We start from the raw sequence: 144,179 nt of genomic DNA, 5'->3' as shown, positions 1-144,179 counted from the left end.
ACCGCTGTCTGGAGTTCGGCCATGTCCGGCAGCGGTGCACCAGCACTGTTGATCGCAGCGGCCTCTGCTATCGCTGTGGAGGGGCCTCCTACACCGCACGGGAGTGCACGGCCGCCCCTAAATGCTCCCTCTGTGTGGGCTTGGGGCGGCCAGCTGATCACCGAATGGGTGGGGCGGCGTGTCGTCCCCCCAAACGGAAGGGGAAGAAGGCGAAGGGGGCGGGTTTGCCCCCATCCACGGTGCCGGCTGGTGTTGAGCCGGCGCCGGTACCCGTCGCGATGGAGGTCCAAGGGGCAGATAGTTCCCAGCCGTCACCGGCTGTGGTGTCGGGTGTTATACCCGCCCCAGCCTCTGTCGCGACGGCAGTGAAGGTGGTGGGGTGTACACCCGCGCCCCCGCCGGTGACGGAGATGATGGAGGTGGATGTGGCGCCTAACGACTCAGCGCCCTCCACCTCCACGGAATCGGGTGGGGGTGCTGCAGTGCCCCCCCCCCCCCGACAAGCGGCAACCCAGTCTCTGTGCGGATCAGAGCTCCTTATTAGGGGAGTGATGGCCCCGTACGGCGGCAAAGATCCGGGGCGCGCAGAGGCACCCCTAAACGCTGGAAGGGGAGGCCTGGAGGAAGCCGCGGGTGAGACCCAATAATGTCTCAACGCCTCCTCCAGGTCAATTTGAACCACTGCCGGGGGGCACAGAATCTTATGCTCCAAACCCTCCAGCAGTGGAACATTGGGATAGCGGTGATCGCCGAGCCCTATCGTGTCCCCAAACACCAAGCTTGGAAGGGGGACCTTAACGGTGTCTCGGCGATCACTTGGCAGTAAGGGCGTGGCACGCTGCCGTGCTCCGTTGTAGGGAGAGGCCACGGTTTTGTGGCGGTGAAGTGGGGGGAACTGGTGGTTGCCGAGTGCTACGCGTCGCCCGCTATGAGCCTCAGCGTATATGAGGCGTACCTCGACGAGGTGGGGAGATGCATCTCCCCACATTTCGCCAGTGGAGTACTCGTTCTGGGAGATTTTAATGCCCACGCTGCAGCGTAGGGTTGTCCCAGGACGACCGTGAAGGGCGACGCGATGCTCGTATGGGCGGCGGGTCACGGCCTCGTAGTGTTGAACGAGGGAGCCGTGAGCACGTGCGGCCACGCTAAGTGACCAACTCTATATTACGTTCTCCGTATCCGCGACCCCCGGCGTAAATGGACCTCGCCTCCCAAGCAGGGAAGCACACCCGGCGCCACGCTGGTCCGCCAAGAGGTTGGACCCGGACATCCTTGCGATGGCAGCCTCCGCTGTGGCATGGCAGGAGATGCCACGCCGGACCCTCGGCAATCCTTCTGTCGGGGCGCGTTGCTTCCGCGAGACTATGACGTCGTTGTGCGAGACTATGCCGCGGGCCACCGCCCCGAGCCGCGGGGGGTCCGTGTAGCGGTGGTCGGGCGAGATCGAGGACTTACGCACTCGGTGCGTCCTCGCTCGACGACGGTACACCCGCGCCAGGAGACGGCGCGGGGCGACGGAGGCAGAGGTGGTGGGATTGCGCTGGGAATTTCCCCTGGCGCGCAGAACCCTCCGCCGGGCCATCGCGACCGCGAAAGCCCAGGCATGGACGGAGCTCCTCGGCTCTCTGGATGCAAATCCATGGGGGCGCCCCTACCATATGGTCGCAGGGAAGATGCGATCATGGGCGCCCCCGGTCACAGATAGCCTCGACCCCCAGCTGCTCGGGGAAACTAGGCGCGTCCTCTTCCCCGTTGGAGGAGAGGCGTTCCCGCATCCCCCCGAGCCACAGCCGGATCACCCACCTTGGTGGTCCGACGAACTGGGGGTCTCCGAGGAGGAACTAGCTAGGGTCGTCCGATTCATGGCGCTTTATGGCGCGTCAATATGGGCCGACGGTCTGATGGCAAATCGGCGGGGTGCATTTATACTCCGTCGGTTACAGAGGTTGGTCGCCATCAGAGTCGTGCGGGGTTATCGCACGATCTCCTACACAGCCGCCACCTTGCTGGCGGGTTCTGCGCCGTTTCACCTGCTGGCGAAAATGGACGCAGAGGTGTATCAAAGCCTCTGCGACCTTCGCCAGCGGGGCGTGGACCCGCACGGTGAGGAAGCTGCCATGGCCCGAAGCCAGGCGCGGCGACGCGTCTACAGTCGGTGGCTGGTCTGGTTATCAAAGCCAGACCAGCGGGATGATCGCGTCGCCGCGGCGGTCCGACCAGTGTTTTATGTCTGGGTGGGCCGTAGCTGGGGTACGCCAACCTACCGCCTGACACAGGTACTGACCGGACACGGTTGCTTGGGTCGGTACCTGCATAGGATTGGGCGGGAGGCGACGGCTGCGTGCCGTCACTGCAGGGGAAGGGAGGACACCTCGCAGCACACGTTGGAGTTTTGTCCGGCGTGGGCAGCTCAGCGCGGTGTCCTCGTTAGAGCGATTGGGGTGGACCTCTCGCTGCCGGCCGTCATTCGTGCGATGGTCGGCAGTGAGGAGGCGTGGGCGGCCATAGCCTTGTTTTGTGAAGAGGTCATGGCCGCCAAAGAAGATGCCGAAAGGGCGCCTGAGGAGGTTGGGGGCAGGCGGCGACGCCGACCGTAAGACCAACCACCGCTTCCCGTGGCAGGGGGAGCGAGAAGGGATCGGTGATGGTGTTTTGTGGTGTGGGCAGTGGGGCTTCGTCCCTACTCCCCCCCCCCCCCCCCGCACCCAGCCCATCACCGGACCGGGGGCCCGTGGCAGGGGCCCCGTCCAGCAAAGGCGGCAGTGTCAGCCGGCCGCGCCGCCGTGGCCGCGACCAGGTGGGGGCCTGGTCGCGGCTAGTAGCAACGGCACGAGAGGGGGCGACATCGCGAGTGACCGTGCGGCGTCGCCGGGGGGCAATCAGTTTAGTTTGCCCCCCATTGGGGGAGGAGATACTATTCCTCCCCCGGGAAGGGCTCGTAATAGGGCGTTGCGCCAACGCGGGAAGTCACGGTAGTATCGCTAGTTTGGTTCGCGTGACTCTTGCCAAGAAAAGGGCGCAGGCGGTCACCGTGGTGTTTTAGCCGGTAAGAGTCCGGCACTACACCAGCCTCCCCCCCAGGGAGCCGGGGTGTCCATGAGGACTTCACCACGTTAAAAAAACAAAAAAAAAATGGTGTGGGATATGCCGGCATCTGGCTCATACGTTCGCCTTTTCCGCAATACTTGTTGGCCAGATCCTGGGTTTTTTCTGGCATGAAGGACGTAGTAATGTGATATCACACTGAAACAGTCGATTAAACCTGGTTTCGATCAACATTTTCGAGGATAACACCGGTTAGGTTTGGGTTAAGTCTGAGTTATGCCCGTATCAGGCTCATGATTATGCATTTTTGGCATACTTGTTGGATAGATCCTGTGTTTTTTCTGGTTTGGATAACGTGGTAATGTAATACCACATTGAAACAGTCAATTAAACCTGCTTTCGATCTATATTTTAGTGGATATCACCGGTTAGGTCTGGGTTAGGTCTGGGTTATGCCCGCATCTGGCTCTTGATTTTGCCTTTTTCGTATACTTGTTGGTCAGCTCAGGGTCTGTTCAGGTTTGAATCACGTAGAAATGTGATAACAAACAGAAACAATCGATTAAACTTTGTCCCGACCAATATTTTGGAGGATAACAGCGGATAGGTCTGGGTTAGAACTGAGTTATGCCCGCATCAGGCTCTCGATTTTGCCATTTACGCATTCTTGTTTTCCAGATCTTGGATTTTTTCTGCTTTGAATCAAGTAGTAACGTGGTACCGCACTGAAACAGTCATTTAAACCTGGTTTCGATGAATATTTTAGAGGATAACACCGGTTAGGTCCGTGTTAGGTCTGGGATATGCTCACATCTGGCTTATACATCGGCATTTTTCGAATACTTGTTGGACAGATCGTATGTTTCTTCTGGTTTGAATCACGTAGTAATGTGGTACCACACTGAAACAGTCAATTAGACCTGGTTTCGATGAATATTTTAGTGGATAACACCGGTTAGGTCCGTGTTAGGTCTGGGATATGCACACATCTGGCTCATGATTATGCATTTTTCGCATACTTGTTGGATAGATCCTTTGTTTTTTCAGGTATGGATAACGTGGTAATGTGATACCACATTGAAACAGTCAATTAAACCTGCTTTCGATGTATATTTTAGTGGATATGATCGGTTAGGTCTTTGTTAGGTCTGGGTTATGCCCGCATCTGGCTCTTGATTTTGCCTTTTACGCATACTTGTTGGCCAGATCCTGGATTTTATCTAGTTTGAATCGCGTAGTAATGTGGTACCACACTGGAACAGTCAATTAAACCTGGATTCCAAGAATATTTTAGAGGATAACATCGGATAGGTCAGGGTTAGGTCTGAGTTATGCCCGCATCAGGCTCATGATTTTGCGTTTTGCGCATACTTGTTGGCCAGATCCTGGGTTTTCTCTGGTTTGAATCACGTAGTAATGTGGTACCACACTGGAACAGTCAATTTGACCTGGTTTCGATGAATGTTTTAGTGGATAACACCGGTTAGGTCCATGTTAGGTCTGGGATATGCGCACATCAGGCTTATACTTTCGCATTTTTCGAATACTTGTTGGACAGATCCTATGTTTTTTCTGGTTTGAATCACGTAGTAATGTGGTACCACACTGAAACAGTCAATTAAAGCTGGTTTCGATCAATATTTTGAAGGATAACACCGGCTAGGTCTGGGTTAGGTCTGTGTTATGCCCGCATCGGGCTCATGATCATGCATTTTTCGCATACTTGTTGGCCAGATCCTGGATTTTATCTAGCTTGAATCGCGTTGTAATGTGGTACCACACTGAAACAGTCAATTAAATCTGGTTTCGATCTATGTTTTAGTGGATATCACCGGTTAGGTCGGGGTTAGGTCTGGGATATGCACGCATCTGACTTATACTTTCGCATTTTTCGAATACTTGTTGGACAGATCCTATGTTTTTTCTGGTTTGAATAACGTAGTAATGTGATACCACACTGAAACAGTCAATTAAACCTGGTTTCGATCTATGTTTTAGTGGATATCATCGGCTAGGGCTGGGTTAGGTCTGGGTTCTGCCCGCATCTGGCTCATGATTTTGTCTTTTACGCATACATGTTTGCAAGATCCTGGATTTCTTCTGGTTTGAATCACGTAGTAATGTGGTAGGACACTGAAACAGTCAATTAAACCAGGTCTCGATCAATATTTTATAGGATAACACCGGTTAGGTCAGGGTTAGGTCTGAGTTATGCCCGCATCTGTCTCATGGTTTTGCCATTTTCACATACTTGTTGGTCAGATCATGGGTTTCTACCTGTTTGAATTTCGTAGTAATGTGGTACCACACTGAATCAGTCAATTAAACCTGGTTTCGATGAATATTTTAGAGGATAACCCCGGTTCGGTTTGGGTTAGGTCTGAGTTATGCCCGCATCGGGCTCATGATTATGCATTTTTCGTATACTTGTTGGTCAAATCAGCGCTTGTTCAGGTTTGAATCACGTAGTAATGTGGTACCACACAGAATCAATCGATTAGACATGGTTCCGATCAATATTTTAGAGGATACAACCGGATAGGTCTGGGTTAGGTCTGAGTTATGCTCGCATCAGGCTCATGATTTTGCATTTTACACATTCTTGTTTGCCAGATCCTGTACTTTTTCTGATTTGAGTTTCGTAGTAATGTGGTACCACACTGAAACAGTCAATTAAACCTGGTTTCGATCAATATTTACGAGGATAACACCGGTTAGGTCTGGGTTAGGTCTGGGATATGCCCGCGTCTGGCTCTTGATTTTGCCTCTTTCGCATACTTTTTGGCCAGATCCGGGATTTTTTCTGGTTTGAATCGCGCTGTAATGTGGTACCACACTGAAACAATCAATTGAACCAGGTTACGATCATTATTTTATAGGATTTCACCGGTTAGGTCTGGATTAGGTCTGGGATATGCACACATCTGGCTCATGATTTAGCCATTTTCGCATAGTCGTTGGTCAGATCCTTGGTTTTTTCTTGTTTGAATTTCGTAGTAATGTGGTACCGCACTGAAACTGTCAATTAAACCAGGTTCCCATCAAAATTTTAGAGGATTACACCGGTTAGGTCTGGGTTAGGTCTGGGTTCTGCCCGCATCTGGCTCACGATTTTGTCTTTTACGCATACATGTTTGCCAGATCCTGGATTCTTTCTGATTTGAATTTCGTAGTAATGTGGTACCACACTGAAACAATCAATTAAACCTGGTTTCGATGAACATTTTAGAGGATAACACCGGATAGGTCTGGGTTATGCCGGCTTCTGGCTCTTGATTTTGACTTTCTCGCATTCTTGTTTGCCAGATCCTGGATTTTTTCTGGTTTGAAGCTCGTAGTAATGAGGAATCACACTGAAACGGTGGATTAAATCTGGTTTCGATCAATATTGTAGGGGATTACACCGGTCAGGTCTGGGTTAGGTGAGGGATATGCCCGCATCTAGCTTACACTTTCGCATTTTTCACATACTGGTTGGCCAGATCCTGGATTTTTTCTGCATTGAATCACGTAGTAATGTGGTACCACACTAAAACAGTCAACTATACCTGGTTTCGAGAAATATTTTGGTGGATAACACCGACAGGTCTGGGGTAGGTCAGGGATATGCACGTATCAGGCTCATGTTTCTTGCCATTTTCGCGTACTTGTTGGTCAGATCCTGGGTTTTTTCCTGCTTGAATTTCGTAGTAATGTGTTACCACACTGAAACAGTCAATTAAACCTGGTTTCGATGAATATTTTAGAGGATAACACCGGTTAGGTCCGTGTTAGGTCTGGGATATGCACACATCTGGCTTATACTATCGCATTTTTCGCATACTGGTTGGACAGATCCTACGTTTTTTCTGGTTTGAATAACGTAGTAATGTGATACCACTCTGAAACAGTCAATTAAACCTGGTTTCGATCAATATTTTCGAGGATAACACCGGTTAGGTCTAGGTTAGGTCTGAGATATGCACACATCTGGCTCATGATTTCGCCATTTTTCCCATGCATGTTGGCCAGATCCCAGGTTTTTTCTGGTTTGAATGACATAGTAATCTGGTACCACGCTGAAACAGTCAATTTAACCTGGTATCGGTCAATATTTTAGAGGATAACACTGGTTGGGTCAGGGGTATGTCCTGGTTATGCCTGCATCTGGCTCATGATTTTGCCATTTTCGCATAGTCGTTGGTCAGATCCTTGGTTTTTTCTCGTTTGACTTTCGTAGTAATGTGGTTCCACATTGAAATTGTCAATTAAACCTGGATTCGATCAAAATTTTAGAGGATTACACCGGTTAGGTAGGGGTTAGGTCTGGGTTGTGGCCGCATCTGGCTCATGATTTTGCCTTTTACGCACACTTGTTGGCCAGATCCTGGATTTTTTCTGGTTTGAATCACGTAGTAATGTGGTACCATACTGAATCAGTCAATTAAACCTGGTTTCGATCAATATTTTCGAGGATAACACCGGTTAGGTCTGGGTTAGGGCTGGGTTATGACCGCATCTGGCTCATGATTTAGCCTTTTACACATACTTGTTGGCCTGATCCTGGATTTTGTCTGGTTGGAATCACGTAGTAATATGGTACCACACTGAAACAGTCAATTAAACCAGGTTTCGATCAATATTTTATAGGATTTCACCGGTTAGGTCTGGATTAGGTCTGGGATATGCACACATCTGGCTCATGATTTAGCCATTTTCGCATAGTCGTTGGTCAGATCCTTGGTTTTTTCTTTTTTGAATTTCGTAGTAATGTGGTACCACACTGAAACTGTCAATTAAACGTGGATTTGATAAATATTTTCGAGGATAACACCGGTTACGTCTGGGTTAGGTCTGAGATATGCCCGCGTCTGGCTCTTGATTTTGCCATTTTCGCATACATGTTGGCCAGATCCTAGGTTTTTTCTGGTTTGAATGACATAGTAATCTGGTACCACGCTGAAACAGTCAATTTAACCTGGTATCGGTCAATATTTTAGAGGATAACACCGGTTGGGTCAGGGGTATGTCCTGGTTATGCCTGTATCTGGCTCATGATTTTGCCGTTTTCGCATAGTCGTTGGTCAGGTCCTTGGTTTTTTCTCGTTTGAATTTCGTAGTAATGTGGTTCCACATTGAAATTGTCAATTAAACCTGGATTCGATCTAAATTTGAGTGGATTACACCGGTTAGGTTGGGGTTAGGTCTGGGTTGTGGCCGCATCTGGCTCATGATTTTGCCTTTTACGCATACTTGTTGGCCAGATCCTGGATTTTTTCTGGTTTGAATCACGTAGTAATGTGGTACCATACTGAATCAGTCAATTAAACCTGGTTTCGATCAATATTTTCGAGGATAACACCGGTTAGGTCTGGGTTAGGTCTGGGATATGCATACATCTGGCTCATGATTTAGCCATTTTCGCATAGTCGTTGGTCAGATCCTTGGTTTTTTCTTTTTTGAAATTCGTAGTAATGTGGTACCACACTGAAACTGTCAATTAAACGTGGATTTGATAAATATTTTCGAGGATAACACCGGTTAGGTCTGGGTTAGGTCTGGGTTAGGTCTGGGATATGCACACATCTGGCTCATGATTTTGCCATTTACGCATACTTGTTGGCCAGATCTGGGGTTTTTCCTGGTTTGAATGACGTAGTAATGTGGAACCACACTGAAACAGTGTAATGAACCTGGTTTCGATCAATATTTTCGAGGATAACACCGGTTAGGTCTGCGTTTGGTCTAGGTTGTGGCCGCATCTGGCTCATGATTTTGCCATATTCGCATACTTGTTGGCCAGATCCTGGGTTTCTTCTAGTTTGAATTTCGTAGTAATGTGATACCGCACTGAAACAGTCTATTAAACCTGGTTTCGATCAATATTTTCGAGGATAACACCGGTTAGGTCTGGGTTAGGTCTGGGATATGCATACATCTGGCTCATGATTTAGCCATTTTCGCATAGTCGTTGGTCAGATCCTTGGTTTTTTCTTTTTTGAAATTCGTAGTAATGTGGTACCACACTGAAACTGTCAATTAAACGTGGATTTGATAAATATTTTCGAGGATAACACCGGTTAGGTCTGGGTTAGGTCTGGGTTAGGTCTGGGATATGCACACATCTGGCTCATGATTTTGCCATTTACGCATACTTGTTGGCCAGATCTGGGGTTTTTCCTGGTTTGAATGACGTAGTAATGTGGAACCACACTGAAACAGTGTAATGAACCTGGTTTCGATCAATATTTTCGAGGATAACACCGGTTAGGTCTGCGTTTGGTCTAGGTTGTGGCCGCATCTGGCTCATGATTTTGCCATATTCGCATACTTGTTGGCCAGATCCTGGGTTTCTTCTAGTTTGAATTTCGTAGTAATGTGATACCGCACTGAAACAGTCTATTAAACCTGGTTTCGATCAATATTTTCGAGGATAACACCGGTTAGGTCTGGGTTAGGTCTGGGACATGCACACATCTGGCTCATGATTTCGCCCTTTTCCCATGCATGTTGGCCAGATCCTAGGTTTTTTCTGGTCTTAATGACATAGTAATTTGGTACCACGCTGAAACAGTCAATTTAATCTGGTATCGGTCAATATTTTAGAGGATAACACCGGATGGGTCAGGGGTATGTCCTGGATGTGCCTGTATCAGGCTCATGATTTTGCCATTTTCGCATAGTCGTTGATCAGATCCTTGGTTTTTTCTCGGTTGAATTTCGTAGTAATGTGGTACCACATTGAAACTGTCAGTTAAACCTGGATTCGATCAAAATTTCAGAGGATTACACCGGTTAGGTCGGGGTTAGGTCTGGGTTGTGGCAGCATCTGGCTCATGATTTTGCCTTTTACGTATACTTGTTGGTCAGATCCTGGATTTTTTCTGGTTTGAATCACGTAGTAATGTTGTACCACACTGAAACAGTCAATTAAACCTGGTATCGATAAATATTTTAGGGGATAACACCGGTTAGGTCTGGGTTAGGTCTGAGATATGCACACATCTGGCTCATGATTTTGCCTCTTTCGCATACGTTTTGGCCAGTTCCGGGATTTTTTCGGGTTTGAATTGCGCAGTAATGTTGTACCACACTGAAACAGTCAATTAAGCAAGGTTTCGATCAATATTTTATAGGATTTCACTGGTTAGGTCTGGCTTAGGTCTGGGATATGCACACATCTGGCTCATGCTTTTGCCATTTTCGCATAGTCGTCGGTCAGATCCTTGGTTTTTTATAGTTTGAATTTCGTAGTAATGTGGTACCACACTGAAACTGTCAATTAAACCTGGTTCCGATCAAAATTTTAGAGGATTACACCTGTTATGTCCGTGCTAGGTATGGGATATGCACGCATCTGGCTTATACTATCGCATTTTTCGCATACTGGTTGGACAGATCCTACGTATTTTCAGGTTTGAATGACGTCATAATGTGATACCACTCTGAAACAGTCAATTAAACCTGGTTTCGATAAATATTTTCGAGGATAACACCGGTTATGTCTGGCCTAGGTCTGGGATATGCACACATCTGGCTCATGATTTCGCCCCTTTCACATACTTGTTGGTTAGCTTCTCGGTTTTTGTTGTTTGAATTTCGCAGTAATGTGGTACCACACTGAAACTGTCAGCTATGCCTGGTTTCGATCACAATTTTAGAGGATTGCACCGGTTAGGTCTGGGTTAGGTCTAGGTTGTGACCGTATCTGGCTCATGATTTTGCCTTTTACGCATTCTTGTTGGCCAGATCCTGGATTGTTTCAGGTTTGAATCGCGTAGTAATGTGGTACCACACTGAAACAGTCAATAAAACATTGTTTTGATCAATATTTTCGAGGATAACACCGGTTAGGTCTGGGTTAGCTCTGGGACATGCACACATTTGGCTCATGATTTTGCCATTTTCGCATAGTCGTTGGTCAGATCCTTGGTTTTATCTTGTTTGAATTTCGTAGTAATGTAGTACCGCACTGAAGCAGTCAATAAAACATGGTTTCGATCAATATTTTCGAGGATAACACCGGTTAGGTCTGGGTTAGCTCTGGGACATGCACACATTTGGCTCATGATTTTGCCATTTTCGCATAGTCGTTGGTCAGATCCTTGGTTTTATCTTGTTTGAATTTCGTAGTAATGTAGTACCGCACTGAAGCAGTCAATTAAACCTGGTTTCGATAAATATTTTAGAGGATGACACCGGTTAGGTTTGGGTTAGGTCTGAGATATACACACATCTGGCTCATGATTTCGCAATTCTCGCATACTTGTTGGCCAGGTCTGGGGTTTTTTCTGGTTTGAATGAGGTAGTAATGTGGTACCACACTGAAACAGTCAATTAAACCTGGTATCGGTCAATATTTTAGAGGATATCACCGGTTGGGTCTGGTTTAGGTCTGGGACAAGCACACATCTGGCTCATGATTTTGCCATATTCGCATACATGTTGGCCAGATCCTAGGTTTTTTCTGGTTTGAATGACATAGTAATCTGGTACCATGCTGAAACAGTCAATAAAACCTGGTTTCGATCTATGTTTTAGTGGATATCATCGGTTAGGGCTGGGTTAGGTCTGGGTTCTGCCCGCATCTGGCTCATGGTTTTGCCATTTTCGCATACTTGTTGGTCAGATCATGGGTTTCTCACTGCTTGAATTTCGTAGTAATGTGGTACCACACTGAATCAGCCAATTAAACCTGGTTTCGATGAATATTTTAGAGGATAACCCCGGTTAGGTTCGGGTAAGGTCTGAGTTATGCCCGCATCAGGCTCATGATTTTGCATTTTACGCATTCTTGTTTGCCAGATCTTGGATTCTTTCTGATTTGAATTTCGTAGTAATGTGGTACCACACTGAAGCAGTCAATTAAACCTGGTTTCGATGAACATTTTAGAGGATAACACCGGATAGGTCTGGGTTATGCCGGCTTCTGGCTCTTGATTTTGACTTTCTCGCATTCTTGTTTGCCAGATCCTGGATTTTTTCTGGTTTGAAGCTCGTAGTAATGAGGAATTACACTGAAACGGTGGATTAAATCTGGTTTCGATCAATATTTTAGGGGATTACACCGGTCAGGTCTGGGTTAGGCGAGGGATATGCCCGCATCTAGCTTACACTTTCGCATTCTTCGCTTACTGGTTGGCCAGATCCTGGATTATTTCTGCATTGAATCACGTAGTAATGTGGTACCACACTAAAACAGTCAACTATACCTGGTTTCGAGAAATATTTTGGTGGATAACACCGACAGGTCTGGGGTAGGTCAGGGATATGCACGTAACAGGCTCATGTTTCTTGCCATTTTCGCGTACTTGTTGGTCAGATCCTGGGTTTTTTCCTGCTTGAATTTCGTAGTAATGTGTTACCACACTGAAACAGTCAATTAAACCTGGTTTCGATCAATATTTTCGAGGATAACACCGGTTAGGTCTGGGTTAGGTCTGAGACATGCACACATCTGGCTCATGATTTCGCCATTTTCCCATGCATGTTGGCCAGATCCTAGGTTTTTTCTGGTTTGAATGACATAGTAATCTGGTACCACGCTGAAACAGTCAATTTAACCTGGTATCGGTCAATATTTTAGAGGATCACACCGGTTAGGTCTGGGTTAGGGCTGGGTTATGACCGCATCTGGCTCATGATTTAGCCTTTTACACATACTTGTTGGCCTGATCCTGGATTTTGTCTGGTTGGAATCACGTAGTAATGTGGTACCACACTGAAACAGTCAATTAAACCAGGTTTCGATCAATATTTTATAGGATTTCACCGGTTAGGTCTGGATTAGGTCTGGGATATGCACACATCTGTCTCATGATTTAGCCAGTTTCGCATAGTCGTTGGTCAGATCCTTGGTTTTTTCTCGTTTGAATTTCGTAGTAATGTGGTTCCACATTGAAATTGTCAATTAAACCTGGATTCGATCAAAATTTTATAGGATTTCACCGGTTAGGTCTGGATTAGGTCAGGGATATGCACGCATGTGTGTCATGATTTTGCCATTTTCACATACTTGTTGGTCAGATCATGGGTTTCTTCCTTCTTGAATTTCGTAGTAATGTGGTACCACACTGAATCAGTCAATTAAACCTGGTTTCGATGAATATTTCAGAGGATAACACCGGATAGGTCTGGGTTATGCCCGCATCTGGCTCATGATTTTTCCTTTTACGCATTCTTGTTTGCCAGATCCTCGTTTTTTTCTGGCTTGAATCACGTAGTAATGTGGTATCACACTGAAACGGTGGACTAAACCTGGTTTCGATCAATATTTTCGAGGATAACACCGGTTAGGTCTGGGTTAGGCCTGGGACATGCACACATCTGGCTCATGATTTCGCCATTTTCCCATGCATGTTGGCCAGATCCTAGGTTTTTTCTGGTTTGAATGACATAGTAATCTGGTACCACGCTGAAACAGTCAATTTAACCTGGTATCGGTCAATATTTTAGAGGATAACACCGGATGGGTCAGGGGTATGTCCTGGTTATGCCAGCATCTGGCTCATGATTTTGCCATTTTCGCATAGTCGTTGGTCAGATCCTTGGTTTTTTCTCGTTTGAATATCGTAGTAATGTGGTACCACATTGAAACTGTCAATTAAACCTGGATTCGATCAAAATTTTAGAAGATTACACCGTTTAGGTCGGGGTTAGGTCTGGGATATGCACACATCTGGCTCATGATTTTGCCATTTACGCATAAGTGTTGGCCAGATTCTAGGTTTTTTATGGTTTGAATGACATAGTAATCTGGTACCACGCTGAAACAGTCAATTAAACCTGGTTTCGATCAATATTTTCGAGGATAACACCGGTTAGGTCTGGGTTAGGTCTGGGATATGCACACATCTGGCTCATGATTTTGCCATTTACGCATAAGTGTTGGCCAGATTCTAGGTTTTTTATGGTTTGAATGACATAGTAATCTGGTACCACGCTGAAACAGTCAATTAAACCTGGTATCGGTCAATATTTTAGAGGATAACACCGGTTGGGTCAGGGGTATGTCCTGGTTGTGCCTGCATCCGGCTCATGATTTTGCCATATTCGCATACTTGTTGGACAGATCCTGGATTTTTTCTGGTTTGAATCATGTAGTAACGTGGTACCACACTGAAACGGTCAATTTAACCTGGTTCCGATCAATATTTTAGGTTTAGGTCTGGGTTATGGCTGCATAAGGCTCATGATTTTGCATTTTACGCACTCTTGTTTGCCAGATCATGGATGTTTTCTGGTTTGAAGCACGTAGTAATGAGGTACCACACTGAAACAGTCAATTAAACCTGGTTTCGGTCAATATTTTAGAGGATTACCCCGGTCAGGTCTGGGTTAGGTGAGGGATATGCCCGCGTCTAGCTTATACTTTCGCATTTTTCGCATACTGGTTGGCCAGATCTTGGATCTTTTCTGGTTTGAATAACGTAGTAATGTGACACCACACGGAAACAGTCTATTAAACCTGGTTTCGATGAATATTTTCGAGGATAACACCGGTTAGGTGTGGGTTAGGTCTGGGATATGCACACAACTGGCTCATGATTTTGCCATTTTCGCATAGTCGTTGGTCAGATCCTTGGTTTTTTCTTGTTCGAATTTCGTAGTATTGTGGTACCGCACTGAAGCAGTCAATTAAGCCTGGTTTCGATAAATATGTTAGAGGATAACACCGGTTAGGTTTCGGTTAGGTCTGAGATATGCACACACCTGGTTCATGATTTTGCCATTTTCGCATAGTCGTTGGTCAGATCCCTGGTTTTTTCTGGTTTGAATTTCGTAGTAATGTTATACCACAATGAAACAGTCTATTAAACCTGGTTTCGATCAATATTTTCGAGGATTACACCTGTTATGTCCGTGGTAGGTCTGGGATATGCACGCATGTGGCTTATACTATCGCATTTTTCGCATACTGGTTGGACAGATCCTACGTTTTTTCTGGTTTGAATAACGTAGTAATGTGATACCACTCTGAAGCAGTCAATTAAACCTAGTTTCGATCTATATTTTAGTGGATATCACCGGTCAGGTCTGGGTTAGGTCTGGGTTATGGCCGCATCTGGCTCAAGATTATGCCATTTTCGCATACTTGTTGGCCAGATCCTGGGTTTTTTCTGGTTTGAATGACGTAGTAATCTGGTACCACGCTGAAGCAGTCAATTAAACCTGGTATCGGTCAATATTTCAGAGGATATCACCGGTTGGGACTGGTTTAGGTCTGGGACATGCACGCATCTGGCTCATGATTTTGTCATATTCGCATACTTGTTGACCAGATCTTCGGTTTTTTCTGGTTTGAATGACGTAGTAATCTGGTACCACGCTGAAACAGTCAATTAAACCTAGTATCGATAAATATTTTAGGGGATAACACCGGTTAGGTCTGGGTTAGGTCTGAGATATGCACACATCTGGCTCATGATTTTGCCTCTTTCGCATACTTTTTGGCCAGTTCCGGGATTTTTTCGGGTTTGAATTGCGCAGTAATGTTGTACCACACTGAAACAGTCAATTAAGCCAGGTTTCGATCAATATTTTATAGGATTTCACTGGTTAGGTCTGGGTTAGGTCTGGGATATGCACACATCTGGCTCATGATTTTGCCATTTTCGCATAGTCGTTGGTCAGATCCTTGGTTTTTTCTAGTTTGAATTTCGTAGTAATGTGGTACCACACTGTAGCAGTCAATAAAACATGGTTTCGATAAATATTTTAGAGGTTAACACCGGTTAGATCTGGGTTAGGTCTGAGATATGCACACATCTGGCTCATGATTTCGCAATTTTCGCATACTTGTTGGCCAGATCTGGGGTTTTTCCTGGTTTGAATGACGTAGTAATGTGGAACCACACTGAAACAGTGAAATATACCTGGTTTCGATCAATATTTTCGAGGATAACACCGGTTAGGTCTGCGTTTGGTCTGGATTGTGGCCGCATCTGGCTCATGATTTTGCCATATTCGCATACTTGTTGGCCAGATCCTGGGTTTTTTCTAGTTTGAATTTCATAGTAATGTGATACCGCACTGAAACAGTCTATTAAACCTGGTTTCGATCAATATTTTCGTGGATAACACCGGTTAGGTCTGGGACATTCACACATCTGGCTCATGATTTCGCCATTTTCCCATGCATGTTGGCCAGATCCTAGGTTTTTTCTGGTTTGAATGACATAGTAATCTGGTACCACGCTGAAACAGTCAATTTAACCTGGTATCGGTCAATATTTTAGAGGATAACACCGGATGGGTCAGGGGTATGTCCTGGATGTGCCTGTATCTGGCCCATGATTTTGCCATTTTCGCATAGTCGTTGATCAGATCCTTGGTTTTTTCTCGTTTGAATTTCGTAGTAATGTGGTACCACATTGAAACTGTCAATTAAACCTGGATTCGATCAAAATTTGAGGGGATTACACCGGTTAGGTCGGGGTTAGGTCTGGGTTGTGGCCGCATCTGGCTCATGATTTTGCCTTTCACGTATACTTGTTGGTCTGATCCTGGATTTTTTCTGGTTTGAATCACGTAGTAATGTGGTACCACACTGAAACAGTCAATTAAACCTGGTATCGATAAATATTTTAGGGGATAACACCGGTTAGATCTGGGTTAGGTCTGAGATATGCACACATCTGGCTCATGATTTTGCCTCTTTCGCATACTTTTTGGCCAGTTTCGGGATTTTTTCGGGTTTGAATTGCGCAGTAATGTGGTACCACACTGAAACAGTCAGTTAAACCTAGTTTCGATCTATATTTTAGTTGATATCACCGGTTGGGTCTGGTTTAGGTCAGGGACATACACGCATCTGGCTCATGATTTTGCCATTTGCGCATAGTCGTTGGTCCGATCCTTGGTTTTATCCTGTTTGAGTTTCGTAGTAATGTGGTACCACACTGAAACAGTCTATTAAACCTGGTTTCGATCAATATTTTCGAGGATAACACCGGTTAGGTCTGGGACATGCACACATCTGGCTCATGATTTCGCCATTTTCCCATGCATGTTGGCCAGATCCTAGGTTTTTTCTGGTTTGAATGACATAGTAATCTGGTACCACGCTGAAACAGTCAATTTAACCTGGTATCGGTCAATATTTTAGTGGATAACACCGGATGGGTCAGGGGTATGTCCTGGATGTGCCTGTATCTGGCTCATGATTTTGCCATTTTCGCATAGTCGTTGATCAGATCCTTGGTTTTTTCTCGTTTGAATTTCGTAGTAAAGTGGTACCACATTGAAACTGTCAATTAAACCTGGATTCGATCAAAATTTTAGAGGATTACACCGGTTGGGTCTGGTTTAGGTCTGGGACATACACGCATCTGGCTCATGATTTTGCAATTTTCGCATAGTCGTTGGTCAGATCCTGGATTTTTTCTGGTTTGAATCACGTAGTAATGTGGTAGCACACTGAAACAGTCAATTAAACCTGGTATCGATAAATATTTTAGGGGATAACACCGGTTAGGTCTGGGTTAGGTCTGAGATATGCACACATCTGGCTCATGATTTTGCCTCTTTCGCATACTTTTTGGCCAGTTACGGGATTTTTTCGGGTTTGAATTGCGCAGTAATGTGGTACCACACTGAAACAGTCAATTAAGCAAGGTTTCGATCAATATTTTATAGGATTTCACTGGTTAGGTCTGGGTTAGGTCTGGGATATGCACACATCTGGCTCATGATTTTGCCATTTTCGCATAGTCGTTGGTCAGATCCTTGGTTTTTTCTAGTTTGAATTTCGTAGTTGTTTAAAGATCGAGTTAATTCGATTTATTTAAACCCGTAATTAGCCGTTAATCCGCTTTGTTTTCAATATACGCGACCGACCAGAACATTCTAGGTCGACGCGTCCGCGACTCGAAACAGAAGGCAGCAGAAAAACTCTCGCTCCTTGAGTTTTTCTGTAAGTCACGCGAGCAGTACAGTAACGTTCGATTTCGAACTTTTCGGTTAAACGCTCGACCATAGAGAAGGTGCGATAATTACATGTTAGAAAAAGACGGACGAGAGCCACGGCGACAGCGCCGCGCGTCGGAGGATTCCCCCTCTCTTACGCGTACTTTTCGGCAACGCGTGCTCGTCCGTCACTTGCTAACGAGAGCCTGCCAAGCGCGGATCGATAAACGATCACGCTTTCCCTAATTTAACATATTCCGAATTGCTTCGAGTTATTCGAGCATTCGTTGAAATTCAACAGGCCCTCACAATATTCGAATTGCTTCGAGTTATTCGAGCATTCGAACAAATTAAGAAAAAAAAGGCATAAAGAAAATTCTCGGGTTCTAGCGGTTGATTCCCACGCGACGTTGAAAGTTCGAGTTATTCGAATTTTCACAAAGCGGGCAACCGACGTATAGCCGCAGCTTTACGGGATTAGCTTGCGTAAGCAAACTGCCCCCAGTAAACTGCGTGTAATTCCGGTTGTCGAATCAAACCAGTTAATCGATTCGGTCGTGAGTACGACCCGATTAAAGACTGCGGGAAACTCTTTGGTATCATCGAGTTCCCGAATTTTCCGCGTATCGCTGCAAACAGCGGTCGTGCGAGAGGTATCGAGATTAAGACTCGATCCTCCCTTGATTCAATCGAACGGTCTTACAACCATCTAAAGGGGCCTTATTGGCGTAAATCCCTTGGGTGGACTTGCCGCCTTCCAGTCGGAGCGTGGGACGAGTTATTCTAAGCCCAGCTTCCGGCGAATGCCAGAGCGTTGTTCTCTGATCGCCAGTCTTGTACGGTCACTGCGCGTAGAACGCGACTCACAAGGCGTCGTGGTGCCAGTCTCAATAGTAAGACGTCCTATACGCCATTGAAAGACTGCACCGCATCGTGTTCCGTACACACGCATACGAAGACGGTAAGGGGCCGAGGACCGGGTGACGGTTGGAGCCTTACAACCTCCCTCTAGGCACCCTCTCCTGCGACAATCAAGTGTTGCAGTCGAACAGAAAACCGAGAGGAAATTCCCTAATTGGAAGAAAGCGAGCGATTCCCGGTTTAAAGGGAACGCTCACACACGTACAGTCCACTAGCTTAGCTGCGTATCGCGGCGGCAGAGATTCCCGCTCCTGGGTGCGACAAGCACCGACCAGGAGCGTACCAAAGAGAGAAAGACAAGCGACGTGACTCACGTCGACAGGTATTTAACGCCTAGTCGTATCTCTTTCTGTTTCAGGGTAACAACACAGACCACACTGATCGTCTGGCAGACGTCGGCCGATTCTCAACCGTATTGACTAAATAAACGGCTTGGTCGCATAAGGCGATCCGGCGAAAATAAAATTATAATTGTATCGCTTACTCTCCGTCCGTTCCTTCCCTCGAGATCCGGACCCCCGTTAGGCGAGGTATTTTCAAACCTCCTCCCCCTAACAGTAGTAATGTGGTACCACACTGAAACTGTCAATTAAACCTGGTTCCGATCAAAATTTTAGAGGATTACACCTGTTATGTCCGTGCTAGGTATGGGATATGCACGCATCTGGCTTATACTATCGCATCTTTCGCATACTGGTTGGACACATCCTACGTATTTTCAGGTTTGAATGACGTAGTAATGTGATACCACTCTGAAACAGTCAATTAAACCTGGTTTCGATAAATATTTTCGAGGATAACACCGGTTATGTCTGGCTTAGGTCTGGTATATGCACACATCAGGTTCATGATTTTGCCATTTCCGCATAGTCGTTGGTCAGATCCTTGGTTTTATCTTGTTTGAATTTCGTAGTAATGTGGTACCACACTGAAGCAGTCAACTAAATCTGGTTTCGATAAATATTTTAGAGGATAACACCGGGTAGGTGTTGGTTAGGTCTGAGATATGCACACATCTGGCTCATGATTTCGCAATTTTCGCATACTTGTTGGCCAGATCTGGGGTTTTTCCTGTTTTGAATGACGTAGTAATGTGGAACCACACTGAAACAGTGAAATGAACCTGGTTTCGATCAATATTTTCGAGGATAACACCGGTTAGGTCTGCGTTTGGTCTGGGTTGTGGCCGCATCTGGCTCATGATTTTGCCATATTCGCATACTTGTTGGTCAGATCCTTGGTTTTTTCTAGTTTGAATTTCGTAGTAATGTGGTACCACACTGAAACTGTCAATTAAACCTGGTTCCGATCAAAATTTTAGAGGATTACACCTGTTATGTCCGTGCTAGGTATGGGATATGCACGGATCTGGCTTATACTATCGCATTTTTCGCATACTGGTTGGACAGATCCTACGTATTTTCAGGTTTGAATGACGTAGTAATGTGATACCACTCTGAAACAGTCAATTAAACCTGGTTTCGATAAATATTTTCGAGGATAACACCGGTTATGTCTGGCTTAGGTCTGGGATATGCACACATCTGGCTCATGATTTTGCCCCTTTCGTATACTTGTTGGTTAGCTTCTCGGTTTTTGTTGTTTGAATTTCGCAGTAATGTGGTACCACACTGAAACTGTCAGCTATACCTGGTTTCGATCACAATTTTAGAGGATTGCACCGGTTAGGTCTGGGTTAGGTCTAGGTTGTGACCGTATCTGGCTCATGATTTTGCCTTTTACGCATTCTTGTTGGCCAGATCCTGGATTTTTTGTGGTTTGAATCGCGTAGTAATGTGGTACCACACTGAAACAGTCAATAAAACATGGTTACGATCAATATTTTCGAGGATAACACCGGTTAGGTCTGGATTAGCTCTGGGACACGCACACATCTGGCTCATGATTTTGCCATTTTCGCATAGTCGTTGGTCAGATCCTTGGTTTTATCTTGTTTGAATTTCGTAGTAATGTGGTACCACACTGAAGCAGTCAATTAAACCTGGTTTCGATAAATATTTTAGAGGATAACACCGGTTAGGTTTGGGTTAGGTCTGAGATATGCACACATCTGGCTCATGATTTCGCAATTTTCGCATACTTGTTGGCCAGATCTGGGGTTTTTTCTGGTTTGAATGACGTAGTAATGTGGTACCATACCGAAACACTGAAATGAACCTGGTTTCGATCAATATTTTAGAGGATAAGACCGGTTAGGTCTGGGTTATGCCCGCATCTGGCTCATGATTTGGCCTCTTCGGATACTTGTTGGCCAGATCATGGACTTTTTCTGGTTTGAATCGCGTAGTAATGTGGTACCACACTGAAGCAGTCAATGAAACAAGGTTTCGATCAATATTTTAGAGGATTACACCGGTTACGTCTGGGTTAGGTGTGGGATATGCCCGCATCTGGCCCATACGTTCGCCGTTTCCGCAGACTTTTTGGCCAGATCCTGGTTTTTTTCTGGTTCGAAGCACGTAGTAATGTGGTACCACACTGAAACAGTTAATTATACCTGGTATCGGTAAATATCGTTGTGGACAACGCAGGTTAGGTCTGGGTTAAGCCTGGGATATGCTCTCATCTGTGTCATGATTTTGCCATTTTCGCATAGTTGTTGGTCAGATCCTGGGTTTTTTCTTGTTTGAATTCCGTAGTAATGTGGTACCACACTGAAGCAGTCAATCAAACCTGGTTTCGATCAATGTTTTAGAGGATAACATGGGTTAGGTCTGTGTTAGGTCTAGGATATGCGCGCATCTGGCGTATACATTCGCCTTTTTCGTATACATGTTGACCAGATCCTCGGTTTCTTCTGGTTTGAATCACGCAGTAATGTGGCAACTCACTGAAACGTTCAATTATAGCAGGTTTCGATCAATATTTTAGAGGATTACGCCGGATAGGTCTGGGTTAGGTGTTGGATATGCTCGCATCTGGCTCTTGATTTTGCCATTTTCGCATAGTTGTTGGTCGGATCCTGGGTTTCCTCTTGTTTGAATTTCGTAGTAATGTGGTACCACACTGAAACAGTCAATCAAACCAGGTGTCGATCAATATTTTAGAGGATAAGACCGGTTAGGTCTGGGTTATGCCCGCATCAGAATCATGATTTGGCCTCTTCGGATACTTGTTGGCCAGATCATGGACTTTTTCTGGTTTGAATCGCGTAGTAATGTGGTACCACACTGAAACAGTCAATTAAATAAGGTTTCGATTAATATTTTAGAGGATTACACCGGTTACGTCTGGGTTATGTGTGGGATATGCCCGCATCAGGCTCATACGTTCGCCGTTTCCGCAGACTTGTTGGTCAGATCCTGGGTTTTTTCTTGTTTGAATTTCGTAGTAATGTGATACCGCACTGAAACAGTCTATTAAACCTGGTTTCGATCAATATTTTCGAGGATAACACCGGTTAGGTGTGGGACAAGCACACATCTGGCTCATGATTTGGCCTCTTCGGATACTCGTTGGCCAGATCAAGGACTTTTTCTGGTTTGAATCGCGTAGTAATGTGGTACCACACTGAAACAGTCAATTAAACAAGGTTTCGATCAATATTTTAGAGGATTAACCCGGTTGCGTCTGGGTTATGTGTGGGATATGCCAGCATCTGGCTCTTACGTTCGCCGTTTCCGCAGTCTTGTTGGTCAGATCCTGGGTTTTTTCTTGTTTGAATTTCGTAGTAATGTGGTTCCACACTGAAACAGTCAATCAAACCAGGTCTCGATCAACATTTTAGAGGATAAGACCGGTTAGGTCTGGGTTATGCCCGCATCTGGCTCATGATTTGGCCTTGTCGGATACTTGTTGGCCAGATCCTGGGTTTTTGTGGTATGAATTTCGTAGTAATGTGGCACCACACCGAGACAGTCAATTAAAGCTGGTTTCGATGAATATTTTAGAGGTTAACACGGGTTACGTCTGGGTTAGGTCTGGGATATGTGCGCATCTGGCTTATACATTCGCCTTTTTCGCATACATGTTGGTCATATCCTCGGTTTTTTCTGAATTGAATCACGTAGTAACGCGGTACCACACTGAAACGGTCAATTAAACCTGGTCTCGGTCAATATTTTAGAGGATTACACCGTTTAGGTCTGAGTTAGGTGTTGGATATGCTCGCATCTGGCTCATACGTTCGCACTTTCCGCAGACTTGTTGGCCAGATCCTGGTTTTTTTCTTGTTCGAAGCACGTAGTAATGTGGTACCACACTGAAACAGTTAATTATACCTGGTATCGATAAATATCGTTGTGGTCAACGCAGGTTAGGTCTGGGTTAAGCCTTGGATATGCTCTCATCTGGGTCATGATTTTGCCATTTTCGCATTAGTTGTTGGTCAGATCCTGGGTTTTTTCTTGTTTGAATTTCGTAGTAATGTACTACCACACTGAAACAGTCAATTAGAGCCGGTTTCGATCAATATTTTGTGAGGATAACACGGGTTAGGTCTGGGTTATGTCTGGGATATGCGCGCATCTGGCTCATACGTTCGCACTTTCCGCAGACTTGTTGACCAGATCCTCGGTTTTTTTTTCTTTGAATCACGTGGTAATGTGGTACCACACTGAAATAGTCAATTAAACCAGGTATCGATCGTTATTTTAGGGGAGAAATCCGGTTAGGTCCTGGTTAGGTCCTGGGTATGCCAGCGTCTGTCTCATACGTTCGCCGTTTCCGCAGACTTGTTGGTCAGATCCTGGGTTTTTTCTCGTTTGAATTTCGTAGTAATGTGGTACCACACTGAAACAGTCAATCAAACCAGGTCTCGATCAACATTTTAGAGGATAAGACAGGTTAGGTCTGGGTTATGCCCGCATCTGGCTCATGATTTGGCCTCGTCGAATACTTGTTGGCCAGATCCTGGGTTTTTGTGGTATGAATTTCGTTGTAATGTGGCACCAAACTGAGACAGTCAATTAAAGCTGGTTTCGATGAATATTTTAGAGGATAAGACGGGTTAGGTCTGGGTTAGGTCTGGGATACGCGCGCATCTGGCTTATACATTCGCCTTTTCCGCATACATGTTGGTCAGATCCTCGGTTTTTTCTGGATTGAATCACGTAGTAATGCGGTACCACACTGAAACGGTCAATTAAACCTGGTCTCGATCAATATCTTAGAGGATAAATACGGTTAGGTCTGGGTTATGCCCGAATCTGTCTCATGATTTTGCCATTTTCGCATACTTGTTGGCCAGAACCTGGATTTTTCTGGTTTGAATTACGCAGTAATGTGGTGCCACACTGAAACGGTCAATTAAACCAGGTTTCGATGAATATTTTAGAGGATTACACCGGTTAGGTCTGGGTTAGGTGTTGGATATTCTCGCATCCGGCTCATGATTTTGAGATTTTCGCATAGTTGTTGGTCAGATCCTGGGTTTTCTCTTGTTTGAATTTCGTAGTAATGTGGTACCACACAGAAACAGTCAATCAAACCTGGTGTCGATCACTATTTTCGAGGACAACACCGGTTGTGTCTGGGTAATGTCCTGGTTATGCCCGCATCTGGCTCATGATTTTGCCATATTCGCATACTTGTTGGCCAGATCAAGGACTTTCTCTGGTTTGAATCGCGTAGTAATGTGGTACCACACTGAAACAGTCAATTAAACCAGGTTTCGATCAATATTTTAGAGGATTACACCGGTTACGTCTGGGTTAGGTGTGGGATATGCCCGCATCTGGCTCATACGTTCGCCGTTTCCGCAGACTTGTTGGTCAAATCCTGGGTTTTTTCTTGTTTGAATTTCGTAGTAATGTAGTACCACACTGAAACAGTCAATTAAACCAGGTTTCGATCAATATTTCAGAGGATTACACCGGTTAGGACTGGGTTAGGTGTTGGATATGCTCGCATCTGGCTCATGATTTTGCCATTTTCGCATAGTTGTTGGCCAGGTCCTGGGTTTTTTCTGGTTTGAATCGCGTAGTAATGTGGTGCCACTATGAAACAGTCAATTGTACCCGGTTTCGATCAATATTTTCGAGGATAACACCGGTTGGGTCAGGGTTATGTCCTGGCTATGCCCGCATCTGGCTCATGATTTTGCCATATTCGCATACTTGTTGGCCAGATCAAGGACTTTTTCTGGTTTGAATCGCGTAGTAATGTTGTACCACACTGAAACAGTCAATTAAAGTTGGTTCCGATCAATATTTTAGAGGATAACACGGGTTAGGTCTGGGTTAGGTCTGGGATATGCGCACATCTGGCTTATACATTCGCCTTTTTCGCATACATTTTGACCATATCCTCGGTTTTTTCTGGTTTGAATCAGGTAGTAATGTGGTACCACACTGAAACAGTCAATTAAACCTGGTTTCGATCAATATTTTAGAGGATTACACCGGTTAGGACTGGGTTAGGTGTTGGATATGCTCGCACCTGGCTCATGATTTTGCCATTTTCGCATAGTTGCTGGTCAGATCCTGGGTTTTCTCTTGTTTGAATTTCGTAGTAATGTGGTACCACACTAAAACAGTCAATCAAACCTGGTGTCGATCAATATTTTAAAGGATTCCACCGATTACGTCTGGGTTAGGTGTGGGATATGCCCGCATCTGGCTCATACGTTCGCCGTTTCCGCAGACTTGTTGGTCAGATCCTGGGTTTTTTCTTGTTTGAATTTCGTGGTAATGTAGTACCACACTGAAACAGTCAATTAAACCAGGTTTCGATTAATATTTTAGAGGATTACACCGGGTAGGACTGGGTTAGGTGTTGGATATGCTCGCACCTGGCTCATGATTTTGCCATTTTCGCATAGTTGCTGGTCAGATCCTGGGTTTTCTCTTGTTTGAATTTCGTAGTAATGTGGTACCACACTAAAACAGTCAATCAAACCTGGTGTCGATCAATATTTTAAAGGATTCCACCGATTACGTCTGGGTTAGGTCTGGGATATGCCCGCATCTGGCTCATACGATCGCCGTTTCCGCAGACTTGTTGGTCAGATCCTGGGTTTTTTCTTGTTTGAATTTCGTAGTAATGTGGTACCACACTGAAACAGTCAATCAAACCTTTTGTCGATCAATATTCTAGAGGATAAGACCGGTTTGGTCTGGGTTATGCCCGCATCTGGCTCATGATTTGGCCTTTTCGGATAAAAGTTGGCCAGGTCCTGGGTTTTTTCTGGTTTGAATCGCGTAGTAATGTGGTACCACACTGAAACAGTCAATTAAACCAGGTTTCGATCAATATTTTCGAGGATAACACCGGTTGGGTCAGGGTTATGTCCTGGTTATGCCCGCATCTGGCTCATGATTTTGCCATATTCGCATACTTGTTGGCCAGATCAAGGACTTTTTCTGGTTTGAATCGCGTAGTAATGTTGTACCACACTGAAACAGTCAATTAAAGTTGGTTCCGATCAATATTTTAGAGGATAACACGGGTTAGGTCTGGGATATGCCCGCATCTGGCTCATACGTTCGCCGTTTCCGCAGACTTGTTGGTCAGATCCTGGGTTTTTTCTTGTTTGAATTTCGTAGTAATGTAGTACCACACTGAAACAGTCAATTAAACCTGGTATCGGTCAATTTTTTAGAGGATTACACCGGTTAGGTCTGGGTTAGGTCTGGTTTGTAACCGCATCTGTCTCATGATTTTGCCTTCTTCGCATACTTGCTGGCCAGATCCTGGATTTTTTCTGGTTTGTATCGCGTTTTAATGTGGTACCACGCTGAAACAGTCAATTAAACCTGGTATCGGTCAATATTTTAGAGGATTACACCGGTTAGGTCTGGGTTGGGTCTGGTTTGTGACCGCATCTGGCTCATGATTTTGCCGCTTTCACATACTTGTTGGCCAGATCCTGGATTTTTTCTGGTTTGAATCGCGTAGTAATGTGGTACCACAATGAAACAGTCAATTAAACCTGGTTTCGATCAATATTTTCAAGGATAACACCGGTTAGGTCTGGGACATGCACACATCTGGCTCATGATTTTGCCATTTTCGCATAGTCGTTGGTCAGATCCTTGGTTTTTTCTTGTTTGAATTTCGCAGTAATGTGGTGCCACACTGAAACAGTCAAATGAACCTGGTCTCGATCAATATTTAAAGGATTGCACCGGTTGGGTCTGCGTTTGGTCTGGGTTGTGGCCGCATCTGTCTCATGATTTTGCCATATTCGCATACTTGTTGGCCAAATCCTGGGTTTTTTCTGGTTCGAAGCCCGTAGTAATGTGGTACCACACTGAAACGGTCAATTAAACCAGGTTTCGACCAATATTTTAAGGATTACAGCAGTTAGGTCTAGGTTAGGTCTGGGATCTGCCCCCATCTGGCTCTTGATTTCGCCTTTTTCGCATACTTTTTGGCTAGATCCTGAATTTTTTCTGGTTTGAATCGCGCAGTAATGTGGTACCACACTGAAACAGTCAATTAAACCTGGTTTCGATCAATATTTTAGTGGATTACACCAGTGAGGTCTGGGTTAGGTCTGGGATATGCACAGATCTGGCTCATGATTTTGCCATTTTCGCATAGTCGTTGGTCTGATCCTTGGTTTTTTCATGCTTGAATTTCGTTGTAATGTGGTAACACACTGAAACTGTCAATTAAACCTGGTATCGGTCAATTTTTTAGAGGATTACACCGGTTAGGTCTGGGTTAGGTCTGCCTTGTAACCGCATCTGTCTCATGATTTTGCCTTCTTCGCATACTTCTTGGCCAAATCCTGGATTTTTTCTGGTTTGAATGACGTAGTAATCTGGCACCACGCTGAAACAGTCAATTAAACCTGGTTTCGATCAATATTTAAAGGATTACACCGGTTAGGTCAGCGTTAGGTCTGGGTTGTGACCGCATCTGGCTCATGATTTTGCCTTTTACGCATACTTCTTGGCCAGATCCTGGGTTTTTTCTGGTTTGAATCACGTTCTAATGTGGTACCACACTGAAACAGTCTAATGAACCTGGTTTCAATCAATACTTTAGAGGATAACACCGGGTAGGTCTGGGTTAGGTCTGGCATATGCGCACATCTGGCTTCTACATTCGCATTTTTCGCATACATATTAACCAGATCCTCAGTTTTTTCTTGTTTGAATCACGTAGTACTGTTGTACCTCACTGAAACGGTTAATTAAACCTGGTTTCGATCAATATTTTAGAGGATAAATCCGGTTAAGTCTGGGTTAGTCCTGGTTATGCCCGCATCTGTCTCATTATTTTGCCTTTTACGCATACTTGTTGGCCAGATCCTGGATTTTGTCTGGTTTGAATCACGTTGTAATGTGGGACCACACTGAAATAGTCAATTAAACAAGGTTTCGATGAATATTTTAGAGGATTACACCGGTTACGTCTGGGTTAGGTGTGGGATATGCCCGCATCTGGCTCATAAGTTCGCCGTTTCCGCAGACTTGTTGGTCAGATCCTGGGTTTTTTCTTGTTTGAATTTCGTAGTAATGTGGTACCACACTGAAACAGTCAATCAAACCAGGTCTCGATCAACATTTTAGAGGATAAGACAGGTTATGTCTGGGTTATGCCCTCATCTGGCTCATGATTTGGCCTCGTCGAATACTTGTTGGCCTGATCCTGGGTTTTTGTGGTATGAATTTCGTAGTAATGTGGCACCACACTGAGACAGTCAATTAAAGCTGGTTTCGATGAATATTTTAGAGGATTAGACGGTTTCGGTCTGGGATATGCGCGCATCTGGCTTATACATTCGCCTTTTTCGCATACATGTTGGTCAGATCCTCGGTTTTTTCTGGATTGAATCACGCAGTAATGTGGTAGCACACTGAAACGGTCAATTAAAGCAGGTCTCAATCAACATTGTAGAGGATAAGACCGGTTAGGTCTGCGTGTTGCCCGTATCTGGCTCATGATTTGGCCTCTTCGGATACTTGTTGGCCAGATCCTGGGTTTTTTCTGGTATGAATTTCATAGTAATGTGGTACAACACTGAAACTGGCAATTAAAGCTGGTTTCGATCAATATGTTAGAAGATAACACGGGTTAGGTCTGGGTTAGGTCTGAGATATGCGCGCATCTGGCTTTTACATTCGCCTTTTTCGCATACATGTTGACCAGATCCTCGGTTTTCTCTGGTTTGAATCGCGCAGTAATGCGGTACCACACTGAAACAGTCAATTAAACCTGGTTTCGATCAATATTTTCGAGGATAACACCGGTTAGGTCAGGGTTAGGTCTGGGATATGCACACATCTGGCTCATGATTTTGCCATTTACGCATAAATGTTGGCCAGATCCTAGGTTTTTTCTGGTTTGAATCACATAGTAATCTGGTACCACGCTGAAACACTCAATTCAACCTGGTATCGGCCAATATTTTAGAGGATAACACCGGTTGGGTCAGGGGTATGTCCTGGTTATGCCTGGATCTGGCTCATGATTTTGCCATATTCGCATACTTGTTTGACAGATCCTGGATTTTTTCTGGTTTGAATCATGTAGTAACGTGGTACCACACTGAAACGGTCAATTAAACCTGGTTTCGATCAATATTTTAGGTTTAGGTGTGGGTTAAGGCTGCATAAGGCTCATGATTTTGCATTTTACGCACTCTTGTTTGCCAGATCATGGATGTTTTCTGGTTTGTATTTCGTAGTAATGTGGTACCACACTGAAGCAGTCAACTAAACCAGGTTTCGATAAATATTTTAGAGGATAACACCGGTTAGGTCTGGGTTAGGTCTGAGATATGCACACATCTGGCTCATGATTTCGCAATTTTCGCATACTTGTTGGCCAGATCCTGGGTTTTTTCTAGTTTGAATGACGTAGTAATCTGGCACCACGCTGAAACAGTCAATTAAACCTGGTTTCGATCAATATTTTAGAGGATTACACCGGTTACGTCTGGGTTAGGTGTGGGATATGACAGCATCTGGCTCATACGTTCGCCGTTTCCGCAGACTTGTTGGCCAGATCCTGGTTTTTTTCTGGTTCGAAGCACGTAGTAATGTGGTACCACACTGAAACAGTTAATTATACCTGGTATCGGTAAATATCGTTGTGGACAACGCAGGTTAGGTCTGGGTTAAGACTGGGATATGCTCTCATCTGGGTCATGATTTTTCCATTTTCGCATAGTTGTTGGTCAGATCCTGGGATTTTTCTTGTTTGAATTTCGTAGTAATGTAGTACCACACAGAAACAGTCAATTAAACCTGGTTTCGATCAATATTTAAAGGATTACACCCGTTAGGTCTAGGTAAGGTCTGGGATCTGCCCCCATCTGGCTCTTGATTTCGCCTTTTTCGCATACTTTTTGGCCAGATCCTGGATTTTTTCTGGTTTGAATCACGTGGTAATGTGGTACCACACTGAAATAGTCAATCAAACCAGGTTCCGATCAATATTTTAGATGAGAAATCCGGTTAGGTCTGGGTTAGGTCCTGGTTATGCCCGCATCTGTCTCATAATTTTGCCATTTTCACATTCTTTTTGGCCAGATCCTGGATTTTTTATGGGTTGAATCACGTAGTAACGTGGTACCACACTGAAACAGTCAATTAAACCTGGTTCCGATCAATATTTAAAGGATTACACCGGTTAGGTCAGCGTTAGGTCTGGGTTGTGACCGCATCTGGCTCATGATTTTGCCTTTTACGCATATTTGTTGGCCAGATCCTGGATTTTTTCTGGTTTGAATCATGTAGTAATATGGTACCACACTGAAACAGTCAATTAAACATGGTTTCGATCAATATTTTAGAGGATTACACCAGTGAGGTCTCGGTAAGGTGTGGGATATGCCCGCATCTGGCTCATACGTTCGCCATTTCTGCATACTTCTTGGCCAGATCCTGGGTTTTTTCTGGTTTGAATCACGTAGTAATGCGGTACAACACAGTAACAGTCAATTAAACCTGGTATCGATAAATATCGTGGTGGACAACGCAGGTTAGGTCTGGGTTAAGCCTGGAATATGCTCTCATCTGGGTCATGATTTTGCCATTTTCGCATAGTTGTTGGTCAGATCCTGGGTTTTCTCTTGTTTGAATTTCGTAGTAATGTGGTACCACACTGAAACAGTCCATCAAACCAGGTCTCGATCAACATTTTAGAGGATAAGAGCGGTTAGGTCTGGTTTATGCCCGCATCAGGCTCATGATTTGGCCTCGTCGAATACTTGTTGGCCAGATCCTGGGTTTTTGTGGTATGAATTTCGTAGTAATGTGGCACCACACTGAGACACTCAATTAAAGCTGGTTTCGATGAATATTCTAGAGGATAACACGGTTTAGGTCTGGGTTAGATCTGGGATATGCGCGCATCTGGCTTATACATTCGGCTCTTTCGCATACATGTTGACCAGATCCTCGGTTTTCTCTGGTTTGAATCACGTAGTAACGTGGTACCACACTGAAACAGTCAATTAAACCTGGTTTCGACCAATATTTAAAGGATTACACCGGTTAGGTCAGCGATAGGTCTGGGTTGTGACCGCATCTGGCTCATGATTTTGCCGTTTCCGCAGACTTGTTGGTCAGATCCTGGGTTTTTTCTTGTTTGAATTTCGTAGTAATGTGGTACCACACTGAAACAGTCAATCAAACCTGGTGCCGATCAATATTTTAGAGGATTACAGCAGTTAGGTCTAAGTTAGGTCTGGGATCTGCCCCTATCTGGCTCTTGATTTCGCCTGTTTCGCATACTTTTTGGCCTGATCCGGGATTTTTTCTGGTTTGAATCACGTAGTAATGTGGTACCACTCTGAAACAGTCAATTAAACCTGGTTTCGATAAATATTTTAGAGGATAACACCGGTTAGGTCCGGGTTAGGTCTGGGATATGCACACATCTGGCTCATACGTTCACCTTTTCCGCATACTTGTTGGCCAGATCCTGGGTTTTTTCTGGTTTGAATCGCGTTGTAATGTGGTACCACACTGAAACAGTCAATAAAAACCCGGTTTCGATCAATATTTTAGAGGATTACGCCGGTTATGTCTGGATTAGGTCTGGGATCTGGCTGCATCTGACTCATGATTTTGCCATATTCGCATACTTGCTGGCCAGATCCTGGGTTTTTTCTGGTTTGAATGACGTAGTAATCTGGTACCACGCTGAAACAGTCAATTAAACCTGGTATCGGTCAATATTTTAGAGGATTACACCGGTTAGGTCTGGGTTAGGTTTGGTTTGTAACCACATCTGTCTCATGATTTTGCCATTTTCGCATACATGTTGGCCAAATCCTGGATTTTTTCTGGTTTGAAGCACGTAGTAATGTGGTATCACAATGAAACAGTCAATTAAACCAGGTTTCCATCAATATTTTAGGGGATTACACCAGTTAGGTCTGGGTTAGGTCTGGGTTAGGTCTGGGATCTGCCCCCATCTGGCTCTTGATTTTGCCTTTTTCGCATACTTTTTGGCCAGGTCCTGTATCTTTCCGGTTTGAATCGCGTAGTAATGTGGTACCGCACTTAAACTGGCAACTAAACCTGGTTTCGATCAAAATTTTGAAGGATTACACGGGTTAGTTCTGGGTTAGATCTGGGTTGTGATCGCATCTGGCTCATGATTTAGCCTTTTACGCATACTTCTTGGCCAGATCCTGGATTTTGTCTGGTTGGAATCACGTAGTAACCTGGTACCACACTGAAACTGTCAATTAAACCTGGTTTCGATCAAAATTTTAGAGAATTACTCCGACTAGGTCTGGGTTAGGTGTGGGTTATGCACACATCTGGCTTATGATTTTGCCATTTTCCCATTCATGTTGGCCAGATCCTGGGTTTTTTCTGGTTTGAATGACGTAGTAATCTGGTACCACGCTGAAACACTCAATTAAACCTGGTATCGGTCAATATTTTAGAGGATTACAGCAGTTAGGTCGGGGTTAGATCTGGGATCTGCCCGCATCTGGCTCTTGATTTTGCCTTTTTCGCATACTTTTTGGCCAAATCCTGGATTTTTTCTGGTTTGAATCGCGTAGTAATGTGGTACCACACTGAAACAGTCAATTAAACCAGGTTTCGATCAATATTTTAGAGGATTACAGCAGTTAGGTCTAGGTTAGGTCTGGGATCTGCCCCCATCTGGCTCTTGATTTCGCCTTTTTCGCATACTTTTTGGCCAGATCCTGGATTTTTTCTGGTTTGAATCGCGCAGTAATGTGGTACCACACTGAAACAGTCAATTAAACCTGGTTTCGATCAATATTTTAGAGGATTACACCAGTGAGGTCTGGGTTAGGTCTGGGATATGCACAGATCTGGCTCAAGATTTTGCCATTTTCGCATAGTCGTTGGTCAGATCCTTGGTTTTTTCATGTTTGAATTTCGTTGTAATGTGGTAACACACTGAAACTGTCAATTAAACCTAGTTTCGATCTGTATTTTAGTGGATATCACCGGTTAGGGCTGGGTTAAGTCTGGTTTATGCCCGTATCTGGCTCATGATTTTGCCTTTTACGCATTCTTGTTTGCCAGATCCTGGATTCTTTCTGGTTTGAATCACCTAGTAATGTGGTACCACACTGAAACAGTCAGTTAAACCTAGTTTCGATCTATATTTTAGTGGATACCACCGGTTGGGTCTGGTTTAGGTCTGGGACATACACGCATCTGGCTCATGATTTTGCAATTTTCGCATAGTCGTTGGTCAGATCCTTGGTTTTATCTTGTTTGTATTTCGTAGTAATGTGGTACCACACTGAAGCAGTCAACTAAACCAGGTTTCGATAAATATTTTAGAGGATAACACCGGTTAGGTCTGGGTTAGGTCTGAGATATGCACACATCTGGCTCATGATTTCGCAATTTTCGCATACTTGTTGGCCAGATCTGGGGTTTTTCCTGGTTTGAATGACGTAGTAATGTGGAACCACACTGAAACTGTGAAATGAACCTTGTTTCGATCAATATTTTCGAGGATTACACCGGTTAGGTCTGCGTTTGGTCTGGGTTGTGGCCGCATCTGGCTCATGATTTTGCCATATTCGCATACTTGTTGGCCAGATCCTGGGTTTTTTCTAGTTTGAATGACGTAGTAATCTGGCACCACGCTGAAACACTCAATTAAACCTGGTTTCGATCAATATTTTAGAGGATTACACCGGTTACGTCTGGGTTAGGTGTGGGATATGCCAGCATCTGGCTCATACGTTCGCCGTTTCCGCAGACTTGTTGGCCAGATCCTGGTTTTTTTCTGGTTCGAAGCACGTAGTAATGTGGTACCACACTGAAACAGTTAATTATACCTGTAATCGGTAAATATCGTTGTGGACAACGCAGGTTAGGTCTGGGTTAAGACTGGGATATGCTCTCATCTGGGTCATGATTTTTCCATTTTCGCATAGTTGTTGGTCAGATCCTGGGATTTTTCTTGTTTGAATTTCGTAGTAATGTAGTACCACACAGAAACAGTCAATTAAACCTGGTTTCGATCAATATTTAAAGGATTACACCCGTTAGGTCTAGGTAAGGTCTGGGATCTGCCCCCATCTGGCTCTTGATTTCGCCTTTTTCGCATACTTTTTGGCCAGATCCTGGATTTTTTCTGGTTTGAATCACGTGGTAATGTGGTACCACACTGAAATAGTCAATCAAACCAGGTTCCGATCAATATTTTAGAGGAGAAATCCGGTTAGGTCTGGGTTAGGTCCTGGTTATGCCCGCATCTGTCTCATAATTTTGCCATTTTCACATTCTTTTTGGCCAGATCCTGGATTTTTTATGGGTTGAATCACGTAGTAACGTGGTACCACACTGAAACAGTCAATTAAACCTGGTTCCGATCAATATTTAAAGGATTACACCGGTTAGGTCAGCGTTAGGTCTGGGTTGTGACCGCATCTGGCTCATGATTTTGCCTTTTACGCATATTTGTTGGCCAGATCCTGGATTTTTTCTGGTTTGAATCATGTAGTAATATGGTACCACACTGAAACAGTCAATTAAACATGGTTTCGATCAATATTTTAGAGGATTACACCAGTGAGGTCTCGGTAAGGTGTGGGATATGCCCGCATCTGGCTCATACGTTCGCCATTTCTGCATACTTCTTGGCCAGATCCTGGGTTTTTTCTGGTTTGAATCACGTTCTAATGTGGTACCACACTGAAACAGGCAAATGAACCTGGTTTCAAGGAATATTTTAGAGGATAACAACGGGTAGGACTGGGTTAGGTCTGGGATATGCGCACATCTGGCTTCTACATTCGCATATTTCGCATACATATTGACCAGATCCTCGGTTTTTTCTGGTTTGAATCACGTAGTACTGTGGTACCACACTGAAACGGTCAATTAATCCTGGTATCGATAAATATCGTGGTGGACAACGCAGGTTAGGTCTGGGTTAAGCCTGGAATATGCTCTCATCTGGGTCATGATTTTGCCATTTTCGCATAGTTGTTGGTCAGATCCTGGGTTTTCTCTTGTTTGAATTTCGTAGTAATGTGGTACCACACTGAAACAGTCCATCAAACCAGGTCTCGATCAACATTTTAGAGGATAAGAGCGGTTAGGTCTGGTTTATGCCCGCATCAGGCTCATGATTTGGCCTCGTCGAAAACTTGTTGGCCAGATCCTGGGTTTTTGTGGTATGAATTTCGTAGTAATGTGGCACCACACTGAGACACTCAATTAAAGCTGGTTTCGATGAATATTCTAGAGGATAACACGGTTTAGGTCTGGGTTAGATCTGGGATATGCGCGCATCTGGCTTATACATTCGGCTTTTTCGCATACATGTTGACCAGATCCTCGGTTTTCTCTGGTTTGAATCACGTAGTAACGTGGTACCACACTGAAACAGTCAATTAAACCTGGTTTCGACCAATATTTAAAGGATTACACCGGTTAGGTCAGCGATAGGTCTGGGTTGTGACCGCATCTGGCTCATGATTTTGCCGTTTCCGCAGACTTGTTGGTCAGATCCTGGGTTTTTTCTTGTTTGAATTTCGTAGTAATGTGGTACCACACTGAAACAGTCAATCAAACCTGGTGCCGATCAATATTTTAGAGGATTACAGCAGTTAGGTCTAAGTTAGGTCTGGGATCTGCCCCCATCTGGCTCTTGATTTCGCCTGTTTCGCATACTTTTTGGCCTGATCCGGGATTTTTTCTGGTTTGAATCACGTAGTAATGTGGTACCACTCTGAAACAGTCAATTAAACCTGGTTTCGATAAATATTTTAGAGGATAACACCGGTTAGGTCCGGGTTAGGTCTGCGATATGCACACATCTGGCTCATACGTTCACCTTTTCCGCATACTTGTTGGCCAGATCCTGGGTTTTTCCTGATTTGAATCGCGTTGTAATGTGGTACCACACTGAAACAGTCAATAAAAACCCGGTTTCGATCAATATTTTAGAGGATTACGCCGGTTATGTCTGGATTAGGTCTGGGATCTGGCTGCATCTGACTCATGATTTTGCCATATTCGCATACTTGCTGGCCAGATCCTGGGTTTTTTCTGGTTTGAATGACGTAGTAATGTGGTATCACAATGAAACAGTCAATTAAACCAGGTTTCCATCAATATTTTAGGGGATTACACCAGTTAGGTCTGGATTAGGTCTGGGTTAGGTCTGGGATCTGCCCCCATCTGGCTCTTGATTTTGCCTTTTTCGCATACTTTTTGGCCAGGTCCTGTATCTTTCCGGTTTGAATCGCGTAGTAATGTGGTACCGCACTTAAACTGGCAACTAAACCTGGTTTCGATCAAAATTTTGAAGGATTACACGGGTTAGTTCTGGGTTAGATCTGGGTTGTGATCGCATCTGGCTCATGATTTAGCCTTTTACGCATACTTCTTGGCCAGATCCTGGATTTTGTCTGGTTGGAATCACGTAGTAACGTGGTACCACACTGAAACTGTCAATTAAACCTGGTTTCGATCAAAATTTTAGAGAATTCCTCCGACTAGGTCTGGGTTAGGTGTGGGTTATGCACACATCTGGCTTATGATTTTGCCATTTTCCCATTCATGTTGGCCAGATCCTGGGTTTTTTCTGGTTTGAATGACGTAGTAATCTGGTACCACGCTGAAACACTCAATTAAACCTGGTATCGGTCAATATTTTAGAGGATTACAGCAGTTAGGTCGGGGTTAGATCTGGGATCTGCCCGCATCTGGCTCTTGATTTTGCCTTTTTCGCATACTTTTTGGCCAAATACTGGATTTTTTCTGGTTTGAATCGCGTAGTAATGTGGTACCACACTGAAACAGTCAATTAAACCAGGTTTCGATCAATATTTTAGAGGATTACAGCAGTTAGGTCTAGGTTAGGTCTGGGATCTGCCCCCATCTGGCTCTTGATTTCGCCTTTTTCGCATACTTTTTGGCCAGATCCTGGATTTTTTCTGGTTTGAATCGCGCAGTAATGTGGTACCACACTGAAACAGTCAATTAAACCTGGTTTCGATCAATATTTTAGAGGATTACACCAGTGAGGTCTGGGTTAGGTCTGGGATATGCACAGATCTGGCTCAAGATTTTGCCATTTTCGCATAGTCGTTGGTCAGATCCTTGGTTTTTTCATGTTTGAATTTCGTTGTAATGTGGTAACACACTGAAACTGTCAATTAAACCTAGTTTCGATCTATATTTAAAGGATTACACCGGTTAGGTCAGCGTTAGGTCTGGGTTGTGACCGCATCTGGCTCATGATTTTGCCTTTTACGCATACTTCTTGTCCAGATCCTGGGTTTTTTCTGGTTTGAATCACGTTCTAATGTGGTACCACCCTGAAACAGTCAAATGAACCTGGTTTCAATCAATATTTTAGAGGATAACACCGGGTAGGTCTGGGTTAGGTCTGGCATATGCGCACATCTGGCTTCTACATTCGCATTTTTCGCATACATATTAACCAGATCCTCAGTTTTTTCTGGTTTGAATCACGTAGTACTGTGGTACCTCACTGAAACGGTCAATTAAACCTGGTTTCGATCAATATTTTAGAGGATAAATCCGGTTAAGTCTGGGTTAGGTCCTGGTTATGCCCGCATCTGTCTCATTATTTTGCCTTTTACGCATACTTGTTGGCCAGATCCTGGATTTTGTCTGGTTTGAATCACGTTGTAATGTGGGACCACACTGAAATAGTCAATTAAACTTGGATTTGATGAACATTTTGCAGGATAACACCGGTTAGGTCTGGGTTAGGTCTGGGATATGCACAGATGTGGCTCATGATTTTGCCATTTTCGCATACATGTTGGCCAGATCCTAGGATTTTTCTTGTTTGAATTTCGTAGTAATGTAGTACCACACAGAAACAGTCAATTAAACCTGGTTTCGATCGATGTTTAAAGGATTACACCCGTTAGGTCTAGGTAACGCCTGGGATCTGCCCGCATCTGGCTCTGGATTTTGCCTTTTTCGCATACTTTTTGGCCAGATCCTGCATTTTTTCTGGTTTGAATCACGTGGTAATGTGGTACCACACTGAAACAGTCAATTAAACCTGGTTCCGATCAATATTTAAAGGAATACACCGGTTAGGTCAGCATTAGGTCTGGGTTGTGACCGCATCTGGCTCATGATTTTGCCTTTTACGCATACTTGTTGGCCAGATCCTGGATTTTTGCTGGTTTGAATCATGTAGTAATATGGTACCACACTGAAACAGTCAATTAAACATGGTTTCGATCAATATTTTAGAGGATTACACCAGTGAGGTCTGGGTAAGGTGTGGGATATGCCCGCATCTGGCTCATACGTTCGCCATTTCTGCATACTTCTTGGCCAGATCCTGGGTTTTTTCTGGTTTGAATCACGTTCTAATGTGGTACCACACTGAAACAGTCAATTAAACTAGGTTTCGATCAATATTTCAGAGGATTACACCGGTTACGTCTGGGTTATGTGTGGGATACGCCCGCATCTGGCTCATACGTTCGCCGTTTCCGCAGACTTGTTGGTCATATCCTGGGTTTTTTCTTGTTTGAATTTCGTAGTAATGTGGTACCACACTGAAAAAGTCAATCAAACCAGGTCTCGATCAACATTTTAGAGGATAAGACCGGTTAGGTCTGGGTTATGCCGCATCTGGCTCATGATTTGGCCTCGTCGAATACTTGTTGGCCAGATCCTAGGATTTTTCTGGTTTGAATGACGTAGTAATCTGGTACCACGCTGAAACAGTCAATTAAACCAGGTATCGATCAATATTTTAGAGGATTGCACCGGATAGGTCTGGGTTAGGTGTTGGATATGCTCGCATCTGGCTCTTGATTTTGCCATTTTCGCATAGTTGTTGGCCAGATCCTGGGTTTTCTCTTGTTTGAATTTCGTAGTAATGTGGTACCACACTGAAACAGGCAATCAAACCTGGTGTCGATCAATATTTTAGAAGATAAGACCGGTTAGGTCTGGGTTATGCCCGCATCTGGCTCATGATTTGGCCTCTTCCGATACTTGTTGGCCAGATCCTCGGTTTTTTCTGCTTTGAGTCACGTGGTAATGTGGTACCACACTACAATAGTCAATTAAACCAGGTTCCGATCAATATTTTACAGGAGAAATCCGGTTATGTCTGGGTTAGGTCCTGGTTATGCCCGCATCTGTCTCATAATTTTGCCATTTTCGCATACTTGTTGGCCAGATCAAGGACTTTTTCTGGTTTGAATCGCGTAGTAATGTGGTACCACACTCAAACAGTCAATTAAACAAGGTTTCGATCAATATTTTAGAGGATTACACCGGTTACGTCTGGGTTATGTGTGGGATATGCCCGCATCTGGCTCATACGTTCGCCGTTTCCGCAGACTTGTTGGTCAGATCCTGGGTTTTTACTTGTTTGAATTTCGTAGTAATGTGGTACCACACTGAAACAGTCAATCAAACCAGGTCTCGATTAACATTTTAGAGGATAAGACCGGTTAGGTCTGGGTTATGCCAGCATCTGGCTCATGATTTGGCCTCGTCGAATACTTGTTGACCAGATCCTGGGTTTTTGTGGTATGAATTTCGTAGTAATGTGGCACCACACTGAGACAGTCAATTAAAGCTGGTTTCGATGAATATTTTAGAGGATAAGACGGGTTAGGTCTGGGATATGCGCGCATCTGGCTTATACATTCGCCTTTTTCGCATATATGTTGGTCAGATCCTCGGTTTTTTCTGGATTGAATCACGCAGTAATGTGGTAGCACACTGAAACGGTCAATTAAACCACGTCTCCATCAATATCTTAGAGGATAAATCCGGTTAGGTCTGGGTTATGCCCGAATCTGTCTCATGATTTTGCCATTTTCGCATACTTGTAGGCCAGATCCTGCATTTTTTCTGGTTTGAATTTCGTAGTAATGTGGTGCCACACTGAAACGGTCAATTAAACCAGGTTTCGATCAATATTTTAGAGGATTACACCGGTTAGGTCTGGGTTAGGTGTTGGATATACTCGCATCTGGCTCTTGATTTTGCCATTTTCGCATAGTTGTTGGTCAGATCCTGGGTTTTCTCTTGTTTGAATTTCGTAGTAATGTGGTACCACACTGAAACAGTCAATCAAACCTGATGTCGATCAATATTTTAGAGGGTAAGACCGGTTAGGTCTGGGTTATGCCCGCATCTGGCTCATGATGTGGCCACTTCGGATACTTGTTGGCCAGATCATGGACTTTTTCTGGTTTGAATCGCGTAGTAATGTGGTACCACACTGAAACAGTCAATTAAACAAGGTTTCGATCAATATTTTAGAGGATTACACCTGTTACGTCTCGGTTATGTGTGACATATGGCAGCATCTGGCTCATACGTTCGCCGTTTCCGCAGACTTGTTGGCCAGATCCTCGGTTTTTTCTGCTTTGAATCACGTGGTAATGTGGTACCACACTGAAATAGTCAATTAAACCAGGTTCCGATCAATATTTTAGAGGAGAAATCCGGTTAGGTCTGGGTTAGGTCCTGGTTATGCCCGCATCTGTCTCATAATTTTGCCATTTTCGCATAATTGTTGGCCAGATCAAGGACTTTTTCTGGATTGAATCGCGTAGTAATGTGGTACCACACTGAAACAGTTAATTAAACAAGGTTTCGATCAATATTTTAGAGGATTACACCGGTTACGTCTGGGTTATGTGTGGCATATGCCCGCATCTGGCTCATACGTTCGTCGTTTCCGCAGACTTGTTGGCCAGATCCTCGGTTTTTTCTGGTTTGAATCGCGTAGTAATGTGGTACCACACTGAAACAGTCAATTAAACAAGGTTTCGATCAATATTTTAGAGGATTACACCGGTTAGGTCTGGGTTAGGTGTTGGATATGCTCGCATCTGGCTCTTGATTTTGCCATTTTCGCATAGTTGTTGGTCAGATCCTGGGTATTCTCTTGTTTGAATTTCGTAGTAATGTGGTACCACACTGAAACAGTCAATCAAACCAGGTCTCGATCAACATTTTAGAGGATAAGACCGGTTAGGTCTGGGTTATGCCCGCATCTGGTTCATGATTTGGCCTCGTCGAATACTTGTTGACCAGATCCTGGGTTTTTGTGGTATGAATTTCGTAGTAATGTGGCACCACACTGAGACAGTCAATTAAAGCTGGTTTCGATGTACATTTTAGAGGATAAGACGGGTTAGGTCTGGGTTAGGTCTAGGATATGCGCGCATCTGGCTTATACATTCGCCTTTCCGCATATATGTTGGTCAGATCCTCGGTTTTTTCTGGATTGAATCACGCAGTAATGTGGTAGCACACTGAAACGGTCAATTAAACCAGGACTCCATCAATATCTTAGAGGATAAATCCGGTTAGGTCTGGGTTATGCCCGAATCTGTCTCATGATTTTGCCATTTTCGTATACTTGTAGGCCAGATCCTGGGTTTTTGTGGTATGAATTTCGTAGTAATGTGGCACCACACTGAGACAGTCAATTAAAGCTGGTTACGATGAATATTTTAGGGGATAAGACGGGTTAGGTATGGGTTAGGTCTGGGATATGCGCGCATCTGGCTTATACATTCGCCTTTTTCGCATATATGTTGGTCAGATCCTCGGTTTTTTCTGGATTGAATCACGCAGTAATGTGGTAGCACACTGAAACGGTCAATTAAACCAGGTCTCCATCAATATCTTAGAGGATAAATCCGCTTAGGTCTGGGTTATGCCCGAATCTGTCTCATGATTTTGCCATTTTCGCATACTTGTAGGCCAGATCCTGGATTTTTTCTGGTTTGAATTTCGTAGTAATGTGGTGCCACACTGAAACGGTCAATTAATCCAGGTTTCGATCAATATTTTAGAGGATTACACCGGTTAGGTATGGGTTAGGTGTTGGATATGCCCGCATCTGGCTCATACGTTCGCCGTTTCCGCAGACTTGTTGGTCAGATCCTGGGTTTTTACTTGTTTGAATTTCGTAGTAATGTGGTACCACACTGAAACAGTCAATCAAACCAGGTCTCGATTAACATTTTAGAGGATAAGACCGGTTAGGTCTGGGTTATGCCAGCATCTGGCTCATGATTTGGCCTCGTCGAATACTTGTTGACCAGATCCTGGGTTTTTGTGGTATGAATTTCGTAGTAATGTGGCACCACACTGAGACTGTCAATTAAAGCTGGTTTCGATGAATATTTTAGAGGATAAGACGGGTTAGGTCTGGGATATGCGCGCATCTGGCTTATACATTCGCCTTTTTCGCATATATGTTGGTCAGATCCTCGGTTTTTTCTGGATTGAATCACGCAGTAATGTGGTAGCACACTGAAACGGTCAATTAAACCACGTCTCCATCAATATCTTAGAGGATAAATCCGGTTAGGTCTGGGTTATGCCCGAATCTGTCTCATGATTTTGCCATTTTCGCATACTTGTAGGCCAGATCCTGCATTTTTTCTGGTTTGAATTTCGTAGTAATGTGGTGCCACACTGAAACGGTCAATTAAACCAGGTTTCGATCAATATTTTAGAGGATTACACCGGTTAGGTCTGGGTTAGGTGTTGGATATACTCGCATCTGGCTCTTGATTTTGCCATTTTCGCATAGTTGTTGGTCAGATCCTGGGTTTTCTCTTGTTTGAATTTCGTAGTAATGTGGTACCACACTGAAACAGTCAATCAAACCTGATGTCGATCAATATTTTAGAGGGTAAGACCGGTTAGGTCTGGGTTATGCCCGCATCTGGCTCATGATGTGGCCACTTCGGATACTTGTTGGCCAGATCATGGACTTTTTCTGGTTTGAATCGCGTAGTAATGTGGTACCACACTGAAACAGTCAATTAAACAAGGTTTCGATCAATATTTTAGAGGATTACACCTGTTACGTCTCGGTTATGTGTGACATATGGCAGCATCTGGCTCATACGTTCGCCGTTTCCGCAGACTTGTTGGCCAGATCCTCGGTTTTTTCTGCTTTGAATCACGTGGTAATGTGGTACCACACTGAAATAGTCAATTAAACCAGGTTCCGATCAATATTTTAGAGGAGAAATCCGGTTAGGTCTGGGTTAGGTCCTGGTTATGCCCGCATCTGTCTCATAATTTTGCCATTTTCGCATAATTGTTGGCCAGATCAAGGACTTTTTCTGGATTGAATCGCGTAGTAATGTGGTACCACACTGAAACAGTTAATTAAACAAGGTTTCGATCAATATTTTAGAGGATTACACCGGTTACGTCTGGGTTATGTGTGGCATATGCCCGCATCTGGCTCATACGTTCGTCGTTTCCGCAGACTTGTTGGCCAGATCCTCGGTTTTTTCTGGTTTGAATCGCGTAGTAATGTGGTACCACACTGAAACAGTCAATTAAACAAGGTTTCGATCAATATTTTAGAGGATTACACCGGTTAGGTCTGGGTTAGGTGTTGGATATGCTCGCATCTGGCTCTTGATTTTGCCATTTTCGCATAGTTGTTGGTCAGATCCTGGGTATTCTCTTGTTTGAATTTCGTAGTAATGTGGTACCACACTGAAACAGTCAATCAAACCAGGTCTCGATCAACATTTTAGAGGATAAGACCGGTTAGGTCTGGGTTATGCCCGCATCTGGTTCATGATTTGGCCTCGTCGAATACTTGTTGACCAGATCCTGGGTTTTTGTGGTATGAATTTCGTAGTAATGTGGCACCACACTGAGACAGTCAATTAAAGCTGGTTTCGATGTACATTTTAGAGGATAAGACGGGTTAGGTCTGGGTTAGGTCTAGGATATGCGCGCATCTGGCTTATACATTCGCCTTTCCGCATATATGTTGGTCAGATCCTCGGTTTTTTCTGGATTGAATCACGCAGTAATGTGGTAGCACACTGAAACGGTCAATTAAACCAGGACTCCATCAATATCTTAGAGGATAAATCCGGTTAGGTCTGGGTTATGCCCGAATCTGTCTCATGATTTTGCCATTTTCGTATACTTGTAGGCCAGATCCTGGGTTTTTGTGGTATGAATTTCGTAGTAATGTGGCACCACACTGAGACAGTCAATTAAAGCTGGTTACGATGAATATTTTAGGGGATAAGACGGGTTAGGTATGGGTTAGGTCTGGGATATGCGCGCATCTGGCTTATACATTCGCCTTTTTCGCATATATGTTGGTCAGATCCTCGGTTTTTTCTGGATTGAATCACGCAGTAATGTGGTAGCACACTGAAACGGTCAATTAAACCAGGTCTCCATCAATATCTTAGAGGATAAATCCGCTTAGGTCTGGGTTATGCCCGAATCTGTCTCATGATTTTGCCATTTTCGCATACTTGTAGGCCAGATCCTGGATTTTTTCTGGTTTGAATTTCGTAGTAATGTGGTGCCACACTGAAACGGTCAATTAATCCAGGTTTCGATCAATATTTTAGAGGATTACACCGGTTAGGTATGGGTTAGGTGTTGGATATGCTCGCATCTGGCTCTTGATTTTGCCATTTTCGCATAGTTGTTGGTCAGATCCTGGGTATTCTCTTGTTTGAATTTCGTAGTAATGTGGTACCACACTGAAACAGTCAATCAAACCTGGTGTCGATCAATATTTTAGAGAATAAGACCGGTTAGGTCTGGGTTATGCCCGCATCTAGCTCATGATTTCGCCACTTCGGATACTTGTTGGCCAGATCATGGACTTTTTCTGGTTTGAATCGCGTAGTAATGTGGTACCACACTCAAACAGTCAATTAAACAAGGTTTCGATCAATATTTTAGAGGATTACACCGGTTACGTCTGGGTTATGTGTGGGATATGCCCGCATCTGGCTCATACGTTCGCCGTTTCCGCAGACTTGTTGGTCATATCCTGGGTTTTTTCTTGTTTGAATTTCGTAGTAATGTGGTACCACACTGAAAAAGTCAATCAAACCAGGTCTCGATCAACATTTTAGAGGATAAGACCGGTTAGGTCTGGGTTATGCCGCATCTGGCTCATGATTTGGCCTCGTCGAATACTTGTTGGCCAGATCCTAGGATTTTTCTGGTTTGAATGACGTAGTAATCTGGTACCACGCTGAAACAGGCAATCAAACCTGGTGTCGATCAATATTTTAGAGGATAAGACCGGTTAGGTCTGGGTTATGCCCGCATCTGGCTCATGATTTGGCCTCTTCGGATACTTGTTGGCCAGATCCTCGGTTTTTTCTGCTTTGAGTCACGTGGTAATGTGGTACCACACTGCAATAGTCAATTAAACCGGGTTCCGATCAATATTTTAGAGGAGAAATCCGGTTAGGTCTGGGTTAGCTCCTGGTTATGCCCGCATCTGTCTCATAATTTTGCCATTTTCGCATACTTGTTGGCCAGATCAAGGACTTTTTCTGGTTTGAATCGCGTAGTAATGTGGTACCACACTCAAACAGTCAATTAAACAAGGTTTCGATCAATATTTTAGAGGATTACACCGGTTACGTCTGGGTTATGTGTGGGATATGCCCGCATCTGGCTCATACGTTCGCCGTTTCCGCAGACTTGTTGGTCAGATCCTGGGTTTTTACTTGTTTGAATTTCGTAGTAATGTGGTACCACACTGAAACAGTCAATCAAACCAGGTCTCGATTAACATTTTAGAGGATAAGACCGGTTAGGTCTGGGTTATGCCAGCATCTGGCTCATGATTTGGCCTCGTCGAATACTTGTTGACCAGATCCTGGGTTTTTGTGGTATGAATTTCGTAGTAATGTGGCACCACACTGAGACAGTCAATTAAAGCTGGTTTCGATGAATATTTTAGAGGATAAGACGGGTTAGGTCAGGGTTAGGTCTGGGATATGCGCGCATCTGGCTTATACATTCGCCTTTTTCGCATATATGTTGGTCAGATCCTCGGTTATTTCTGGATTGAATCACGCAGTAATGTGGTAGCACACTGAAACGGTCAATTAAACCACGTCTCCATCAATATCTTAGAGGATTAATCCGGTTAGGTCTGGGTTATGCCCGAATCTGTCTCATGATTTTGCCATTTTCGCATACTTGTAGGCCAGATCCTGGATTTTTTCTGGTTTGAATTTCGTAGTAATGTGGTGCCACACTGAAACGGTCAATTAAACCAGGTTTCGATCAATATTTTAGAGGATTACACCGGTTAGGTCTGGGTTAGGTGTTGGATATACTCGCATCTGGCTCTTGATTTTGCCATTTTCGCATAGTTGTTGGTCAGATCCTGGGTTTTCTCTTGTTTGAATTTCGTAGTAATGTGGTACCACACTGAAACAGTCAATCAAACCTGATGTCGATCAATATTTCAGAGGGTAAGACCGGTTAGGTCTGGGTTATGCCCGCATCTGGCTCATGATGTGGCCTCTTCGGATACTTGTTGGCCAGATCATGGACTTTTTCTGGTTTGAATCGCGTAGTAATGTGGTACCACACTGAAACAGTCAATTAAACAAGGTTTCGATCAATATTTTAGAGGATTACACCTGTTACGTCTCGGTTATGTGTGACATATGGCAGCATCTGGCTCATACGTTCGCCGTTTCCGCAGACTTGTTGGCCAGATCCTCGGTTTTTTCTGCTTTGAATCACGTGGTAATGTGGTACCACACTGAAATAGTCAATTAAACCAGGTTCCGATCAATATTTTAGAGGAGAAATCCGGTTAGGTCTGGGTTAGGTCCTGGTTATGCCCGCATCTGTCTCATAATTTTGCCATTTTCGCATAATTGTTGGCCAGATCAAGGACTTTTTCTGGATTGAATCGCGTAGTAATGTGGTACCACACTGAAACAGTTAATTAAACAAGGTTTCGATCAATATTTTAGAGGATTACACCGGTTACGTCTGGGTTATGTGTGGCATATGCCCGCATCTGGCTCATACGTTCGTCGTTTCCGCAGACTTGTTGGCCAGATCCTCGGTTTTTTCTGGTTTGAATCGCGTAGTAATGTGGTACCACACTGAAACAGTCAATTAAACAAGGTTTCGATCAATATTTTAGACGATTACACCGGTTACGTCTGGGTTATGTGTGGGATATGCCCGCATCTGGCTCATACGTTTGCCGTTTCCGCAGACTTGTTGGTCAGATCCTGGGTTTTGTCTTGTTTGAATTTCGTAGTAATGTGGTACCACACTGAAATAGTCAATTAAACCAGGTTCCGATCAATATTTTAGAGGAGAAATCCGGTTAGGTCTGGGTTAGGTCCTGGTTATGCCCGCATCTGTCTTATAATTTTGACATTTTCGCATACTTGTTGGCCAGATCAAGGACTTTTTCTGGTTTGAATCGCGTAGTAATGTGGTACCACACCAAAACAGTCAATTAAACAAGGTCTCGATCAACATTTTAGAGGATAAGACCGGTTAGGTCTGGGTTATGCCCGCATCTGGCTCATGATTTGGCCTCGTCGAATACTTGTTGGCCAGATCCTGGGTTTTTGTGGTATGAATTTCGTAGTAATGTGGCACCACACTGAGACAGTCAATTAAACCTCGTTTCGATCAATATCTTAGAGGATTACACCGGTTAGGTCTGGGTTAGGTGTTGGATATGCTCGCATCTGGCTCATACGTTCGCCGTATCCGCAGACTTGTTGGTCAGATCCTGGGTTTTTACTTGCTTGAATTTCGTAGTAATGTGGTACCACACTGAAACAGTCAATCAAACCAGGTCTCGATCAACATTTTAGAGGATAAGACCGGTTAGGTCTGGGTTATGCCCACATCTGTCTCATGATTTGGCCTCGTCGAATACTTGTTGGCCAGATCCTGGGTTTTTGTGGTATGAATTTCGTAGTAATGTGGCACCACACTGAGACAGTCAATTAAAGCTGGTTTCGATGTACATTTTAGAGGATAAGACGGGTTAGGTCTGGGTTAGGTCTAGGATATGCGCGCATCTGGCTTATACATTCGCCTTTTTCGCATATATGTTGGTCAGATCCTCGGTTTTTTCTGGATTGAATCACGCAGTAATGTGGTAGCACACTGAAACGGTCAATTCAACCAGGACTCCATCAATATCTTAGAGGATAAATCCGGTTAGGTCTGGGTTATGCCCGAATCTGGCTCATGATTTGGCCTCGTCGAATACTTGTTGGCCAGATCCTAGGATTTTTCTGGTTTGAATGACGTAGCAATCTGGTACCACGCTGAAACAGTCAATTAAACCAGGTATCGATCAATATTTTAGAGGATTACACCGGATAGGTCTGGGTTAGGTGTTGGATATGCTCGCATCTGGCTCTTGATTTTGCCATTTTCGCATAGTTGTTGGCCAGATCCTGGGTTTTCTCTTGTTTGAATTTCGTAGTAATGTGGTACCACACTGAAACAGGCAATCAAACCTGGTGTCGATCAATATTTTAGAGGATAAGACCGGTTAGGTCTGGGTTATGCCCGCATCTGGCTCATGATTTGGCCTCTTCGGATACTTGTTGGCCAGATCCTCGGTTTTTTCTGCTTTGAGTCACGTGGTAATGTGGTACCACACTGCAATAGTCAATTAAACCGGGTTCCGATCAATATTTTAGAGGAGAAATCCGGTTAGGTCTGGGTTAGGTCCTGGTTATGCCCGCATCTGTCTCATAATTTTGCCATTTTCGCATACTTGTTGGCCAGATCAAGGACTTTTTCTGGTTTGAATCGCGTAGTAATGTGGTACCACACTCAAACAGTCAATTAAACAAGGTTTCGATCAATATTTTAGAGGATTACACCGGTTACGTCTGGGTTATGTGTGGGATATGCCCGCATCTGGCTCATACGTTCGCCGTTTCCGCAGACTTGTTGGTCAGATCCTGGGTTTTTACTTGTTTGAATTTCGTAGTAATGTGGTACCACACTGAAACAGTCAATCAAACCAGGTCTCGATTAACATTTTAGAGGATAAGACCGGTTAGGTCTGGGTTATGCCAGCATCTGGCTCATGATTTGGCCTCGTCGAATACTTGTTGACCAGATCCTGGGTTTTTGTGGTATGAATTTCGTAGTAATGTGGCACCACACTGAGACAGTCAATTAAAGCTGGTTTCGATGTACATTTTAGAGGATAAGACGGGTTAGGTCTGGGTTAGGTCTAGGATATGCGCGCATCTGGCTTATACATTCGCCTTTTTCGCATATATGTTGGTCAGATCCTCGGTTTTTTCTGGATTGAATCACGCAGTAATGTGGTAGCACACTGAAACGGTCAATTCAACCAGGACTCCATCAATATCTTAGAGGATAAATCCGGTTAGGTCTGGGTTATGCCCGAATCTGTCTCATGATTTTGCCATTTTCGTATACTTGTAGGCCAGATCCTGGATTTTTTCTGGTTTGAATTTCGTAGTAATGTGGTGCCACACTGAGACGGTCACTTAAACCAGGTTTCGATCAATATTTTAGAGGATTACCCCGGTTAGGGCTGGGTTAGGTGTTGGATATGCTCGCATCTGGCTCTTGATTTTGCCATTTTCGCATAGTTGTTGGTCAGATCCTGGGTTTTCTCTTGTTTGAATTTCGTAGTAATGTGGTACCACACTGAAACAGTCAATCAAACCTGGTGTCGATCAATATTTTAGAGGATAAGACCGGTTAGGTCTGGGTTATGCCCGCATCTGGCTCATGATTTGGCCTCTTCGGATACTTGTTGGCCAGATCATGGACTTTTTCTGGTTTGAATCACGTAGTAATGTGGTGCCACACTGAAACGGTCACTTAAACCAGGTTTCGATCAATATTTTAGAGGATTACACCGATTACGTCTGGGTTATGTGTGGAATATGCCCGCATCTGGCTCATACGTTCGCCGTTTCCGCAGACTTGTTGGCCAGATCCTCGGTTTTTTCTGCTTTGAATCACGTGGTAATGTGGTACCACACTGAAATAGTCAATGAAACCAGGTTCCGATCAATATTTTAGAGGAGAAATCCGGTTAGGTCTGGGTTAGGTCCTGGTTATGACCGCATCTGTCTCATAATTTTGCCATTTTCGCATACTTGTTGGCCAGATCAAGGACTTTTTCTGGTTTGAATCGCGTAGTAATGTGGTACCACACTCAAACAGTCAATTAAACAAGGTCTCGATCAATATTTTAGAGGATTACACCGGTTACGTCTGGGTTACGTGTGGGATATGCCCGCATCTGGCTCATACGTTCGCCGTTTCCGCAGACTTGTTGGTCAGATCCTGGGTTTTTACTTGTTTGAATTTCGTAGTAATGTGGTACCACACTGAAACAGTCAATCAAACCAGGTCTCGATCAACATTTTAGAGGATAAGACCGGTTAGGTCTGGGTTATGCCCGCATCTGGCTCATGATTTGGCCTCGTCGAATACTTGTTGGCCAGATCCTGGGTTTTTGTGGTATGAATTTCGTAGTAATGTGGCACCACACTGAGACAGTCAATTAAAGCTGGTTTCGATGAATATTTTAGAGGATAAGACGGGTTAGGTCTGGGTTAGGTCTGGGATATGCGCGCATCTGGCTTACACATTCGCCTTTTTCGCATACATGTTGGTCAGATCCTCGGTTTTTTCTGGATTGAATCACGCAGTAATGTGGTAGCACACTGAAACGGTCAATTAAGCCTGGTCTCCATCGATATCTTAGAGGATAAATCCGGTTAGGTCTGGGTTATGCCCGAATCTGTCTCATGATTTTGCCATTTTCGCATACTTGTAGGCCAGATCCTGGATTTTCTCTTGTTTGAATTTCGTAGTTATGTGGTACCACACTGAAGCAGGCAATCAAACCTGGTGTCGATCAATATTTTAGAGGAGAAATCCGGTTAGGTCTGGGTTAGGTCCTGGTTATGCCCGCATCTGGCTCATGATTTGGCCTCTTCGGATACTTGTTGGCCAGATCTTGGACTTTTTCTGGTTTGAATCGCGTAGTAATGTGGTACCACACTGAGACAGTCAATTAAACAAGGTTTCGAGCAATATTTTAGAGGATTACACCGGTTACGTCTGGGTTATGTGTGGCATATGCCCGCATCTGGCTCATACGTTCGTCGTTTCCGCAGACTTGTTGGCCACCCCTCAGGGGCTGCCAGCCTTTCAGCTGCAGTACGGGCTTAACGAACCCGGGATACCCGAGTCATACACACACCGTAAGCCTCCTGTTGGTCGTCACAACGACCCATTCACAATTCCCTATTGGTTTTGTGAATGGTACGTGACGGCAGGAGGAACGGGGGTCTTGGCTTAACCGCCTGGGCCACGAGTATGGCGACTCTATAAAATCGCCCTCCAATCCTAAGCTATGGTGCGCGGCGATGGGATGCATGGTTGGGGGAGAAGGCCCAATCCCAAGCGACCACCTCCGGGGAACCTGCCGAACCCCCGGAGTATTAGGCTTACCCGGGTAAGGCGGCTCTGCCCGGGTGGACCTTTATTTCCGACCATCTCGTGGGATTATTATGGTCACAGAAAATAAAATGGGGATGGGACGGGTTTTGTCGGTTGGGGAGGACGGAGACGGGGTTGGGGTTAGGGTGGCGGCGCTCGCGCCCCACTCAGCGCCAGGTCCGGCTTCGTGGAAGGTGGAGGAGGACGACGAGACGGCGTCGGTCTCGTCCTTCTCCTCCAGCACGAGCCACATAGGCTCTAAGAGAAGGAGGACGGGGCAGGCCGTCGTCGAGGTGGGCGGGGCGATGAGCCCGTCGGTGAGGCTGAGTTGCCTCAGGGACGAGGTGACCGAGGAGATATCGGAGAGGATCTCCTCGTCCCTGAGGCGGGTGGAGAAAGTCGCCGCTGCCTGCGCCTTTAAGGGGCAGAAAAGCGGTGGCGCGGAGGCCCTGAAGGCCGCGGCGGAGGAAATGAGGGAGGCGGCGCGGGAGCTCAGAGGGCGGAACGCCCGTCTGCAGCTCCTGTTGGAGGAGGAGCGACAGGGGAGGAGGAGGGCAGAGGCGCTGTGGAACAGCGCGGCCCTCCCTCCCATCCTCCCTCCTCCTCGACCGCCGCGTCCCTCGGCGGAGGTAAATAAGCGGAGTGCGGCGGCAGTGGTGCGGGGCACCGCGGGCCCCTCCACCCGCACTCCGCCCGTGAAGAAGTCCCCGTCCTCCTCAGAAGACGATCTTCTGAGGAGGATTGGGGACATGATTGATGGCAAGTTGGCCGCCTTCCGGGAGGAGCTCCTCGCCGGAAGAGCGGTCAGCAGGAAGGCGGTGCCTCCCCGACCTGTTCCGGTACAGTCGGGGAAGGCAAAGAAGGGCGGAGTGAAGGCTCCGCCCAGCGTTGCGGCACCAGGGCCCCGGGTCGCGACCCCCAAGGGGGGTGGTGTACCCGTGGTCGCGGTGGTCGCGTCCTCTACGGCACCCTCCCAAGGGGGGGTGGCGTGGAGTGAGGTGGTGGGGCGGATGGCGAAGCGGGCGGCGAGGAAGGCCTCGCAACCGCAGCCTCCGCCTCCGCCGCCGCCGGCCAAGGTAAAGGCCGCGAAGGTCGGGAAGGCACGACCAGGTCGTCCCCCAAAAACGGCAGCGGTGACGCTGACCGTTGCGCAGGGGGGCGACCTGACCCTCGCGGAGGCGATGCGGCTCGCCAGGGAGAATATCTCCCTAGAAGAGCTGGGCATCGCCTCCGTGAGAGCGAAGAGGGCCATGACCGGGGGTCTCTTGCTGGAGATCCCCGGTGCAGAAGGCGGCGCGAAGGCGGATCGTCTCGCCCAGAGGCTCCGGGAGCAGCTGGGCGACCGAGGTGTCCGGGTCGCCTGGCCCACGAAGAGCACGGAGATGCGCGTTTGTGGGCTGGACGACTCGGTCAGCGCACAGAATGTGTCCCGTGCCCTTGCGAGGGCGGGGGACTGTCCTGTGGAGGACCTGCGGATCGGAGAGATCCGCAGGTCGCCCTCCGGCCTCGGGTCGGTGTGGGCCCGGTGCCCCCTCTCCGCCGCCCGTAAGGTGGCGGAATCCGGGAGGGTGTTGGTGGGGTGGGTTTCGGCGCGAGTGGAAATCCTCGCGCCGCGCCCGCTCCAGTGTCACCGCTGCCTCGAATTGGGGCACGTGAGGCAGTGGTGCACCTCGCCGGTGGACCGCAGCGGTCAGTGTTACCGCTGCGGTGCCAAAGAGCACCGTGCGAGCCAGTGCTCGGCGGCCCCCCACTGCCCGCTGTGTGCGGACATGGGGAGGCCAGCCGATCACAGGGTGGGGAGCAAGAAGTGCTCTCCCCCCCTCCCGGAAGGAGAGGAAGAGGCGGGCTGCACCGGCTCCGGTGCCGAGGGCGGTGGCATCGTCCTCCATGGAGGTGGACGGTGCTACGGGGACGGACGGCCGGGAGGAGGCTGGCGCGGCCATTAATTAATGCCGCCCCGCCTCCTCCTCCAGGCCAACCTCAACCACTGCCGCGCGGCACAGGACTTGATGTCCCAAGTCCTCGCGGAGTGGGGGGTTGGCCTGGCGGTCGCCGCCGAGCCGTACCGCGTCCCTGATCACCCTCATTGGGTGGGCGACGCGGACGGCTTGGTGGCGACGGTATGGGGAGGGGGCGACGGGTCCCCACCGTTCTCCTTGTTGGAGCGCGGTCGGGGATTCGTCGCCGTGGACTGGGGGGGAGTCGCTGTGGTGGGGTGCTACATTTCGCCCCGTAGCGGTCACGCTGCGTTCCAGCTGTACTTGGCCGAGGTCGCGGCATGCGTGCAGCGCTACGCGGCCCGGCCGGTGCTGGTCCTGGGGGATTTTAATGCCAAGTCGGTGGCTTGGGGATCCCCCAGGACCTCCGTTCGCGGCGGGATCCTGGGCGATTGGGCGGCGGGGCTCGACCTCCGGGTATTGAACCGGGGGTCGGAGCACACATGCGTGCGGCGATATGGGGGGTCCATCGTGGATGTTGGATTCGCGACCCCCAACGCCGTGCGCATGGTGTCGGGTTGGCACGTGGTCGCGGGGGCAGAGACACTCTCCGATCACCGGTACATCCGGATGGAGGTCTCTGCCGCCGCGAGTGCATCCCGACACGGCCGCCTGCGTGGCACCCCACCACGCCGCTGGGCGCTTCGGCGCCTGGACAAGGACGCCCTGATGGCAGCTGCCCTCGCTGCAACTTGGCCGCAGGGAGCGGCCGAGTTGCCGAGCATAGAGGAGGAGGTCGCCCGGCTCGGAGCATTGGTCGCGGGTATTTGCGACGCGGCGATGCCTCGGGTCGGGCGGGCTTCTCCTCGCCGGGCGGTGTACTGGTGGTCGGACGCGATCGTGGAGTTGCGAGTCGCGACTGTCCGCGCCCGACGCCAGTACACCCGCGCGCGCCGTCGTCAACGTACAGGCGACGGCGTGGCGCGAGCGAGGGCAGCTGATGATGACCTGTATGGAGCATACCGCGTGGCGCGGGTTGCTCTGCAGGTCGCCATCAAACGGGCTAAGACCCAGGCATGGAAGGAGCTCCTCCAGACCCTTGATGACGATCCATGGGGGTGCCCATATAAGGTGGTGCTGAATAAGCTCCGCCCGTGGGCGCCCCCCGTCACCGAGGGTCTTGACCCCCGGCTGCTGGAGGACGTGGTCAATACACTCTTCCCAATTGGGGAGAGGGGACCGCGTCCTCCGGCGGCGGCGGCTGTCCCAGTGGAGTGGACGGCCGAGCTGGGGGTCACGCAGGAGGAGCTGGCAGCGGCCATCAGATGGCTCGGGGTTCGTAACACGGCCCCGGGTCCGGATGGTGTGCCCGGCCGGGTTTGGGTCTTGACCCAGGGCGTCCTTGGGGCCGACCTCAGGCGGTTGTTCGACCGCTGCCTGAGGGACGGGCGATTCCCCCCCTGTTGGAAGGTGGCGAGGGTGGTCCTCCTCCGGAAGGAGGGTCGGCCCGCGGAGTCTCCCTCCGCATACCGGCCCATTTGTCTCCTCGACGAGGTGGGCAAGCTCTTCGAGCGTGTGATTGCTGCCCGCCTCGTCGAGCACCTGTCGCGGGGTGATCCCGGTCTGGCCGACTGCCAGTTCGGTTTCCGGGGGGGCCGATCGACTATCGACGCGATAGGTCGTGTGAGGGCCCTCTCGGAGGCGGCCGTCTCCCGGGGAGGGGTGGCATTGGCAATATCCAAGGATATTGCCAATGCCTTTAACACCCTCCCCTGGGAAGAGATAAGGAGGGGACTCGAATATCATCGAGTCCCCCCTTGTCTCAGGGCGGTCGTCGGGGATTATCTCCGCGGCAGGTGGATCGAGTATCCGGGCCGGGATGGTGATATGCGGAGGGAGGTGTACTGCGGTGTTCCGCAGGGGTCGGTCCTCGGGCCACTCCTGTGGAACATCGCGTACGACTCGGTGTTGCGGGCCGGCCTCCCCGACGGCGTCAGCACGGTGTGTTATGCGGATGACACACTGGTGCTGGCCGTCGGGGCGCACTGGGGGAGGGCCATGCGTCGCGCGGAGGAGGGGTCGCAACGCGTCGTCGACCGGATCAGGGGGATGGGGATGACGGTGGCGGTCCATAAGACCGAGGTGATTGCGTTTCATTCACCTCGGCAGGATCCGCCACCCCCTCTGATCCGGGTGGGTGGGGCTGACATCGAGGTGAAGCCCCAGATCAGGTATCTAGGGCTGATCCTCGATAGCCACTGGCGTTTCGAGGAGCATTTCCGCTGCCTGGTCCCCCGGTTGGAAAGGATGGTTGCGGCTCTGGGCCGGATCCTGCCCAACCTGGGGGACCCGGCGGGCCGAGTTCGTCGCCTCTATGTGGCAATGGTCCAGTCGGTGGCCCTATACGGGGCCCCCGTCTGGGCGGACGACCTGGCTGCCTCCCGGCGCAGCATGACTATGCTGCGTCGGGTGCAGACGCGCATGGCGCTCAGGGTCGTCCGCGGGTATCGGACCATGTCACATGAGGCGGCGACGGTTCTAGCGGGGATGCCGCCCATGGACCTGCTCGCGCGGTCGCACGCGGTGATGTACCGGCACCGCGTCGACCGTCGCGCGGGGGTGGGGGCGGTCCCGGGCGGGCAGGAACCTGTTTGGGGCGATTTGAAGCGCCAGGCCCGGCAGTCCGTGTTGCTCGCATGGCAGGAGCGGCTGGCTCTGCCAACCGCGGGGCACCGGACTGTCGGGGCTGTTCGGCCACTCCTGAAAGAGTGGCTTGACAGAGGCCATGGCAGCCTCACCTACCGGCTGGCACAGGTGTTTTCCGGGCATGGCAGCTTCGGAAGATACCTGTGCCGGATAGGGAAGGAGCCGACGGCGCGTTGCTGCCACTGCGACGCTGAGCAGGACACGGCGGATCATACCCTGGTGGTATGCCCCGCGTGGGAGGGGGAGCGCCGTGTCCTGGTCGGCGTCGTCGGGCGGGATGTCTCGCTGCGGGCGTGGTGCGCGCCATGCTCGGCAGCGAGGAGAAGTGGAGGGCCGTGGCCTCCTTCTGCGAGAACGTAATGTTGCAGAAGGAGGCCGCGGGGAGGGAGCGCGAGCTTCAGCGGCGCGCTGAAGCTCGCGCTCGTGCGGTGGCCCGAGGTCGTTGCCCGGTCGCGCGGCGTCGCGGGCGGCCGCCTCGGCGTGGCGGATGACCTAGGCTGGGAGGGGGGTCCTGAGGGGACCCTCCTCCCGCCAGGCGGCGCCGGGTCGGACCGGTTGGGGGTAGGAGTGCCTCCCCCTACCGGTCCGACGCAAGGGGAGGCACCCTCGGCGGTCTGGTGCGGCCATGAACGCCCGGCCGCCGAGGGGTGGAAACGGGGTCGCGGGCGGTTGCGAGTTGGGGCTCGCAGCCGCCACTAAACGCGGCCCCGGGACGGATAGCGGCGGGATGGAGTGGCCCCGTCCCGCCGCTATGAGGCAGTGTGTCTACTGGGGGGACCGATTGTCCCCCCGGGGGATGGGCGCGAAAGCGCGGGCACGGGGAGGATACCGGAAGAATGCTTCGAGCGATTCCCGGTATCCTCCCAAAGCGTGCCGAAGGGTCACCGTGGGGTTTTTAGTGGGTAGGTCCCGCGCCTGTCGTTGTACGGGCGCGGGGAATCCCACACACCCCTCCCACCTCTCCCCAAGGAGGTGGGAGGGAGTCTTTCGAAGATTTTCCCCACGACAAAAAAAAAAAAAAAAAAAAAAAAAAAAAGACTTGTTGGCCAGATCCACGGTTTTTTCTGCTTTGAATCACGTGGTAATGTGGTACCACACTGAAATAGTCAATGAAACCAGGTTCCGATCAATATTTTAGAGGAGAAATCCGGTTAGGTCTGGGTTAGGTCCTGGTTATGACCGCATCTGTCTCATAATTTTGCCATTTTCGCATACTTGTTGGCCAGATCAAGGACTTTTTCTGGTTTGAATCGCGTAGTAATGTGGTACCACACTCAAACAGTCAATTAAACAAGGTTTCGATCAATAGTAGGTGAGTAAGGGGAGTTCTGGACAGGGGGCTCCGAGGGGGTGCGGGGGGGGGATGAGGGTGAGGGGGGTGGGGGAGGGGGCCTGTGCGCCGGAGTGGGGGGCCCGTGGTGGGTCCGGGGGGGGGGGGGCGTCGGAGTGGGGGGTCGGTAACTATTACCGACAGTCGATAATTGGTATCTACGGTCGGTAATTAGTATCTATGGTTGGTAATTAGTATTTATGGTCGGTAATTAGTATCAACGATCGATAATTGACATTAACGGCTGGTAATTAGCAGAGGTTAGAAAATGAATGAGGGTAATTGCTTAGTATCGATAAAAAGGGAAGGCGTGATAAAAGAGATGCATCTGGTAAAAAGAAGTGGTAATTATCAAAGGTAATTATCAGAGGTCGATAAAGAGGAGGTGGGGAAAGAAATTAGACATCTTTTGACTATTTCGAAATTTTATTTCACAAAAATTAGATACAGTTTTTATTTTTAATTATTAATAGCATCATATAAAATGTTATCCAGCGCATATGCTAACAGCTCGCAATCTACAGGCGAATTTTTATCGTAATATTCACGAAGGATTTTGTCTGCATCACGTTTACGCATAATACTATTGCGTCTTAAAATATTTGTAAATTCTTGGTATTTCTCACCAACATAGTGCGCATTTTGGCATAGCCACGAATATGCATGCTCGATGCACTGTTCCAGTTCGAATAAAAACAATAGAGTTGTCGGTTTCATATACATGCAAGCATCATGCAATTTCACTTGTACAATGTTCATATCATGCATTGCAACAACCGTAAACACCAAATCACAAATTGATAACGATGTTGGAGAAGGAGCTGATAGCACATGTTGTTTGATGTCCTCGCGTTTCTGAATAAACACCATCCATGTTGAGTAAGACAGCAACAATTTATTTCCTCGAGTATCACCAAGTATAATTTCCACGGCGGATACAGGTCCTACACCGATTGCAATATCCAAATACTTGTATGCTGTGGATGTGAGGGCAAACCTCCTTCCCAGTATATGAGGCGTTGGATGCTGTTTTTTGCTACTGTTGCATGTGGAAAAGTAAATAAAGAATAAAAGGTAAGTAATGACAATAAGTAATAACAATAAGAAAAAATGGATAAGAAAAAAATTGTGGTAATAATACTTACTCGTTACTTGTGCATGCTGTATCGTAAGGAATGCAATAATTCATTTTTTCAGAAAAAATTTGAACGTAGAATTCAATAGATAATGTTTCACGACGATACTATCAAACGAGTGTGAATATTGTGCAGCACTTAAATGCAACGTTGCATCATATGTATCAGGGAAGCGGGTGGCGCGTAGTGGGGGGACGAATTTCAGGGAAGCGGGTGGTGCGTAGTGGGGGGAAGGAATTTTTTATATCACATGTTCTTCTTCTGCGAAAAGTGCAACTTTTGAAGGAATTTTTTATATCACATGTTCTTCTTCTGCGAAAAGTGCAACTTTTGCAAAAATGTCTTTTAGATTGCCTTGAACACGTCTAAACATGCAACTTCTGCAAAGCGTATAACATTACATTCGCAGGATGATGCAAACAAATAATATTCTTCGCGACATAGATCATTTGTGGGGAAGGAGGAATTTTTTATATCACGTGTTCTTCTTCTGTGAAAAGTGCAACTTTTTGCAAAAAATTTTTTAGATTACCTTGAACATGTCTAAACATGAAACTTCTGCAAAGCGTATAACATTACACACGAATTGTGTGAGCTATTGGGGTCCTAATCATTTTACGTACACGCTATTCATATTCTTATTTTATGTCGCATGTTCTTCTTTTGCGAAGAGCGCAACGTTTTTTTTTTTTTTTTTGCAAGACGTTTTAGATTACACTGAACACGTGCAAAAACGCAACTTCTGCAAACGTATACATTGCATTCACAGGCAAAGAATTCTGTAACATATATACAGGGTGTTCGGCCACCCCTGGGAAAAATTTTAATGGGGGATTCTAGAAGCCAAAATAAGACGAAAATCAAGAATACCAATTTGTTGATGGAGGCTTCGTTAAACAGTTATTAACGTTTAAAATTCCGATCGTACTGAATTTTTTTCTCGAAAATGAGCAAGATTTCGGGGGTATGTTTATTCACCAAAAATGATTGTAATTAACCCCTGCAATCGAAAATAATTTTTTTAGAACGATTCGAAACTTTTCATTTTCGTCGAAAAATTTAGGCACCTACCCCCTGTCGATTTTTCTTAAAAATTCATTTTTCATTTTTAGTAATTTTGTTTGACACCCTACAGAAAAGTTGTCTAATACTTTTCTGTAGATACCCATAAGCTCTACTTCAGGGAAAAGTTTCATTGAAATATATTCACAATTGTAGGAGTTATGGCTGTTTGAAAATTGGACCATTGTTATGGGGGTTTTCTCATTTTGCGGGGTCAAGGACTAACTTTTCGAATATTTTTGCGATTTGTACATATTCTCCACCAAAATACGCGTAGTTTGCTTTTTTAAACATTAAAATCGTCCAATCCGTTCAGAAGTTATGATGTTTTAAAGATACGCATGAAATTTCAGTGAAACATATGAACGCTATGGTCAGACAGGAAAATTTCGGTAATGAATTTTTTTCTCGAAACTGAGTAGGATTTCGGGGGTATGTCTATTGACCAAAAATGCTTGCAATCGACCCCTGCAACTAAAAATAATTTTTTCAAGACGATTCAAAAAACCTTTTTTTTACCCAAAACTTTCAGCACTTACTCGAATTTTTTTCTCGAAAGTGGGTAGGATTTCGGAAGTATGTGTATTCACCAAAAATGATTGTAATTGACCCCCGCAACCGAAAATAATTTTTCCAGAACGATTTGAAATTTTTGAATTTAATTGTTAATAACTTTTTAACGAAGCCTCCATCAACAAATTGGTATTCTTGATTTTCGTCTTATTTTGGCCTCTAGAATCCTCTGTTAAAATTTTTCCCAGAGGTGGCCGATCACCCTGTATATGGAGACCCTTACCATGGGAAAGAAATTAGATACCATGTTTTGATGATTTAAAAATATGATATATTTATTAAAACAATGAATAATTATGTTACAAAACATTACTTTTGTGGATCCACGAATTGTGCGAGTTATTGAGCCCCAACCATTTTACGTACACGTTGTTCCCCTTCTTACGCAATACTTTTTCAACTAGATACACGTCGGAATTTGCAACGCGTTGCAACTCGTGTTCGATCCATGAATTGTGCGAGTTATTGAACCCCAACCATATTTACGTACACGTTGTTCCCCCTTCTTACTATTTTATGTTACATGTTCTTCTGCGAAAAGTGCAACTTTTTTGCAAGGTGTTTTAGATTACACTGAACATGTGCAAAAAACGTATACAATACATTTGTGGATGAACACGCGCAAAAAACACAACCTCTGCAAAACCTATAACAGCGCATTCGCGGACACAGATTTCTGTAATATATCGCGAGCATCACCGAAAGCATCATCGGGAACAGTGATTTTTTGTAATATATCGTATGCATCACTATACACATTAACACAAAAGACGACAGTATGGATCATCAAGAGCAGGAGCTGTACGAGCAAGCCGCTCAATTAAGGTCGATGGAAGAATACAATTTATGGGAACATCGATTTGGCGATTATCTTGATTCGTTGGAGGAACGAAGCCGAATCAAGAGACTGCGACTCTCAATCGGTGAAAAACAATCATTGATTGCTCGTATCGCTAGATTAGAAAGTCTAAAAGATTCGACACGTAATCGATTTGTACATGCGGGTGCTGGACATAGTGCAAGACTCAGATGGCATGAAATTGATACGGCTTTCGTTAACCGTATATTGACCGGTGCAGTGATAAATTCTAACCACATAGAACCTCGCAATTTTCTCGAAGATGCGAGGGATATTGTAGTCGATCATGTGCGAAACATTCTGCTGAAACATGATAGTGTAAAAATAAATACTATACTTAATGGTGAATTTGTTGTTGGTAACAAATGTGCAAACAAAAGTGTTAACACGAAAAATTGTGAACTTTTTCGCTTGTCTGACCTACGCGAATGGTATGATTTACGTGTCATCGAACCCATTCTAGCATCCTTAGACGAATTTCAGGAACGTGATAGTGGGTGGGCGCTGTCGCGGATACTGAATTTAATTGTTAATGTAAATAAATATATGCCAATGCATGCAGGATGTGCCGTACAATTACCGCGAGAGGTACGACTAAAGAAAGCAGTAATCAATGTATGCTCGACGGACAATGCATGTTTTGCGTGGTCGGTGGTGGCCGCTCTGTATCCAGCCGAAAGTCACGTATCTCTCGCATCGTCATATCCTCATTATACAACAGTGTTGAATATCCAGGATATTGAATTTCTAATGATATTGAACCAAATTAAAAAGTTTGAACATATCAACAACATCTCCATCAATGTCTATACCATTGAGAATAAGAAGGTGTTACCGATACGAGTCACTGATAAGAAGATGGAAAGACATGTCAATTTGCTGTATTTAGAAGGAGCAAACGACGTGGGACATTTCACATGGATTAAGAACTTATCTCGCCTCGTATGCACACAATTGAGTAAACATAATGGCAGGAAATACTTTTGTGATAGGTATGTATATAATAAATCTTTTAAATATTTTATGCTAGATAAAAATTATGCCTCTTATTGCAGATGCTTACACTACTTTAGTTCGAATGAGAAGCTGGAAGCTCACACCATGGATTGTGAGAAGATGAACGATTGCGCAATCATATTGCCAAATGATGATTGCAGTAAGTGGCTCAGCTTCAGCAACTACAACAGGAAAGAGCGTGTTCCGTTTATCGTGTATGCCGATCTTGAATGCATCCTGGAGAAAACGGATACTGATCGAGAAGCGTCAAGATACACGTACCAGCATCATCGAGTATTTAGCGTGGGATATTATGTGCGGTGCTCGTACGACGACTCGTTATCTACGTTTCAATGTCGTCGCGATCCTGATTGCATATCATGGTTTGTGGGACAACTTCAAGATTTGTCACATCGTGTAAAGTCCATCTTATCGACCAATGTACCCATGGAAAATTTATCAGCTGAACAATTACGAAATTTTAATATGGCAACACACTGCCATATATGCGAAACACCGTTTACGCGAGATGATATGCGAGTACGCGATCATTGCCACTTAACCGGTCGGTACAGAGGTCCTGCACATTCAAATCACAATCTAAATTATAAAGACGCATTTGTCATCCCTATAGTCTTTCACAATTTATCCGGTTATGATTCACATTTTATTATCAAGGAGATAGCCACAGCATTTGAGGGTGATGTCACTGTATTGCCGATAACAAAAGAGAAGTACATTTCATTTACAAAATACGTTGAAAACGCGAATGAAGAATCAAACTGGCGCAAGCGCATAAAATTGCAATTCATCGATTCATTTAAATTTTTAAATACAAGTCTCGAGAAATTGGTATCTTTTCTTAGTAAAGATAAACTTGAAATTACACGGTCCGAGTTTCAAAAATTATCTGCGGAAGATTTTGATTTATTGACGCGAAAAGGGGTGTTTCCATACGAGTACATTGACTGTATTGAAAAGTTGGACCAATCATGTTTACCATCACGCAATTCATTTTACAGTTCCTTAACTGGCGATACAGTATCCGAAAACGACTACGCACACGCTGTCAACGTGTGGAAGCGGTTCTCCATTGAAACGCTCGGCGAGTATAGCGATTTGTATCTGAAGACGGATGTCTTGCTGTTGGCTGATATTTTTGAAAATTTTCGCAATAGTTGCATCGCAAGTTATGGACTCGACCCCGCGCACTATTATACTTTGCCTGGTTTTACGTGGGATGCCATGCTGAAGCATACACGTATCAATTTCGAACTTCTTACCGATATCGACATGGTCCTATTTATCGAACGTGGTATACGTGGTGGTTTGAGTCAATGTTCCAACAGACGCGCACGAGCCAACAACAAATACACGCAATCGCACGATCCATCGCAACCGTCGTCATATTTAATGTATTTCGATGTAAATAATTTGTACGGCTGGGCAATGTGTCAACCATTACCATATGCCAATTTTCAGTGGGTCAACAACAAAGATGTAGATGTACTGACCGTAGCGTTAGACTCATCGACGGGGTATATTTTGGAAGTCGATCTAGAGTATCCGCAACATCTGCATGATTCGCACACTGACCTACCGTTCTGCCCAACACATGATAAACCACCTGGCAAGCGCCAGGAGAAGCTCCTCGCAACTCTATACGATAAGAAGAGTTACGTAATACACTATCGCAATCTGCAGCAATGTATTCGTCACGGCCTTCGCGTAACTGAAGTTCACCGCGTATTACAGTTTTCCCAATCCCCATGGCTTCGCGATTACATCGAACTAAATACAAAGTTCAGAACTCTTGCTACAAACGATTTTGAGAAAAATTTATATAAGTTAATGAATAATGCAGTGTTTGGTAAAACCATGGAGAATGTGCGCAATCATGTAGATGTAAAATTAGTAACGAAATGGGGAGGGAGATACGGTGCAGAGGCACTCATCGCTAAACCAAATTTCCACAGTCGCAGCATATTTTCGGAAAACCTAGTTGCGATCGAACTGCATAAATTGTTCGTAAAATTTAACAAACCAATCTATGTGGTGTTACGTATGTCGAACGTTTCGTTCCTCAAATTTTTCTTGTCACTTGCGTGCATTATGAAATTGCCCTGCTACTTATCTAACCTTTGAAATGGGGGTCACTTCTGTCGCGATGCAGCAGCCCGTTAATTAATACAATTCGGAGAATAGAGCAGCCCGTTAGTTAATACAATTCGGAGAATAGTGCACACGGTGATTTCTAACGTACTTTTGAATCCGCCCCACACAGATTTTTTGGTATATAAACCCTGTGATTTCATTACTCGGGGGATCATAATCGTACCGTCACGTTAGAGTCAACGTCACGTCTCTTGTCACGCGTATACGATTTGATAGTCAGTTGTATCTTGCGAGATCGGGCTACCGTACCCTTTAGTATCAAACCATATAGAATCCGTGAACCGGCATAAATTCTATTGCGGCCTTTATTTCCAACTGACATACCCCCGCATCGCCAGTGCGTCAACACCGTGCAAGGTCATTTTAGGTAAATATACTCATTCTTTGATCGCGACATAAGATACACGAAACAATTGTATTTTATTTGTTGATTTAAGAATATATCTACTTTTATTATCAAATCAGAGTTACCCAACTTCTTTAACCCACAATTATATAAAGCGATTATTATTAGTTAAACGTTCCCATAATAATATAACCTTACCGCTCGGGTTATATTATATTTAATAATTCACAGTTACGAGTTCAATTAACACATCCCCAAATCCAAATACAACCTCTTACAATCCTAGTGACTCCCCGATTTCGCATCGGGTTCGTTCACGACGTTTCACCCTCCTACGGCTCCCTGGTTTCGCACCAGGTTCGTCCGTACGTGACTCCATCCCAGAGGCTCCCTGGTTTCGCATCAGGTTCGTCCTCGTTATCAACTATCCTAGCGGCTCCCCGATTTCGCATCGGGTTCGTCCGTGTACCTAACTAACAAATTGATACCATATTCCATATTCTTTCTCGCACTCGCAGGCCACGCGCGCTGCACGGCCCTGGCTCGTAACAGAAACTGGTGACAGCGGTGGGATTTAACTATTTTAGAATCGCTACGTAATTTTTGGGTTTCTTGAGAAGTTGAAATTTCTCTTCTTGAATTTAGACGATATACTAGTTTTCGCTAGTTAAGTCAACCAGTTAACTCTTGTTAAGAATATACTAGTTTTCGCTAGTTAATACACATTGTTAATTGGATTTAAATATACTAGTTTTCTCTAGTTGAATTAAAATAAATTATTAAAAATGACAAGTTCACAAGCAAATATTTCGTCGAACGATATTATGAACTTGACATTATCGCTTGCAAATTCAATGTCACTTTTGACACAAAAGACATGCATACAAAACGTTACATCGACGATACCGACTTTCGACGGAGAAACTCCATCTTTATCGCGTTTTGCACAAAGTGTGGAGGATGGGTTAACATTGATACCTGAGGGTTCGGAAGCCGATTATCTGGCGATTGTTCTGACTAAACTCATAGGTCCCGCACGAAGGTGCACCTTAGAGCATAAATTCGTGAGTGTTAGCGAATTGATTAAACATTTAAAAAAGAGATTCGCGCCGGGAAAAAGTTTGTCGTATTTCCAAGTAGACATCGCGAGTTTACGTATTCGCGAGGGTGAAAGTTTGCGACAGTACGTCGACAGGACTAGTCACCTGGTTTATTGCACGCGCGGAGCCATTCGAGAAAGATACCGGGACAACGCCGAAGATTTCATCAAGGAGATGGAACGCGATGTTTTGGAAAATTTCATCGAAGGCTTACCGGATCGTATTTCTTGGAAGGTGTCGGCACAATTTAGAGACATACGGACTCTTGAAGATGCTTACGACGCCGTGCTGCATATAGACAGGAAACTAAGGAATCGAAGACAAATGCCCCGGAACGAATCACCTGCACGGTGGTCACGAAAGGATCGTGGAACCGAAGATTATCGCCACCGCGACAATCAAGTGTCGTACCCTGGCTCGCCGAGTCGTTATGACCGAGGGCGGCATGCTAGAACATACGAAGGTCAAGAGGATCGAGAGGAACAACCACATGCGTCGGCATGGCCCGTGCGACAAAGGAGCCCCTCGATTTCCCCTTCGAGGCGTTCTTACGATTTTCCTAAGGATGAAGGAAATCATTATTCCATATTAAAAAATTCCGAAAGATATCGCGAACCGAAATTATATTGTTGGTATTGTGAAACTACGGGACACGACGGGAAATCCTGTAGGAAAAATCCGCGTAATCCAAAAAACCGACGCGACTCGCGGGACTCGTCAGCCGAATCGAACGGGTCTTTAAACTTCAATCGCGCTCACCGTACCGGCGACACGATGAGCGGCAACGAAACCCGTCGTCAAAGAACAGTACACTTCGAAAACGACTCCTTATCAAAGAAACACCTGCCCCACGTCTCGAAACCAAAGTCCCAGAACTGGAATTAGGAAAGGGAACATTTTTAATCGATTGCGGTGCAGCCATCAACTTAGTACGTCTCGATGTTTTAGGAACCAAAGCAATAATAAATTCTCGCGAAGAAATAGAAATAACAGGATTAACCACAACTCCAATTTACACGTTAGGAACCACAATTCTCCATATTCACAATACACCCGCATTTTTCTATATAGTAAGAACTCTTGCAATAGACGCTGATGGACTCATCGGAAGCCCATTTTTAATGCAAGAGGGTGCCGAAATTTCTTATTATCATGGGACCATGGTATTAAGGGACAAACCTATTAGACCATTACGTTTTTCAAACCGCAATGATTTGTTTTCATCTTTAAACTCGCAAACTTCGACTAAACACAGGCTCGAAGCTCGTACGATACAACAAATCGCGGTAAAAATAGCAAACCCGACAGTAAAGGAAGGATATTTACCACGTATTAAAACTCACGATCAACTGTACGTAGGGGAAGCAGCTGTAACAAATAACAACGGAAAATGTCACGTCTTAGCAACGAACACCAGCAGCGAAGACCTCGACGTAGAGATAGAACCACAGATAATAGAACCGTACGATTTTCTAAGCACATCGGACGAAGACCTGTTCTGCTCATATGCAGAACAGCCAACAAAATTCAGGACCACCGAAGATAGGATAGAAAAACTCGTAAATACACTAAATACCAATCATTTAAACAGGGAAGAACGAGCATCCGTCACTGATTTAATAAAAGAATTTCCAGACCGATTTTTTCTGCTTGGAGACAAATTAGGAAAAGCAGCCGATTTTAATCATTCGATTCACACCATAGACGAAATACCAGTAAACACAAGACAATATCGATATCCGCCTGTGCATCAGGACGAAATACAAAAACAGGTTAGCGCATTATTATCACAAGGCATAATTACTCCGTCAAAATCACCCTACAACTCACCTTTATGGATCGTACCGAAGAAAGCTGACTCACAGGGAAACAAACGTTGGCGCATGGTAATAGATTTTCGCGCATTAAACGAAAAGACAATCTCCGACAAATATCCATTACCACAAATCACAGAAATTTTGGACCGATTAGGAGGAGCAAAATATTTTTCCGTTTTTGATCTCGCCAGTGGATTTCACCAGATAGAAATGAATCCAAGGGATAAGCAAAAAACAGCATTCACCACACCGCATGGACATTACGAATTTTCAAGAATGCCTTTTGGCTTAAAGAACGCTCCACCTACATTTCAACGCCTCATGGATCAAGTTCTCACCGGATTACAAGGAACAGACCTCTTCGTTTACCTGGACGACATTGTCGTTTACGCTTCATCATTGCAAGAACATAATATCAAAGTTAAAAAATTATTGAACCGCCTTCGGGAACAGGGCTTAACCCTTCAAACTGACAAATGCGAATTTCTACGCAAAGAAGTTGCATATTTAGGACATATAATTTCCGAAAAGGGGGTAAGACCGGATCCAAGAAAATTAAAAGCTGTGCAAGACTTTCCCACACCGAAAACGCAGAAGAATATTCAACAATTTTTGGGCTTAGCAGGATATTACAGAAGATTTATACCAGATTTCACCGTGAAGTCAAAACCATTGATCAATTTACTAGGAAAGGGCATTAAATTTAAATGGACAGAAGAACAAGATCAAAGTTTTAATCAATTACGTAAAGAACTTTGTCAACAACCTATATTGCAGTATCCGGATTTCACCAAACCCTTCATCGTGACTACAGACGCATCCGAATACGCCATAGGAGCTGTACTTAGCCAGGGGGAAATAGGAAAGGATTTACCGATAGCATATGCATCTCGAAGCCTTAATAAACCTGAAAAGAATTATTCGGCAACAGAGAAGGAATGTCTCGCAATGGTTTACGCAGTAAAGTATTTCCGACCCTATATTTATGGAACAAAATTCACCCTTGTCACAGATCACCGTCCCTTAGTCTGGCTACATTCAGTTAAGGACCCGACCTCCAGGCTAATAAAATGGAAATTACGACTTTCGGAATACGAGTATCAGGTTATCCACAAGTGTGGAAAAACGAACATGAACGCGGACGCGTTATCGCGCAACCCTCCATCAGTCTGTCTACCGCTCATTCCGCGGGAGTCAAAGGACGATCCCGACTTCCGGGCCCAAGTACCACCGACTACCGATAAGCAATTCATAGGTCACCGTATACAACAGTTACGTCGAGATAGGGAAAACCGACCCAAATACCGGGAGGCTAGTAGTAGCTCGGACGAAGAACAAGGCCCCTCTTATGGAAAAATTCAACACTCGCCGATAATAGCTAGACACCGAACTCTACCCAGCTTATCGCACGAAGTAACATTGCCAGACGAATCTCAGGAAATCATAAACAACTTACTGCCAGCAGCAAACTCCACAAGGAACACACTACCGGAGGAAGATAACAATTTACCCGATGACCTAATGTCCTTTGAAGAACCACTTGAAATTACCAATAATGAAAATACAATTATGGAAAATCCTCGTAAAAATGTATTCAGTACTCCACAGGTAACACCGCATGTTACAGACGAAATTTTACAACCAGCCATAATTCATCCACCTGCAAGGGTTGCAACCGAAGCAAGTGCAGAACGGCTACCTGACGCCTTTGACCACACGCCTGACCCTTACCTACCATATGCATCCGACACAGATGTTTTAACCGACGAAAACGAGCACCGATACACTGCGTCAAAACAATCTTATAAAATAACTGTTTCTTCGAACACCCTCGCTGCGGAAAACGGACATTACGCGCACTTCATATCAGCAGATTGCAACCTAGTATCCACCGTGGGAAAAGTATTACTGGACACCGAAATAATTAATAAACCGGATCTTTTGGCAGCGCAACCGAAAAAGGGACACGTATTGACTTCAGACAATGGATTGTTTAAAACCTTCAGTATAGTAATTTCTGACAATTTTTACGACAATATTACGGCAAAAGATGTATCCCATGGGTTAAAGACTCTCAGACATACCCTGGACCAAAATCAAATAAATTCCTTTCGAATCTCTGTAACAGGAGATTTACACAAATTACCAGCTAACAAATTTTACAAAATATTAGAAGAAGTTTTTACCGAAACAGATCAACAAATTACTCTATGCAGCTGTGCTGTCACCACACCGTCTGAATCGGATAGATTGGACATAATTCGCGAAGCCCATGATAGTTTAATTGGAGGGCATAAAGGGATAACAAAAACGTACAAACGCATTCGATCAAAATTCCATTGGCCAAAAATGCGCAACGAAATTCAAGAGTACATCAGGACATGCCAAAGTTGCCAAGAACAAAAATTAGTTCGAGCAAAGACTCGCCAACCCATGTTGATCACCGACACACCGCTGGATGCATTTGACAAAATATCATTGGACACCGTGGGACCTCTTCCAATCACGCCTAATGGAAATAGACATATTCTTACCATATAGGACAATCTGACGAAATACTGCGTGGCAGTTGCAATACCTAATATTCGAGCCGCGACCATTGCAGATGCCTTCGCACGACACTTTATCGCAATCTACGGTACACCTCGCGCAATATTAACAGATAAAGGAACTAGTTTCATTGGAAATTTAATGACGAATTTGGCAGAAGTATTTAAAATCAAACAAATAACAACTTCCGGATACAGACCACAAACTAATGGATCATTGGAAAGAAGTCACATCGTGCTCACTGAATACCTCAAACATTACATGGATAATTACGAAGATTGGGATTTATTAATTCCTTTTGCAATGTTCTCATATAACACATCCGTTCACGAAGCAACAAATTTCACACCATACGAGTTAATTTTTGGAAAAGTAGCTCGAGAACCCAGTTCCTTCCCAGATAAAGAGAAATTAAAATCATATGGAGATTATTTACAGGACTTGATTTCACACATAACTACAATCCGTAACATTACTTCGAAGAGGCCGAATATCCCGGATCGGTAACGCGGAAGACGGAGTCGTTGCCGATCTCCACCTGGACCGACTACAGGGGCAGCCACCTGTGAACGTAGCCGAGCACTGGTTGGAGGTGGGCTACGTCGTGCCCAAGGTTTAAATCCAGAACACAACGCACCAGTATCGATAAGTACACACCACAACATGATACTACACACCCCGACACATTTAGCTTTCAATTATTCTACTTTTCGCGACTTTTATTATTTTCTTTTGTAAATAAGTAACAGGGCGCTTTCCGTCTAATATGAAAGCATCACGCATAACGCGATGTTTCATCTTGGGGGGGGAGATGTTACGTATGTCGAACGTTTCGTTCCTCAAATTTTTCTTGTCACTTGCGTGCATTATGAAATCGCCCTGCTACTTATCTAACCTTTGAAATGGGGGTCACTTCCGTCGCGATGCAGCAGCCCGTTAATTAATACAATTCGGAGAATAGAGCAGCCCGTTAATTAATACAATTCGGAGAATAGTGCACACGGTGATTTCTAACGTACTTTTGAATCCGCCCCACACAGATTTTTTGGTATATAAACCCTGTGATTTCATTACTCGGGGGATCATAATCGTACCGTCACGTTAGAGTCAACGTCACGTCTCTTGTCACGCGTATACGATTTGATAGTCAGTTGTATCTTGCGAGATCGGGCTACCGTACCCTTTAGTATCAAACCATATAGAATCCGTGAACCGGCATAAATTCTATTGCGGCCTTTATTTCCAACTGACATACCCCCGCATCGCCAGTGCGTCAACACCGTGCAAGGTCATTTTAGGTAAATATACTCATTCTTTGATCGCGACATAAGATACACGAAACAATTGTATTTTATTTGTTGATTTAAGAATATATCTACTTTTATTATCAAATCAGAGTTACCCAACTTCTTTAACCCACAATTATATAAAGCGATTATTATTAGTTAAACGTTCCCATAATAATATAACCTTACCGCTCGGGTTATATTATATTTAATAATTCACAGTTACGAGTTCAATTAACACATCCCCAAATCCAAATACAACCTCTTACAATCCTAGTGACTCCCCGATTTCGCATCGGGTTCGTTCACGACGTTTCACCCTCCTACGGCTCCCTGGTTTCGCACCAGGTTCGTCCGTACGTGACTCCATCCCAGAGGCTCCCTGGTTTCGCATCAGGTTCGTCCTCGTTATCAACTATCCTAGCGGCTCCCCGATTTCGCATCGGGTTCGTCCGTGTACCTAACTAACAAATTGATACCATATTCCATATTCTTTCTCGCACTCGCAGGCCACGCGCGCTGCACGGCCCTGGCTCGTAACAGTGGGCATGTGTATACTAGATATATCTAAGATTTGTTTGTATGAATTCCATTACGATTACATGTTACCCACACATAGGAATAAATGTAAAATTATGTACACCGATACAGACAGTCTAATCTACCACATCGAGTGTGACGATATTTATGAACTTATGATACGCGATATTACCCGCTTTGACACGAGCGATTATCCCACAGATAATCGATATGGTATTCCGCTTGCTAATAAGAAGGTACCAGGTTTAATGAAAGATGAAAATAATGGTGCGATTATGACGGAATTTGTTGGATTGAGAGCGAAAATGTATGCCATACAAGTCGATGGTAAGAAAGATACGAAAAAGGTGAAAGGTGTCAAGAGTAATGTTGTAGCGCGAACTATAACATTTGATGATTATGTGCAATGTTTGATGGGTGAGGTTGAAAAGATTTGTCACCAATCGTGTATAAGATCCATGTTGCATGAAGTGTACACGGTATCAGAAACAAAAATTGCTTTGAGTCCATACGATGACAAACGATATATTGTACCATATTCAACCAAGACGCTGCCGTGGGGGCATTATAAAATACCGCTTTAGACATACCAATTATATTTCTTATTCATTTTTTCAATATATACATTTTTTATGTAATTTTTATATTTCTTATTCATTTTTCAATATATATATTTTTATTTATATTTTCTATGTAATTTTTATATTTCTTATTCATTTTTCAATACATATATTTTTTATTTATATTTTCATGTAATTTTTATATTTTTTTATTCATTTCATTATATATATTTTTATGTATGTAATTATAGTATGTAATAAAACAATTTATATATACATGGTATCTCTACACATCTCCCTCACCCCAATTTGTTATTAATTTTACATTAGGAAAAGTTCACAGTAAAAAAAAAAAAAAAAAAAAAAAAAAAAAATTATTATTATTTCTGATATTTCAACCACATTTTTGTAAAACACAAGTCTTTTCATGGTTGTTGGATTACAATGTATTAGCACGATCGAGATTTTTCAAACACTTGATATCTTCATAATCGACATCAATGGTTTTAGATTTATTCTAAAGTTCATAATTTTATAAAAAGATACATTTATATTCAATATTTCAACCATCACTAATAAGTACATGTTTTTCAGAAGCTTGCAAAAACATTAAAAGATTTTTAGACATATTCTGAAAGTTCATAATTTTATAAAAATTGCTAGGAAGGAGGAGGATGAGGAAATTAGATGTATTTTTTAAATGACATAAATTGATTCAAAAAGATACATTTATTTCCAATATTTTAACCACCAATTGCATAATTTAAATACATTTTACAAATCAAAAAAGGTACATTTATTTTTTATATTTTAACCACCAATTGTATAATTTAAATACATTTTGCATAGCGCATGTCTTTTTATGGTTACCACATCGCCATGTATTTGCACAATCAAGATTTTTTAAACATTCAATATCACCATAATCAGCATCGATGTTCTCTGCATTAATATGTTCAGCCACCAACTTTGTTAACCAATCACGTTTTTGAAGTCCTTTAACATAGACGATTGGGTTTGACTCATCAATTATTGCCGATGTAATAAGCATTTTGCTCATGTTGTATGGTATAAAACCGTCGTCCCACGACAGTCCGTGGTGATTCTTCGTCACCCAAATAGCTCGTGATTTATCGGGTGCTGATAATAAACACCATGGATATGGACTTTGGAAGATATAATGCGCTAGAGTGCTTCCCTTTTTCAACACCGCCACTTCGTTTACATCAAACTCTGTGTCGCTAACGAACCCCTGCATGTCGACGAATGTTGGTACCATTATGAAAATATCTTTGAAACTATGCTGCAATGCGGCGTGTCCGCCTGTTATATATATTACAAACATTGCTGATGTTACAGTTTATGTAATCTTGCGCACAACGTTGGACAGGGGACAGTATTCGACAACACGATCATGTAAAATAAGACAATAGGCGGTAGTATTTGCTGGCACGTTTTCTTTACAATCAAATTCTATTCGCACATCTATGGTAGCGCTCTTGATTGATTCGTTCTGTCTCGAACAATCGATGACTACAAACGGTCCATACAACGAAAAGTTCTCCCTGTTGCAAAGCGTTTCGTAACAGTCGTATCCATAATAAGCTTTACGAAAACGTGCATACATATCAAAAAGAATAGCATATCTGTTTTTATCAAAATCAAGATTCAAGTCATCATATGGATAAAAGTCAGAGTTTAGATACAGTTTCACATTGGTCAAGTTACATTCATCGAAATTGCTTGCATCTTTAGACATGTTGTTCTTCCGACCAGTCTGCAGCGCAAAAATGACGTATCGTGGCTTTTCCAGCTGAGTTGCAGTTTTAACAGCCCACGAATGTTTTGTTGTACTTTGCAATAATGGGTACTCATACAGGTCCCATGAACGAAAACTCATGCTTAGGTATTGTCCGCTTTCCAAAATCCGCAACATCGATAGTTTATTCGTATCATTCAGTATAATGCGAGGCATTCGCCACTGTATCTTTAGTAATTCAATCTCCGGCTCCAGCGCGGAATGTGCAATGATGCAGTTGTTATCATTGCGAGCGCGTATAAGGATGAGTTCATGTCGAGCGTTGACTACTATACGCTTGTAATCTTCGCAAAACCCCAACAGCATATTAAGCGGTACACAAAAGTTAAAGTAACCTGTCGGCATGTTTGATTGTGCGGCCCATCCAGCATTTCGTAAAATTAACGATTTGTCATATGTTGAGGACACAAATGTTTTGATGGTACTTGTTATCCCAACGTTTCTGTTACGATCGATCTCCACACCATTGAGTTCATATCGAATTTCATCAAACATAAACGCAACACAATTATTTCCGAGGAATGCATCCAACTCATTGTTTGGCTTCTTTACTATGAATCTTCCTTCAACGTATAGAAAGCTCTCACATGGTAGCGTGTATAAATCCTGCTGTTGTATAGGTATTCGTATCTCATCGTTGTGCCCAAACGTTGTGTTGGCGTATGGGTTGTATGTGTGAGTCTCAATCTTGACAATGCGATCATCAAAGATCGGTTCGCTTCCAATGTTTAAGATATTAGTCATTTCGTACAACAAAACCCAACGATTTCAGAAATTCAACATTCGATGCAGTAAGTTTTGTGGGTGATCGAATTGTCCTCTCGCCTGATGGTTTTAGACAGTCAATATTCGATACAGTGTGGTGTGCAAGCGATTGAATTGTCTTCTCTTTATTTTCATGCGTCGTCTGTTTCACTTGCTCCCCTTCGTTCAGCACAAGCATCTCCTACTACAGTCGCTGTCTCCGCACATGCAATCGAACGGTGATCTGTTCCCCTCGAAAATCGAGCAATTGATCGTCTTGATTCACAACACGAATCGTCAAATCTGAAATGCTTCGTGCAGTAATCGGAAGGTAAATGATCTGTGTTGGTCTTTCCGATATCTTATATCCTGGTGGAACGGTAGGCGAAAACTCATGTATCGTGTGCGCACACTTGTTATTGCTGTAAGCGCCAGCTGTCACGTTGCATTCAATGCGAATGATATTTACATTCATTATATTGATTGATGTATCTGATTCGTGCCATTTTCGTGGTTGTAGCACCCGATTCGTTGAAAACCCCAATAACGAGCCAATAGTATTGGGTTTGGTAAAATTTATGCTATAATTACACCTAATTTCGCTCTTCATTGTATTGTTGTTAGCTCTAAGCATCAATGGCGGGTTCCCTTCATTATCCCATGAAAGCGATCGTTGCAAATACATGTGAATGTCGTCCAGCTCATAAGATCCCTCGGGAATAATGATTTCCTTATCATCATTATCATAGTAAAATTTATTATTTGACAAATTTACATTCGGTATTGTGTAATATGTTTCAAAGTCCATAAGACTGAGTTCGTAATCACCATTGCTCAAATCGATGGCTGGAAAATAGCTTACTGCGAGAATACTACTTTGCCCGGTGAGCGTTAGCGTCAGCGACATGTTTCAACGGATACTGGAGTTAAAGCGTACAATGATTATCCTTAAATTGATTGTCAACTGTCAGCAGAAACTGCAAACACAGCTGTCCACAATTGCTTTGATTATAGCGCTGATAAGGCATGTGATTATACTCAATTACACTATTCTTCAAATATTGTATCAGTTCCCTCGGTGGTTGAAGATTGCCAAAACTATCAAAATATATGGCGTATGTTCCCCGTTTTGCGTATGCCACCCAATGAGTACCTGGTCCCTCAACAGTATCCAAATTTACGATCCCGCTCTCATTCCTGCGTACCCCATCTGTTGGTAAAGTATTGCGCATAAAAATACCTCTGAAATATGGAATACGCATACGTTTTGCCAGTTGCTGCAGTTGTATGTTTGTGGTTACGCCTTCAGGCATTTTAATTTTGACTTTTTTTTTTCCTCTTTGAGACTCCTCGCCCGCGTTTGTATGGCGCGAGATAAAGTCCGCGACCTTCCATGGCGAGATTATGACGTTTCATTTCTTCTAGCTGGCGATGCATTGCCTTCTTATCGTTCACAGCCTTTGCGACTCCTGCCGCCCCTCCAACCAATGAGCCAAGAACCCCCAATAATGGTAAAATCGGTAGGATACCGCCACGTTTCGCCGTTGGAAGTATTCGCTTCTTCGCAGCACTCTTTTTTTTCTTTTTCAAACCCATGCCGAATTTTGTTTTGGCCTTCATAGCCGCCCAAACGGTTGTAGCAGCAGCCTTTTCCCCGAGACTGGAATCTCTCGCAGTAATGCGTTCTCGTGCTTTTGCTGCTAGGATGTTGTCAGCTGCGTGTCGTTTTACGAGATCGTTATTTTGTGAATACGCTATATCATGCTCGCGACATGCAGCATCCAGCGGATTGATACCTTGATCGCCTCGCGCCAAACGTTTCTCTAAATGTGTTCCGGGGCCACAAAACTGATAACCTGGAATATGTAATTCAATCGGAAGTGTGTTTATAACGCGATTTAATAGGCCTTTCCCAATTTTTGCTGACATTCGTCACAGTTGTTTATCGATGGTGGTGGTAGACAGTCAATGTGTGTTCTGCTGACTCGACAGGTTATATTTGAATACTGATTGTTTCAGCTCTATGCATCGCTATAAATAGACCAGCACTCTTTCGAAAGTATCTTCATTTGTATAATGCTGATAAAATATGCAGTTTATACGCCAATCACCTATGATCAAAGTGACTAATCTAGACAAAAAGATACAGTCTGAGAAAAAGTTACGCAAACATGGAAATATGCTGCCGGCCTCTATACGTGGTATCATCTGCGGTCCATCGAATTGTGGCAAAACGAACGTGTTGATTAGTTTGTTAGAAAGTCCGCACGGTGTTCGTTTCGAAAACGTATACGTGTACTCGAAATCGTTGCACCAACCGAAATATCGATATCTAGAAAATATATTCTCATCGATAGACGAAATTGGTTATTTTACATTTTCGAATAACAGCGATGTCGTTCCGCCGAGCGATGCACTTCCGAATTCCATTTTTATCTTTGATGATGTGGCATGTGATAAGCAAAACGTGGTAAGAGAATACTTTGCAATGGGTAGGCACTCGGACGTTGACTGTTTCTATCTTTGTCAGACATATGCAAAGATACCGAAGCATCTGATACGTGACAACGCGAACCTGCTGATCATGTTCAAACAAGATGGTACAAATCTAAAACATGTATACAACGATCATGTTAACACTGACATGTCATTTGAGAATTTCTGCAAATTGTGTACCGCTTGTTGGCAAGAAAAATATGGATTTGTAGTGATTGATAAAGACAGCGCATTATGGAATGGTCGCTATAGAAAGGGATTTATTGACTTTGCAATATCATAACATGTTCAGTTATTTCCGATACGTTGACAAAGCAGTGTTCCAACATGAGCAACAATATTGAAGATTGTGAGAGGATAACGAAACAGATTGCGAGAACGAGTGATTTGATTCGCAAAAAGTATCGTGAATTGAAAACTGGTAAAGTTGAGGAAGAGATTGCGCTGGAAAAACACTTTAAGCCTGTTACTGAACCGTTGAAAGCAATTGTTGATAACGCGACAAAAAATTATGATCTATACAATAATACAGATATCGGAAGCGAACCATTAGCCACTCCGAATATCAAAGAATTGGATAAAACACAATCAAATTACTGGTTAAATCTTTCGAAACCACTAAAAATAAAAAAACCAAGATTAAGCAGTTTACTCGATATGAATCCCATGATTTCTACACCGGCCTCTACATCGATTAAGACGATGCCAACAATAAAAAGCTCAGCAAGTCTACCCGATACGAATCTGATGGCCTCTACACCGATTAAGATAGTACCAACAATAAAAACCTCAGCAAGATTAAGCAGTTTACCTGGTATGAATACGATGACCTCTATACCGATTAAAACAACACCAGCAACAAAAAGCTTAGGAAACGAAGATACTTTTGAAAGTCCAAAAAGCTTAGCAAACGAAGATGTTTTTGAAAGCCCAAAAAGCAGTTTCTCAACATCTGTTCGAAGTCGGTTGCAAACGCCGGAAGGTGAAAAAACGTTGCGGAATCACCTAGGTCCGCTGAGTCAAAAATACATCGCGCCTGTATTACGTGGAGACATAGAGGTTGGTATGGATCATGTGTATGGTGTATATCTCGGTAATGATGGACCGATGCTCGGTAATAAACATGTTGATGTGGACAATGCTGATAACATAATTATCGATGGCATACGATATTCTGGTACACCCGGTCTTTATGAATTGATATTTAAGAAAATTCCAGATAACGACATTTATACTGAGGCTGATGAATGCAAATATAGGGACATACTACTGACAACGAGTGCACATAAGTACAAGCATGATTCGTATGGTAAAACATTAGGCAACAAAGGATACAAGTATAACTATGTAATCAAACCTTTATTGAAAGATAGAAAAGTTGGAAAGGGTGTACCAAGCTCGATGAGATTAACCAGCAACAAGATTGAATACGTTCATTGGAATGATCCTAACGAACTCGTAGATCGGCTTCGATTGCTCGAGGCTTCGCGTCAAGCTGGTCACAATGCTCACGATAATGAGATGTTATCGATTATCGAGGAACTTCGCGAGGCAGAGCTCATTATAAATTAAGCTGCACTTTGACGATAGAATCAATCATTATCAAAATGCCAATCAACAAGTTTGGGTCATCGTTTGGAACAATGGAATCATACTATCGCTGGAATGGAGTAGTGAGAAATTATGTGCACAACAACGCTCTATGTATTGTCGGTGCCGATTATGATGCAAAGGTGCGCAAGATTCGTCGAGTAGCACCACCTGTAGAGGATGGTGACGCTATCAACAAACTATACTTGCAAGAAAACATGACATTTATAAAAAATCGGCAAGATGAATTCGACAAGAAGATGATCATGTTTCAAGATTACGTTCAGAATTTGAAAGATCAACTGGATCACTTGGAGAGGGATATTATCGGATTCCGAAATCAAATGCATCAATAGCTGGATGTTGGGACGTTGGAACGTTGGGACGTTGGAACGTTGGGGTGTTGGAACGTTGGGGTGTTGGAACGTTGGGACGTTGGAACGTTGGGACGTTGGAACGTTGGGACGTTGGGGCGTTGGGACGTTGGGATGTTGGGGACGTTGGGGTGTTGAGACTTTGAACATTGATTGATAAGACGTGTGCGTTAGGTCTTCGCGTTAGTGGTGAGTCATACATGGCCGAGAAGAAAACCTCCAGTATCGAGAAACGATGTCTTGTGGAAGAATTGCATGCTCCAGCGAGAAGACATTTTCCTCGAAGACGCGTCATAGTACATGGATACGACGACCTATGGCAAGCGGACGTGGTCGAGATGCGACCTTACACGCGATATAACAGAGGCTTCCATTACATACTCACTGTTATCGATGTGCTGAGTAAGCATGCGTGGGCTATACCCCTCAAAACCAAGAATGGAAATGAAGTTTCTACAGCGATCGGGAAGATAATCCGAGACAGTGGGAGGTACCCGAAAAATTTGCAGACCGACAAAGGAAAGGAATTTTACAACGCAAATATGCAAAAACTTTTGTCAAAATACACAATAAATCATTATTCAACGTATTCGGTGATGAAGGCGTCTGTCGTCGAGCGGTTCAATCGTACACTCAAAAACGATATGTGGAAACTGTTCACACTTAATGGAAATTATAAATGGATTGATTCGCTGCAGCATCTCATATCAAATTACAACGCGCGAAAGCATCGAACTATCGCTATGCGACCAATTGATGTTACACCAACAAACGCTGCTAAGCTCTTAACAATGGCGTATAATCATATAAAAATTGCCGCTCCTGCACGATTCAAAGTGGGAGATGCAGTACGCGTGAGCAAATTCAAGACAATTTTTGAAAAAAGTTACACACCGAATTGGAGCACTGAAATATTTACAATCGCCGAGGTACAGAAAACTAATCCTGCAACGTATCTACTGAAAGATATTTATGAAAAACCAATTGCTGGAGGATTCTACGAACACGAGTTGCAACGCGTTGCAAATTCCGACGTGTATCTAGTTGAAAAAGTATTGCGTAAGAAGGGGAACAACGTGTACGTAAAATGGTTGGGGCTCAATAACTCGCACAATTCATGGATCCACAAAAGTAATGTTTTGTAACATAATTATTCATTGCTTTAATAAATATATCATATTTTTAAATCATCAAAACATGGTATCTAATTTCTTTCCCATGGTAAGGGTCTCCATATATATATGTTACAGAATTCTTTGCCTGTGAATGCAATGTATACGTTTGCAGAAGTTGCATGTTTAGACGTGTTCAAGGCAATCTAAAAGACATTTTTGCAAAAGTTGCACTTTTCGCAGAAGAAGAACATGTGATATAAAAAATTCCTTCAAAAGTTGCACTTTTCGCAGAAGAAGAACATGTGATATAAAAAATTCCTTCCCCCCACTACGCACCACCCGCTTCCCTGAAATTCGTCCCCCCACTACGCGCCACCCGCTTCCCTGATACATATGATGCAACGTTGCATTTAAGTGCTGCACAATATTCACACTCGTTTGATAGTATCGTCGTGAAACATTATCTATTGAATTCTACGTTCAAATTTTTTCTGAAAAAATGAATTATTGCATTCCTTACGATACAGCATGCACAAGTAACGAGTAAGTATTATTACCACAATTTTTTTCTTATCCATTTTTTCTTATTGTTATTACTTATTGTCATTACTTACCTTTTATTCTTTATTTACTTTTCCACATGCAACAGTAGCAAAAAACAGCATCCAACGCCTCATATACTGGGAAGGAGGTTTGCCCTCACATCCACAGCATACATGTATTTGGATATTGCAATCGGTGTAGGACCTGTATCCGCCGTGGAAATTATACTTGGTGATACTCGAGGAAATAAATTGTTGCTGTCTTACTCAACATGGATGGTGTTTATTCAGAAACGCGAGGACATCAAACAACATGTGCTATCAGCTCCTTCTCCAACATCGTTATCAATTTGTGATTTGGTGCTTACGGTTGTTGCAATGCATGATATGAACATTGTACAAGTGAAATTGCATGATGCTTGCATGTATATGAAACCGACAACTCTATTGTTTTTATTCGAACTGGAACAGTGCATCGAGCATGCATATTCGTGGCTATGCCAAAATGCGCACTATGTTGGTGAGAAATACCAAGAATTTACAAATATTTTAAGACGCAATAGTATTATGCGTAAACGTGATGCAGACAAAATCCTTCGTGAATATTACGATAAAAATTCGCCTGTAGATTGCGAGCTGTTAGCATATGCGCTGGATAACATTTTATATGATGCTATTAATAATTAAAAATAAAAACTGTATCTAATTTTTGTGAAATAAAATTTCGAAATAGTCAAAAGATGTCTAATTTCTTTCCCCACCTCCTCTTTATCGACCTCTGATAATTACCTTTGATAATTACCACTTCTTTTTACCAGATGCATCTCTTTTATCACGCCTTCCCTTTTTATCGATACTAAGCAATTACCCTCATTCATTTTCTAACCTCTGCTAATTACCAGACGTTAATGTCAATTATCGATCGTTGATACTAATTACCGACCATAAATACTAATTACCAACCATAGATACTAATTACCGACCGTAGATACCAATTATCGACTGTCGGTAATAGTTACCGACCCCCCACTCCGACTCCCCCCCCCCCGGGCCCACCACGGCCCCCCCGGCGCACAGGCCCCCTCCCCCACCCCCCTCACCGCCATCCCCCCCGCACCACCACCCCCACTCCGACGCACCGGCCCCCACCCCGCACCCCCCTCGGAGCCACCAGTCCAGAACTCCCCTTACTCACCTACTATCAATATTTTAGAGGATTACACCGGTTACGTCTGGGTTATGTGTGGGATATGCCCGCATCTGGCTCATACGTTCGCCGTTTCCGCAGACTTGTTGGTCAGATCCTGGGGTTTTACTTGTTTGAATTTCGTAGTAATGTGGTACCACACTGAAACAGTCAATCAAACCAGGTCTCGATCAACATTTTAGAGGATAAGACCGGTTAGGTCTAGGTTATGCCCGCATCTGGCCCATGATTTGGCCTCTTCGGATACTTGTTGGCCAGATCATGGACTTTTTCTGGTTTGAATCGCGTAGTAATGTGGTACCACACTGAAACAGTCAATTAAACAAGGTTTCGATCAATATTTTAGAGAATTACACCGGTTACGTCTGGGTTATGTGTGGCATATGCCCGCATCTGGCTCATACGTTCGTCGTTTCCGCAGACTTGTTGGTCAGATCCTGGGTTTTTACTTGTTTGAATCACGTGGTAATGTGGTACCACACTGAAATAGTCAATGAAACCAGGTTCCGATCAATATTTTAGAGGAGAAATCCGGTTAGGTCTGGGTTATGTCCTGGTTATGACCGCATCTGTCTCATAATTTTGCCATTTTCGCATACTTGTTGGCCAGATCAAGGACTTTTTCTGGTTTGAATCGCGTAGTAATGTGGTACCACACTCAAACAGTCAATTAAACAAGGTTTCGATCAATATTTTAGAGGATTACACCGGTTACGTCTGTGTTATGTGTGGGATATGCCCGCATCTGGCTCATACGTTCGCAGTTTCCGCAGACTTGTTGGTCAGATCCTGGGGTTTTACTTGTTTGAATTTCGTAGTAATGTGGTACCACACTGAAACAGTCAATCAATCCAGGTCTCGATCAACATTTTAGAGGATAAGACCGGTTAGGTCTGGGTTATGCCTGCATCTGGCTCATGATTTGGCCTCGCCGAATACTTGTTGGCCAGATCCTAGGATTTTTCTGGTTTGAATGACGTAGTAATCTGGTACCACGCTGAAACAGTCAATTAAACCAGGTTTCGATCAATATTTTAGAGTATTACACCGGTTACGTCTGGGTTAGGTGTGGGATATGCCCGCATCTGGCTCATACGTTCGCCGTTTCCGCAGACTTGTTGGCCAGATCCTGGTTTTTTTCTGGTTCGAAGCACGTAGTAATGTGGTACCACACTGAAACAGTTAATTATACCTGGTATCGATACATATCGTGGTGGACAACGCAGGTTAGGTCTGGGTTAAGCCTGGAATATGCTCTCATCTGGGTCATGATTTTGCCATTTTCGCATAGTTGTTGGCCAGATCCTGGGTTTTTTCTGGTTTGAATTTCGCAGTAATGTGGTACCACACTGAAGCAGTCAATCAAACCTGGTTTCGATCAATATTTTAGAGGATAACATGGGTTAGGTCTGGGTTAGGTCTAGGATATGCGCGCATCTGGCGTATACATTCGCCTTTTTCGTATACATGTTGACCAGATCCTCGGTTTTTTCTGGTTTGAATCACGCAGTAATGTGGCAACTCACTGAAACGGTCAATTAAACCAGGTATCGATCAATATTTTAGAGGATTACACTGGATAGGTCTGGGTTAGGTGTTGGATATGCTCGCATCTGGCACTTGATTTTGCCATTTTCGCATAGTTGTTGGTCAGATCCTGGGTTTTCTCTTGTTTGAATTTCGTAGTAATGTGGTACCACACTGAAACAGTCAATCAAACCTGGTGTCGATCAATATTTTAGAGGATAAGACCGGTTAGGTCTGGGCTATGCCCGCATCTGGCTCATGATTTGGCCTCTTCGGATTCTTGCTGGCCAGATCATGGACGTTTTCTGGTTTGAATCGCGTAGTAATGTGGTACCACACTGGAGCAGTCAATTAAACAAGGTTTCGATCAATATTTTAGAGGATTACACCGGTTCCGTCTGGGTTTTGTGTGGCATATGCCCGCACCTGGCTCATTCGTTCGCCGTTTCCGCAGACTTGTTGGCCATATCCTCGGCTTTTTCTGCTTTGAATCACGTGGTAATGTGGTACCACACTGAAATAGTCAATTAAATCAGGTTACGATCAATATTTTAGAGGAGAAATTCGGTTAGGTCTGGGTTAGGTCTTGGTTATGCCCGCATCTACCTCATAATTTTGCCATTTTCGCATACTTGTTGGCCAGATCAAGGACTTTTTCTGGTTTGAATCGCGTAGTACTGTGGTACCACACTGAAACAGTCAATTGAACAAGGTTTCGATCAATATTTTAGAGGATTACACCGGTTACGTCTGGGTTATGTGTGGGATATGCCCGCATCTGGCTCATACGTTCGCCGTTTCCGCAGACTTGTTGGTCAGATCCTGGGTTTTTTCTTGTTTGAATTTCGTAGTAATGTGGTATCACACTGAAACAGTCAATCAAACCAGGTCTCGATCAACATTTTAGAGGATAAGACCGGTTAGGTCTGGGTTATGTCCGCATCTGGCTCACGATTTGGCCTCGTCGAATACTTGTTGGCCAGATCCTGGGTTTTTGTGGTATGAATTTCGTAGTAATGTGGCACCACACTGAAACAGTCAATTAAAGCTGGTTTCGATGAATATTTTAGAGGATAAGACGGGTTAGGTCTGGGTTAGGTCTGGGATATGCGCGCATCTGGCTTATACATTCGCCTTTTTCGCATACATGTTGGTCAGATCCTCGGTTTTTTCTGGATTGAATCACGCAGTAATGTGGTAGCACACTGAAACGGTCAATTAAACCACGTTCCGATCAATATTTTAGAAGATAATACGGGTTAGGCCTGGGTTAGGTCTGGGATATGCGCAAATCTGGCTTATACATACGCCTTTTTCGCATACATATTGACCAGATCCTCGGTTTTTTCTGTTTTGAATCACGTAGCAATGTGGTACCACACTGAAACAGTTAATTATACCTGGTATCGATAAATATCGTGGTGGACAACGCAGGTTAGGTCTGGGTTAAGCCTGGAATATGCTCTCATCTGGGTCATGATTTTGCCATTTTCGCATAGTTGTTGGTCAGATCCTGGGTTTTTTCTGGTTTGAATTTCGTAGTAATGTGGTACCACACTGAAGCAGTCAATCAAACCTGGTTTCGATCATTATTTTAGAGGATAACATGGGTTAGGTCTGGGTTAGGTCTAGGATATGCGCGCATCTGGCGTATACATTCGCCTTTTTCGTATACATGTTGACCAGATCCTCGGTTTTTTCTGGTTTGAATCACGCAGTAATGTGGCAACTCACTGAAACGGTCAAATAAACCATGTATCGATCAATATTTTAGAGGATTACACCGGATAGGTCTGGGTTAGGTGTTGGATATGCTCGCATCTGGCTCTTGATTTTGCCATTTTCGGATAGTTGTTGGTCAGATCCTGGGTTTTCTCTTGTTTGAATTTCGTAGTAATGTGGTACCACACTCAAACAGTCAATCAAACCTGGTGTCGATCAATATTTTAGAGGATAAGACCGGTTAGGTCTGGGTTATGCCTGCATCTGGCTCATGATTTGGCCTCGTCGAATACTTGTTGGCCAGATCCTGGGTTTTTGTGGTATGAATTTCGTAGTAATGTGGCACCACACTGAGACAGTCAATTAAAGCTGGTTTCGATGAATATTTTAGAGGATAAGACGGGTTAGGTCTGGGTTATGTGTGGCATACGCCCGCATCTGGCTCATACGTTCGCCCTTTCCGCAGACTTGATGGCCAGATCCTCGGTTTTTTCTGCTTTGAATCACGTGGTAATGTGGTACCACACTGAAATAGTCAATTAAACCAGGTTCCGATGAATATTTTAGAGGAGAAATCCGGTTAGGTCTGAGTTATGTCCTGGTTATGCCCGCATCTGTCTCATAATTTTGCCATTTTCGCATACTTGTTGGCCATATCAAGGACTTTTTCTGGTTTGAATCGCGTAGTAATGTGGTACCACACTGATACAGTCAATTAAACAAGGTTTCGATCAATATTTTAGAGGATTACACCGGTTACGTCTGGGTTTTGTGTGGCATATGCCCGCACCTGGCTCATACGTTCGCCTCTGTCGCAAACTAGTTGGCCAGATCCTTAATTTATTCTGGTTTGAATCACGTAGTAATGTGATACCACACTGAAACAGACAATTAAACCAGGTTTCGATCAATATTCTAGAGGATTACACCGGTTAGGGCTGGGTTAGGTCTGGGATATGCTCGCATCTGGCTCATGATTTTGCCATTATCGCATAGTTGTTGGTCAGATCCTGCTATATTTCTTGCTTGAATTTCGTAGTAATGTGGTACCACACTGAAGCAGTCAATCAAACCTGGTTTCGATCAAGATTTTAGAGGATAAATCCGGTTAGATCAGGTTTATGTGTTGGTTATGCACTCATCTGGCTCAAGGTTTTGACTCTTTCGCGTACTTCTTGGCCAGATCAAGGATTTTTTCTGGTTTGAATCACGTAGTAATGTGGTACCACACAGAAACAATCCATTAAACCTGATTCCGAACACTATTTTAGAGGATAACACCGGTTAAGACTGGGTTAGGTCTGGGATATGCTCGCAACTGGCCCATGATTTTGCCATTTTCGCCTAGTTGTTGGTCAGATCCTGGTATTTTTCCTGTTTGAATTTCCTAGTAATGTGGTCCCACACTGAAACAGTCAATCAAACCTGGTTTCGATCAATATTTTAGAGGATAAATCCGGTTGGATCAGGGTTATGTCTATGTTATGCTCGCATGTGACTCATGATTTTGACATATTCGCATACTTGTTGGCAGATCCTGGGTTTTTTCCTATTTTGAATTTCGTAGTAATGTTGTACCACACTGAAACAGTCAATTAAGTCTGGTTTCGATCAACATTTTAAAGGATTACACCAGTTAAGACTGGGTTAGGTCTGGGATATGCTCGCATCAGGATCAAGATTTTGCCTCTATCGCATACTTCTTGGCCAGATCAAGGATCTTTACTGGTTTGAATCGCGTAGTAATGTGTTACCACACAGAAACTGTCAAACAAACCTCGTTTCGATCAATATTTTAGAGGATAACACCGGTTGGGTCTGGGTTAGGTCTGGGATATGCGCGCATCTGTCTTATACTACCGCCTTTTTAGCATACATGTTGACCAGATCCTCGGTTTTTTCTGGTTTGAATCTCGTAGTAACGTGGTACCACATTGAAACTGTCAATTAAATCTGGTTTCGATCAAGATTTTAGGGGATTACACCGGTTAGGTCTGGGTTAGGTCCTGGTTAAACCCGCATCTGGCTCATGATTTTGCCATATTCGCATACTTGTTGTCAGATGATGGGTTTGTTTCTAGTTTGAATCACGTAGTAATGTGATACCACACTGAAACAGTCAATTAAACCAGGTTTCGATCAATATTTTAGTGGATTACAGCGGTTAGGTCTATGTTAAGTCTGGGATATGCTCGCATCTGGCTCATGATTTTGCCATTATCGCATAGTCGTTGGTCAGATCCTGGGTTTTTTCTTGGTCGAATTTCGTAGTAATGTGGTACCACACTGAAACAGTCAATTATACCAGGTTTCGATCTAGATTTTAGGGGATTACACCGGTTAGGTCTGGGTTAGGTCCTGGTTAAACCCGCATCTGGCTCATGATTTTGCCACATTCGCATACTTGTTGGCAGATCATGGGTTTTTTTCTAGTTTGAATTTAGTAGTAATGGTGTACCACACTGAAACAGTCAATTAAACCAGGTTTCGATCAATATTTTGGAGGATTACACCGGTTAGGTTGGGTTAGGTCTGGGATGTGCTCCCATCTGGCTCATACGTTCGCCTCTTTCGCATACTAGTTGGCCAGATCCTTAATTTTTTCGGGTTTGAATCACGTAGTAATGTGATACCACACTGAAACAGACAATTAAACCGTGTTTCGATCAATATTTTAGAGGATTACACCGGTTAGGGCTGGGTTAGGTCTGGGATATGCTCGCATCTGGCTCATGATTTTGCCATTATCGCATAGTTTTCGTCAGATCCTGGTATATTTCTTGCTTGAATTTCGTAGTAATGTGGTACCACACTGAAGCAGTCAATCAAACCTGGTTTCGATCAAGATTTTAGGGGATTACACCGGTTAGGTTTGGGTTAGGTCCTCGTTAAACCCGCATCTGGCTCATGATTTTGCCATTTTCGCATAGTTGTTGATCAGATCCTGGGTTTTCTCTTGTTTGAATTTCGTAGTAATGTGGTACCACACTGAAACAGTCAATCAAACCTGGTGTCGATCAATATTTTAGAGGATAAGACCGGTTAGGTCTGGGTTATGCCCGCATCTGGCTCATGATTTGGCCTCTTCCGATACTTGTTGGCCAGATCATGGACTTTTTCTGGTTTGAATCGCGTAGTAATGTGGTACCACACTGAAACAGTCAATTAAACAAGGTTTCGATGAATATTTTCAAGGATTACACCTGTTACGTCTGGGTTATGTGTGGCATACGCCCGCATCTGGCTCATACGTTCGCCGTTTCCGCAGACTTGCTGGCCAGATCCTAGTTTTTTTCTGGTTCGAAGCACGTAGTAATGTGGTGCCACACTGAAACAGTTAATTATACCTGGTATCGATAAATATCGTTGTGGACAACGCAGGATAGATCTGGGTTAAGCCTGGGGTGTGCTCTCATTTGGGTTATGATTTTGCCATTTTCGCATAGTTGTTGGTCAGATCCTGGTATTTTTCCTGTTTGAATTTCCTAGTAATGTGGTCCCACACTGAAACAGTCAATCAAACCTGGTTTCGATCAATATTTTAGAGGATAAATCCGGTTAGATCAGGGTTATGTCTATGTTATGCTCGCATGTGGCTCATGATTTTGACATATTCGCATACTTGTTGGCAGATCCTGGGTTTTTTCCTAGTTTGAATTTCGTAGTAATGTTGTACCCCAGTGAAACAGTCAATTAAGCCTGGTTTCGATCAACATTTTAAAGGATTACACCGGTTAGGTCTGGGTTACGTCTGGGTTGTGACCGCAACTGGCTCATGAATTTGCCTTTTACGCATATCTGTTGGCCGGATCCTTGATTTTTTCTGGTTTGAATCACGTTGCAATGTGATACCACACTGAAACAGTCAAATGAAACTGGTTTTGATCAATATTTAAAGGATTACACCGGTTAGGTCTGGGTTAGGTCTAGGTTGTGACCGCATCTGGCTCATGAATTTGCCTTTTACGCATATCTGTTGCCCAGATCCTGGATTTTATCTGGTTTTAATCACGTAGGAATGTGGCACCACACTGAAACAGTCAATTAAACCAGGCTTCGATCAATATTTTGTAGGATTACACCGGTTAGGTCTGGGTTAGGTCTGGGATATGCTCGCAACTGGCTCATACGTTCGCCTCTTTCGCACACTAGTTGGCCAGATCCTTAATTTTTTCTGGTTTGAATCACGTAGTAATGTGGTACCACACTGAGACAGTCAATTAAACCAGGTTTCGACCAATATTTTAGTGGATTACAACGGTTAGGGCTGGGTTAGGGCTGGGATATGCTCGCATCTGGCTCATGATTTTGCCATTATCGCATAGCTGTTGGTCAGATCCTGGGTTTTTTCTTGTTTGAATTTCGTAGTAATGTGGTACCACACAGAAACAATCCATTAAACCTGATTCCGAACACTATTTTAGAGGATAACACCGGTTAAGACTGGGTTAGGTCTGGGATATGCTCGCATCTGGATCAAGATTTTGCATCTATCGCATACTTCTTGGCCAGATCAAGGATTTTTACTGGTTTGAATCGCGTAGTAATGTGTTACCACACAGAAACAGTTAAACAAACCTCGTTTCGATCAATATTTTAGAGGATAACACCGGTTGGGTCTGGGTTAGGTCTGGGATATGCTCGAATCTGTATTATACTACCGCCTTTTTAGCATACATGTTGACCAGATCGTCGGTTTTTTCTGGTTTGAATCTCGTAGTAACGTGGTACCACATTGAAACTGTCAATTAAATCTGGTTTCGATCAAGATTTTAGGGGATTACACCGGTTAGGCCTGGGTTAGGTCCTGGTTAAACCCGCATCTGGCTCATGATTTACCATATTCGCATACTTGTTGGCAGATCATGGGTTTTTTTCTAGTTTGAATTTAGTAGTAATGTTGTACCACACTGAAACAGTCAATTAAACCAGGTTTCTATCAATATTTTGGAGGATTACACCGGTTAGGTCTGGGTTGTCCTGGGATATGCTCGCATCTGGCTCATACGTTCGCCTCTTTCGCAAACTAGTTGGCCAGATCCTTAATTTTTTCTGGTTTGAATCACGTAGTAATGTGATACCACACTGAAACTGTCAATTAAACCAGGTTTCGATCAAGATTTTAGAGGATTACACCGGTTAGGTCTTGGTTAGGTCCTGGTTATACCCGCATCTGGCTCATGATTTTGCCATATTCGCATACTTGTTGGCAGATCATGTGTTTTTTTCTAGTTTGAATTTTGTAGTAATGTTGTACCACACTGAAACAGTCAATCAAACCAGGTTTCGATCAGCACTTTAGAGGATTACACCGATTAGGTCTGGGTTAAGTCTGGGTTATGACTGCATCTGGTTCATGATTTTGCATTTTACGCATCCTTCTTGGACACATCAACGATTATATCTGGTTTGAATCACGTAGTAATGTGGCACCACACAGAAACAGTCAATTAAACCAGGCTTCGATCAATATTTTGGAGGATTACACCGGTTAGGTTGGGTTAGGTCTGGGATGTGCTCGCATCTGGCTCATACGTTCGCCTCTTTCGCATACTAGTTGGCCAGATCCTTAATTTTTTCGGGTTTGAATCACGTAGTAATCTGATACCACGCTGAAACAGTCAATTAAACCAGGTTCCGATCAATATTTTTGAGGAGAAATCCGGTTAGGTCTGGATTAGGTCCTGGTTATGCCCGCATCTGTCTCATACGTTCGCCTCTTTCGCAAACTAGTTGGCCAGATCCTTAATTTTTTCTGGTTTGAATCACGTAGTAATGTGATACCACACTGAAACAGACAATTAAACCAGGTTTCGATAAATATTCTAGAGGATTACACCGGTTAGGGCTGGGTTAGGTCTGGGATATGCTCGCATCTGGCTCATGATTTTGCCATTATCGCATAGTTTTCGTCAGATCCTGGTATATTTCTTGCTTGAATTTCGTAGTAATGTGGTACCACACTGAAGCAGTCAATCAAACCTGGTTTCGATCAAGATTTTAGAGGATAAATCCGGTTAGATCAGGTTTATGTGTTGGTTATGCACGCATCTGGCTCAAGATTTTGACTCTTTCGCGTACTTCTTGGCCAGATCAAGGATTTTTTCTGGTTTGAATCACGTAGTAATGTGTTACCACACAGAAACAGTCAAACAAACCTCGTTTCGATCAATATTTTAGAGGATAACACCGGTTGGGTCTGGGTTAGGTCTGGGATATGCGCGCATCTGTCTTATACTACCGCCTTTTTAGCATACATGTTGACCAGATCCTCGGGTTTTTCTGGTTTGAATCTCGTAGTAACGTGGTACCACATTGAAACGGTCAATTAAATCTGGTTTCGATCAAGATTTTAGGGGATTACACCGGTTAGGTCTGAGTTAGGTCCTGGTTATCCCCGCATCTGGCTCATGATTTTGCCATATTCGCATACTTGTTGGCAGATCATGGGTTTCTTTCTAGTTTGAATTTAGTAGTAATGTTGTACCACACTGAAACAGTCAATTAAACCAGGTATCGATCAATATTTTGGAGGATTACACCGGTTAGGTCTGGGTTAGGTCTGGGATATGCTCGCATCTGGCTCATACGTTCGCCTCTTTCGCAAACTAGGTGGCCAGATCCTTAATTTTTTCTGGTTTGAATCACGTAGTAATGTGATACCACACTGAAACAGTCAATTAAACCAGGTTTCGATCAATATTTTAGTGGACTACAACGGTTAGGTCTGGGTTAGGCCTGGGATATGCTCGCATCTGGCTCATGATTTTGCCATTATCGCATAGTCGTTGGTCAGATCGTGGGTTTTTTCTTTGTCGAATTTCGTAGTAATGTGGTACCACACTGAAACAGTCAATCAAACCTGGTTTCGATCAAGATTTTACGGGATAAATCCGGTACGATCAGTCTTATGTCTTGGTTATGCACGCATCTGGATCAAGATTTTGACTCTTTCGCATACTTCTTGGCCAGATCAAGGATTTTTTCTTGTTTGAATCGCGTAGTAATGTGTTACCACACAGAAACAATCCATTGCACCTGATTCCGATCACTATTCTAGAGGATAACACCGGTTAAGTCTGGGTTAGGTTTGGGATATGCTCGCAACTGGCTCATGATTTTGCCATTTTCGCATAGTTGTTGGTCAGATCCTGGTATTTTTCTTGTTTGAATTTCGTAGTAATGTGTTACCACACTGAAACAGTCAACTAAACCAGGTTTTGATCAAGATTTTAGAGGGTTACACTGATTAGATCCGGGTTAAGTCTGGGTTATGACTGCATCTGGATCATGATTTTGCATTTTACGCATACTTCTTGGACAGATCAACGATTTTATCTGGTTTGAATCGTGCTGTAATGAGGTACCACACTGATACGGTCAATTAAACCAGGTTTCGATCAATACTTTAGAGGATACGATTGGTTAGGTCTGGGGTATGCCCGCATCTGGCTCATGATTTGGCCTTTTCGGATACTTGTTCGCCAGGTCCTGGGTTTTTTCTGGTTTGAATTTCGTAATAATGTAGTACCACACTGAAACAGTCAATTAAAGCTGGTTTCGATCAATATTTTAGAGGACAACACGGTTTAGGTCTGGGTTAGGTCTGGGATATGCGCACATCTAGCTTATACATTCGCCTTTTTCGCATACATATTGAGCAGATCCTCGGTTTTTTCTGGTTTGAATCACGCAGTAATGTGGTACCACACTGAAACGGTCAATTAAACCAGGTTTCGATCAATATTTTAGAGGATTACAGCGCTTAGGTCTGGGTTAAGTCTGGGATATGCTCGCATCTGGCTCATGATTTTGCCATTATCGCATAGTCGTTGGTCAGATCATGTGTTTCTTTCTAGCTTGAATTTTGTAGTAATGTAGTACCACACTGAAACAGTCAATTAAACCAGGTTTCGATCAGTACTTTAGAGGATTACACCGATTAGGTCTGGGTTAAGTCTGGGTTATGACTGCATCTGGTTCATGATTTTGCATTTTACGCATTCTTCTTGGACAGATCAACGATTATATCTGGTTTGAATCGCGTTGTAATGTTGTACCACACTGAAACAGTCAATTAAGCCTGGTTTCGATCAACATTTTAAAGGATTACACCAGTTAGGTCTGGGTAACGTGTGGGATATGCCCGCATCTGGCTTACACGTTCGCCTTTTCCGCATACATGACGACCGGATCCTGGATTTTCTCTGGTTTGAATCACGTTGTAATGTGATACCACACTGAAACAGTCAAATGAACCTGGTTTTGATCAATATATAAAGGATTTCACCGGTTAGGTCTGGGTTAGGTCTGGGTTGTGACCGCATCTGGCTCATGAATTTGCTTTTTACGCATATCTGTTGGCCAGACCCTGGATTTTATCTGGTTTGAATCACGTAGTAATGTGGCACCACACAGAAACAGTCAATTAAACCAGGCTTCGATCAATATTTTGGAGGATTACACCGGTTAGGTTGGATTAGGTCTGGGATGTGCTCGCATCTGGCTCATACGTTCGCCTCTTTCGCATATCTGTTGGCCAGATCCTGGATTTTATCTGGTTTGAATCACGTAGTAATGTGGCACCACACCGAAACAGTCAATTAAACCAGGCTTCGATCAATATTTTGGAGGATTACACCGGTTTGGTTGGGTTAGGTCTGGGATGTGCTCGCATCTGGCTCATACGTTCGCCTCTTTCGCATACTAGTTGGCCAGATCCTTAATTTTTTCGGGTTTGAATCACGTAGTAATGTGATACCACACTGAAACAGACAATTAAACCGTGTTTCGACCAATATTTTAGTGGATTACACCGGTTAGGTTGGGTTAGGTCTGGGATGTGCTCGCATCTGGCTCATACGTTCGCCTCTTTCGCATACTAGTTGGCCAGATCCTTAATTTTTTCTGATTTGAATCACGTAGTAATGTGATACCACACTGAGACAGTCAATTAAACCAGTTTTCGACCAATATTTTAGTGGATTACACCGGTTAGGTTGGGTTAGGTCTGGGATGTGCTCGCATCTGGCTCATACGTTCGCCTCTTTCGCATACTAGTTGGCCAGATCCTTAATTTTTTCGGGTTTGAATCACGTAGTAATGTGATACCACACTGAAACAGACAATTAAACCGTGTTTCGACCAATATTTTAGTGGATTACACCGGTTAGGTTGGGTTAGGTCTGGGATGTGCTCGCATCTGGCTCATACGTTCGCCTCTTTCGCATACTAGTTGGCCAGATCCTTAATTTTTTCTGGTTTGAATCACGTAGTAATGTGATACCACACTGAGACAGTCAATTAAACCAGTTTTCGATCAATATTTTGGAGGATTACACCGGTTAGGTTGGATTAGGTCTGGGATGTGCTCGCATCTGGCTCACACGTTCGCCTCTTTCGCATACTAGTTGGCCAGATCCTCAATTTTTTCTGGTTTGAATCACGTAGTAATGTGATACCACACTGAAACAGTCAAATGAACCTGGTTTTGATCAATATATAAAGGATTTCACCGGTTAGGTCTGGGTTAGGTCTGGGTTAGGTCTGGGTTGTGACCGCATCTGGCTCATGAATTTGCTTTTTACGCATATCTGTTGGCCAGATCCTGGATTTTATCTGGTTTGAATCACGTAGTAATGTGGCACCACACAGAAACAGTCAATTAAACCAGGCTTCGATCAATATTTTGGAGGATTACACCGGTTAGGTTGGATTAGGTCTGGGATGTGCTCGCATCTGGCTCATACGTTCGCCTCTTTCGCATATCTGTTGGCCAGATCCTGGATTTTATCTGGTTTGAATCACGTAGTAATGTGGCACCACACCGAAACAGTCAATTAAACCAGGCTTCGATCAATATTTTAGAGGATTACACCGGTTAGGTCTGGGTTAGGTCTGGGATATGCTCGCATCTGGCTCATACGTTCGCCTCTTTCGCATACTAGTTGGCCAGATCCTCAATTTTTTCTTGTTTGAATCGCGTAGTAATGTGTTACCACACAGAAACAATCCATTGCACCTGATTCCGATCACTATTCTAGAGGATAACACCGGTTAAGTCTGGGTTAGGTTTGGGATATGCTCGCAACTGGCTCATGATTTCGCCATTTTCGCATAGTTGTTGGTCAGATCCTGGTATTTTTCTTGTTTGAATTTCGTAGTAATGTGTTACCACACTGAAACAGTCAACTAAACCAGGTTTTGATCAAGATTTTAGAGGGTTACACTGATTAGAGCCGGGTTAAGTCTGGGTTATGACTGCATCTGGATCATGATTTTGCATTTTACGCATACTTCTTGGACAGATCAACGATTTTATCTGGTTTGAATCGTGTTGTAATGAGGTACCACACTGATACGGTCAATTAAACCAGGTTTCGATCAATACTTTAGAGGATACGATTGGTTAGGTCTGGGGTATGCCCGCATCTGGCTCATGATTTGGCCTTTTCGGATACTTGTTCGCCAGGTCCTGGGTTTTTTCTGGTTTGAATTTCGTAATAATGTAGTACCACACTGAAACAGTCAATTAAAGCTGGTTTCGATCAATATTTTAGAGGACAACACGGTTTAGGTCTGGGTTAGGTCTGGGATATGCGCACATCTAGCTTATACATTCGCCTTTTTCGCATACATATTGAGCAGATCCTCGGTTTTTTCTGGTTTGAATCACGCAGTAATGTGGTACCACACTGAAACGGTCAATTAAACCAGGTTTCGATCAATATTTTAGAGGATTACAGCGCTTAGGTCTGGGTTAAGTCTGGGATATGCTCGCATCTGGCTCATGATTTTGCCATTATCGCATAGTCGTTGGTCAGATCATGTGTTTCTTTCTAGCTTGAATTTTGTAGTAATGTAGTACCACACTGAAACAGTCAATTAAACCAGGTTTCGATCAGTACTTTAGAGGATTACACCGATTAGGTCTGGGTTAAGTCTGGGTTATGACTGCATCTGCTTCATGATTTTGCATTTTACGCATTCTTCTTGGACAGATCAACGATTATATCTGGTTTGAATCGCGTTGTAATGTTGTACCACACTGAAACAGTCAATTAAGCCTGGTTTCGATCAACATTTTAAAGGATTACACCAGTTAGGTCTGGGTAAGGTGTGGGATATGCCCGCATCTGGCTTACACGTTCGCCTTTTCCGCATACATGACGACCGGATCCTGGATTTTCTCTGGTTTGAATCACGTTGTAATGTGATACCACACTGAAACAGTCAAATGAACCTGGTTTTGATCAATATATAAAGGATTTCACCGGTTAGGTCTGGGTTAGGTCTGGGTTAGGTCTGGGTTGTGACCGCATCTGGCTCATGAATTTGCTTTTTACGCATATCTGTTGGCCAGATCCTGGATTTTATCTGGTTTGAATCACGTAGTAATGTGGCACCACACAGAAACAGTCATTTAAACCAGGCTTCGATCAATATTTTGGAGGATTACACCGGTTAGGTTGGGTTAGGTCTGGGATGTGCTCGCATCTGGCTCATACGTTCGCCTCTTTCGCATACTAGTTGGCCAGATCCTTAATTTTTTCGGGTTTGAATCACGTAGTAATGTGATACCACACTGAAACAGACAATTAAACCGTGTTTCGACCAATATTTTAGTGGATTACACCGGTTAGGTTGGGTTAGGTCTGGGATGTGCTCGCATCTGGCTCATACGTTCGCCTCTTTCGCATACTAGTTGGCCAGATCCTTAATTTTTTCTGGTTTGAATCACGTAGTAATGTGATACCACACTGAGACAGTCAATTAAACCAGTTTTCGACCAATATTTTAGTGGATTACACCGGTTAGGTTGGGTTAGGTCTGGGATGTGCTCGCATCTGACTCATACGTTCGCCTCTTTCGCATACTAGTTGGCCAGATCCTTAATTTTTTCGGGTTTGAATCACGTAGTAATGTGATACCACACTGAAACAGACAATTAAACCGTGTTTCGATCAATATTTTAGAGGATTACACCGGTTAGGGCTGGGTTAGGTCTGGGATATGCTCGCATCTGGCTCATGATTTTGCCATTATCGCATAGTTGTTGGTCAGATCCTGGTATATTTCTTGCTTGAATCTTGTGGTAATGTGGTACCACACTGAAGCAGTCAATCAAACCTGGTTTCGATCAAGATTTTAGAGGATAAATCCGGTTAGATCAGGTTTATGTGTTGGTTATGCACGCATCTGGCTCAAGATTTTGACTCTTTCCCGTACTTCTTGGCCAGATCAAGGATTTTTTCTGGTTTGAATCACGTAGTAATGTGGTACCACACAGAAACAATCCATTAAACCTGATTCCGAACACTATTTTAGAGGATAACACCGGTTAAGACTGGGTTAGGTCTGGGATATGCTCGCAACTGACCCATGATTTTGCCATTTTCGCATAGTTGTTGGTCAGATCCTGGTATTTTTCCTGTTTGAATTTCCTAGTAATGTGGTCCCACACTGAAACAGTCAATCAAACCTGGTTTCGATCAATATTTTAGAGGATAAATCCGGTTAGATCAGGGTTATGTCTATGTTATGCTCGCATGTGGCTCATGATTTTGACATATTCGCATACTTGTTGGCAGATCCTGGGTTTTTTCCTAGTTTGAATTTCGTAGTAATGTTGTACCCCAGTGAAACAGTCAATTAAGCCTGGTTTCGATCAACATTTTAAAGGATTACACCGGTTAGGTCTGGGTTACGTCTGGGTTGTGACCGCAACTGGCTCATGAATTTGCCTTTTACGCATATCTGTTGGCCGGATCCTTGATTTTTTCTGGTTTGAATCACGTTGCAATGTGATACCACACTGAAACAGTCAAATGAAACTGGTTTTGATCAATATTTAAAGGATTACACCGGTTAGGTCTGGGTTAGGTCTAGGTTGTGACCGCATCTGGCTCATGAATTTGCCTTTTACGCATATCTGTTGCCCAGATCCTGGATTTTATCTGGTTTTAATCACGTAGGAATGTGGCACCACACTGAAACAGTCAATTAAACCAGGCTTCGATCAATATTTTGTAGGATTACACCGGTTAGGTCTGGGTTAGGTCTGGGATATGCTCGCAACTGGCTCATACGTTCGCCTCTTTCGCACACTAGTTGGCCAGATCCTTAATTTTTTCTGGTTTGAATCACGTAGTAATGTGGTACCACACTGAGACAGTCAATTAAACCAGGTTTCGACCAATATTTTAGTGGATTACAACGGTTAGGGCTGGGTTAGGGCTGGGATATCCTCGCATCTGGCTCATGATTTTGCCATTATCGCATAGCTGTTGGTCAGATCCTGGGTTTTTTCTTGTTTGAATTTCGTAGTAATGTGTTACCACACAGAAACAGTTAAACAAACCTCGTTTCGATCAATATTTTAGAGGATAACACCGGTTGGGTCTGGGTTAGGTCTGGGATATGCTCGAATCTGTATTATACTACCGCCTTTTTAGCATACATGTTGACCAGATCGTCGGTTTTTTCTGGTTTGAATCTCGTAGTAACGTGGTACCACATTGAAACTGTCAATTAAATCTGGTTTCGATCAAGATTTTAGGGGATTACACCGGTTAGGCCTGGGTTAGGTCCTGGTTAAACCCGCATCTGGCTCATGATTTACCATATTCGCATACTTGTTGGCAGATCATGGGTTTTTTTCTAGTTTGAATTTAGTAGTAATGTTGTACCACACTGAAACAGTCAATTAAACCAGGTTTCTATCAATATTTTGGAGGATTACACCGGTTAGGTCTGGGTTAGGCCTGGGATATGCTCGCATCTGGCTCATACGTTCGCCTCTTTCGCAAACTAGTTGGCCAGATCCTTAATTTTTTCTGGTTTGAATCACGTAGTAATGTGATACCACACTGAAACTGTCAATTAAACCAGGTTTCGATCAAGATTTTAGAGGATTACACCGGTTAGGTCTTGGTTAGGTCCTGGTTATACCCGCATCTGGCTCATGATTTTGCCATATTCGCATACTTGTTGGCAGATCATGTGTTTTTTTCTAGTTTGAATTTTGTAGTAATGTTGTACCACACTGAAACAGTCAATCAAACCAGGTTTCGATCAGCACTTTAGAGGATTACACCGATTAGGTCTGGGTTAAGTCTGGGTTATGACTGCATCTGGTTCATGATTTTGCATTTTACGCATCCTTCTTGGACACATCAACGATTATATCTGGTTTGAATCACGTAGTAATGTGGCACCACACAGAAACAGTCAATTAAACCAGGCTTCGATCAATATTTTGGAGGATTACACCGGTTAGGTTGGGTTAGGTCTGGGATGTGCTCGCATCTGGCTCATACGTTCGCCTCTTTCGCATACTAGTTGGCCAGATCCTTAATTTTTTCGGGTTTGAATCACGTAGTAATCTGATACCACGCTGAAACAGTCAATTAAACCAGGTTCCGATCAATATTTTTGAGGAGAAATCCGGTTAGGTCTGGATTAGGTCCTGGTTATGCCCGCATCTGTCTCATACGTTCGCCTCTTTCGCAAACTAGTTGGCCAGATCCTTAATTTTTTCTGGTTTGAATCACGTAGTAATGTGATACCACACTGAAACAGACAATTAAACCAGGTTTCGATAAATATTCTAGAGGATTACACCGGTTAGGGCTGGGTTAGGTCTGGGATATGCTCGCATCTGGCTCATGATTTTGCCATTATCGCATAGTTTTCGTCAGATCCTGGTATATTTCTTGCTTGAATTTCGTAGTAATGTGGTACCACACTGAAGCAGTCAATCAAACCTGGTTTCGATCAAGATTTTAGAGGATAAATCCGGTTAGATCAGGTTTATGTGTTGGTTATGCACGCATCTGGCTCAAGATTTTGACTCTTTCGCGTACTTCTTGGCCAGATCAAGGATTTTTTCTGGTTTGAATCACGTAGTAATGTGTTACCACACAGAAACAGTCAAACAAACCTCGTTTCGATCAATATTTTAGAGGATAACACCGGTTGGGTCTGGGTTAGGTCTGGGATATGCGCGCATCTGTCTTATACTACCGCCTTTTTAGCATACATGTTGACCAGATCCTCGGGTTTTTCTGGTTTGAATCTCGTAGTAACGTGGTACCACATTGAAACGGTCAATTAAATCTGGTTTCGATCAAGATTTTAGGGGATTACACCGGTTAGGTCTGAGTTAGGTCCTGGTTATCCCCGCATCTGGCTCATGATTTTGCCATATTCGCATACTTGTTGGCAGATCATGGGTTTCTTTCTAGTTTGAATTTAGTAGTAATGTTGTACCACACTGAAACAGTCAATTAAACCAGGTATCGATCAATATTTTGGAGGATTACACCGGTTAGGTCTGGGTTAGGTCTGGGATATGCTCGCATCTGGCTCATACGTTCGCCTCTTTCGCAAACTAGGTGGCCAGATCCTTAATTTTTTCTGGTTTGAATCACGTAGTAATGTGATACCACACTGAAACAGTCAATTAAACCAGGTTTCGATCAATATTTTAGTGGACTACAACGGTTAGGTCTGGGTTAGGCCTGGGATATGCTCGCATCTGGCTCATGATTTTGCCATTATCGCATAGTCGTTGGTCAGATCGTGGGTTTTTTCTTTGTCGAATTTCGTAGTAATGTGGTACCACACTGAAACAGTCAATCAAACCTGGTTTCGATCAAGATTTTACGGGATAAATCCGGTACGATCAGTCTTATGTCTTGGTTATGCACGCATCTGGATCAAGATTTTGACTCTTTCGCATACTTCTTGGCCAGATCAAGGATTTTTTCTTGTTTGAATCGCGTAGTAATGTGTTACCACACAGAAACAATCCATTGCACCTGATTCCGATCACTATTCTAGAGGATAACACCGGTTAAGTCTGGGTTAGGTTTGGGATATGCTCGCAACTGGCTCATGATTTTGCCATTTTCGCATAGTTGTTGGTCAGATCCTGGTATTTTTCTTGTTTGAATTTCGTAGTAATGTGTTACCACACTGAAACAGTCAACTAAACCAGGTTTTGATCAAGATTTTAGAGGGTTACACTGATTAGATCCGGGTTAAGTCTGGGTTATGACTGCATCTGGATCATGATTTTGCATTTTACGCATACTTCTTGGACAGATCAACGATTTTATCTGGTTTGAATCGTGTTGTAATGAGGTACCACACTGATACGGTCAATTAAACCAGGTTTCGATCAATACTTTAGAGGATACGATTGGTTAGGTCTGGGGTATGCCCGCATCTGGCTCATGATTTGGCCTTTTCGGATACTTGTTCGCCAGGTCCTGGGTTTTTTCTGGTTTGAATTTCGTAATAATGTAGTACCACACTGAAACAGTCAATTAAAGCTGGTTTCGATCAATATTTTAGAGGACAACACGGTTTAGGTCTGGGTTAGGTCTGGGATATGCGCACATCTAGCTTATACATTCGCCTTTTTCGCATACATATTGAGCAGATCCTCGGTTTTTTCTGGTTTGAATCACGCAGTAATGTGGTACCACACTGAAACGGTCAATTAAACCAGGTTTCGATCAATATTTTAGAGGATTACAGCGCTTAGGTCTGGGTTAAGTCTGGGATATGCTCGCATCTGGCTCATGATTTTGCCATTATCGCATAGTCGTTGGTCAGATCATGTGTTTCTTTCTAGCTTGAATTTTGTAGTAATGTAGTACCACACTGAAACAGTCAATTAAACCAGGTTTCGATCAGTACTTTAGAGGATTACACCGATTAGGTCTGGGTTAAGTCTGGGTTATGACTGCATCTGGTTCATGATTTTGCATTTTACGCATTCTTCTTGGACAGATCAACGATTATATCTGGTTTGAATCGCGTTGTAATGTTGTACCACACTGAAACAGTCAATTAAGCCTGGTTTCGATCAACATTTTAAAGGATTACACCAGTTAGGTCTGGGTAAGGTGTGGGATATGCCCGCATCTGGCTTACACGTTCGCCTTTTCCGCATACATGACGACCGGATCCTGGATTTTCTCTGGTTTGAATCACGTTGTAATGTGATACCACACTGAAACAGTCAAATGAACCTGGTTTTGATCAATATATAAAGGATTTCACCGGTTAGGTCTGGGTTAGGTCTGGGTTAGGTCTGGGTTGTGACCGCATCTGGCTCATGAATTTGCTTTTTACGCATATCTGTTGGCCAGATCCTGGATTTTATCTGGTTTGAATCACGTAGTAATGTGGCACCACACAGAAACAGTCATTTAAACCAGGCTTCGATCAATATTTTGGAGGATTACACCGGTTAGGTTGGGTTAGGTCTGGGATGTGCTCGCATCTGGCTCATACGTTCGCCTCTTTCGCATACTAGTTGGCCAGATCCTTAATTTTTTCGGGTTTGAATCACGTAGTAATGTGATACCACACTGAAACAGACAATTAAACCGTGTTTCGACCAATATTTTAGTGGATTACACCGGTTAGGTTGGGTTAGGTCTGGGATGTGCTCGCATCTGGCTCATACGTTCGCCTCTTTCGCATACTAGTTGGCCAGATCCTTAATTTTTTCTGGTTTGAATCACGTAGTAATGTGATACCACACTGAGACAGTCAATTAAACCAGTTTTCGACCAATATTTTAGTGGATTACACCGGTTAGGTTGGGTTAGGTCTGGGATGTGCTCGCATCTGACTCATACGTTCGCCTCTTTCGCATACTAGTTGGCCAGATCCTTAATTTTTTCGGGTTTGAATCACGTAGTAATGTGATACCACACTGAAACAGACAATTAAACCGTGTTTCGATCAATATTTTAGAGGATTACACCGGTTAGGGCTGGGTTAGGTCTGGGATATGCTCGCATCTGGCTCATGATTTTGCCATTATCGCATAGTTGTTGGTCAGATCCTGGTATATTTCTTGCTTGAATCTTGTGGTAATGTGGTACCACACTGAAGCAGTCAATCAAACCTGGTTTCGATCAAGATTTTAGAGGATAAATCCGGTTAGATCAGGTTTATGTGTTGGTTATGCACGCATCTGGCTCAAGATTTTGACTCTTTCCCGTACTTCTTGGCCAGATCAAGGATTTTTTCTGGTTTGAATCACGTAGTAATGTGGTACCACACAGAAACAATCCATTAAACCTGATTCCGAACACTATTTTAGAGGATAACACCGGTTAAGACTGGGTTAGGTCTGGGATATGCTCGCAACTGACCCATGATTTTGCCATTTTCGCATAGTTGTTGGTCAGATCCTGGTATTTTTCCTGTTTGAATTTCCTAGTAATGTGGTCCCACACTGAAACAGTCAATCAAACCTGGTTTCGATCAATATTTTAGAGGATAAATCCGGTTAGATCAGGGTTATGTCTATGTTATGCTCGCATGTGGCTCATGATTTTGACATATTCGCATACTTGTTGGCAGATCCTGGGTTTTTTCCTAGTTTGAATTTCGTAGTAATGTTGTACCCCAGTGAAACAGTCAATTAAGCCTGGTTTCGATCAACATTTTAAAGGATTACACCGGTTAGGTCTGGGTTACGTCTGGGTTGTGACCGCAACTGGCTCATGAATTTGCCTTTTACGCATATCTGTTGGCCGGATCCTTGATTTTTTCTGGTTTGAATCACGTTGCAATGTGATACCACACTGAAACAGTCAAATGAAACTGGTTTTGATCAATATTTAAAGGATTACACCGGTTAGGTCTGGGTTAGGTCTAGGTTGTGACCGCATCTGGCTCATGAATTTGCCTTTTACGCATATCTGTTGCCCAGATCCTGGATTTTATCTGGTTTTAATCACGTAGGAATGTGGCACCACACTGAAACAGTCAATTAAACCAGGCTTCGATCAATATTTTGTAGGATTACACCGGTTAGGTCTGGGTTAGGTCTGGGATATGCTCGCAACTGGCTCATACGTTCGCCTCTTTCGCACACTAGTTGGCCAGATCCTTAATTTTTTCTGGTTTGAATCACGTAGTAATGTGGTACCACACTGAGACAGTCAATTAAACCAGGTTTCGACCAATATTTTAGTGGATTACAACGGTTAGGGCTGGGTTAGGGCTGGGATATGCTCGCATCTGGCTCATGATTTTGCCATTATCGCATAGCTGTTGGTCAGATCCTGGGTTTTTTCTTGTTTGAATTTCGTAGTAATGTGTTACCACACAGAAACAGTTAAACAAACCTCGTTTCGATCAATATTTTAGAGGATAACACCGGTTGGGTCTGGGTTAGGTCTGGGATATGCTCGAATCTGTATTATACTACCGCCTTTTTAGCATACATGTTGACCAGATCGTCGGTTTTTTCTGGTTTGAATCTCGTAGTAACGTGGTACCACATTGAAACTGTCAATTAAATCTGGTTTCGATCAAGATTTTAGGGGATTACACCGGTTAGGCCTGGGTTAGGTCCTGGTTAAACCCGCATCTGGCTCATGATTTACCATATTCGCATACTTGTTGGCAGATCATGGGTTTTTTTCTAGTTTGAATTTAGTAGTAATGTTGTACCACACTGAAACAGTCAATTAAACCAGGTTTCTATCAATATTTTGGAGGATTACACCGGTTAGGTCTGGGTTAGGCCTGGGATATGCTCGCATCTGGCTCATACGTTCGCCTCTTTCGCAAACTAGTTGGCCAGATCCTTAATTTTTTCTGGTTTGAATCACGTAGTAATGTGATACCACACTGAAACTGTCAATTAAACCAGGTTTCGATCAAGATTTTAGAGGATTACACCGGTTAGGTCTTGGTTAGGTCCTGGTTATACCCGCATCTGGCTCATGATTTTGCCATATTCGCATACTTGTTGGCAGATCATGTGTTTTTTTCTAGTTTGAATTTTGTAGTAATGTTGTACCACACTGAAACAGTCAATCAAACCAGGTTTCGATCAGCACTTTAGAGGATTACACCGATTAGGTCTGGGTTAAGTCTGGGTTATGACTGCATCTGGTTCATGATTTTGCATTTTACGCATCCTTCTTGGACACATCAACGATTATATCTGGTTTGAATCACGTAGTAATGTGGCACCACACAGAAACAGTCAATTAAACCAGGCTTCGATCAATATTTTGGAGGATTACACCGGTTAGGTTGGGTTAGGTCTGGGATGTGCTCGCATCTGGCTCATACGTTCGCCTCTTTCGCATACTAGTTGGCCAGATCCTTAATTTTTTCGGGTTTGAATCACGTAGTAATCTGATACCACGCTGAAACAGTCAATTAAACCAGGTTCCGATCAATATTTTTGAGGAGAAATCCGGTTAGGTCTGGATTAGGTCCTGGTTATGCCCGCATCTGTCTCATACGTTCGCCTCTTTCGCAAACTAGTTGGCCAGATCCTTAATTTTTTCTGGTTTGAATCACGTAGTAATGTGATACCACACTGAAACAGACAATTAAACCAGGTTTCGATAAATATTCTAGAGGATTACACCGGTTAGGGCTGGGTTAGGTCTGGGATATGCTCGCATCTGGCTCATGATTTTGCCATTATCGCATAGTTTTCGTCAGATCCTGGTATATTTCTTGCTTGAATTTCGTAGTAATGTGGTACCACACTGAAGCAGTCAATCAAACCTGGTTTCGATCAAGATTTTAGAGGATAAATCCGGTTAGATCAGGTTTATGTGTTGGTTATGCACGCATCTGGCTCAAGATTTTGACTCTTTCGCGTACTTCTTGGCCAGATCAAGGATTTTTTCTGGTTTGAATCACGTAGTAATGTGTTACCACACAGAAACAGTCAAACAAACCTCGTTTCGATCAATATTTTAGAGGATAACACCGGTTGGGTCTGGGTTAGGTCTGGGATATGCGCGCATCTGTCTTATACTACCGCCTTTTTAGCATACATGTTGACCAGATCCTCGGGTTTTTCTGGTTTGAATCTCGTAGTAACGTGGTACCACATTGAAACGGTCAATTAAATCTGGTTTCGATCAAGATTTTAGGGGATTACACCGGTTAGGTCTGAGTTAGGTCCTGGTTATCCCCGCATCTGGCTCATGATTTTGCCATATTCGCATACTTGTTGGCAGATCATGGGTTTCTTTCTAGTTTGAATTTAGTAGTAATGTTGTACCACACTGAAACAGTCAATTAAACCAGGTATCGATCAATATTTTGGAGGATTACACCGGTTAGGTCTGGGTTAGGTCTGGGATATGCTCGCATCTGGCTCATACGTTCGCCTCTTTCGCAAACTAGGTGGCCAGATCCTTAATTTTTTCTGGTTTGAATCACGTAGTAATGTGATACCACACTGAAACAGTCAATTAAACCAGGTTTCGATCAATATTTTAGTGGACTACAACGGTTAGGTCTGGGTTAGGCCTGGGATATGCTCGCATCTGGCTCATGATTTTGCCATTATCGCATAGTCGTTGGTCAGATCGTGGGTTTTTTCTTTGTCGAATTTCGTAGTAATGTGGTACCACACTGAAACAGTCAATCAAACCTGGTTTCGATCAAGATTTTACGGGATAAATCCGGTACGATCAGTCTTATGTCTTGGTTATGCACGCATCTGGATCAAGATTTTGACTCTTTCGCATACTTCTTGGCCAGATCAAGGATTTTTTCTTGTTTGAATCGCGTAGTAATGTGTTACCACACAGAAACAATCCATTGCACCTGATTCCGATCACTATTCTAGAGGATAACACCGGTTAAGTCTGGGTTAGGTTTGGGATATGCTCGCAACTGGCTCATGATTTTGCCATTTTCGCATAGTTGTTGGTCAGATCCTGGTATTTTTCTTGTTTGAATTTCGTAGTAATGTGTTACCACACTGAAACAGTCAACTAAACCAGGTTTTGATCAAGATTTTAGAGGGTTACACTGATTAGATCCGGGTTAAGTCTGGGTTATGACTGCATCTGGATCATGATTTTGCATTTTACGCATACTTCTTAGACAGATCAACGATTTTATCTGGTTTGAATCGTGCTGTAATGAGGTACCACACTGATACGGTCAATTAAACCAGGTTTCGATCAATACTTTAGAGGATACGATTGGTTAGGTCTGGGGTATGCCCGCATCTGGCTCATGATTTGGCCTTTTCGGATACTTGTTCGCCAGGTCCTGGGTTTTTTCTGGTTTGAATTTCGTAATAATGTAGTACCACACTGAAACAGTCAATTAAAGCTGGTTTCGATCAATATTTTAGAGGACAACACGGTTTAGGTCTGGGTTAGGTCTGGGATATGCGCACATCTAGCTTATACATTCGCCTTTTTCGCATACATATTGAGCAGATCCTCGGTTTTTTCTGGTTTGAATCACGCAGTAATGTGGTACCACACTGAAACGGTCAATTAAACCAGGTTTCGATCAATATTTTAGAGGATTACAGCGCTTAGGTCTGGGTTAAGTCTGGGATATGCTCGCATCTGGCTCATGATTTTGCCATTATCGCATAGTCGTTGGTCAGATCATGTGTTTCTTTCTAGCTTGAATTTTGTAGTAATGTAGTACCACACTGAAACAGTCAATTAAACCAGGTTTCGATCAGTACTTTAGAGGATTACACCGATTAGGTCTGGGTTAAGTCTGGGTTATGACTGCATCTGGTTCATGATTTTGCATTTTACGCATTCTTCTTGGACAGATCAACGATTATATCTGGTTTGAATCGCGTTGTAATGTTGTACCACACTGAAACAGTCAATTAAGCCTGGTTTCGATCAACATTTTAAAGGATTACACCAGTTAGGTCTGGGTAACGTGTGGGATATGCCCGCATCTGGCTTACACGTTCGCCTTTTCCGCATACATGACGACCGGATCCTGGATTTTCTCTGGTTTGAATCACGTTGTAATGTGATACCACACTGAAACAGTCAAATGAACCTGGTTTTGATCAATATATAAAGGATTTCACCGGTTAGGTCTGGGTTAGGTCTGGGTTGTGACCGCATCTGGCTCATGAATTTGCTTTTTACGCATATCTGTTGGCCAGACCCTGGATTTTATCTGGTTTGAATCACGTAGTAATGTGGCACCACACAGAAACAGTCAATTAAACCAGGCTTCGATCAATATTTTGGAGGATTACACCGGTTAGGTTGGATTAGGTCTGTCATGTGCTCGCATCTGGCTCATACGTTCGCCTCTTTCGCATATCTGTTGGCCAGATCCTGGATTTTATCTGGTTTGAATCACGTAGTAATGTGGCACCACACCGAAACAGTCAATTAAACCTGGCTTCGATCAATATTTTGGAGGATTACACCGGTTTGGTTGGGTTAGGTCTGGGATGTGCTCGCATCTGGCTCATACGTTCGCCTCTTTCGCATACTAGTTGGCCAGATCCTTAATTTTTTCGGGTTTGAATCACGTAGTAATGTGATACCACACTGAAACAGACAATTAAACCGTGTTTCGACCAATATTTTAGTGGATTACACCGGTTAGGTTGGGTTAGGTCTGGGATGTGCTCGCATCTGGCTCATACGTTCGCCTCTTTCGCATACTAGTTGGCCAGATCCTTAATTTTTTCTGATTTGAATCACGTAGTAATGTGATACCACACTGAGACAGTCAATTAAACCAGTTTTCGACCAATATTTTAGTGGATTACACCGGTTAGGTTGGGTTAGGTCTGGGATGTGCTCGCATCTGGCTCATACGTTCGCCTCTTTCGCATACTAGTTGGCCAGATCCTTAATTTTTTCGGGTTTGAATCACGTAGTAATGTGATACCACACTGAAACAGACAATTAAACCGTGTTTCGACCAATATTTTAGTGGATTACACCGGTTAGGTTGGGTTAGGTCTGGGATGTGCTCGCATCTGGCTCATACGTTCGCCTCTTTCGCATACTAGTTGGCCAGATCCTTAATTTTTTCTGGTTTGAATCACGTAGTAATGTGATACCACACTGAGACAGTCAATTAAACCAGTTTTCGATCAATATTTTGGAGGATTACACCGGTTAGGTTGGATTAGGTCTGGGATGTGCTCGCATCTGGCTCACACGTTCGCCTCTTTCGCATACTAGTTGGCCAGATCCTCAATTTTTTCTGGTTTGAATCACGTAGTAATGTGATACCACACTGAAACAGTCAAATGAACCTGGTTTTGATCAATATATAAAGGATTTCACCGGTTAGGTCTGGGTTAGGTCTGGGTTAGGTCTGGGTTGTGACCGCATCTGGCTCATGAATTTGCTTTTTACGCATATCTGTTGGCCAGATCCTGGATTTTATCTGGTTTGAATCACGTAGTAATGTGGCACCACACAGAAACAGTCAATTAAACCAGGCTTCGATCAATGTTTTGGAGGATTACACCGGTTAGGTTGGATTAGGTCTGGGATGTGCTCGCATCTGGCTCATACGTTCGCCTCTTTCGCATATCTGTTGGCCAGATCCTGGATTTTATCTGGTTTGAATCACGTAGTAATGTGGCACCACACCGAAACAGTCAATTAAACCAGGCTTCGATCAATATTTTGGAGGATTACACCGGTTAGGTTGGGTTAGGTCTGGGATGTGCTCGCATCTGGCTCATACGTTCGCCTCTTTCGCATACTAGTTGGCCAGATCCTTAATTTTTTCGGGTTTGAATCACGTAGTAATCTGATACCACGCTGAAACAGTCAATTAAACCAGGTTCCGATCAATATTTTTGAGGAGAAATCCGGTTAGGTCTGGATTAGGTCCTGGTTATGCCCGCATCTGTCTCATACGTTCGCCTCTTTCGCAAACTAGTTGGCCAGATCCTTAATTTTTTCTGGTTTGAATCACGTAGTAATGTGATACCACACTGAAACAGACAATTAAACCAGGTTTCGATAAATATTCTAGAGGATTACACCGGTTAGGGCTGGGTTAGGTCTGGGATATGCTCGCATCTGGCTCATGATTTTGCCATTATCGCATAGTTTTCGTCAGATCCTGGTATATTTCTTGCTTGAATTTCGTAGTAATGTGGTACCACACTGAAGCAGTCAATCAAACCTGGTTTCGATCAAGATTTTAGAGGATAAATCCGGTTAGATCAGGTTTATGTGTTGGTTATGCACGCATCTGGCTCAAGATTTTGACTCTTTCGCGTACTTCTTGGCCAGATCAAGGATTTTTTCTGGTTTGAATCACGTAGTAATGTGTTACCACACAGAAACAGTCAAACAAACCTCGTTTCGATCAATATTTTAGAGGATAACACCGGTTGGGTCTGGGTTAGGTCTGGGATATGCGCGCATCTGTCTTATACTACCGCCTTTTTAGCATACATGTTGACCAGATCCTCGGGTTTTTCTGGTTTGAATCTCGTAGTAACGTGGTACCACATTGAAACGGTCAATTAAATCTGGTTTCGATCAAGATTTTAGGGGATTACACCGGTTAGGTCTGAGTTAGGTCCTGGTTATCCCCGCATCTGGCTCATGATTTTGCCATATTCGCATACTTGTTGGCAGATCATGGGTTTCTTTCTAGTTTGAATTTAGTAGTAATGTTGTACCACACTGAAACAGTCAATTAAACCAGGTATCGATCAATATTTTGGAGGATTACACCGGTTAGGTCTGGGTTAGGTCTGGGATATGCTCGCATCTGGCTCATACGTTCGCCTCTTTCGCAAACTAGGTGGCCAGATCCTTAATTTTTTCTGGTTTGAATCACGTAGTAATGTGATACCACACTGAAACAGTCAATTAAACCAGGTTTCGATCAATATTTTAGTGGACTACAACGGTTAGGTCTGGGTTAGGCCTGGGATATGCTCGCATCTGGCTCATGATTTTGCCATTATCGCATAGTCGTTGGTCAGATCGTGGGTTTTTTCTTTGTCGAATTTCGTAGTAATGTGGTACCACACTGAAACAGTCAATCAAACCTGGTTTCGATCAAGATTTTACGGGATAAATCCGGTACGATCAGTCTTATGTCTTGGTTATGCACGCATCTGGATCAAGATTTTGACTCTTTCGCATACTTCTTGGCCAGATCAAGGATTTTTTCTTGTTTGAATCGCGTAGTAATGTGTTACCACACAGAAACAATCCATTGCACCTGATTCCGATCACTATTCTAGAGGATAACACCGGTTAAGTCTGGGTTAGGTTTGGGATATGCTCGCAACTGGCTCATGATTTTGCCATTTTCGCATAGTTGTTGGTCAGATCCTGGTATTTTTCTTGTTTGAATTTCGTAGTAATGTGTTACCACACTGAAACAGTCAACTAAACCAGGTTTTGATCAAGATTTTAGAGGGTTACACTGATTAGATCCGGGTTAAGTCTGGGTTATGACTGCATCTGGATCATGATTTTGCATTTTACGCATACTTCTTGGACAGATCAACGATTTTATCTGGTTTGAATCGTGTTGTAATGAGGTACCACACTGATACGGTCAATTAAACCAGGTTTCGATCAATACTTTAGAGGATACGATTGGTTAGGTCTGGGGTATGCCCGCATCTGGCTCATGATTTGGCCTTTTCGGATACTTGTTCGCCAGGTCCTGGGTTTTTTCTGGTTTGAATTTCGTAATAATGTAGTACCACACTGAAACAGTCAATTAAAGCTGGTTTCGATCAATATTTTAGAGGACAACACGGTTTAGGTCTGGGTTAGGTCTGGGATATGCGCACATCTAGCTTATACATTCGCCTTTTTCGCATACATATTGAGCAGATCCTCGGTTTTTTCTGGTTTGAATCACGCAGTAATGTGGTACCACACTGAAACGGTCAATTAAACCAGGTTTCGATCAATATTTTAGAGGATTACAGCGCTTAGGTCTGGGTTAAGTCTGGGATATGCTCGCATCTGGCTCATGATTTTGCCATTATCGCATAGTCGTTGGTCAGATCATGTGTTTCTTTCTAGCTTGAATTTTGTAGTAATGTAGTACCACACTGAAACAGTCAATTAAACCAGGTTTCGATCAGTACTTTAGAGGATTACACCGATTAGGTCTGGGTTAAGTCTGGGTTATGACTGCATCTGGTTCATGATTTTGCATTTTACGCATTCTTCTTGGACAGATCAACGATTATATCTGGTTTGAATCGCGTTGTAATGTTGTACCACACTGAAACAGTCAATTAAGCCTGGTTTCGATCAACATTTTAAAGGATTACACCAGTTAGGTCTGGGTAACGTGTGGGATATGCCCGCATCTGGCTTACACGTTCGCCTTTTCCGCATACATGACGACCGGATCCTGGATTTTCTCTGGTTTGAATCACGTTGTAATGTGATACCACACTGAAACAGTCAAATGAACCTGGTTTTGATCAATATATAAAGGATTTCACCGGTTAGGTCTGGGTTAGGTCTGGGTTGTGACCGCATCTGGCTCATGAATTTGCTTTTTACGCATATCTGTTGGCCAGACCCTGGATTTTATCTGGTTTGAATCACGTAGTAATGTGGCACCACACAGAAACAGTCAATTAAACCAGGCTTCGATCAATATTTTGGAGGATTACACCGGTTAGGTTGGATTAGGTCTGGGATGTGCTCGCATCTGGCTCATACGTTCGCCTCTTTCGCATATCTGTTGGCCAGATCCTGGATTTTATCTGGTTTGAATCACGTAGTAATGTGGCACCACACCGAAACAGTCAATTAAACCAGGCTTCGATCAATATTTTGGAGGATTACACCGGTTTGGTTGGGTTAGGTCTGGGATGTGCTCGCATCTGGCTCATACGTTCGCCTCTTTCGCATACTAGTTGGCCAGATCCTTAATTTTTTCGGGTTTGAATCACGTAGTAATGTGATACCACACTGAAACAGACAATTAAACCGTGTTTCGACCAATATTTTAGTGGATTACACCGGTTAGGTTGGGTTAGGTCTGGGATGTGCTCGCATCTGGCTCATACGTTCGCCTCTTTCGCATACTAGTTGGCCAGATCCTTAATTTTTTCTGATTTGAATCACGTAGTAATGTGATACCACACTGAGACAGTCAATTAAACCAGTTTTCGACCAATATTTTAGTGGATTACACCGGTTAGGTTGGGTTAGGTCTGGGATGTGCTCGCATCTGGCTCATACGTTCGCCTCTTTCGCATACTAGTTGGCCAGATCCTTAATTTTTTCGGGTTTGAATCACGTAGTAATGTGATACCACACTGAAACAGACAATTAAACCGTGTTTCGACCAATATTTTAGTGGATTACACCGGTTAGGTTGGGTTAGGTCTGGGATGTGCTCGCATCTGGCTCATACGTTCGCCTCTTTCGCATACTAGTTGGCCAGATCCTTAATTTTTTCTGGTTTGAATCACGTAGTAATGTGATACCACACTGAGACAGTCAATTAAACCAGTTTTCGATCAATATTTTGGAGGATTACACCGGTTAGGTTGGATTAGGTCTGGGATGTGCTCGCATCTGGCTCACACGTTCGCCTCTTTCGCATACTAGTTGGCCAGATCCTCAATTTTTTCTGGTTTGAATCACGTAGTAATGTGATACCACACTGAAACAGTCAAATGAACCTGGTTTTGATCAATATATAAAGGATTTCACCGGTTAGGTCTGGGTTAGGTCTGGGTTAGGTCTGGGTTGTGACCGCATCTGGCTCATGAATTTGCTTTTTACGCATATCTGTTGGCCAGATCCTGGATTTTATCTGGTTTGAATCACGTAGTAATGTGGCACCACACAGAAACAGTCAATTAAACCAGGCTTCGATCAATATTTTGGAGGATTACACCGGTTAGGTTGGATTAGGTCTGGGATGTGCTCGCATCTGGCTCATACGTTCGCCTCTTTCGCATATCTGTTGGCCAGATCCTGGATTTTATCTGGTTTGAATCACGTAGTAATGTGGCACCACACCGAAACAGTCAATTAAACCAGGCTTCGATCAATATTTTAGAGGATTACACCGGTTAGGTCTGGGTTAGGTCTGGGATATGCTCGCATCTGGCTCATACGTTCGCCTCTTTCGCATACTAGTTGGCCAGATCCTCAATTTTTTCTTGTTTGAATCGCGTAGTAATGTGTTACCACACAGAAACAATCCATTGCACCTGATTCCGATCACTATTCTAGAGGATAACACCGGTTAAGTCTGGGTTAGGTTTGGGATATGCTCGCAACTGGCTCATGATTTCGCCATTTTCGCATAGTTGTTGGTCAGATCCTGGTATTTTTCTTGTTTGAATTTCGTAGTAATGTGTTACCACACTGAAACAGTCAACTAAACCAGGTTTTGATCAAGATTTTAGAGGGTTACACTGATTAGAGCCGGGTTAAGTCTGGGTTATGACTGCATCTGGATCATGATTTTGCATTTTACGCATACTTCTTGGACAGATCAACGATTTTATCTGGTTTGAATCGTGTTGTAATGAGGTACCACACTGATACGGTCAATTAAACCAGGTTTCGATCAATACTTTAGAGGATACGATTGGTTAGGTCTGGGGTATGCCCGCATCTGGCTCATGATTTGGCCTTTTCGGATACTTGTTCGCCAGGTCCTGGGTTTTTTCTGGTTTGAATTTCGTAATAATGTAGTACCACACTGAAACAGTCAATTAAAGCTGGTTTCGATCAATATTTTAGAGGACAACACGGTTTAGGTCTGGGTTAGGTCTGGGATATGCGCACATCTAGCTTATACATTCGCCTTTTTCGCATACATATTGAGCAGATCCTCGGTTTTTTCTGGTTTGAATCACGCAGTAATGTGGTACCACACTGAAACGGTCAATTAAACCAGGTTTCGATCAATATTTTAGAGGATTACAGCGCTTAGGTCTGGGTTAAGTCTGGGATATGCTCGCATCTGGCTCATGATTTTGCCATTATCGCATAGTCGTTGGTCAGATCATGTGTTTCTTTCTAGCTTGAATTTTGTAGTAATGTAGTACCACACTGAAACAGTCAATTAAACCAGGTTTCGATCAGTACTTTAGAGGATTACACCGATTAGGTCTGGGTTAAGTCTGGGTTATGACTGCATCTGCTTCATGATTTTGCATTTTACGCATTCTTCTTGGACAGATCAACGATTATATCTGGTTTGAATCGCGTTGTAATGTTGTACCACACTGAAACAGTCAATTAAGCCTGGTTTCGATCAACATTTTAAAGGATTACACCAGTTAGGTCTGGGTAAGGTGTGGGATATGCCCGCATCTGGCTTACACGTTCGCCTTTTCCGCATACATGACGACCGGATCCTGGATTTTCTCTGGTTTGAATCACGTTGTAATGTGATACCACACTGAAACAGTCAAATGAACCTGGTTTTGATCAATATATAAAGGATTTCACCGGTTAGGTCTGGGTTAGGTCTGGGTTAGGTCTGGGTTGTGACCGCATCTGGCTCATGAATTTGCTTTTTACGCATATCTGTTGGCCAGATCCTGGATTTTATCTGGTTTGAATCACGTAGTAATGTGGCACCACACAGAAACAGTCATTTAAACCAGGCTTCGATCAATATTTTGGAGGATTACACCGGTTAGGTTGGGTTAGGTCTGGGATGTGCTCGCATCTGGCTCATACGTTCGCCTCTTTCGCATACTAGTTGGCCAGATCCTTAATTTTTTCGGGTTTGAATCACGTAGTAATGTGATACCACACTGAAACAGACAATTAAACCGTGTTTCGACCAATATTTTAGTGGATTACACCGGTTAGGTTGGGTTAGGTCTGGGATGTGCTCGCATCTGGCTCATACGTTCGCCTCTTTCGCATACTAGTTGGCCAGATCCTTAATTTTTTCTGGTTTGAATCACGTAGTAATGTGATACCACACTGAGACAGTCAATTAAACCAGTTTTCGACCAATATTTTAGTGGATTACACCGGTTAGGTTGGGTTAGGTCTGGGATGTGCTCGCATCTGACTCATACGTTCGCCTCTTTCGCATACTAGTTGGCCAGATCCTTAATTTTTTCGGGTTTGAATCACGTAGTAATGTGATACCACACTGAAACAGACAATTAAACCGTGTTTCGATCAATATTTTAGAGGATTACACCGGTTAGGGCTGGGTTAGGTCTGGGATATGCTCGCATCTGGCTCATGATTTTGCCATTATCGCATAGTTGTTGGTCAGATCCTGGTATATTTCTTGCTTGAATCTTGTGGTAATGTGGTACCACACTGAAGCAGTCAATCAAACCTGGTTTCGATCAAGATTTTAGAGGATAAATCCGGTTAGATCAGGTTTATGTGTTGGTTATGCACGCATCTGGCTCAAGATTTTGACTCTTTCGCGTACTTCTTGGCCAGATCAAGGATTTTTTCTGGTTTGAATCACGTAGTAATGTGGTACCACACAGAAACAATCCATTAAACCTGATTCCGAACACTATTTTAGAGGATAACACCGGTTAAGACTGGGTTAGGTCTGGGATATGCTCGCAACTGACCCATGATTTTGCCATTTTCGCATAGTTGTTGGTCAGATCCTGGTATTTTTCCTGTTTGAATTTCCTAGTAATGTGGTCCCTCACTGAAACAGTCAATCAAACTTGGTTTCGATCAATATTTTAGAGGATAAATCAGGTTAGATCAGGGTTATGTCTTGGTTATGCTCGCATGTGGCTCATGATTTTGACATATTCGCATACTTGTTGGCAGATCCTGGGCTTTTTCCTAGTTTGAATTTCGTAGTAATGTTGTACCACACTGAAACAGTCAATTAACCCTGGTTTCGATCAACATTTTAAACGATTACACCAGTTAGGTCTGGGTAAGGTGTGGTATATGCCCGCATCTGGCCCACACGTTCGCCTTTTCCGCATACATGACGGCCGGATCCTGGGTTTTTTCTGGTTTGAATCACGTTGTAATGTGATACCATACGGAAAAAGGTCAAATGAACCTGGTTTCGATCAATATTTAAAGGATTACACCGGTTAGGTCTGTGTTACGTCTGGGTTGTGACCGCATCTGGCTCACGAATTTGCCTTTTACGCGTATCTGTTGGCCAGATCCTGGATGTTTCTGGTTAGAATCACGAAGTAATGTGGTACCACACTGAAACGGTCAATTAAACCAGGTTTCGATCAATATTTTAGAGGATTACAGCGCTTAGGTCTGGGTTAAGTCTGGGATATGCTCGCATCTGGCTCATGATTTTGCCATTATCGCATAGTCGTTGGTCAGATCATGTGTTTCTATCTAGTTTGAATTTTGTAGTAATGTTGTACCACACTGAAACAGTCAATTAAACCAGGTTTCGATCAGTACTTTAGAGGATTACACCGATTAGGTCTGGGTTAAGTCTGGGTTATGACTGCATCTGGTTCATGATTTTGCAGTTTACGCATTCTTCTTGGACAGATCAACGATTATATCTTGTTTGAATCGCGTTGTAATGTTGTACCACACTGAAACGATCAATTAAGCCTGGTTTCGATCAACATTTTAAAGGATTACACCAGTTAGGTCTGGGTAAGGTGTGAGATATGCCCGCATCTGGCTTACACGTTCGCCTTTTCCGCATACATGACGACCGGATCCTGGATTTTCTCTGGTTTGAATCACGTTGTAATGTGATACCACACTGAAACAGTCAAATGAACCTGGTTTTGATCAATATATAAAGGATTTCACCGGTTAGGTCTGGGTTAGGTCTGGGTTAGGTCTGGGTTGTGACCGCATCTGGCTCATGAATTTGCTTTTTACGCATATCTGTTGGCCAGATCCTGGATTTTATCTGGTTTGAATCACGTAGTAATGTGGCACCACACAGAAACAGTCATTTAAACCAGGCTTCGATCAATATTTTGGAGGATTACACCGGTTAGGTTGGGTTAGGTCTGGAATGTGCTCGCATCTGGCTCATACGTTCGCCTCTTTCGCATACTAGTTGGCCAGATCCTTAATTTTTTCGGGTTTGAATCACGTAGTAATGTGATACCACACTGAAACAGACAATTAAACCGTGTTTCGACCAATATTTTAGTGGATTACACCGGTTAGGTTGGGTTAGGTCTGGGATGTGCTCGCATCTGGCTCATACGTTCGCCTCTTTCGCATACTAGTTGGCCAGATCCTTAATTTTTTCTGGTTTGAATCACGTAGTAATGTGATACCACACTGAGACAGTCAATTAAACCAGTTTTCGACCAATATTTTAGTGGATTACACCGGTTAGGTTGGGTTAGGTCTGGGATGTGCTCGCATCTGGCTCATACGTTCGCCTCTTTCGCATACTAGTTGGCCAGATCCTTAATTTTTTCGGGTTTGAATCACGTAGTAATGTGATACCACACTGAAACAGACAATTAAACCGTGTTTCGATCAATATTTTAGAGGATTACACCGGTTAGGGCTGGGTTAGGTCTGGGATATGCTCGCATCTGGCTCATGATTTTGCCATTATCGCATAGTTGTTGGTCAGATCCTGGTATATTTCTTGCTTGAATCTTGTGGTAATGTGGTACCACACTGAAGCAGTCAATCAAACCTGGTTTCGATCAAGATTTTAGAGGATAAATCCGGTTAGATCAGGTTTATGTGTTGGTTATGCACGCATCTGGCTCAAGATTTTGACTCTTTCGCGTACTTCTTGGCCAGATCAAGGATTTTTTCTGGTTTGAATCACGTAGTAATGTGGTACCACACAGAAACAATCCATTAAACCTGATTCCGAACACTATTTTAGAGGATAACACCGGTTAAGACTGGGTTAGGTCTGGGATATGCTCGCAACTGACCCATGATTTTGCCATTTTCGCATAGTTGTTGGTCAGATCCTGGTATTTTTCCTGTTTGAATTTCCTAGTAATGTGGTCCCTCACTGAAACAGTCAATCAAACTTGGTTTCGATCAATATTTTAGAGGATAAATCCGGTTAGATCAGGGTTATGTCTTGGTTATGCTCGCATGTGGCTCATGATTTTGACATATTCGCATACTTGTTGGCAGATCCTGGGCTTTTTCCTAGTTTGAATTTCGTAGTAATGTTGTACCACACTGAAACAGTCAATTAACCCTGGTTTCGATCAACATTTTAAACGATTACACCAGTTAGGTCTGGGTAAGGTGTGGTATATGCCCGCATCTGGCCCACACGTTCGCCTTTTCCGCATACATGACGGCCGGATCCTGGGTTTCTTCTGGTTTGAATCACGTTGTAATGTGATACCATACGGAAAAAGGTCAAATGAACCTGGTTTCGATCAATATTTAAAGGATTACACCGGTTAGGTCTGTGTTACGTCTGGGTTGTGACCGCATCTGGCTCACGAATTTGCCTTTTACGCGTATCTGTTGGCCAGATCCTGGATGTTTCTGGTTAGAATCACGAAGTAATGTGGTACCACACTGAAACGGTCAATTAAACCAGGTTTCGATCAATATTTTAGAGGATTACAGCGCTTAGGTCTGGGTTAAGTCTGGGATATGCTCGCATCTGGCTCATGATTTTGCCATTATCGCATAGTCGTTGGTCAGATCATGTGTTTCTTTCTAGTTTGAATTTTGTAGTAATGTTGTACCACACTGAAACAGTCAATTAAACCAGGTTTCGATCAGTACTTTAGAGGATTACACCGATTAGGTCTGGGTTAAGTCTGGGTTATGACTGCATCTGGTTCATGATTTTGCAGTTTACGCATTCTTCTTGGACAGATCAACGATTATATCTGGTTTGAATCGCGTTGTAATGTTGTACCACACTGAAACGGTCAATTAAGCCTGGTTTCGATCAACATTTTAAAGGATTACACCAGTTAGGTCTGGGTAAGGTGTGAGATATGCCCGCATCTGGCTTACACGTTCGCCTTTTCCGCATACATGACGACCGGATCCTGGATTTTCTCTGGTTTGAATCACGTTGTAATGTGATACCACACTGAAACAGTCAAATGAACCTGGTTTTGATCAATATATAAAGGATTTCACCGGTTAGGTCTGGGTTAGGTCTGGGTTGTGACCGCATCTGGCTCATGAATTTGCTTTTTACGCATATCTGTTGGCCAGATCCTCAATTTTTTCCTGTTTGAATCGCGTAGTAATGTGTTACCACACAGAAACAATCCATTGCACCTGATGCCGATCACTATTCTAGAGGATAACACCGGTTAAGTCTGGGTTAGGTTTGGGATATGCTCACAACTGGCTCATGATTTTGCCATTTTCGCATAGTTGTTGGTCAGATCCTGGTACTTTTCTTGTTTGAATTTCGTAGTAATGTGTTACCACACTGAAACAGTCAACTAAACCAGGTTTTGATCAAGATTTTAGAGGGTTACACTGATTAGATCCGGGTTAAGTCTGGGTTATGACTGCATCTGGATCATGATTTTGCATTTTACGCATACTTCTTGGACAGATCAACGATTTTATCTGGTTTGAATCGTGTTGTAATGAGGTACCACACTGATACGGTCAATTAAACCAGGTTTCGATCAATACTTTAGAGGATACGATTGGTTAGGTCTGGGGTATGCCCGCATCTGGCTCATGATTTGGCCTTTTCGGATACTTGTTCGCCAGGTCCCGGGTTTTTTCTGGTTTGAATTTCGTAATAATGTAGTACCACACTGAAACAGTCAATTAAAGCTGGTTTCGATCAATATTTTAGAGGACAACACGGTTTAGGTCTGGGTTAGGTCTGGGATATGCGCACATCTAGCTTATACATTCGCCTTTTTCGCATACATATTGAGCAGATCCTCGGTTTTTTCTGGTTTGAATCACGCAGTAATGTGGTACCACACTGAAACGGTCAATTAAACCAGGTTTCGATCAATATTTTAGAGGATTACAGCGCTTAGGTCTGGGTTAAGTCTGGGATATGCTCGCATCTGGCTCATGATTTTGCCATTATCGCATAGTCGTTGGTCAGATCATGTGTTTCTTTCTAGCTTGAATTTTGTAGTAATGTAGTACCACACTGAAACAGTCAATTAAACCAGGTTTCGATCAGTACTTTAGAGGATTACACCGATTAGGTCTGGGTTAAGTCTGGGTTATGACTGCATCTGCTTCATGATTTTGCATTTTACGCATTCTTCTTGGACAGATCAACGATTATATCTGGTTTGAATCGCGTTGTAATGTTGTACCACACTGAAACAGTCAATTAAGCCTGGTTTCGATCAACATTTTAAAGGATTACACCAGTTAGGTCTGGGTAAGGTGTGGGATATGCCCGCATCTGGCTTACACGTTCGCCTTTTCCGCATACATAACGACCGGATCCTGGATTTTCTCTGGTTTGAATCACGTTGTAATGTGATACCACACTGAAACAGTCAAATGAACCTGGTTTTGATCAATATATAAAGGATTTCACCGGTTAGGTCTGGGTTAGGTCTGGGTTAGGTCTGGGTTGTGACCGCATCTGGCTCATGAATTTGCTTTTTACGCATATCTGTTGGCCAGATCCTGGATTTTATCTGGTTTGAATCACGTAGTAATGTGGCACCACACAGAAACAGTCATTTAAACCAGGCTTCGATCAATATTTTGGAGGATTACACCGGTTAGGTTGGGTTAGGTCTGGGATGTGCTCGCATCTGGCTCATACGTTCGCCTCTTTCGCATACTAGTTGGCCAGATCCTTAATTTTTTCGGGTTTGAATCACGTAGTAATGTGATACCACACTGAAACAGACAATTAAACCGTGTTTCGACCAATATTTTAGTGGATTACACCGGTTAGGTTGGGTTAGGTCTGGGATGTGCTCGCATCTGGCTCATACGTTCGCCTCTTTCGCATACTAGTTGGCCAGATCCTTAATTTTTTCTGGTTTGAATCACGTAGTAATGTGATACCACACTGAGACAGTCAATTAAACCAGTTTTCGACCAATATTTTAGTGGATTACACCGGTTAGGTTGGGTTAGGTCTGGGATGTGCTCGCATCTGGCTCATACGGTCGCCTCTTTCGCATACTAGTTGGCCAGATCCTTAATTTTTTCGGGTTTGAATCACGTAGTAATGTGATACCACACTGAAACAGACAATTAAACCGTGTTTCGATCAATATTTTAGAGGATTACACCGGTTAGGGCTGGGTTAGGTCTGGGATATGCTCGCATCTGGCTCATGATTTTGCCATTATCGCATAGTTGTTGGTCAGATCCTGGTATATTTCTTGCTTGAATCTTGTGGTAATGTGGTACCACACTGAAGCAGTCAATCAAACCTGGTTTCGATCAAGATTTTAGAGGATAAATCCGGTTAGATCAGGTTTATGTGTTGGTTATGCACGCATCTGGCTCAAGATTTTGACTCTTTCGCGTACTTCTTGGCCAGATCAAGGATTTTTTCTGGTTTGAATCACGTAGTAATGTGGTACCACACAGAAACAATCCATTAAACCTGATTCCGAACACTATTTTAGAGGATAACACCGGTTAAGACTGGGTTAGGTCTGGGATATGCTCGCAACTGACCCATGATTTTGCCATTTTCGCATAGTTGTTGGTCAGATCCTGGTATTTTTCCTGTTTGAATTTCCTAGTAATGTGGTCCCTCACTGAAACAGTCAATCAAACTTGGTTTCGATCAATATTTTAGAGGATAAATCCGGTTAGATCAGGGTTATGTCTTGGTTATGCTCGCATGTGGCTCATGATTTTGACATATTCGCATACTTGTTGGCAGATCCTGGGCTTTTTCCTAGTTTGAATTTCGTAGTAATGTTGTACCACACTGAAACAGTCAATTAACCCTGGTTTCGATCAACATTTTAAACGATTACACCAGTTAGGTCTGGGTAAGGTGTGGTATATGCCCGCATCTGGCCCACACGTTCGCCTTTTCCGCATACATGACGGCCGGATCCTGGGTTTTTTCTGGTTTGAATCACGTTGTAATGTGATACCATACGGAAAAAGGTCAAATGAACCTGGTTTCGATCAATATTTAAAGGATTACACCGGTTAGGTCTGTGTTACGTCTGGGTTGTGACCGCATCTGGCTCACGAATTTGCCTTTTACGCGTATCTGTTGGCCAGATCCTGGATGTTTCTGGTTAGAATCACGAAGTAATGTGGTACCACACTGAAACGGTCAATTAAACCAGGTTTCGATCAATATTTTAGAGGATTACAGCGCTTAGGTCTGGGTTAAGTCTGGGATATGCTCGCATCTGGCTCATGATTTTGCCATTATCGCATAGTCGTTGGTCAGATCATGTGTTTCTATCTAGTTTGAATTTTGTAGTAATGTTGTACCACACTGAAACAGTCAATTAAACCAGGTTTCGATCAGTACTTTAGAGGATTACACCGATTAGGTCTGGGTTAAGTCTGGGTTATGACTGCATCTGGTTCATGATTTTGCAGTTTACGCATTCTTCTTGGACAGATCAACGATTATATCTTGTTTGAATCGCGTTGTAATGTTGTACCACACTGAAACGATCAATTAAGCCTGGTTTCGATCAACATTTTAAAGGATTACACCAGTTAGGTCTGGGTAAGGTGTGAGATATGCCCGCATCTGGCTTACACGTTCGCCTTTTCCGCATACATGACGACCGGATCCTGGATTTTCTCTGGTTTGAATCACGTTGTAATGTGATACCACACTGAAACAGTCAAATGAACCTGGTTTTGATCAATATATAAAGGATTTCACCGGTTAGGTCTGGGTTAGGTCTGGGTTGTGACCGCATCTGGCTCATGAATTTGCTTTTTACGCATATCTGTTGGCCAGATCCTGGATTTTATCTGGTTTGAATCACGTAGTAATGTGGCACCACACAGAAACAGTCAATTAAACCAGGCATCGATCAATATTTTGGAGGATTACACCGGTTAGGTTGGATTAGGTCTGGGATGTGCTCGCATCTGGCTCATACGTTCGCCTCTTTCGCATATCTGTTGGCCAGATCCTGGATTTTATCTGGTTTGAATCACGTAGTAATGTGGCACCACACCGAAACAGTCAATTAAACCAGGCTTCGATCAATATTTTAGAGGATTACACCGGTTAGGTCTGGGTTAGGTCTGGGATATGCTCGCATCTGGCTCATACGTTCGCCTCTTTCGCATACTAGTTGGCCAGATCCTCAATTTTTTCTGGTTTGAATCACGTAGTAATGTGATACCACACTGAAACAGTCAAATGAACCTGGTTTTGATCAATATATAAAGGATTTCACCGGTTAGGTCTGGGTTAGGTCTGGGTTGTGACCGCATCTGGCTCATGAATTTGCTTTTTACGCATATCTGTTGGCCAGATCCTGGATTTTATCTGGTTTGAATCACGTAGTAATGTGGCACCACACAGAAACAGTCAATTAAACCAGGCTTCGATCAATATTTTGGAGGATTACACCGGTTAGGTTGGATTAGGTCTGAGATGTGCTCGCATCTGGCTCATACGTTCGCCTCTTTCGCATATCTGTTGGCCAGATCCTGGATTTTATATGGTTTGAATCACGTAGTAATGTGGCACCACACCGAAACAGTCAATTAAACCAGGCTTCGATCAATATTTTAGAGGATTACACCGGTTAGGTCTGGGTTAGGTCTGGGATATGCTCGCATCTGGCTCATACGTTCGCCTCTTTCGCATACTAGTTGGCCAGATCCTCAATTTTTTCTTGTTTGAATCGGGTAGTAATGTGTTACCACACAGAAACAATCCATTGCACCTGATTCCGATCACTATTCTAGAGGATAACACCGGTTAAGTCTGGGTTAGGTTTGGGATATGCTCGCAACTGGCTCATGATTTTGCCATTTTCGCATAGTTGTTGGTCAGATCCTGGTATTTTTCTTGTTTGAATTTCGTAGTAATGTGTTACCACACTGAAACAGTCAACTAAACCAGGTTTTGATCAAGATTTTAGAGGGTTACACTGATTAGATCCGGGTTAAGTCTGGGTTATGACTGCATCTGGATCATGATTTTGCATTTTACGCATACTTCTTGGACAGATCAACGATTTTATCTGGTTTGAATCGTGTTGTAATGAGGTACCACACTGATACGGTCAATTAAACCAGGTTTCGATCAATACTTTAGAGGATACGATTGGTTAGGTCTGGGGTATGCCCGCATCTGGCTCATGATTTGGCCTTTTCGGATACTTGTTCGCCAGGTCCTGGGTTTTTTCTGGTTTGAATTTCGTAATAATGTAGTACCACACTGAAACAGTCAATTAAAGCTGGTTTCGATCAATATTTTAGAGGACAACACGGTTTAGGTCTGGGTTAGGTCTGGGATATGCGCACATCTAGCTTATACATTCGCCTTTTTCGCATACATATTGAGCAGATCCTCGGTTTTTTCTGGTTTGAATCACGCAGTAATGTGGTACCACACTGAAACGGTCAATTAAACCAGGTTTCGATCAATATTTTAGAGGATTACAGCGCTTAGGTCTGGGTTAAGTCTGGGATATGCTCGCATCTGGCTCATGATTTTGCAATTATCGCATAGTCGTTGGTCAGATCATGTGTTTCTTTCTAGCTTGAATTTTGTAGTAATGTAGTACCACACTGAAACAGTCAATTAAACCAGGTTTCGATCAGTACTTTAGAGGATTACACCGATTAGGTCTGGGTTAAGTCTGGGTTATGACTGCATCTGCTTCATGATTTTGCATTTTACGCATTCTTCTTGGACAGATCAACGATTATATCTGGTTTGAATCGCGTTGTAATGTTGTACCACACTGAAACAGTCAATTAAGCCTGGTTTCGATCAACATTTTAAAGGATTACACCAGTTAGGTCTGGGTAAGGTGTGGGATATGCCCGCATCTGGCTTACACGTTCGCCTTTTCCGCATACATGACGACCGGATCCTGGATTTTCTCTGGTTTGAATCACGTTGTAATGTGATACCACACTGAAACAGTCAAATGAACCTGGTTTTGATCAATATATAAAGGATTTCACCGGTTAGGTCTGGGTTAGGTCTGGGTTGTGACCGCATCTGGCTCATGAATTTGCTTTTTACGCATATCTGTTGGCCAGATCCTGGATTTTATCTGGTTTGAATCACGTAGTAATGTGGCACCACACAGAAACAGTCATTTAAACCAGGCTTCGATCAATATTTTGGAGGATTACACCGGTTAGGTTGGGTTAGGTCTGGGATGTGCTCGCATCTGGCTCATACGTTCGCCTCTTTCGCATACTAGTTGGCCAGATCCTTAATTTTTTCGGGTTTGAATCACGTAGTAATGTGATACCACACTGAGACAGTCAATTAAACCAGTTTTCGACCAATATTTTAGTGGATTACACCGGTTAGGTTGGGTTAGGTCTGGGATGTGCTCGCATCTGGCTCATACGTTCGCCTCTTTCGCATACTAGTTGGCCAGATCCTTAATTTTTTCGGGTTTGAATCACGTAGTAATGTGATACCACACTGAAACAGACAATTAAACCGTGTTTCGATCAATATTTTAGAGGATTACACCGGTTAGGGCTGGGTTAGGTCTGGGATATGCTCGCATCTGGCTCATGATTTTGCCAATATCGCATAGTTGTTGGTCAGATCCTGGTATATTTCTTGCTTGAATCTTGTGGTAATGTGGTACCACACTGAAGCAGTCAATCAAACCTGGTTTCGATCAAGATTTTAGAGGATAAATCCGGTTAGATCAGGTTTATGTGTTGGTTATGCACGCATCTGGCTCAAGATTTTGACTCTTTCGCGTACTTCTTGGCCAGATCAAGGATTTTTTCTGGTTTGAATCACGTAGTAATGTGGTACCACACAGAAACAATCCATTAAACCTGATTCCGAACACTATTTTAGAGGATAACACCGGTTAAGACTGGGTTAGGTCTGGGATATGCTCGCAACTGACCCATGATTTTGCCATTTTCGCATAGTTGTTGGTCAGATCCTGGTATTTTTCCTGTTTGAATTTCCTAGTAATGTGGTCCCTCACTGAAACAGTCAATCAAACTTGGTTTCGATCAATATTTTAGAGGATAAATCCGGTTAGATCAGGGTTATGTCTTGGTTATGCTCGCATGTGGCTCATGATTTTGACATATTCGCATACTTGTTGGCAGATCCTGGGCTTTTTCCTAGTTTGAATTTCGTAGTAATGTTGTACCACACTGAAACAGTCAATTAACCCTGGTTTCGATCAACATTTTAAACGATTACACCAGTTAGGTCTGGGTAAGGTGTGGTATATGCCCGCATCTGGCCCACACGTTCGCCTTTTCCGCATACATGACGGCCGGATCCTGGGTTTTTTCTGGTTTGAATCACGTTGTAATGTGATACCATACGGAAAAAGGTCAAATGAACCTGGTTTCGATCAATATTTAAAGGATTACACCGGTTAGGTCTGTGTTACGTCTGGGTTGTGACCGCATCTGGCTCACGTATTTGCCTTTTACGCGTATCTGTTGGCCAGATCCTGGATGTTTCTGGTTAGAATCACGAAGTAATGTGGTACCACACTGAAACGGTCAATTAAACCAGGTTTCGATCAATATTTTAGAGGATTACAGCGCTTAGGTCTGGGTTAAGTCTGGGATATGCTCGCATCTGGCTCATGATTTTGCCATTATCGCATAGTCGTTGGTCAGATCATGTGTTTCTATCTAGTTTGAATTTTGTAGTAATGTTGTACCACACTGAAACAGTCAATTAAACCAGGTTTCGATCAGTACTTTAGAGGATTACACCGATTAGGTCTGGGTTAAGTCTGGGTTATGACTGCATCTGGTTCATGATTTTGCAGTTTACGCATTCTTCTTGGACAGATCAACGATTATATCTTGTTTGAATCGCGTTGTAATGTTGTACCACACTGAAACGATCAATTAAGCCTGGTTTCGATCAACATTTTAAAGGATTACACCAGTTAGGTCTGGGTAAGGTGTGAGATATGCCCGCATCTGGCTTACACGTTCGCCTTTTCCGCATACATGACGACCGGATCCTGGATTTTCTCTGGTTTGAATCACGTTGTAATGTGATACCACACTGAAACAGTCAAATGAACCTGGTTTTGATCAATATATAAAGGATTTCACCGGTTAGGTCTGGGTTAGGTCTGGGTTGTGACCGCATCTGGCTCATGAATTTGCTTTTCACGCATATCTGTTGGCCAGATCCTGGATTTTATCTGGTTTGAATCACGTAGTAATGTGGCACCACACAGAAACAGTCAATTAAACCAGGCTTCGATCAATATTTTGGAGGATTACACCGGTTAGGTTGGATTAGGTCTGGGATGTGCTCGCATCTGGCTCATACGTTCGCCTCTTTCGCATACTAGTTGGCCAGATCCTTAATTTTTTCGGGTTTGAATCACGTAGTAATGTGATACCACACTGAAACAGACAATTAAACCGTGTTTCGATCAATATTTTAGAGGATTACACCGGTTAGGGCTGGGTTAGGTCTGGGATATGCTCGCATCTGGCTCATGATTTTGCCATTATCGCATAGTTGTTGGTCAGATCCTGGTATATTTCTTGCTTGAATCTTGTGGTAATGTGGTACCACACTGAAGCAGTCAATCAAACCTGGTTTCGATCAAGATTTTAGAGGATAAATCCGGTTAGATCAGGTTTATGTGTTGGTTATGCACGCATCTGGCTCAAGATTTTGACTCTTTCGCGTACTTCTTGGCCAGATCAAGGATTTTTTCTGGTTTGAATCACGTAGTAATGTGATACCACACTGAAACAGTCAATTAAGCCTGGTTTCGATCAACATTTTAAAGAATTACACCAGTTAGGTCTGGGTAAGGTGTGGGATATGCCCGCATCTGGCTCACACGTTCGCCTTTTCCGCATACATGACGACCGGATCCTGGATTTTTTCTGGTTTGAATCACGTTGTAATGTGATACCACACTGAAACAGTCAAATGAACCTGGTTTTGATCAATATATAAAGGATTTCACCGGTTAGGTCTGGGTTACGTCTGGGTTGTGACCGCATCTGGCACACGAATTTGCCTTTTACGCAAATCTGTTGGCCGGATCCTGGATGTTTCTGGTTAGAATCACGAAGTAATGTGGCACCACACTGAAACAGTCAATTAAACCAGGCTTCGATCAATATTTTGGAGGATTACACCGGTTAGGTTGGGTTAGGTCTGGGATATGCTCGCATCTGGCTCATACGTTCGCCTCTTTCGCATACTAGTTGGCCAGATCCTTAATTTTTTCGGGTTTGAATCACGTTGTAATGTGATACCACACTGAAACAGTCAACTAAACCAGGTTTCGACCAATATTTTAGTGGATTACACCGGTTAGGTTGGGTTAGGTCTGGGATATGCTCGCATCTGGCTCATGATTTTGCCATTATCGCATAGTTGTTGGTCAGATCATGGTATATTCCTTGCTTGAATCTTGTAGTAATGTGGTACCACACTGAAGCAGTCAATCAAACCTGGTTTCGATCAATATTTTAGAGGATAAATCCGGTTAGATCAGGGTTATGTCTTGGTTATGCTCGCATGTGGCTCATGATTTTGACATATTGGCATACTTGTTGGCAGATCCTGGGTTTTTTCCTAGTTTGAATTTCGTAGTAATGTTGTACCACACTGAAACAGTCAATTAACCCTGGTTTCGATCAACATTTTAAACGATTACACCAGTTAGGACTGGGTAAGGTGTGGTATATTCCCGCATCTGGCTCACACGTTCGCCTTTTCCGCATACATGACTGCCGGATCCTGGATTTTTTCTGGTTTGAATCACGTTGTAATGTGATACCATCCGGAAAAAGGTCAAATGAACCTGGTTTCGATCAATATTTAAAGGATTACACCGGTTAGGTCTGGGTTACGTCTGGGTTGTGACCGCATCTGGCTCACGAATTTGCCTTTTACGCATATCTGTTGGCCAGATCCTGGATTTTATCTGGTTTGAATCACGTAGTAATGTGGCACCACACTGAAACAGTCAACTAAACCAGGCTTCGATCAATATTTTAGAGGATTACACCGGTTAGGCCTGGATTATGTCCTGGTTATGCTCGCATCTGGCTCATGATTTTTTCCATTTTTGCCTACTTGTAGGCCAGATCCTGGATTTTTTCTGGTTTGAATCACGTTGTAATGTGGTACTACACTGAAACAGTCAATTAAGCCTAGTTTCGATCAAGATTTTAGAGGATAACACCGTTTGGGTCTGGGTTAGGTCTGGGATATGCGCGCATCTGTCTTATACTTCCGCCTTTTTAGCATACATGTTGGCCAGATCCTCGGTTTTTTCTGGTTTGAATCTCGTAGTAACGTGGTACCACATTGAAACTGTCAAATAAATGTGGTTTCGATCAATATTTTATAGGATTACACCGGTTAGGTCTGGGATAGGTCTGGGATGTGCTCGCATCTGGCTCATGATTTTGCCATTATCGCATAGTTGTTAGTCAGATCCTGGGTTTTTTCTGGTTTGAAGCACGTAGTAATATGGTACCACACTGAAACGGTCAATTAAGCCTGGTTCCTATCAATATTTTCGAGGATAACACCGGTTAGATCAGGGTTATGTCTTGGTTATGCACGCATCTGGCTCAAGATTTTGCTTTTTTCGCATGCTTGTTGGTCAGATCCTGGTTTTTTTCAGGTTTCAATCACGTAGTAATGTATACCACACTGAAACAGTCAATCAAACCTCGTTTCGATGAATATTTTAGAGGATAACACTGGTTGGGTCTGGATTATGTCCTGGTTATGCTCGCATCTTGCTCATGATTTTTTCCATTTTCGCATACTTGTAGGCCAGATCCTGGATATTTTCTGGTTTGAATCACGTAGTAATGCGGTACCACACTGAAACAGTCAACTCTACCTGGTTTCGATCAATATTTTAGAGGATTACACCGGCTATGTCTGGGTTAGCTGTGCGATATGCCCGCATCTAGCTCATACGTTCGCCTTTCCGCATACATGACGGCCGGATCCTGGATTTTTTCTGGTTTGAATCACGTTGTAATGTGATACCACAGTGAAACAGTCAAATGAACCTGGTTTTCATCAATATTTAAAGGATTACACCGGTTAGGTCTGGGTTACGTCTGGGTTGTGACCGCATCTGGCTCATGAATTTGCCTTTCACGCATATCTGTTGGCCAGATCCTGGATTTTATCTGGTTTGAATCACGTAGTAATGTGGCACCACACCGAAACAGTCTATTAAACCAGGCTTCGATCAATATTTTAGAGGATTACACCGGTTAGGACTGGGTTAGGTCTGGGATATGCTCGCATCTGGCTCATACGTTCGCCTTTTTCCCATACTAGTTGGCCAGATCCTTAATTTTTTCTGGTTTGAATCACGTTGTAATGTGATACCACACTGAAACAGTCAAATGAACCTGGTTTTCATCAATATTTAAAGGATTACACCGGTTAGGTCTGGGTTACGTCTGGGTTGTGACCGCATCTGGCTCATGAATTTGCCTTTCACGCATATCTGTTGGCCAGATCCTGGATTTTATCTGGTTTGAATCACGTAGTAATGTGGCACCACACCGAAACAGTCAATTAAACCAGGCTTCGATCAATATTTTAGAGGATTACACCGGTTAGGTCTGGGTTAGGTCTGGGATATGCTCGTATCTGGCTCATACGTTCGCCTTTTTCCCATACTAGTTGGCCAGATCCTTAATTTTTTCTGGTTTGAATCACGTTGTAATGTGATACCACACTGAAACAGTCAAATGAACCTGGTTTTCATCAATATTTAAAGGATTACACCGGTTATGTCTGGGTTAGGTCTGGGATATGCTCGCAACTGGCTCATGATTTTGTAATTTTCGCATAGTTGTTGGTCAGATCCTGGTATTTTTCTTGTTTGAATTTCGTAGTAATGTGGTACCACACTGGAACAGTCAATCAAACCTGGTTTCGATCAATATTTTAGAGGATAAATCCGGTTAGATCCGGGTTATGTCTTGGTTATGCTCGCATCTGGCTCATGATTTTTTCCATTTTTGCCTACTTGTAGGCCAGATCCTGGATTTTTTCTGGTTTGAATCACGTAGTAATGTGGCACCACACTGAAACAGTCAATTAAACCAGGCTTCGATCAATGTTTTGGAGGATTACACCCGTTAGGTCTGGGTTAGGTCTGGGATATGCTCGCATCTGGCTCATACGTTCGCCTCTTTCGCACACTAGTTGGCCAGATCCTTAATTTTTTCTGGTCTGAATCACGTAGTAATGTGATACCAAACTGAAACAGTCAATTAAACCAGGTTTCGATCCATATTTTAGAGGAGTACACCGGTTAGGTCTGGGTTAGGACTGGGATATGCTCGCATCTGGCTCATGATTTTGCCATTATCGCATAGTTGTTGGTTAGATCCTGGTTTTTTTCCAGTTTGAATTTAGTAGTAATGTTGTACCACACTGAAACAGTCAATTAAACCAGGTTTCGATGAATACTTTAGAGGATTACACCGATTAGGCCTGGGTTAAGTCTGGGTTATGACTGCATCTGGTTCATGATCTTGCATTTTACGCATACTTCTTGGACAGATCAAGGATTTTTACTGGTTTGAATCGCGTAGTAATGTGTTACCACACAGAAACAGTCAATTAAACCAGGTTTCGATCAAAATTTTAGAGGATTACACCGGCTAGGTCTGGGTTAGGTCTGGGATATGCCCGCATCTGGCTCATACGTTCGCCTTTTCCGCATACTTGTCAGCCAGATCCTGGGTTTTTTCTGGTTTGAATCACGTAGTAATGTGTACCACACTGAAACTGTCAATTAAATCTGGTTTCGATCAATATTTTAGAGGATTACACCGGTTATGTCTGGATTATGTCCTGGTTATGCTCGCATCTGGCTCATGATTTTTTCCATATTTGCCTACTTGTAGGCCAGATCCTGGATTTTTTCTGGTTTGAATCACGTAGTAGTGTGGTACCACACTGAAACAGTCAACTCTACCTGGTTTCGATCAATATTCTAGAGGATTACACCGGTTAGGTCTGGCTTAGCTGTGGGATATGCCCGCATCTGGCTCAGACGTTCGCCTTTTCCGCATACATGACGGCCGGATCCTGGATTCTTTCTTGTTTGAATCACGTTGTAATGTGATACCACACTGAAACAGTCAAATGAACCTGGTTTTGATCAATATTTAAAGGATTACACCGGTTAGGTCTGGGTTACGTCTGGGTTGTGACCGCATCTGGCTCATGAATTTGCTTTTTACGCATATCTGTTGGCCAGATCCTGGATTTTATCTGGTTTAAATCACGTAGTAAAGTGGCACCACACTGGAACAGTCAATTAAACCAGGCTTCGATCAATATTTTGGAGGATTACACCCGTTAGGTCTGGGTTAGGTCTGGGATATGCTCGCATCTGGCTCATACGTCCGCCTCTTTCGCATACTAGTTGGCCAGATCCTCAATTTTTTCTGGTTTGAATCACGTAGTAATGTGATACCACACTGAAACAGTCAATTAAACCAGGTTTCGATCAATATTTTAGAGGATTACACCGGTTAGGTCTGGGTTAGGTCTGGGATATGCTCGCATCTGGCTCATGATATTGCCACTATCGCATAGCTGTCGGTCTGATCCTGGTATTTTTCTGGTTTGAATCACGTTGTAATGTGGTACTACACTGAAACAGTCAATTAAGCCTAGTTTCGATCAAGATTTTGGTGGATAACGTAGGTCAGGTCTGGGTTAGGTCTGGGTTATGCCCGCATCTGGTATTTGATTTTCCCTTTTTCACATACATGACGGCCAGATCCTGGATTTTTTCTGGTTTGAATCACGTAGTAATGTGTACCACACTGAAACTGTCAATTAAATCTGGTTTCGATCAATATTTTAGAGGATTACACCGGTTATGTCTGGATTACGTCCTGGTTATGCTCGCATCTGGCTCATGATTTTTTCCATTTTTGCCTACTTGTAGGCCAGATCCTGGATTTTTTCTGGTTTGAATCAGGTAGTAGTGTGGTACCACACTGAAACAGTCAACTCTACCTGGTTTCGATCAATATTCTAGAGGATCACACCGGCTATGTCTGGGTTAGCTGTGGGATATGCCCATATCTAGCTCATACGTTCGCCTTTTCCGCATACACGACGGCTGGATCCTGGATTTTTTCTGGTTTGAATCACGTTGTAATGTGATACCACACTGAAACAGTCAAATGAACCTGGTTTTGATCAATATTTAAAGGATTACACCGGTTAGGTCTGGGTTACGTCTGGGTTGTGACCGCACCTGGCTCAAGAATTTGCCTTTCACGCATATCTGTTGGCCAGATCCTGGATTTTATCTGGTTTGAATCACGTAGTAATGTGGCACCACACTGAAACAGTCAATAAAACCAGGCTTCGATCTATATTTTAGAAGATTACACCGGCTAGGTCTGGAATATGCTCGCATCTGGCTCATACGTTCGCCTCTTTCGCATACTAGTTGGCCAGATCCTTAATTTTTTCTGGTCTGAATCACTTAGTATTGTGATACCACACTGAAACAGTCAATTAAACCAGGTTTCGATCAATATTTTAGAGGAGTACACCGGTTAGGTCTGGGTTAGGTCTGGGATATGCTCGCATCTGTCTCATGATTTTGCCATTATCACTTAGTTGTTGGTTAGATCCTGGTTTTTTTCTAGTTTGAATTTAGTAGTAATGTTGTACCACACTGAAACAGTCAATTAAACCAGGTTTCGATTAATACTTTAGAGGATTACACCGGTTAGGTCTGGGTTAGGTCTGGGATATGCTCGCATCTGGCTCATACGTTCGCCTTTTTCCCATACTAGTTGGCCAGATCCTTAATTTTTTCTGGTTTGAATCACGTTGTAATGTGATACCACACTGAAACAGTCAAATGAACCTGGTTTTGATCAATATTTAAAGGATTACACCGGTTAGGTCTGGGTTACGTCTGGGTTGTGACCGCATCTGGCTCAAGAATTTGCCTTTCACGCATATCTGTTGGCCAGATCCTGGATTTTATCTGGTTTGAATCACGTAGTAATGTGGCACCACACTGAAACAGTCAATAAAACCAGGCTTCGATCTATATTTTAGAAGATTACACCGGCTAGGTCTGGAATATGCTCGCATCTGGCTCATACGTTCGCCTCTTTCGCATACTAGTTGGCCAGATCCTTAATTTTTTCTGGTCTGAATCACTTAGTATTGTGATACCACACTGAAACAGTCAATTAAACCAGGTTTCGATCAATATTTTAGAGGAGTACACCGGTTAGGTCTGGGTTAGGTCTGGGATATGCTCGCATCTGGCTCATGATTTTGCCATTATCACATAGTTGTTGGTTAGATCCTGGTTTTTTTCTAGTTTGAATTTAGTAGTAATGTTGTACCACACTGAAACAGTCAATTAAACCAGGTTTCGATTAATACTTTAGAGGATTACACCGGTTAGGTCTGGGTTAGGTCTGGGATATGCTCGCATCTGGCTCATACGTTCGGCTTTTTCCCATACCAGTTGGCCAGATCCTTAATTTTTTCTGGTTTGAATCACGTTGTAATGTGATACCACACTGAAACAGTCAAATGAACCTGGTTTTCATCAATATTTAAAGGATTACACCGGTTAGGTCTGGGTTACGTCTTGGTTGTGACCGCATCTGGCTCATGAATTTGCCTTTCACGCATATCTGTTGGCCAGATCCTGGATTTTATCTGGTTTGAATCACGTAGTAATGTGGTACCACACTGAAACAGTCATGTAAACCAGGTTTCGATCAATATTTTAGAGGATTACACCGGTTAGGTCTGGGATATGCTCGCATCTGGCTCATGATTTTGCCATTATCGCATAGTTGTTGGTCAGATCCTGGTATTTTTCTTGTTTGAATTTCGTAGTAATGTGGTACCACACTGAAACAGTCAATTAAACCAGGTTTCGATCAAGATTTTAGAGGATTACACCGGTTAGGTCTGGGTTAGGTCCTGGTTATACCCCCCCCCCCCCCCCACGTGGCTGCTACCTTGGCGTGGTGGGGGGGGGGGGGGCTTGTGTGCCCTGATGATCTCTGGAGCTATGCCGGCTGGGGTCACTGACCCTTGGGAGGTTCTACCATGCCGGTCAGGTTTGGGGTGAAGGGTCAGACAAAAGTAGCCGACACTAGACACATACACACCTCGACGGACATATACATGCACATATACGCACGTTCATACAGACATATACAGCCAGTCGCGCAAGTACACTTCACTTCATAGTTACCTGAGACACATACACTATACTTACCTACACCGATGCACACAGACATACACACCCACTGGACTTGGCCGACCCAGTGGGCTAGGTGGCCAAGCCAAACAAACATGGATATGGACAACAAAAGGGATAAAGTTACCGGACCAGGGGTCCTCGGAACCCCAGGTCCCGGCCCGAGTGTTGGTGCGCAGACAGGCCGCACCGGGTCGTTATCCGAATACTGCCTAGCGTCTCTGGCGGATGCCGGGCCAGGACGCGGACTTAAGCTACCGGAGGATTGTAGGACAGGAAAGGGAAACGACAGGCGACTGACACTGGACATAGAAAGGAAGAATGACAGGAACGAGGACGAAGAACGCAAGGACACCAGCGACTCTGTGGAAGAGGTGGAGATTTTCGCTACCCCACAAAGCAGGGTACCCAAAAAAGAGGGAACAATGGACCCCTTCGTTGTCCGCAGCAGGGTGGTAAGGTCTCCAGTACGTAAGGGCTCCGGATCTGGTCACACTGCGCAGAAACCAAGGGACACCAAGTCGGCTAGGGGTCTGGTATACGAAACGGAAACCGAGGGGGAATCGGAGGCGGAAGGAATTCGAGAAGACTCAGGGGGCGGCAGGATTAAGTTGACCATGGCCAACGTATACGCTGGCGTTAAAAAGGTTGGAAAATACATGGCGAATGTAGAAAACATAAGACCTGACATACAGCAATCCATCCTGGATACTTACCTGGAGCTTAAAAATTTAAGAAAGCATCTGAAAGAAAACAGTTATATGAGGAACAGTATGGTGGAGGAGATAGCTGAGATGAGGGAGGAAATAGGAAGGATGAGGAGAAGAGAGATAGAGAGGGAAAAGGAAATGGACGAAATGAAGAAAAGGCAGGAGGACCGTGAAAAGGAATTAGAAGGAATGAAGAGGAGAGAGAAGGATCGAGAAAAGGAGTTGGAAGAAATAAAGAGGACAGAGAAGGAAAGAGAAAGGGAGCTGGATGCCAGGGTGGAAAGAGAAAAGAAGAGGGAGAGGGAGAATAGAGAGGAGATGGAAAAAATGAGAGAGAGGGAGCGAGATAGAGATAGGGAAATACAGGAACTGAGAGGAATTGTGGGAGCAGGATTCCGGGGGGAAGCAGGCACACCGAATGTGCCTAGTAAAAGGAAGATCCGATCGCCCCCGGTGGACGGTGCTGCACAGGAGGCAGTCAGAAAGGTCAGACGGAAGTGGATGGACAAGGAAGGGACAGACACGAGTGCTTTGGAGATTAGGAGGGATCAGGATGAAACCCCTAAGGACAAGGAGGCAACGATGGGGAAGAATGGGGCCACCAACGACAAAGGAAACGATTGGGGCGCGGTCACGAGGGGTGGAAGGGTAAGAAAAGGAAGTATTGGAGCAGAGGCAGTACGGCAGGAGACACAGGCCCAGGGAGGAAAGGGCGCCAAGGAAGCAGCAGTGAGGGGGGAAAGGAAGAGGCCCAGCGGGAAATCTGAGGTCCCAAGGATTTTGGGTCCGAAAACGGAGGCGATCTGTGTAACCGCAGGAACGAAGACCTACGCGGAGGTCTTCAGGGACATCGCAGGAAAGGCCAGGACGTGCTTGGAGGATATAAGAGGGGTCAGGAGATCCAGGAAAGGAGAGTTAATCGTCGAATTTTCGAAGACGGGGTCTGCGGTAAAGAGTAAAGAGACGATATTAGGAAAACTGGGAGCAGAATACGTAGTAAGGGCCATGGTCCCAAGGGTGGAAGTTGAGATTAGGGACCTTGACCCTATATGTGAGGCTCCGGAAGTGATCGAAGGGTTTTGCAATTCTTACGGGATCGTGGAGAAGAGCGGGATAAGGGTAAAGGCACTCAGGGTTACTTACCTGGGTACCCAAATCGCTGTGCTGGAGATACCTGCGGCGTTGGCCCCTAAGGTTGACAAGAACCGAAAGGCCAAGATTGGGTATACCGTGGTGAGGGTGAGTGTGGTACCTAGGGTCCTAAGGTGCTTTAGGTGCCACGCCTTTGGGCACATGAGTTACGGCTGCACGAAGAAAGACGCGGAAAGGTGTCGGAAATGCGGTGAGGATGGACATGGGATGCGGGATTGCGCGAAGGACCCCTGCTGCGTATTGTGCAGGGAAAAGGGGATCCCGGCAGACAGGAGTCGCCATGTGGCAGGGGCGGTTAGCTGCCCACAATTTAGGGAGGCCTTAAGGAGGAATAGGGCAACCGGGGGTAGTTAATACTTACCTTCTTGCGGCTACTTCAGATTAACTTAAACCACTGCAGGCTGGCACAGGACCTGCTCTTAAGGACGGCGGAGGAGCTGAGGGCAGACGTTGTCGCCATAGCGGAACCCTATAGGGTAAGGGCAAACTGGGTCACCGATACCTCCAGCAGGGCGGCGATATGGATCACAGGATTCAATGGAAGGAGACACAAACAGGACAGGATCGACAGAGGGAACGGATTCGTCGCTGTTGAGGTGGAGGGGGAGACGATAGCCAGTTGCTACTACTCCCCCCGCCTCAGCAGCGGCGAATTTGCGGCAGTTCTAGGGGAGCTGGAGGAGGCCAGGAGGATTTGGAACAGGAATCTCGTGGTGATGGGGGACTTTAATGCGAAGTCCCCTGCCTGGGGTGCAAGGACGTTGGATGCTAAGGGCGGCATCCTACTGGCTGCGCTCATCAGGATGGGCCTGGAGGTTGCGGACACGTGTGGCACGCATACATTCGAGAAAGCGGGAAGAATGTCTAAAATAGATATCATTGCCTGTAACAAAAACAAGTTAGAAATACTTACATCGAGCGAAGTCCTCTCAAGATACACGGCGTCAGACCATTTGTACCTGCTACACGTGTTCGCGGGCCGTCGCCGGGTGCGACCGGCGGATCCTGGTGGGTGGAAGGTGTGCACGCTGGACGCACCCAGGATGTTACAGGTGCTGGACATGGAGACCGCGGATCTGGATTTCACGCGGCCGATGGACAGTAGGTCCATCGAAAGGGTTCTCGATGCATTCATTGTAGCATGCGATGCCAGCATGGAGCCCAGAAGGGCGGCCCCCTTTTACAGGGCCACGAAAATCTGGTGGTCTAACGAGATCGCCGAGCTGAGGATGCAAGTAAACGCGTGCCGCAGGCGGTATCAACGGGCGGCGAAGAGGAGGAGCCCTGAGACACCAGCACTCGCTGTGGCCTATAAAAACTGCAGGAAACTGCTGAATAAGGAGATCATTAAAAGCAAGATCAGGGCGTGGCGAGAGCTGTGCGGTTCGGTTGAGAGCGATGTATGGGGACGGCCCTATAAGGCAGTCATGAAGACGGTAAGGCCCAGGAAGGACCCCCCGGAGCTGACCAAAGACAAGATCAGTCAGGTACTGGAAGAGCTGTTCCCAACTACGGCCGGTCCCAGGGAACAGGGCGTTAACCTAGCCTGGCTCGTAGGGGTCGGTAGGAGGTTGGCAACAGATGAAGAGATTCTGGAGGCAGCTAAAAACGTAAAGTTCGCGAAGGCACCCGGACGAGACCTAATACCTGGGGAGACAGTAAAAATAATAGTAGAAAATAGACTGGAACTAGTTAAGAGCCTCCTCAATGGATGTATTGTGCAAGGGACGGTACCAGCGAGATGGAAAGAGCAGAGGTTAGTACTACTGCACAAGGATGGCAGGGACCCCAACCTTGCGTCGGCATATAGGCCCTTATGCCTAATTAGCCACTGGGCTAAATTGTTTGAATGCGTCCTTAGGCAGCGCATATTGGAAGCCCTGGGCCCTGAGGGGTTGTCCAGACGACAGTTTGGGTTCCGTAAGGGATATAGCACCCTGCAGGCGCTGTCAGAAGTACAGAAAATGGCTGAAGAGGCTAAGAAAAAACGAAATTATTGCTTGTTACTCACCTTTGATGTGAAGAATGCATTTAACACGGTCCCATTCCGCTTGATAATAGAGGAAATGACTAGGAGGGGGTTCCCACCCTACCTTGTCAAGATAATCGACGAGTACCTGAAAGGAAGAAAAATTTATTATAAAGTAGATGATACCTGGTGCTGGAGATGGATGGATATGGGTGTTCCGCAGGGATCCGTCATCGGACCGCTTCTTTGGAACATCGCCTATGACGGAGTCCTGAGGGTGAAGCTTCCGAAGGGCTGTGAGAGCATCGGCTTCGCTGACGATCTGGCGTTGGTAGCCATGAGCCCTGACGAGCTGAACCTGAAAAAGAAAACGGAGGTTAGTACAAAAGAGATACTCAAATGGTTTGAGGAGAACGGGCTTAAAATCGCGCCCGAGAAGACGGAACTGATGTTCCTCAACAAGAAGAGGCATAGGGGCCCCGAGTTCGCGATCGACGTCTTACACCAGAGGATCCGTGCAGGGACGGAGGTTAATTGTTTGGGTCTCACGTTCGATAAGAGCCAAATATTCAAGAAGCACATTGAGAACGTGACCAGCAAGGGCATCAAGACGATGGCAGCGCTCGGTAGGATTATGCCGAATGTTGGAGGACCGGGGCATAAGACGAGCCTTCTTTTTTATTACGTCCTGGAATTCATCCTGCTGTACGCGGCGCCAATTTGGGCACGATGGACTAGCGTCGGGGCCAACCTGAAAAGGCTTGAAAGCACGCAGAGTCTAGGATTGATTAGGGTTACCAAGGCGTACCGCACGGTTGCGCAAATCGTCTTACCGGTGATAGCGGGCGTCATTCCGATTGCGCTGAAGATCAAGGAGAGAGGTCGGATCCAGCAGGCAGAAGAGGAGGTAAGGGAGATGCTGGGGGCGGACCATCAGGATCTTCATGCCACCATCCTCGCGGAAAGAAAGAGGGTAAGAGAGGAGACCCTAGAGGAATGGCAGGATGCATGGGATCAGGAAGGAAGGGAGAAACTAACCTATCGTTGGATCCCGAATATTGAGGCATGGCTCAAAAGACCTGTAGGACAGGTGAATTATTATTTGACACAGGCGCTTACAGGACATGGATCCTTTGCCACGTTTAGAAAAAGGATTGGAAAAGCGCAGAGTGAGTTATGCTGGTACGGGTGCGCGGTCGCGGACACGGCAGAGCACACCATCACTCGATGTAAGAAGTGGATAGGACAACGTGAGAGGCTCCGTGAAGAACTACAATTAGAAGAGGAAATTAGTATTGAAGATCTGGGTACCAGGATGATTCAAGGACACGATCAATGGAGTGCGATACTGTCGTTCATTACGGAGATCATGATTGGGAAGGCCGGAACGGAAAGAGAGATGGATAGAGAGGCTAGACGTAGACGTACTAGAACATAGAAACAGAAATAGTAGCAAGAATGGCGGAATGATTTATTTCATTACTGACTGGACACACCCATGTGTACAACTTATCGAATTTATTTAACTGTTTATTATTTATGTATTTAATTATTTATTAGTGGCTTTCTTAAACATTTACTTATTACTTTAATAACTTATTCGTCACTTACTTATTTATTTACTGCGTTTTGCCTCAATATTTATTTACTTATTTACTTATTTATTTATTTACTTATTTATTTATTTATTTATTTACTCACTGTTATTTTATTTATTGTTATTTTACTGACGAGATGGTGACTTTACACGCCTCCCCTATTTATTTTATTTTATTAGTTTGACAGTTATGTTATTTTACTTTTAATATTTTATACTACTTTGTTTTATCTTATTTTATCTTATTTGACAGCGCCATATATTATTATTGTTATTATTTTTATACACTGTTTTATTCTATCATCACATATTTATTTCTATCATTTTCATTGTGCTACAATATCACCTTTACTTTTATCATCTTCATTGTGCTGCAATACTACCTAGACTTTCATTATTTTCATTGCGCTATTATTTGTATTATTATTATTTCTTTCTTTATTATTATTTCCTTTTTATGTTTATGTTTATGTCACGGTAGGTCTTATTCTAGATGTTCGGTTATACTTTCTATATATATATGTATAAGTATTAGGATAATAAAGACAAGCGGGGAACTAACCCCGACCTATTGTGATACCCCACCCTCGGGCTTCTCCCGACTGTGGGAAGTTTGTGTGCCCATTTGTCACCAGGACTTCCCTGGTGACCTCCGCGGGGCGAAGTAATGCGGAAAGCAGTTCCGCCCTGCGGTGTGGGGGTCAGTGGAGGGTCTAAAAAATAAAAAAAAAAAGGTCCTGGTTATACCCGCATACGGCTCATGATTTTGCCGTATTCGCATACTTGTTGGCAGACCATGGGTTTTTTTCTAGTTTGAATTTAGTAGTAATGTTGTACCACACCGAAACAGTCAATTAAACCAGGTTTCGATCAATACTTTAGAGGATTACACCGGTTAGGTCTGGGTTAGGTCTGGGATATGCCCGCATCTGGCTCATACGTTCGCCTTTTCCGCATACTTGTCGGCCAGATCCTGGGTTTTTTCTGGTTTGAATCATTTTGTAATGTGGTGCTACACTGAAACAGTCAATTAAACCTAGTTTCGATCAATATTTTAGAGGATAATACCGGTTGGGTCTGGGTTAGGTCTGGGATATGCGCGCATCTGTCTTATACTTCCGCCTTTTTAGCATACATGTTGGCCAGATCCTCGGTTTTTTCTGGTTTGAATCTCGTAGTAACGTGGTACCACATTGAAACTGTCAATTAAATCTGGTTTCGATCAATATTTTACAAGATTACACCGGTTAGGTCTGGGATAGGTCTGGCATGTGCTCGCATCTGGCTCACGATTTTGCCATTATCGCATAGTTGTTAGTCAGATCCCGGGTATTTTCTGGTTTGAAGCACGTAGTAATATGGCACCACACTGAAACTGTCAGCTCTACCTGGATTAGATCAATCTTTTAGAGGATTACACCGGCTATGTCTGGATTAGCTGTGGGATATGCCCGCTTCTAGCTCATGCGTTCGCCTTTTCCGCATTCATGACGGCCGGATCCTGGATTTTTTCTGGTTTGAATCACGTTGTAATGTGATACCTCACTGAAACAGTCAAATGAACCTGGTTTTGATCAATATTTAAAGGATTACACCGGTTAGGTCTGGGTTACGTCTGGGTTGTGACCGCATCAGGCTCATGAATTTGCCTTTTACGCATATCTGTTGGCCAGATCCTGGATTTTCTCTGGTTTGAATCACGTAGTAATGTGGCACCACACTGAAACAGTCAATTAAACCAGGCTTCGATCAATATTTTAGAGGATTACACCGGTTAGGTCTGGGCTAGGTCTGGGATATGCTCGCATCTGGCTCATACGTTCGCCACTTTCGCATACTAGTTGGCCAGATCCTGGGTTTTTTCTGGTTTGAATCACGTTCTAATGTGGTGCCACACTGAAACAGTCAATTAATCCTAGTTTCGACCGAGATTTTAGTGGATTACACACGTCAGGTCTGGGTTAGGTCTCGGTTATGTCCGCATCTGGCACTTGATTTTCCCTTTTTCGCATACATGGCGGCCAGATCCTGGATTT

General features: G+C 43.9%; 3 protein-coding genes across 3 annotated transcripts; 2 read left to right on the top strand and 1 right to left on the bottom strand.

Annotated features, from left to right (window-relative positions):
• Positions 1-61,040: 61,040 nt before the first annotated feature.
• Positions 61,041-136,705, top strand: LOC143342017 (uncharacterized). The gene is made up of 2 exons (XM_076765499.1): positions 61,041-62,113; positions 136,666-136,705. The coding sequence occupies exons 1-2, from the start codon at positions 61,041-61,043 to the stop codon at positions 136,703-136,705; spliced, it is 1,113 nt and encodes a 370-aa protein (XP_076621614.1).
• A 3,729-nt stretch (positions 136,706-140,434) lies between these two features.
• Positions 140,435-141,215, bottom strand: LOC143342016 (uncharacterized). Its single transcript, XM_076765498.1, has 3 exons — positions 141,141-141,215; positions 140,589-140,904; positions 140,435-140,523 (listed from the first exon to the last, which is right to left on the bottom strand). The coding sequence occupies exons 1-3, from the start codon at positions 141,150-141,152 to the stop codon at positions 140,435-140,437; spliced, it is 417 nt and encodes a 138-aa protein (XP_076621613.1). The 5' UTR covers positions 141,153-141,215.
• Positions 141,216-141,462: 247 nt separating this feature from the next.
• LOC143342015 (uncharacterized) lies at positions 141,463-141,984 on the top strand. Its single transcript, XM_076765497.1, has one exon. The coding sequence runs from the start codon at positions 141,463-141,465 to the stop codon at positions 141,982-141,984; it is 522 nt and encodes a 173-aa protein (XP_076621612.1).
• The last annotated feature ends 2,195 nt before the right edge of the window (positions 141,985-144,179 follow it).

This window comes from Colletes latitarsis, chromosome 5 (genome assembly GCF_051014445.1).
Source record: "Colletes latitarsis isolate SP2378_abdomen chromosome 5, iyColLati1, whole genome shotgun sequence".
Classification (NCBI taxonomy): domain Eukaryota; kingdom Metazoa; phylum Arthropoda; class Insecta; order Hymenoptera; family Colletidae; genus Colletes; species Colletes latitarsis.
This window is presented reverse-complemented; position numbering and strand designations above follow the sequence as displayed.

What these genes read in the sequence shown, in the direction of transcription:
- LOC143342017 (XM_076765499.1), top strand. Translation starts at nt 61,041, where the DNA reads ATGGATCATCAAGAGCAGGAGCTGTACGAGCAAGCCGCTCAATTAAGG. An exon ending in AGGAAATACTTTTGTGATAG is followed by an intron (nt 62,114 to 136,665) that starts GTATGTATATAA and finishes ACGTTCATACAG; the next exon opens with ACATATACAGCCAGTCGCGC.
- LOC143342016 (XM_076765498.1), bottom strand. An exon ending in ATGCATTCTTCACATCAAAG is followed by an intron (nt 140,524 to 140,588) that starts GTGAGTAACAAG and finishes TACTTCTGACAG; the next exon opens with CGCCTGCAGGGTGCTATATC.
- LOC143342015 (XM_076765497.1), top strand. Translation starts at nt 141,463, where the DNA reads ATGCTGGGGGCGGACCATCAGGATCTTCATGCCACCATCCTCGCGGAA.